Source organism: Lissotriton helveticus, chromosome 9 (assembly GCF_964261635.1).
Source record: "Lissotriton helveticus chromosome 9, aLisHel1.1, whole genome shotgun sequence".
NCBI lineage: Eukaryota > Metazoa > Chordata > Amphibia > Caudata > Salamandridae > Lissotriton > Lissotriton helveticus.
In genome coordinates, this window is record NC_136070.1 from 257,120,063 (window position 1) to 257,243,047 (window position 122,985).

The 122,985-nt window shown below is 47.1% G+C and overlaps 1 protein-coding gene across 2 annotated transcripts; it reads right to left on the reverse strand.

Annotated features, from left to right (window-relative positions):
• Positions 1-21,749: 21,749 nt before the first annotated feature.
• On the reverse strand, positions 21,750-114,629 carry RPS6KL1 (ribosomal protein S6 kinase like 1). 2 transcript variants are annotated; one of them, XR_013600908.1, is made up of 11 exons: positions 114,255-114,627; positions 106,805-107,169; positions 99,384-99,508; positions 95,936-96,028; positions 89,225-89,272; positions 79,888-80,020; positions 77,983-79,239; positions 63,708-63,768; positions 56,344-56,426; positions 36,085-36,180; positions 21,750-22,828 (listed from the first exon to the last, which is right to left on the reverse strand). XR_013600908.1 is itself a non-coding variant. In XM_078659903.1 (11 exons), the coding sequence occupies exons 2-11, from the start codon at positions 107,094-107,096 to the stop codon at positions 22,721-22,723; spliced, it is 2,325 nt and encodes a 774-aa protein (XP_078516029.1). In that variant the 5' UTR covers positions 107,097-107,169; positions 114,255-114,629; the 3' UTR covers positions 21,750-22,720. The 2 variants fall into 2 exon arrangements, 1 of the variants encoding a protein (XP_078516029.1); XM_078659903.1 differs by having other exon boundaries at positions 63,708-63,797; positions 114,255-114,629.
• Positions 114,630-122,985: the final 8,356 nt, after the last annotated feature.

The following is a 122,985-nucleotide window of genomic DNA, read 5'->3' on the forward strand; positions in this document are numbered from 1 at the left end:
ACAACTTCTATCCCCCCTTGGAATCTATTCGCTCCTACACTGTTTCCTAACTACTTGTAACCTGGGCCTGATGATGGCCTAACATTGCATACAGGCCGAAACACCATCGACGTTTGCAGCGAAATTACGGGACCTTTCTCATGATTGCCCATTTAAATTACCTTGTATTATTTGCATTCATTGTATGGGCAGTACTACGAATACACTTTGTATATCATTTGTTTTGTTTGCGTCCACTGTACATACTTTCCTCACGTTTCACTTACGCCGTTCACCATTTCATGAGCACTTGTGCACAGTATTACACAGGTTACATGCCATTCAATGTAATACAGTGCTTTGTTTGTCTTTAAATATATGACGAAATATATACAAAAGTCTCTCTATGTTTCCACAAATTATTGTCTCCCCGTTCTCCCTTTCATGCTCGCAGCAATTAATTGTGCTCCCTTAGAAATTGCCTCACGAATACGAATAATACCCTCTGAGACATTGTTGTAGATATCACACTGGGACATTTCCTAGGGAAAAGGTAAGTAAAGCAGTTTTTACTTGCAGTTTTTCAAGTTCTCATACAAAACCAACTCCACACAGAACAATTTTCAAGGAAAAACAGTCAATGTATTGCAATGGAGAAAATGTGGTTATCGGTTAACTGGTAAGTACTTGGTTGTGGAAGTTGGTATTCTGGGGTTAGTACCAGGGATCCCCCAGGGTCAAGGCTGCACTCTTGAAACACTCTTAGCTCACGAGCAGGACACAAGGTTGTGCGAGCAAAGCTACTGGTGTTATGCTCAGGGCAAAGGGGTATCCGAGTTAGCACCCACAGTACACCTGCAGCGGTGCTGGGGTGGCTGGGTGCAGGGTGCTGTTTTGGCGTTAGGTGCCTGTTGTTTTCAATGGGGATTCTCTGGTTGCAACAAAGATTGCAGACTCGGGGCGAAAATCTTCTGGAGGCGACTACCGGTTGGAAAGGTAAGTTGAGATGCGTGGGGATGCTGTGACACTGTTGGTTGGGCCACCCAAGGGCGTGGGGTGTCGGGTGCAGGGGTGTCTTTAGGAGTCAGGTTTTCTTATCAGCTCCGGTCGGGGGGTTCTCAGGAAAGGGAATGCAGGCGTCATGTGGAGGGTCGAGGCAGGTCAGAGATCACTAGATCTCAGGCCACGATCCCCGGGGAGACCTCCTCCTTGTGTTTGGCCACTCAAACTAGGGCCGTAGGCGTCGGTGCAGAATGGTGCAGACTCACGGTTTTGGCTGGGCCAAAGCCTGTTGGCGAGCAAATCCGGTGCTTACAGGAAACAAAGTCTTTGACTTGGAAGGCAGGGCAGGTCCTCGGGCTTCTTGATGTTGCTGGCTGCAGGACACACCGGAATTTCGCTGGAGTAGGTTTGAGGTGGGGACAGGCTGTTAGAGCTGGGGCCAAGTCAGTGGATGTCCTCCTCTTTTTAGTTTCAGCACAGGTTCTTAGGTCCTTCTTCTTGTCAATTCTCGTCTGAGGAAGCAAGGTTCAGGGTTACCCCTAAATACTAGAATTGGGGGCAGTACAGGTAGGTAAATGTTTGGACCAATGGGTTCCTTCCTTGGGGGGAGGAAAACACCCTTAATCCCACCCTCCAGTAGGAGGGGGGCATATGCCTCACTCTGGTTGGCGGGGTCCCCCCATCTGCAGATGGTTGGGACTGAGAGTTGTGCTTCACCTCGCCTCCCCCACCTGAGGGGTGAGTTTGGCAAAGGTGGGTACACCTCCCTTCCTCACTTGGTTTTCCAGCTGATTCTCCCGCCCAAAGTGGAGGTCAGAACCGGTGGGGGCCAGTCACTGATGATCCTGGTTACCGACTAAGGACGCTGCTCTTCGTTTGACCAAAAACACGAAGTCACGCCTCAATTACTAATTTGTTTGTTCATCATACAACGGAATTTTTTCCATTATACCAGAGCAATAGATCGGATTTATTTCTCCAGTGACCCTCTTCACCTGTGGTCAACCCAATTCAATACATACACTACTGAAATTTCAGGGAGTTCTTTCTGCAATGAAAAGTTTAGTCCTGATGATAGTCTATACGACGACTGCACATTAGACCGAAACGTCGACACCTCCATCATCTCCTAATAGTGCTGCATTGTCACCAACATTCGACCACAGTTTATTAATTATTTTTGGTTGTTTGTTACACTGACCAGGAGCTGATGTTTGAGCTGTGAACTGAAGGAATGTGATTAACTACATCTCTGTTCTCAGTTTTTTTGCTTTGATTTATTTCTATGTACTTGTCTCCCACGATGTAAATTTATTGCTTCATTATTTCAATACAGAATAATAAGATTTTCAGAAATATAAACTCTCTCCATGTGTTCCCTTTTATTATCCTTCCTTGGATTAATTCCAGTGCAAAACTAAGTGTGATACTCTGTCGATACACCTGAGTTTATTACGCATGTATGACTCATAACTAAGACTCTCTGTCCCTAAATAAGTCCCTTGTAGCACACTGTGACTTTAAATAAATAAGTTGCTGGAAGCAGCAAAGGCCTGGGGTCGCTCACAAAGGCAGCAAGCCTTTGAACCTCCCCCTTCGTGGACCTGCCCATCCTGGGGGAGGAGGTTTGGCACCTCGTCCCAGGATGTGCATTGTTTCAGACCCCTGAGAGCAGCAGGCTCTCAACCCAGGGGTCCAGAAACATATCTGGAAGTGGCAGCTGGTGAGCAGCCACTCAGCCAGGACACTAGTGCTAGGTTGTTTTTCAGGGGGTATCTCTAAGATGCCCTCTGAGTGCATTTTTCATTAAATCCCATCCCTGGCATCAGTGTGGCTTTAATATGCTGGGAAGTTTGATACCAAACTTCCCAGTTTTCAGCAAAGCCATCATGGTGCTGTGGAGTTCGTGATGACCAACTCCAAGCATCATATACTCTTAAAGGCAGTACTGTGCTTACAATGTTCAAGAATTGACTTAGACACTGTAGGGGTACAGGGCTCATGCACCTGTACCCTCACCACTGGTATAGTGCTCCCAGCAAGAGGGGTGGCTGACCTATGCCAGGTCAGTGGATTGTAGGCATGGCACAAAGGGATGTGTGCCATGTCGACTCTTCACTTTGTTCTACACCAAAACACACAGCCTGCAAAGGCAGTGTATGTGTGTGTAAAGGTACTGGGCCTCTAAGGGTGGCACAATATGCCCTTGGTACCTGTGATACCATTTACAAGGGACTGACCTGTGGCCAAAGAGTGCCAATTGGGTTTTGTCTTAATGAAGTTTTACTGACAGAACATAGGACCTGGGTACCTGTTTGGCAGGAACCCAGGGCACACTTAGGGAAAGCATATCAGTAGTTTAGCAAAAAGGGGGGCCAACCATGCAAAAAGAAGGCACTTTCTTACACAATGTCATTGTCCACACCCGGTATGTGCAGAGCTTTGAATGAGATATCATGGTGCAAGCATCCCAACACAAGACTCTCAACAGTTTCAGCACCTGTTTATCCCTGGTGATTCCCGATCTCTCTACCACTGCCACGTTGTCCACCCTAAACAGCACCTTCTTTTGTGCCATTTCTTCCCCCCAACGTGTCACTGCGACCACCAGGGGAAAACATTCCAAGAAAGCAATGCTCCTGCCACTGTCCCGCCAGTATGCTGGCCATTGTTCCGCACACCACTTCCCATGCCAGAAAAGCCCAAAGCTCATGCTACCTGCCACATCCATATGAAAGAATGTGCATGTCCCATTCTAAGTCCTTGTCCTTACTAGTGGAATCCCATTGAAAGACTGTAAGAACATCCTCCACATCCTCAAATCCTCCTTAACTCCAGCTGAGAGCTGAACGTGAGGTGAGCTAAATGTATTCCTGACAATCTCCTACAGAATGTCCTACTCACCCTCACTACCTTGCAAGCAAAACTGAGATGCCCCAAGAGAACCTGAATTTATTTGACTTTCACTTTCTCATGGAATAACATGTCCGCAACAACGTTAACATTTTGTCCTTCTTATCCTGTGGCAAACACACCTGCATTTTCCTTGAATCAATCTCAATTCACAAAAAGGAAAGCTCCATGCTAGGGCCCATCATCTTCTCTGGTGCCAACGGCACTCCAAACTCCCCCATCAGCTCTTGGAAACTTTCCAGTGCCTTCTGGCATTCCCCGGAGCCAGGGGAGCCTACAAAGAAAAAATCATCCAGGTAGTGTGTCACCAACTGGTGCCCTGTGGGCTATGAAAACAGCCACTGCAAAAATGTGCTGAAACACTCAAATAACGCACACGAAATGGAGCAGCCGATCAGTAGTGCTTTGTCCACGTACCACTTTCCATCAAAGTGGATGCCCAGAAGTTCCCAATCATCTGGGTGGACTGGAAGCAACCAAAACTGTGATTTTATATTACATTTTGCCATTGCTGCAGCTGCGCCTGCTGTCACTGACATGGCCACGTCAACCGATGAGTAAGATACTGTGGCCATCTCCTCATCGATGAAGTCATTGACCGAATTCCCTCCTAGCCATGACAAATGTTGAATCAGCCTGTATTGACCCATTTCCTTTTTTGGCATTACTCCGATGGGAGAAACAATCAATCTCTCCATGGGCCAATCCTTGAAATGATCTGCCATCCTCCCCTCCCGCACCTCTCTATCCAGTTTGTCTTGCACTGCCTGCTTGTGTTCTATGACTGATCGCAAGTTCTCTGCCCATCTCCTGGTTCCAGTTTTTTCAATCTAACCGGAGTATGGGCCCTGTGGGGGTGACCATAGGAAGCAGACCCTACTCTCCTACACAACCCCCCCACCAAACGCAGGGACATTAAACTAACCTTGACCAGTTGAGTCTTCATGCTCTAAGTGGAAATATCTGGAGAGTCCATCTGCATTGGCATGGTCAGTCCCAGGTCTATGTTCCACTGTAAAGTTCATCCACTGTAGTGAAATGGACCACCTAAGCAGCTTGTGATTTTCACCCTTCATCTGATTTAGCCACGAGGGGGGCTTGTGGTCTGTCTGAATCTTGAAGTGAGTACCAAACAAGTATGGCCTCAGCTTCTTCAGGGCCCAAACCACTGCAAAGGCCACCCTGCAACTGCTGTTGGTGACCCCCTGCATTACCTCCTGTCTGCTGCCAGTGATGCCCCCCGATGGTATCCTCCCCTGCCCAAAGCAATAGACCGGAACGTGCCGACCCCCACACTTTGAGCATTCATTGCAAAATTTGCAAAACAAGCGTGTGCACAGCCCCTTTTTGAATTCCCAGCAAGCCACCCCTTCACCTGGCTGACTCTTCCCTGTGCCCCCCACCCCTCCCCGGGTGGGTCGACCCTGAGAGGGCTGATAAACTATAGGTAGCTCGCTGGCAATGAATATAGTTGCTCCGCCTTGCGCCTCTCCCATTGTGTGTAGCCACAAATCAGTATCAAGCTCCCTCCATTTTGATTTGGGGTCCCATGCCAGGCGGGCTCTAAACTCATCATCATATTGGGCCCATGCATATCCCCCACCCATGACCTGGGCCTTCCTGATGACATTCATGTATTTAAACACCGCCACACAGCGCTCTGGATATTTCTTGCAATAATTGCTTGGATATATCAAGAACGCTGCTGTCCAATTCTCTATTGTAAGTGGCACCTTAAGGCTTTTGGCCAATTCATACTTTTTTTCTTTGGACCTCACCTCCCAATGCAGCAACTTAAGCATCTCTATGTATTCTCCTTTCCAGATGTGCTCATTTGTTGCTAGCATCAAGTGTGCCCCCAGGGGTTTCGTAACCCTCCCTTTACGGAAGTTTAATCTTCAGCTCCTTGCTCTCTGGTCCTTCCTTCTTGTTCCTTTTTTTCTCTCCTTTTCCCATTCCTTGCTCTGTGTTAGCGCTACACTCCACTTTAGTCCCCCCTGTCTCACTTGTACCCATCCCTATGTCCATGACGTACTTCTCTTTTCTTAACCTACCCTACCCTCACCTCCTTCCTGCAGCTCCCCAACTCCATTCCCAATGGAGACCATGATAGGCTTTGCGCCCTTAGCCTTATCTGGCTCCAAGGAGGGTGCCCGTAATGTTGCGGTTAGCCTCGCCAGTGGCCCCATGCTTTCTGCTGCTCTGTTTGGTGTCGCCGCAAGCCACAACGCCCTCACTGGTCTCTCTGCCGGTGCCTGAATCACACCAGGTAAAGCATTAACGTGGCCTCCCAGCCCTCTCATCCTACTCTCGTAACTCGTCCTCCTCCGGGCTCTCTTCATCAAAAATCCAACACTTCGTCCTGCACCCAACTTCTATGGCCATTCGTGGCTCTCACACTACTAGAAGGGCCCCAGTGATTCTCCCCCTTTGGTGGGGCCAACTGTAGTCTTCGGTACTCCTCCGGCACCCTCACATCCCAATTACCTTTCACCTTTGTCTAGGCTGTCAAACAAGACCCACCGGGTGTTGGGGCCAGCGATGTCATTCAGGGTATACATATGCTGGCCGCGATGGGCTCTCCCGCTGGTGTCGGGTATGCCGTTCTGGGCCCAGTACTCTCTTCGCCTCGGTGCCGAGCTGCTCCCAGCTCTGCTAAGCCTGCTGCGCTGTGCCACTCGTCGCTCTGCAAAACAAACATCTGGTCTGGTGTTGTGTGGTGGTTCCCTGCCACAAGCCCACCTGCTCTGCCCTCCTTTTCCTATTCTGCCGTATAACCTTGTGCTCCAGTCCACCCTCCCCCATCTCCATTGCCTGCTCCGACTTCGTCCCCCTCACTCCACTCCAGCATAGCTGCGACAAGCGCAGATGCCAGACCCTGAACTAAGCTCGTACCTTCTCTTGCCTGCATCCTGACACCTGATACACCTCTCTGCCCTGACCCTCCCCTGCACCCTCTCCTCTGTTCTGGGGCACCACCTTCTCTTTGTAGCGACTATCCCCAGGCTAGGTAGACATCAGGTTGGGTGACTCTGTCCAACCCTTGTACCTCCTCATTCCATGATTGGAATATATCTAAACCCTCCCATGCCTATCTGCCCCATGCTGGCTCCAACTCTTCTGGGATCTCATCTGTTTTCTCCTACCCTCCCCAGGCCAGCCAAGTGTCACATATCAGGCGTGACGCTAACGCATTTCAGTGTGGTGTTCCCGCATCACCGCACTGAAATGCATTGTCACGCATTTGCCACTGACCGCTGGCACTCTGGTGACAGCTCTGAAACTGGCGCCTGGTCATCTGGATGTGTACCGTGCACCCGACCCGGGCAGCAGGCAGCACAGACTAACTTGCCAGGCTCAGACTAGTAACAAGAAAAGATCTCAGTGCCTTGGTGCTCTGCTACAATGTTACAAATCTACCCAGACCCGGGCGGAACCTGCCCTCAGCAGAGACTCATTGCGTTTACAGACAGGCAGCTCTGTGGCGTCATGGGGGGGTCGGATGTGACCTCACGTCCCTCCTGGAACAGAAAGTGAGGTTGGAGAAGAAGCGACGGGGCTGGGGTTGGACTGGTTGTGCTGCCTGTGTCGTCGGTCACTGACTGGTCAGCATCATGGCCGCACAGCGCGGCATCATGAGAGGGTGCCGGAGGATGAGGTATGAATGATCATCGCTGGGCCTGCTGGCATCCAGTCCGCCGCGGCGCCGGAACGGGCCCCTGCGCACAGAGACTTACGTGTCACTTAAGTTATGAGTTTCATTTTAGTATATATTAAACCCGAATTTCATGATTTGGAGCCTATCTGTACTCACTGTACACAGGATCCAGGCATTCCCGCAGCTTTACTTTTGCTCATTTACATTGCAGTTTATGTATTGTATGTTTCCTGATACATGTACTGATTTTTGACATACTTTTACATGTTAATCTTCTCCAAATCCATACCTAATCAGTAAACACTTTATTCGCGTTCAAAGCAATCCAGTACGAACATTAATGGGAACCGTTTTTGTGGCCAATACCTAATCTAGACAAGTACGAGCACTTTTGTGAATCTCTGTTTTATATTCTATTCTATGTTGCATCGGTGCGAATTCTGACACACGTTGATGAAGGAGATCACAGATTCAATTGACCAGACGCATTGTGTATTTCTTTGTTTTGTAGCGCACTGGCTTGTGACAGAAGGCACTGCGCAGCACCGTTTTGGCCACATCCTGTTAAGGGGATACGGCTGTGAGTAATTGTAATAAAGGACCCTGTTTGCTCGATGGAAAACACTTTCTGAATCCTTATTCTCACTGAGTTTTGCCAAGTTGTTCTGTAATGTCAGCAGCACGCACTCGCGCACTGCAGTTCTGTGATCATGTGAACATTATTTTATCTGCAGGGCTGCTCGGTCTCGTCATCCTTTTGGTCAGGCAGCCAGCCTGCCACTGACTTTAGTAGTGTTGTTACCTTTGTCAGGTTACAGGAGGGAGCACTAGTGTTAGTGCCCTTCCATTTCTGGTGCTCTGCAGCAGTTTCAAGAACTTCTTGGAGTCTCTTGTTGCTCAAATTGCTGTGATTTCTCATATTTATAAGTTTCCCTCGTCTCCATTGCTCGCCAGAAAGTGTCACTCATAGTCGTTGAAATGTCACTCATAATTTCACTGAAATTATGAAAATGTCACACATGGCAATCTGAAACCTTGGCAGCTATGCCTCCCTCCTGCTCCATGTCTGCCTCGTGCCATCTCCCAACCGGACCTGGCACTCGCTCCTGCTAAGGCCCTACCTCCCATAACTCTGAACTGGCCCCCTGCCCTCTACCCTGGCCTGGTCATCCCACGAGGAACCCGTCACTCCCTGCCTCGCTTCACGTGCGGGAACAAAAATGTTCTCCTCATCGTTGTTGGTCCGTGCTCAGCGCTCGCCTCCAAGGCCCCGTGCTGAGTTCTGTCCCTCACACTCCACCCGTTGCTGCGCAGACCGTTGCTGGCGCATGCGTGCTCGGCTCCCTTCTGCCCTTGACACGTGGACCTCAGTCGGCGCTCCTCGCGCACGGGTGCCGCGTCACCCGCTGCATTGGCCCCACCGTCCGGTGCGACCTCCAGACACCCCGGCCTGGCCCCGCCACCCCGGCAGGAGCCTCATTCAGTACTCCTGCCCCTGTCTGCGCAGTACTTCGCGGGGCCGCTCTCCTGGCCCACTCTTACTCACCACACTCACCTTTGACTTCCGCAGCGGGGAACACTCCGCGGTTGCAGCGGCCACCCCCCCGACGCCTACCGGTCTGCTGCCCTCAAATCTCCCATTTCCCTGCACCATTACGTTCTCGGTCATCATCAGGGGTAGAAAGCCCTTTCGAAATGCAATTATAATTACACCAATCATGCTCCTCGTCAGGCAGTGCAGGCACTATCGCTCTACGCCGGGGGTCCGGCAATGATCCACCTCAGCCCTCTGATGATGCCGTGCCGGAAGCCCAGTCATGATGATGCTGACCAGACAGACCAGTCTGAGAGACTAGTGACTAGTGTAGTCACTGTCTCAGGTCGATGCTGTGCGGCCCGTCCGGTCCCGCCGCCGGTCGGAAAAACGCGGGTTAATATTAATTATATATTGGTGCCCTCCTGCGCAGGCAGCAGCGTTGCATCACGTGCCAGACTGAGATAGACACTGGGGCCGCACGGCGTCGGACCAACGACACAGCACAACTCCACTCCAGTCGTCGAGTCCGGCCCATGGCGCAGCTTCTCCAACTTCATTTCCTTTCAGGACGGACCAGGTCACGGCGCCACTATGTCGGAGAGCTATAACGCGGCAACAACTCTGCTGGGCATGCCGCTCCGCACCCGGGGTCTCCAGGCAGCACCCACAGCCAGATTTTGTTACATTTTTGGACTGCAGAGCAAGACACTGACTCAGAGTGTCAACTGAGCGGGCAGGCCGGGCGCCGGCCGGCCCCCCTGCAGACTGCACAAATCGCTATTCTCTAGTTTCCAGAGCAACAGGGTAGGGAACATCAACACAGTCGTCGGACTCTAGCAGGCAGAGCTGAGCTGGGAGATACATTGTAGCGCGGCCGGCGGCGGCGCCGCTCACGAGCTCAGCTGCAGTCAGGTTTCTGTTTAGGCACACTAGTCGGGCAAAGCAGCACTCTCAGAACTGTAGAGAGCCCGGGCACACAGGAGCTGCTGGCGCGCTGGCACAGGTGGCAAAAATGCGTGACAAATGCATTCAGTGCGGTGATGCGGATCACTGCACTGAAATGCGTGAGTGTCACACCAGTTGCGTGACGCTTGGCAGGACTAGGTCAATATGCAACTTGGTAAAATATTGTTTTTTCTCTTATCCTAGAAGTCAAACTTTTTTTTCTACGAAGCACTCATTAATACCCTGCCTGGTCCACCAGGTAATTTTATTAATTCACTTTCAGAACCTTTGACATTTTATACACAGTCATTCAAATTTCACCATACTAGGCAGTTTAAATGTTAATTTAGATACTCTCACATCCCTATCCGCGAGAGATTTTTAAAAGTTCCCCTGCTCCTGACCTGGTACAGTGCGTCACTGGTCCTACACACGAGGCAGACCATCTTTTGGGCCTTGTTTCGTCCAGGCTCAACTTCTGTGGCTCACGCCTCCGCCCTCTGTCACAACAATATGTAGCTCCCGTTTTGCTTCCCTTTTCGTTCCCTGACACCAGCTGCTCGCAACTGGCTAAACCTTCCAGCAACTGGTTCATATTCATGGTTGAAAAATACTTGTAGATAAATCGGACTTACCTTGAACTGAAAATACAGAGGAAGCAGTGACACTTAATTAATGGATCATTTCGACCCTGGAAGTGATTGCCCTATTCCAGACGTGCCCTCCACAAACTGGTTTACTAATGCTCTTATCAATACTAAACGCCAATGTAAAAAGTCCTAACAGTTTTTGCGGGAAATGCCAAAAGGGAAATAGGCCGTAATTTAGACAAGACATTTGGCCGGATCCGGGTAAGAAGCTTTCTAAAGTAAAGGTACTGCTGAGACTTGCATGTATCTTGAACTTGAGGCATTGGCAAGCACTTAGAAACTTTGTTAGCACAGGCGACAGGAACAAAAAATTCCAAGTGGTGGAACAGATATTGTGAAATGAGACTAAAACCTCCTGAAACCAGACCCACCCCAAAACAGACTAGACCCCTGGAGGAATATGCATTCTAGACTGCTACCAAGGGGTTGAGTCTCCAAGTCAATGTGACAGGAAATCTCAAGACCAAAATGGCAGCTCTCACCAGCGTCAGTTAGGTACTTCACACTAAGAATTGACCTGTGATTAAAGTGTATTAAAAACCAATGCGGCCTCCTAGAAACTGTTTATTCACTAAACATGACACTTGGTATTAAAATCAAATGAGGACAAGGGGATTTAGTATCACACCACCACTATTACTGTCGACATGTTTCTGCCTAGTGGCCCAACTGAGTCTGCAGCATTCTTCAGGATGGGCATACAGGATCCTTGTGAATACCTCCTGACTCCAGGTGAAGGCCCACTCTCCATCAAACCAGGTTTTTGGAGAGCGTGTGTTGTCCTATGATGATGTATGACACCTGGTGGTGTGTGAGGACAGCCCGTCAAATTTTTGTGTTTGTCCAATACTCGTACTGAGTAGTGTTGGGAGGAATGCATTATTAATATTTGAAGAAAAACTTGGTAGCTTATTGTATGTGTATATACTGTGTTTGGAGACCAGCTTACCCTTGAGATCCCATAGCCCCTAGTTCTCTAGCCTGGGTATAATCTGGGGGTGTGTGTTTATGTCTCACTGTAATGCCATTGGCTTTAGTAGTCTATCCTATGGAGTACTTCAATGCAACGTGTGGCGGGGACTATTTGCTAACCTATAAGCCATACTGAAAAGGTTTTCCCCATATAAAGCAACACAGGCTATATAATAAATACTTGATGCACGATTTGAATAAGTAAATGCAGTAAAACATTTGTCAGTTATTTAAAAACAAAAACAAAAAAAACATTGTGGGTGCAAAGCAAACTGTACCAAAATACCAAACAAATGATTCAATTTAAAGCAAGTATTCTAGTGTTGTTACATACTTAAGTATTTATTTTTCATTTCACTAGGTTTGCTTTTAATGGTGAGAACTGCCTTTTAAAGAATAGTTCCCATAAGAAAACCTCTTTAATACCCTGTAAATTGACCTGCCTTTTCTATACTAGGCCTCAAAACCAATTACATTCAAGCAAGATTCATTTGAAGAGACACAAGGTGAGCATTCTTCAGCTAGACTTTACTTTTGTCTCCAAATTAGACGGATCTGTGAGACTGCTGAGAGCGCAGTTTTTAGGTTTCGCCTGGCGATCCGCTGCGCAGGCGAAATCTTTTGAGAACAGTATGTGGCTTTGTCCGGCCTTTCTTTTCTATTGACTAGCTCCATAAATGGAGGCTAGCCATTGGAAGAGAGAGGCGTCCGTCATTGTCCAAGGCGATTCATGGGCGTTCCGGCGATTTTTTCCCTCTCCGCGCCTCTGTGAACGTCATTGCGGCGGTGGGCGGATGTTATTTTTTTTTTTTTGGCCGTCATGTTTTGGTCATTTTCAAAGTGTCTTTGGAAGGGGTGGGCTGCGCGATTTTAGTGGTCCTGCAAGGTCTCGCTGGGAGGGCCGGATACTCGACATGCACGGACGGCCTGGAAGCGAGTCGGAACTCGGATGAAGACCTCACGCTGACCGGAGTTGAAGCAGGTACGGGGGTCGTTTGACTGGTGACTTCGGCCTGCTAGTGAGAGTCTGTGTGGTGTCGTGTATTTTTTACACCAACCACAGACCTCCAGATTACAGCGCAGTCACAGCTAACACCAGAAACACAAATCTGACTAGTTTAACATTTTCTTCCATTCTTGGCCCAAGTGTAGATTCCGTTTCCCACGCTTTCTGAAAAGTATGCATTATTAGTACAAGTTTACCTGTTACTCCCACACAACCATGGCATTTAAGAATCCCCCTCCTCCGCAGTCATTCTTTCCCTGCTGTGAAGCTTTACAATTTTCCGGCTGTTGATGGGTTTTACCTCCGCTCCCCAGGCAGTGCCTACGTTCGGCGAGCGCTAGGGACTGCAAGGAAGGCTTTCTCCCAAACCGGAAGTCAAGGATCCACCTCAGAAAATGGCGGCCGGAGAACTAAATGCCAATGTCTTGCTTGTTTTGTTTCTGCACACGTACTTCGAGTGCTGCGTGAGATTGCAGGTAAGTGAGGAGTGCGATTTTGCTTTAACAGACTTGAGCTCCCGTGGGGTTATGGTATTGCTGGGCATGCCTGAGGACCTTGCTGTTTTTGCGTTGTGTGTTCCATATTGCGCTCCCCGGTTCCAGTAGAACAGCTTGAGTAGATTCTGGGGAAGCGCTGTGGAGGTGTCATTGAGGAAAGTCTTGCTGGGGCTCCCTTTTCTCTTCCTCTCCCCTGGTGGTCCTGCTGCAGCGGACCCTGGGGAGGGGTGCGTCAGCCTTCTTTGGAGGCTGGACGGTTGCCATAAGAATCGGACAGCAGCTTCCTCTCATCTGAGTGAGCGTGCATGGCTGTCAGCTAATTTGTCTCCATGTTGTGGGCGGCCATTGCAGCATTTTGTTTCTTTACTGATGTCTGCATGCATGCTTCATTTTACTTAATGGCTGTAGTCGCATGTTTTTATGGGGCGGTTGCTTGGCGACCGGGTCGCTGTTACGGCATCATGTGGTGGGGTCAGTGTTCTGAGACGGGAGTCTCGATTTATGATACAACCCTCCATGGTGGGGTGCTAGAGCTCCTGCGAAGATTCCTTCTTGGTATCTGCATTTGATTCCGGCTGCTGTAGCTGCTGCTTTTCGGGGCAGGGAGTCTGTTCCTCCTGCTCCTCTGGCCTTGACTGATTCTGATGGGTACGGTGATATGGCACTTGTTGAGCAATTTTGTGCAGCTGCATGCGTTTTAGTTCTTTGGCACATTGGCGTGTCCTTAAGGTTACCAGGCAGGGTAGTGCCTGGGGACAGCGCAATTTATTTTCTTCTCTTTCCCAGTATCAGTTCAGAGTCCTTGCCAATCCATTCTTCTGTACTTAAGTTGTTGGAGTCAGTCTGGCCAGACGTGGATGGGCATGGGTTTCTCTGTGTTTTGGCACTGCGTTGTCCTTTGCGCTTCTGTCGCTGCTCGGCGCATGATGTGGTTGTCATCATGGTAGGCTGATGCTGCCCAGTAGGGTTTCCTGGTGAAGCTCCCTTTTTCGTGGGTGTTGTTGTTTAGTCTTACTTTGGGGATATGGTGATGTTGTCTGCGACGGGTTGCATACTGCTGGCTCTTGTCAGTCTGTGCATCCTACTTTCTTTATTTCCAGGAGGCCTTTTGGTCCATGCTGACATGGGCACTCTTGCCAGCCCTTTCATGACCGGGGGCATGGTGGGGGTACTCCTTCTCCTGACACGTCCTGGTTTCCCACGACTGCTTCCTCTTCCTCAGCCATCTCTGTGCCCTGCCTGTGTGTCTGTGCTGCGAGTTCTGGTGGGTGGACGCATTTCTCTGTTTTTTGGACTGTGGCAAAAGTTGGTGTCCGCCCAGTGGGTGCTTCTGGTGGTGACAGAGGGGTTCAGGATTGGTTTATCAGGGAACCCCTATGTTTTTCGGGTCCCGCCTTGTCCCCGGGTAGGTGGACTGCAACTATACCTCTTGGTGGGGTTCGCTGTCTCTTGACCTGCGGACTCATGCTTGTGCCTCCTTTGCAGGACAACGGGCCCTTATTGGTTGTGTCAGCCCTGTGTTGGTTCTGGAGTGGCTGGTTCTGTTCCTTCACTGTGCTTAGTTTGGGATTGTCTCTCTTCCACTCTTTCTGCCTTTGCTCTTTCAGGGGTACTGTCTGACTTTCCCCACTCTAAGTGGTGCCTCTCTCCACTGTCCTCTGTCGCCATTCCCGATCCAAGGTGGTGCCTTTTTTGTCTTTGTTCATCCTAAGGTGTTGGCTCCTATGCTTGGTGTGTTGCTTGCTAGAGGGATTGTGTTCTCCCGTTTTTCACTATTCTCTTGCTTTCTGCCTCTTCTTTTTCAGTGGCGGGACATCCTGTCATGGAGGTATGCGAGGTGCTCTGGAACTGTGGATTTTGGTGACTCTGGTCAGCTCATGCCACCCCCGCCTCTGAGTCTGGCTTTCGTTGGGGATCGGTTCCGGCCTTTGTTGGGGCAGGTTTTCTTCCCTCTGTCCAGGGTATTGACTGTGGTGTCGGAGATTCCAGTATTGGTGTCTGTGGCATGTTCTCCGGTGGACCTTTGAAGTGGGTTCCGGGGCTTCTGTCTGCTTTCCTGATGGTTCTTCCCTGGGCTCAGTTACTTGTGTATCTAGTGCTACCTCTTGTGTTGTCCTGCTGGATTCCAAGTGGTCAGGTTTCCACCAGGGGTGCCTGTGTCTCCCATGTTTAGGGAGGTTCTGGGCTGTTGGTTGAGCGTTGTCTCTCTATCCCGGGGATGGAGTTTTCAGGTTGCTTTCTCATATTGTGCTAACCGCTGCCAGTCTGTTGGTCATGGGTGTTGCCCTGTTTTTTTTTGTCTGTACAGGACTTGTGGTCCTCGGTCTGGTGGCTTGTTGTTTCTGCTGCCGGGAGCTGTTGGCTGTTTTCTTGGGTGTCTTGGCTTTTGTGCCGCCTCTGGCCGATTGGCATGTGCGGGTCCAGCCACCACTAGTTTATCTTGGCTTGCCTGGTTCATCGCAGGCGTTGTTGGGTGTCTTCCTTCAGTTGTCTATTCAGGTCTTTTGCGCCTGGGCAGTGTTAGTATTCTGGTCCCTGTCATCGTTTTCTTGCTGGGACAGGAGTAGGGGGTGGCAGGCAGGCTCATCAGGGTTTTATTGTCCCCGTCATTGACTCCACTAGTGTTCCTGGGTTTACCGGTGAGGTTTGGTTCTCAGAGGGTGGGCTTGGTTGCCTCCCTGGTTATTTCGATGCTCTCTTGTTTTTAAATTTTTGTGCATGGAGGCAGGGAGGGTAGTTGTGATGCCCTTCCAGTGACCTAGGGATCTCATGTATGCATTTCCCCCTGTTCTCCTGCTCTATGCAAAGTTGCAGGTGTTCAAGTTGCATATGGTGTTAGTGATCTGGTCGTTCTGGGGTGGGGGACTCGCCCTTGCTTTCCCCTCTTGTTGGGGTTGGCGGTTCGGCCGTGCTGAGTGTTTCCTTAGCCGTTGGTGTGTCCACTTCTCCCTCTCTGGGTTTTCTAGTCCATGCTACTTCCGGCTTGGTTCTTGCCCGGTGGTGACTGTTCCAAGGATGGCTGGTCTGATTCTACAGTCTCTGCGCTCTTCTGCTTTGCATGCTTCTGCCAGGCATTGGTCTGTGTGTGGCTCTGGGGGTGTGTGTGTGGTAGTAATTGCTGTCTGCTGAGCTCGTCCGTAGGGTACAATAGGTCTCACATTTGCAAGAGATTAAGCTAATGTAAATGACAATGCCATTTATTTATCTGTTTACAAAACCAACACATAAATACAAATGTTGTCATTTACAATGCCAATAGATCTAACTTTTCCAAAGGCGAAACCATTGCATTGTAAATGCTTGTTTCAAGAATGGTTCTAGATGTGTATCTTTTATATGCAGAGACAGGCACCCTGCAGGGCCTTAGACCCAGGTGGACCACAGCTTTCACCTCTCTCCAGTGACTTGAAGCCTCTCTCCTGATGTGCAGTGGGCTCACAATCTGCAGTTCATGTGCACTTAGAACTGCCTGTAGTGGACTTGGTAGCATAAAGGGCTTGGGCATTTTGCTACCACCAGTGATAGCTCAGTAGAGGGATCTAGTGCAGTAAAGCCTCACACTCACTCCTTACTTAGGGGTGAGAGAACAGTACTCTAACTTCATTAAATTGGGAGATGCACAGATGGGACAGTTTACATTGGCCAAAAGTTATTAAGGAATACAGACTTTATCGCACCCAATAATTAACTGGTGCAATAAACTTTGGACAGCTAAGAATTCTGACCCCTTCGAAAACAGGGGTTTGCACAGATTTCATACTTGGGTGACATATTTCTAATCGCGCCCTAAGGCTCTCCAAAAGGACAACAACCATCAGAGATGGAGGGACCTCATGAATGAGAGGAAGAGCTTGTCAAGGTTATGACTTGGTGATAGCAAGGGAGGCCAATAGCCAGGAGTAAATGTTGAGGGGGACATGGCCCCAGTAAAACCAATATTAGAGACCCAAGGAATGAGGGGAGAGTGGGTTTTGGTCCTGAAATATCTTGTCATAATGCTACAATATATGTAATTTTAAAGTACAAAACAGTTTTGAGAAATTCTTAAATGTATTAGTGTTATTCTATCCCACTGAATAGTTTGAAAAATTCGTATGAAATATTGCGTTTCCCAGCACAGTGGAGTTAAGACCTTTGATTAAAATTGGAAAGAATATTACAGAGGTTGATGAGAAGTTTTGATATAGGACTCAATCAACTAAAGCATTGGCTGCGAGTGGCTTCGCCACAGTTTGGATCTAAACTGCCAGTGGGATTTCTCTATCTCCAACTCTCTTTCTCAGCATCACGCCCAATATGCATTTGCAGCCAATTCCGTTGTAAAAAAGGATGACCCACACCCCTCTCTCCTGGTCTTTACAGAATTGATCTCCAATCATGAACTTTTCACCAACAAATCACTGATTTTGAGGCATATCGATCAAAACCCAGAATGCTTTAGGTGATCAAAACAAACATCAGACCTGGTCTAGTGTCCTTAATAATCTAGAGGAAGGTAGTCATAAATTTAAATTTACAACTGAATTTACCTTTTTTTATTTAAAGGGATTCCTGGTAAGTGTAAATCCATTTACGTATGCAGATTTCTCCACATGGTTGAGGAGAAATCTGCATATATATATATCCAACTTAAGTGGTGGGAAGTGGTTGTTGTATTATGTAGCAGTTATGTAGCAGTGTTCTAATCGCGCCAATATGGCCAATATGTCATTGGCCTCGTGTAAATATTGGTGCTAATATGTCAGTGGCCTTCACTTTGAGTCGCCCCTTAATTCTAAGGTTCCCGTCACCGGTCAGGGCAGAGCCTGCCCTTCCACTTCATAGCATCCCAAAATCCTACCCTACAACTTATACTGGCCTAAAAAGCTCATAGTGGGTGGCAAATGGAAGCGAAAAAGAAACAAGTTCTTACCTGTAGCAATGGTTTTGCAGCCTGAAGCTCTTCTAGATTCACATACTGTGCATATTCCGCCATCTAGTGGTTGGAGCCAGAAAGTCCTACTTGTTTTCAGGTCTCGCCTAGGCAGCGTCTACGCTTTATCTTCGAGAAATGCTGTATTCAGGATATGCACATTAAGATCCGCCCATCTTTACAACTGGCTCCTCTTCCTGTCCTTTATAAATGATGAATTTTGATTTGTCAATAGTCTTAGTCCCTCCTTAGTACCACCCTTTCTCCTATTGCTACTTCCCATAAGGACAGCCCCTTACATGTGTCCTTACTCTGTAGCTTTCATTTGCAATTATGGAGACCCATTTACATAATGAATTGCGTGCAGAAGTAGGCAAGACATGTTGTGCGAGCGCATAACAATGGTGTCCACATCTTTTACATCCAGCCCGACACAGGACTGCCTCTTTAAAGCAGTTTAGCATTGCGTCCACCTTCCTCTCGCCCTTGTTTTTGTTTTCAGCGCTCCGTGCATGCTTTCAGTTTCATTTTTGTTTTCGGCATGCCATGTGCCTTTCAGTTTTACAATGGCGGCCATATACACCCCTCATGGGACGCTGCCCTTGAGGAATAATGGCAGTGGCTTCTTGTTTTTATTTTCAGCCAGCCACGCACGCTTTCATTTTAATTTTTGTTTCAGCGCACCATGAACGCTTTCAGTTTTACAATGGCAGGCGCACACACCACTCACGGGACACTGCCCTTGTTATTCATTCAGTTCTGAGCCTGTAAAACATACAATGAAGATAAAACTGTTATTGCTGCATAATTTGATTTCTCCACATCTGCGTTATACAGGAATGCTTGGCAATGCTGATTTGGTAAGTGTTCTGTATTTTTTGCCCTTCAGCCAGTTTACTGCAAAAAGTTTGAAATGACTTCCACCTTAAACCAGATGAAGCTAGCATGACATCATTCCCGGCGAGGAAAGTTACAGTTCCGATATGTATGCTTTTCAGAAATCATATGCTTCCAAAATATAACAGCTCATTTATATTAATTAAAGAGAGTGTTGAATTCATATTTTAAGCATCTACTGTAAAAGAAAAAAGATATATCCAGTGCGATTAACCTTTCTGTTTTGGCAGATGTCTAATATGTCGCAAGATACCAGCCTTTCTGCTTATTTATTTTTTATGCAAAAGCTATTTTTTTTCGCGTACTTAAAAAGATGCCATGAATAAATGGAGAGACGTTGCTATGGGCGAGCAGTGAACATTCGGGTCATTTGCCACTGTGTTTCAGAATAGTCTCGTTCAAGTTGTCGGTTTCACAATTGCTTCCAGGTGACAAGCTTTGCAACAGAATTTCACTTCTTGAGTTTGTCAGGGTGAAAATATTCGCTTGGACTTTGTCTCTAGTGGAAACAAAAGAACAAGGGCAAAGGGCAGGAATTGTTTTATTATTCAAGGTTGTGAAAGAGCTTTTGGTTGTACGGGCACTAGTCTCTACATGACCGAGTTCAGTTTATTTACCAAATATGAAGAGTTGTCAGATTAGGAACAAACACAATGCTTTGCTTAGGTTTTTAAATTATACACTAAGCCATAGTGAAAGAACAGAGAGCTTACCGGGTAAGTTTTAAAGTACTGGTGCATAGTTGGAAAGGCCTTTCCATTGTCGAGTTGACCACAGTGAAGATTTAGAAATCGTGACTAATTTATGCTGGCAGTTTTAGGGCATAGCAAAGATAGCCCATTCTCCTTATAAACAATTTTCTTTAAAAACATCTATAATCCATTTTGTATGCTATAGATTTAATTGTGTTCACTTCAACTTCAGAGCACCCACGCTTTGCAGTTGTCATTCTGCTCGTGCTGTGCAGCAACACTTGAGTTGTGCCCTTGAAATAATCGATGAACACAAACAGATCATGTATTTAGCCCCGCTATGTTCCTTGGCATCTGCACAGAGGACTAGCGTAAGTGTGATGTTGTTTGGAGGTCTTTATGTCATGCTATTATTGCCTTAAATAAAAAATGCTGAATGTCGAGACAGAAGACTCGGATCCATTCCACATTTTCCTGATAACCACAGACTATGGAACTGTTTCATTTCGATTCATTGTATTACATGCCTTTTCTGTGGATATCCCTAAGACCTGGCCTGGAGCTCTCCTGCTGGGGCTTCTTTGGACACCTCTTGTGCATATCCACACAAGGATTAGTCCCCTTCAGTGCCAGGGTCTGCTGATACAATGTGTGCTTTTACATAAAATCTAGGATATCTTTTGGCATTTAGCCAATGCTTATTTTGGTCTTTGTCTACTAACTTCACATGACTTCTTCTTAGAGTGTGCCACAAATGTTAATGTGTTTCTACTGTGACATCCACCAACTCTGCAGGGTATTAGAAAGAGGACGTCCTGGATCTCTCTGCCTCAGGTTGGAATGTGAATAAAATGTGCCAGGTAGAAAACTTGCAAAAAAGGCAGTTAAAATGGAGGCAGTGGCAATTATGTTATAAGGAATAATGCTAGTTTGAACAGTCATACAGCAGGGGTAGAAGACTGACTTAAAACAGAACAAACATTAATAAAGGCAACAGGTCTGGCGATGTGTTTGACAAAGTTTGTGTGTGTTGATCATGTTTTCTTTCTGTAAGACTACCACTGCCATGATAGAATTTTGCAATTCGATTGCGTGTGGAACCAAAAAATGAGTCATATTTACTGGTTTTCAAATATTAACACCAAAAATACACTCTCCTCCTCTTCTTTCTCTATCAAGTACATACACAACCGCAGCCTCTTTATACATCTATAACATTCTCTCCCCTTCTAACTCTTTCACACAGTATTTATACTACTTTATCTTCACTAGATACACAAACTACCTATCACTCTCATTCTTACTATCTGTTTCATACAACTCTCGTCCCATCTATTCACCATAACACATATTTACAATACACACCATACAATTCCATTAAAAAAATTAAATTCAAACCACATAATCCCATTACAAACAACATACACCCACTCCACTATAAACAACTAAACATACATAAAAAGCAATATTGTTTACAAAGCCAATAACTCAAACTCTTACAAATGGGGTACCGATTGAATTGCAAATGCTTTTTTTTCTTCTTCTTTTAGATGGGTGTGTCTGGTGAAACCAGATCCCTCGTGAGTAGGCTATTACCCCGACCCCCTTTGTGTGATCCTCATTTCCAAAGTGACCCAGTAGTACCGAAGCAGCATGTTATTCCCCTTTCCTGGCCTAACAACACCCAATGCTCGGAGCTTGTGGTGGGGTGCGATACCGATCAGAACCAGTGTTTGCAGAAGCCTCACCTCCAAACTCCAGGCATCTCGTTGATGAGGCTTGTTGTTGAGGTTGAGAGAGAGAGAGGGAGAAGGGAGAGGGGAGAGGGGAGAGGGGAGAGGGGAGAGGGGAGAGGGGAGAGGGGAGAGGGGAGAGGGGAGAGGGGAGAGGGGAGAGGGGAGAGGGAAAGAGAGGAGAGTGAGTGAGTGAGAGAGAGGGGGAGAGAGAGAGTGTGTTGTGGCATTTGGTAAACGGATGTTTACAGATTGATTAATGTCTTACCATATTCAGGTACACCCTGAACCTCTTATTGTTACTTCATCAGACAGGAGCAGTTTTAATGATAGTAAAGTTGAACTTAGACGAAAGGTTTGCCATTTGGACATGTTTATTTAGCAGTGCAATTCAGGACTCGCGTTTCATCTTCAATGGTGTACATATCCCCTGGTGAGCTGTGTTTGAAAATGAGCTAATAATTCACATGCCCAGTCTCTTGACCTGCCTTTGGCCAAAGTCACTTAAGGAAGGTCAAACATGAGTATGGACTGGCTGAGCACTGCAAGGCCCAGGCTGAGCTATGGCTGAAGCTGGTGAGTAAGTGCATCAGTGGTAGGGACTTCATGCATCCAAAGAAGGGCTTGTTGCAGTTAGGGCGCTGTGGCAGGGTCCCCTTAGCAATCAGAAGATATGCAATAACTGTTGAGGGACATCTTGCATGGGTGGAAGAGTCGTTGAGGAATCGAAGGAGGGACTGGGTCCATCATAGGGAGCCATGTGTTGACACTTGGTAGAGGAATCCCAATTATCAGTGGAAGGGCATGTGAGGGCTGTCTCAACCTAGACACTTCATGAATCAATAACAGCCTGTGAGGGCTATGACATGTGGAGGAAGCTCATGCATCATTGGATCATCCTTTTAGCCTGAGGGATTTCATGCACCAGTGAAGCAGCCTGTGATGGCTCGGTGGAAGGACTCACTGTATCAATGGAAAGGCATGCGGGGACTAGGACTATGGGGATGGAACTCATGCTTCAGTAGAAGAGACTCTGAGGTCTCTGACTCAGCAGAAGGACCTCAAGCTCAAGCATCAGCGGAATATATATGGAATGCTTTGCTCTTTAGTGGAAGCACCTGCGATGGTCTTAATTCACTGGAGAGAAATCATACAACAATGATTAGGGGTGCCAACATGATTGCCCAAGTTTCGTCTGAAGGAATCCTCACAAAGCATTGGAAGTTCTGTGGACCCCGTGCAAATTCAAAAAGTTGGGTAACAATTCCAGGCTCTTCTAGTTCAAGCTCTTCTAGTTCAAGATCCTCAGGGACTGTTTGCCAGAGGTCTAAAGCATCTGGTTCCAGTGAGTGGTTCTAAAGAAAGGATGAGATTTGATCTTGTTGATTCCATCTGCTCCAGACCCTAACCGGCTGTCAGGGTCACACTGCAGTAGCTGGAAAGAAGAAAACAGGTATAAGAACTTCAGGCTTGTGTATGAAAAATTATGCAAGTAATTATAAGAAATGCATGTGTGGTCTACATCAGTGGCGTAGGCGGGGAGGGGGGGTAGCGATGGGGGCAGTCCTTCCAGGCGGCACTATTTTGGGGATGGCGGCCTTTCTAGTTCATTTGGGGACCGGAACACTCACTCAAACTACTGTCAGTCAGTCTAGCTACGCCTCTAATTCCCTCTCTTTCTGTCTTGCTCCTCACTTACTGAAAACCGTGACTTGAAGAAACGGTTCACAACCTCTCTTTCCTTCTTTCATTTAGTTGCTTCCCTGTGAAATGGATCCAAAAAAGAAAATCACTCTTGCGGGAAAGGCCCTTTTTCTGTAATTTTTCTATTCCAAAGTGCAGCCTAGGGATGGAGAGAAATAAAAGGTTTAAAATATGAAAATGAATATGCTACTTACCAGTATGCATCTGTTCTTGGCATGTAGGGCTGCTGACATTCATATCTGTAGCATAGATCGCCGCCTAGTGTTGGGTCCGGATGATTGCACATTGTTGTCCTGGAAGAGTCTTCGAAGTATCACGAGATAGGTGGCTCCTCCCCTGGACTACAGTGCGCATGGGCATCGACTCCATCCCCAGATTGTTTTTAGCCATTGTGGCAAAGATGGAGTGTAACAGTGTGGGCGATGACCATGCTAAGAATAAGTGTAAATTCTGCAGCCGCTACAGGTGCCGGGGAGGAGGGCGGGCGATATGAATGTCAGCAGCCCTACATGCCAAGAACAGATGCATACTGGTAAGTAGCATCTTCAGTTTGAGGCATGTGGGCTGCTGAATTCATATCTGTAGCATAGAATAAATAGCAGTCCCTCCATTAACGGCGGCCGCCTGTGCCAGCTGCAGATGTCTGAAAAAGTGTCTTTAGAACAGCCTGCCCTACAGCTGCTTGCTGCTTGGAGTGCACATCTACACAGTAGTGTTTAGTAAATGTGTGTGGGGTAGACCATGTGGCTGCTCTACAAATGTCTTCCAAAGGGATATTACCAAGGAAAGCCATGGAGGCCCCCAACTTACGGGTGGAGTGGGCTCTAGGGGGGACCGTTAAAGTGCGCTTAGCCTTGTGATAGCAAATCTGAATACACTTAACGATCCACCTGGCTATCCCTGCCTTGGAAATGGGGTTGCCTTTGTGCTGGGCTGAAAAGGCAACAAAGAGTTGTTGTGTCTTCCTAAAATCTTTTGTCCTATCGATGTAGTATATCAAAGCTCGTTTGACATCAAGAGTGTGGAGCATTCTTTCTGCCACTGTCTCAGGGTTTTGAAAGAACGCGGGCAGCTCAATGGTCTGATTGACATGGAACTGCGAAACCACTTTAGAAAGAAATTTAGTTAGTGCGCAGCACCACCCTGTGGAGTGAATCTGTATGAATGGCTCTTGTACAGTGAGCGCCTGCAGCTCACTAACACGTCGCAGAGACGTAATGGCAATGAGAAACGCCACTTTCCATGTTAAGAACTGAATCTCACAGGAATGCAGAGGCTCAAAAGGTGGGCCCATCAACCGGGTGAGGACAACATTGAGGTTCCATACAGGAGCTGGAGGGGTCCTGGGAGGGATGACCCGTTTAAGTCCTTCTAGAAAGGCTTTGATGGCAGGCACTCTGAAAACGGAGAGGTGCTGCCTGTTTTGGAGATAAGCCGCTATGGCGGATAAGTGTATCCGAATGGAAGCATATGCCAGCTTGCACTTGTAAAGATGTAACAAATATCAGATGATGTTGGGAATGGATGCATCTAGCGGGTTGATGTCGTGTTCAGTACAGTAAATGACAAACCGCTTCCATTCCGCTGCATAGCAAGCTCTGGTGGTGGGCTTTCTTGCCTCCCGTATGATATCCATGCATTCAGGAGGCAAGTCAAGGTAGCCAAACTCTAAGACTTCAGGAGCCAGATCGCCAGGTTGAGCTGTTGCGGGTCTGGATGCTGAATGTCGCCATGGCTCTGCGTCAAAAGCCTGGGTGTGAGGTGCAGCCTTTGATGTGGTACCACGGAGAGTTCTAGAAACGTGGTGTACCATGGTTGGCGTGCCCACGTTGGAGCAACCAGGACGAGTGTCAGCGAGTGTTGCTTTAGCTTTCGTGCCACCAGCGGTATGAGAGGTGCTGGGGGAAAAGCGTACACAAATCTGCCTGACCAGTTCATCCATATCGCATTGCCCTGCGACTGTGGGTGAGGGAACCTGGCGGCAAAGCTTTGGCATTTTGCGTTTTCCCTTGTGGCAAACAGGTCTATCTCTGGATGACCCCACTGCTGGAAGTACGGGCGGAGTACTGATGGATGTATCTCCCACTCGTGCATCTGGTGGCTGTACCTGCTGAGCAGATCCGCCATCTGATTGTCCTTGCCCGGGAGGTGTTCCGCCATGAGGAAGATGTTCCTCTGAATGGCCCACTTCCACATGCTCTGAGCCAGATGAGACAACTGTGGAGAGTGAGTACCTCCCTGCTTCTGAATGTAGTACATGGCTATCATGTTGTCCGTCCAGATCAACACGACTTTGTTGCACAGATGTACTTTGAATGCCTTTAATGCCATGAAGATTGCCATCAGTTCTAGGTAGTTGATGTGCATCTTCTGCTGCTGCGTTGTCCATAGTCCCTGCACTGTGTAGTGGAGCACATGAGCTCCCCATCCCTGGAGAGATGCGTCTGTTGTCAGGATAATCTGTGGCACAGACTCTTGGAACGGTCGGCCCTTGCAAAGGTTGTGTGGATTCCACCAATGCAGAGAGCTGTATGCCCGACCGGTCACCAACACTAGGTCGTTAAACTGTCCGTGAGCCTGAGTCCACTGATGAGCCAAGCATTCTTGGAGCGGACGCATATGTAGTCTCGCGTGCGGGACTATGAAGATGCAGGAGGCCATCATGCCTATCAACTGCATGAACACTCTTGCCGGAAGCGAGTGTTGCGGTCTCAACTTTTGGATCAGTGACTGAATGCTGTCGACCCTCACAGAAGTTGACTGAGCCGTGGCTGCCAGAGTATTGATTGTCGCACCCAGATATTGCCGCACATGGGCCGGTTGAAGGTGCGACTTGGGATAATTTAGTGAGAATCCCAGATCGTGAAGGAGGTGAATGGTGTGGGACATGTTGGCGGCACACTGCTGGACCGACTTCGCTTGGACAAGCCAGTCGTCCAGATAAGGGTAAACGTGAACGTTCTGCCTCCTGAGGTGCGCAGCTACTGTCGCCAGACATTTTGTGAACACCCTGGGGGCTGTGGTCACCCCGAAAGGCAGGACCTTGAACTGATAATGCCGACCCTGAATAGTGAACCGGAGGTATTTCCTGTGTGATGGGTGCAGTGGAATGTGGAAATAGGCATCCTTGAGATCCAAGGTTGCGAGGAAGTCTCCCTGATTGAGCAACGGGAGAACTTGCTGCAGTGTGAGCATATGAAAGTGTTCTGATAGAATGTACTGATTCAGGGGTTTGAGGTCCAGTATGGGTCTGAGGGATCCGTCCTTCTTTGGTGATGGATCTCCAGACGGGCAGGAACCGCTGGAGTCTCCCCCCGACAGGTGTAGTATGGTCGGGGGGCAGCGACAGGGCGTCACTGTTTGGTGGTGGCGGAGGAGCGGGAGTTGTTGTTTCCACGACCTCTGCCCTTGGTGCTGTTGCCCCGATAGCCGCCTCTACTCTGCTTGGTGTAAGAGGATTGCGCCCCACCTTTATTGTATTGCGTTTGCTGGGACATCTGGCCTCTGGAAACACCTCTATTGCCTGAGCGATGAAAAGTGCTGCCCCGAAACTGCTGGGACTGGAGAGCCCCCATGGATTTAGCAGTTTCGGTATCCTTTTTTATCTTTTCCAAGGTTGTATCCACCTCAGGACCAAATAGCCTATCGGGGTTAACGGGCTGATTGAGGATGGTAGTTTGTATCTCCGGCTTGAAACCGGAGATCCTGAGCCAGGCCTGACGTCTCAACATGACACTGGTGTTAATGGCCCTGGCCGCTGTGTCCGCTACGTCCAGTGCACACTTAATGGAAGCGTTGGAGATAAGCTTCCCTTCCTGAATAAGCATCTCAGCTGCCTCTTTATACGGATCTGGAAGATGTTGCAACAGGGTCTCTAGTGTGTCATAGTGCGCCCCGTCATATCTGGCTAGTAGCGCCTGAGTGTTAGAGATACGCCAGATATTGGCCGCTTGAGCCGCCACCCTCTTCCCTGATGCCTCCAGCACTTTAGACTCCTTGTCGGGGGGAGGAGCATCACCAGTGGTTTGTGAGTTTGCCCTCTTCCGGGCATTAGAGACAACCAGAGAGTCTAATGGCAACTGTCCTCTGATGTAGGTGGGGTCGCCAGGCGCCGGCCTATATTTTTTTTCAATCCTTGACCACCCTGGTCCGTGTGGGTTCCTTAAAAATGTCTGCAGCATGTTTGAGAACCCCCTTGAGCATGGGAAGAGTCTTGACAGTTTTTTCTGCAGTGGAAAGGTATCAAAAAGGAAGTCCACTTCGATAGGGTCAGTGTGGAGGTCCACGTCGTGGTTTTTAGCCGCCCTCTCAATTAGAGCATTAAATGCAGCTGAATCCTCGGTAGGAGAGGTCTTGACAGCGTACACTTGAGGGTCCTGGGCAGTGTGCTGATCCCCTGTGTCACCTGCAACTGTCCATGAGTCGTTGTGATCCTCAGGATCAGTGGTGGGAGGAAAGCCATACTCCTCGTCATCACCATCCCCACCCTCCACATCCGAATAAGTGGATGAGGGTGTAGCCACTCGTGGAGTCGGTGTAGCAAGAGGCTCCACAAGAACAGGGGAGTCTGCAGCAGGCTTCTTGCGCTTCAAAGGAATCGTGTAGGACTCCAAAGGCTGGGTTGCCGTGATTTTCCTCTTGTAGAGGGTGAGTTTCCCGGTGTCGGCGTCGATATAGTGCTCCGACTGCTCCTCCACCGAGGGTTGTCGAGGTTTTAAGCTTCCAAGCGGCTGAGAAGGCTTCTGCACCGTGGACACTGGGACGGGCGCTTCGGTGACCGACCGTGGAGCGAAGGCCTTCGGTGCCACCTTTGGCGGCAACGTAAACAGGAGAGGCGCCGAAGACTTTGGCGTCGAGGCAGCTGGCTTCACGGCGGAAGCATCCTTCGGTGCGGACGCGGAAGCCTTGTTCCTGATGCGTTGAAGAGAATCCGACACCTGCTTCGTAAAGGAAGCGGACGGTTTCGTCGATCCGACAGACGTCTTCGGTCCACCAGCGAGGGAAGACTCTTGCGTCGATGCCTTATGTTTGTCCGGGACCGGATCAGCCTGTTTCTGCGCGCTGCGTCCCCCTGCCGGTCCGACAGCCTTCTGCGTCGACGGCTTTGTGACGGCGGCCTTAACTACGGGGTGCGGGGCCCCAGTCTTCGGTTCGATGCCCTTCGCCGATTTTGGGTCGACGGCCTTGACCGACTTCGACTCTGCGCCCTTGACCGACTTCGGTTCGGCGCCCTTGGCCGAATTTCCCGGGTCAACAGCCTTCTTTGGCTTCGGCTGCCCCGACGTGTCCGAAGACGAGGAGGCGGCCGGGGTGGCAGACGTCTTCAGTTTCGATGGCGTCTCAATTACTTTCGCTTTCGTCGACACCGAAGGTTTCGGTTTCGTTTTGACCAACGTCGGCTCAGGGTGGACGTCGATGTGCGGGTACTTAGATCCGCACACGGGACATTTTTTAAACGGACTCCGTTCCATGATGTCGTCGTAAGTGTTGCTGCGTCGACTGGGCCCAGAGTACCGAAGAGCCACGCGACTCCTCTGGACGTCCGACTCGGGAACTGAGCCGGAACAGAGTTGGGACCGAACGCAAACAATACCGACGGTTAAGAGAAGGCCTTCGGGCCGTAAGAAAAGTCTATATCGATTCCGAACTGGAGATGTCGAATATACATCCGAACCCAACGGCGGAAAAAAACAATCTGGGGATGGAGTCGATGCCCATGCGCACTGTAGTCCAGGGGAGGAGCCACCTATCTCATGATACTTCGAAGACTCTTCCAGGACAACAATGTGCAATCATCCGGACCCAACACTAGGCGGCGATCTATGCTACAGATATGAATTCAGCAGCCCACATGCCTTGAACATAAATACATAACTAAATAAAGCAAGACAGAGTGGTTGCAAAGTGGTCAGATTGGTTGTATTCACATCCAAAGACATGAGCCTCACTTTACAGACTTTGCAGTGAAGTGCTACTTTTGTTTTCTCATCTTTCTTTGAACAGCATTGTTGTCCCCAGGTGGAGAAGTGCACCATTCCTGGATGTATTGCAATGCCTGGTTGATGGGTGGATTGGAAAACAAAATGTGTACCACGGCTCTGTGTTTATGGATGTGGTCTTTTTAAACCATACTGCTTACGTTTTGTAAGGATATAAGCAAGGATAAGGATATAAGCAATGGACATTGAAACGGTTCCCTTCAGGGCCCTAGAGCCATGTCCTTAACTTTTCAGGTAAAACCACTCACTGGTTTCTGAATAGTGAGTGAGAGATCGTTAAGCTAACCATGTTGTTTCTGCTTACATTTCACATGCTTTACTTAATCTTGCATTCCCTATGAGTGTTTGCTTTGACTTTTTTTTAGGCAGCATATTACTCTTATCAAGTGCATAATTTGAATTGAGCCACATCCAAGTGTTTATAGCGGGCACAATTAGGTTGTAGCTGAAGGTAGTGCGAGTTTCTCTCAGTGGGTCAGTATGGTGTTCAGTGGGGAAGAGGATGGGGCACTATGGCCAGAGCAGTCGAATTTGGAACTGAGGAACTGGGTTCAGCCTTCATGATCAGTCCACCAGACCACTCTACTGGGGGAGCATATTCCCATGCTAGACCTTAGAAGGCCCCACTAGACCTTAGAAGGCCTGATGTCTTAGCACAAGCAGGTGTACCCTAGTGGTGTCAATTGTGGGTTAACCGTGAAGGCCTGTCCACCACAATCCATACTGAGCTTCTCCCTCAGCCCTGTCACAATTGGTACATGTCATCACGGACCTTTCCCTTAAGCACCCTCACTTTATAGTTCTGGGTGACTTTAACCTTCACGTTGATGACCCTACCTGTACCCAAGCCATCCGTCTTCTCGACTCTCTTCAGAGTCTGAGCCTGATGCAACTCATCCATGGTCCGACGCATGTAGCCGGCCACACGCTAGACCTTATTTTCTCCAACCTCCCAGGGACTAGTACGCACCCTCCTCTCCCCCTTACATGGTCCGATCACTTCTTGCTTGCGTTTGACATTCCCATCCCTCAGGCTCCCATCCCGGTGAAACCAGGGCCTGGCCAGAGAAGAAAATGGCATAAGGTCACCTGTACTGCCCTAGAGCCAATATTCAGTTGCCCTCTTGAGTTAAGCTCAGGAAATATTGACACCTGTGTTACTAAGTTTAACACCACTCTATTGGCGGCGATCGATGAAATTGCCCCTTGTATAGCGAGGTCATCTGCTAGATCTCGCCCTTCTGCTCCCTGGTTTTCAGATGCCTTACGTAAAGAAAAAAGCCATTGTAAAAAACTCGAACGTAAATGGAGACTTACGTATGACCTTGAGGCAAAAACTATCTATAGACTGGCCCTTAGGAATTTCACCAAATCAAGAAAATTAGCCATGAAAGAGTTTTTCACCTCACAAATTAAAGACGCAGACAATTCGGCAAAAACACTGTTTAAAATTGTCAAGGACTTTGTCAAACCCCCTGCTTTGACACCCATTAATCTTGCTAGTCTGTCTCTTTGTAACGGACTATCAGACTTCTTTCAAGAAAAAATCGATAAAATTGCTGCCTCTTTCCCTCCAGCTGGTACTTTGGACCTCTCCCTTATCCCGGTTTCAACTAACCAGGACATTGTTCCTACTTTAGCTGTTTTTAAGGACCTCACTCCTAATCTTGCACATAAACTATTATTACAGTGCAAATCAGGTTCCCCTTTGGACCCGGTCCCCCCTAAAATCATGAGTGAGTTGGCCACTTTACTGTTAGAGCCTCTTATTTCCATTTGGAACGCCTCTTTACAACTAGGCCAGTTCCCTTTAGCCTGGAAGGAAGCTCTGCTGATACCCATTTTGAAGAAAGCTGATGCCGACCCTACACAATTTAGTAATTATCGGCCTATCTCTCTGCTTCCCAAACCTGCTAAGGTTTTGGAAAAGGCAGTCCAACTTCAACTAGCGGAATACCTGGAGACTTACTCTCTTCTGCATGATTCTCAGTCCGGCTTCCGTGCTGGGTTCAGCACTGAGACCGCACTGCTCGAAGTGTCAGAGACGGTGCGAGAGTGTGTGGACAAGGGCGAGGAGGCCATGCTGGTCCTCCTCGACCTGTCCGCCGCTTTCGATACGGTGTCTCATAAAATCCTCCTTGACCGTATGAAGCAGATTGGGGTGAGTGGCGTTGCCTTATCATGGCTGGGTTCCTTCCTCCAAGGGCGATCGCAGAGGGTTCTTCTTAGACCTTTTGAATCAGAATGCAAACCTCTGGTCCGCGGAGTCCCACAGGGCTCAGCGTTAAGCCCACTGTTCTTCAATGTGTACCTTGCCCCGCTGGCCAAGGTAGTAGAGGCTTGCGGAGTCAGAGTGATCTCGTATGCTGATGATACTCAGCTTATATTCTCTTTCAGCGATCACTCTGACTCCAGCCTCTCCAGTTTTCGCCACTGTCTTGGCGAAATCTGCTCCTGGATGTCTTCTAACCATCTGCAGCTAAACACCGATAAAACGGAGGTTCTGTTCTTTAATCAAAAAATGACCATTCCACCTTCTTTATGGTGGCCTACGATTCTCAACCCTCCGCCAACCCCGGTTCATTCTGCCCGTAACCTGGGGTTCATATTCGATGATACACTATCCTGCAGCCCCCAAATCAATAAGGTCACGTCGATTTGCTATGGCAAATTAAAAATGATGAGGAAGATTTTCCCTTTTTTACCTATGGATGCACGTAGAACTGTCACCCAGGCCTTAATTACTTCCCACCTGGATTACGCGAACAGTCTATATGTAGGGGCTCCTCTGTACCAAATTGAACGTCTCCAGGTGGTGCAGAACGCGGCCGCAAGATTGATTGGTAACATTCCCTACAGACATTCGATCTCGGCGTTTCGCAAAGAGCTTCATTGGTTGCCTATAGCTAACCGAATTAAGTTCAAAACGCTCATTCTCGCCTTTCGAGCGTTGAATGGATCTGGCCCAGACTACTTAAGAAAAAGACTGAGGTTGTCCTACTCGGTCAGGGATCTCCGCTCTAACAATCTGCGCCTAATGTGTGTGCCTAGATTCCGCCGCACAAGAATGGGTGGCAGAGCTTTTGCCGTCCTTGCAGCTAAATACTGGAACAGTCTTCCTATTGATCTTAGATTTGCCCCATCTGAAGTGATTTTCCGCAGACGCCTGAAGACTTGGCTTTTTGCATCTGTGTAGTCTACTTCCTCTCTTTTCTGCCAATCAGTTTCTTAGCGCCGGGACACCCCCATTGGGGGTAGCCGTGCGCTCTACAAAATCCATAAATAAATAAATAAATAAATACTGAAGTTCATCTCCAGCCTTGCGGGCAGGCCTACGAAGCAGCACACCCTAGAGCAACAGTGATCACGTCACTGTGACTCTGTCACTGAGGTCACATGAACCTTGAGCAGGTTAGGGCGGGGCGAATGGTGTGACCGCACTGGGTACCTATTTCAGGTGGGTGCGTAGTGTTTGCAAGTATATTATGGTTTAAAAAAACTTGCTGCCTCCTTCCTGGCCTCCAGCAATTTTCAGCAACAATAAAAATGTCATGATAACTTCGGTGATTAATGGTCTTCCTAGAGAGAGATCGGAGTTTTGTCTACTGGAAGAGTTGACTCCTGGAAAAGTAGCACAGAGGGTTAATGTGCCTGCTGCAAAGAACGTGTACCATGCAGATCATAAAGTGCACATAATGTTAACTAGGTTAGTAGGTTACTGCTTTTGTCAGAGAGATCCTTTTGTTACTTGCAGTTTAAGTTAAAATCCTAACATAGAACAGTGAGCTATGAAACTATACTGCCTACTAGTATGGTTTTTATGTGACTTCTACACCTTGTAGTCCTTTGTCTTATGTAGCATTTCCTATACAGTGATTTACACACGTATAAATGATTGTCTCTGTGTAGTGTGTGTGTGTGATGTAAAGAGCTCTGACACCATACACTGGTATGAGTGGCTCTGTAAATCAAATTAAATGCACCTGAGAAAGAGTGTGGTTATGGAGACTTGAGCATGGTTACTGGGCGGGCCTCGAGAGAGCCTGTGGGACACGCGAGCTGAACGCAGTCAGGCAGGCAGGCTGATGGATATGTTTGGAGGTATTAGGGAGAATCACACTGGTATGGTTGGGCGAGTGGCCCCGGGTTGCTGTGCGCTGCCCTCTGCGGCTGCGAGTTCAGATGGTTGGCACTTGCTTGTACTGGTTGGTGGACCGGTGTGGACCTGGCATTCCGGTGATACATGTGAGAAATATTTGTGCCCGAGGTTTGACAGTGGGGTGGGATTCGAAATTCGAGTAGAGACTTGGCCTCGCACAGTCATTGGGCTGCGGATGCCATGTGTGGCAGTCTGTGGGATGGCCCCGGGCGCCACAGGCTCTAGCCACACCTCTGGTCTACATCATTTGCCAAAGTGTGCCTTCGCCACCTTTCACAGGACCTACAGCCATGATGCTACTTCCTCTGAAATCACAACCCCCCGTCCCCAGGTTCCACCTCTCATGAGTACTACTGCCCCGTTGCAAACTAAAAATCAAGTGTTCCAGCACAGGTTCTGCTAGGGAGACCGAAAGCCTTTACCACCTCCCTGGAGACCTTCAATGAGATCACCAGCCCCTGTGCAACCTCACACGAGCCCTTTTAAAGTCTGTGCTAACTCCCATGAACACTGCAGCTCTTGTGCCAATTATGTTCACACCTTCCAGCCCTGTGCCAACTCTCCTGATCCCTCCAGTTTGTGGCAGGTCTCACGATCCCTTCAAGTGCTGATGTCACATCCCTTGAGGATGCCTGTCTCTGTATCACCTCTAAAGAGACCGAAACATTTTTAGACTGCCTTACATGAGAACTCCAGTCCATAACTCACTATCCGTGAGAACTTTAGTCTTAGTACAACTTCCTGTGGGAACATTGAGCCTGTTCACAAATCTGTAAGACCTCTAGCCCCTGCCCTACCCTTATTGAGACCTGCAGCCCTGTGCTGCCTCCAATGAGACCTTGAGAATCTATGCACCCTAAATGAGTCTTTCTATACTCTATGCCAGCTCTTTCAAGACCTCTAACCCAGTGTATTCTCAAGAATTCCTTACAACCGTTGTGCCATCTGTGGTAAGCTCTACGCCACCTTCTGAAAGACCAGCTACTAACCTGTTGAACATACCCTGTGACTTACTAGCTCCAGAGAAACAAACCAAGAGACCTTCAAGCCTTAGGAGCTACCTCATGTGAGGCTTTTCAGATCATGTTCCAATGTTACAGTTTCTGTTGCCAAACCCAAAGTTTCCAAACCTACTGCAGGTGATCCCTGCTCATAGTTGATACAGCAGTGGATAATATAATATCCATGGTAGATGCAACAATAGGAGCTGATTACACTTTTCAGAGCAGGAAGAGAACATTGGGCAACTGTTTAAATAACCTTCATGTACCCCCCACCATAATTCTGCGGGACAGTCAGGTAAACCCTCCGCAAGAACCACCAAGGTAAGAGTCGACAAGGAGGTGACTGCCTGGTTTCATGATGGTAACCATGCTTTTCAGAAAAAATGGGAAGTTGAGTGGAGAGAAGTACCCATTCAAAGATGGTACCTACAAGCTTACCAAGTTAATCCAATCCAGTATAGCCACTGTCCTTGGGCACAGAAGTTCCTGACACATAAAGGCTTGTATTCAAGCTGCAGAGAATTGGCTCTTCAAATGTTAGACTAGCTTTACTGCAATAACTCTGGGGCCCGATTTAAATATTGGCGGTGTGTACACTCCGTCGCAGTTACACGGAGTATATACACCACCAACATAATGGTCCGTCCACATGTTTAATTGCGGACAGACCATAGGTTTGGCTACGGTGGGGACTACTCAGTCACAGCCATAGCCAAACCTCTCGAACAGCACGATGAAGTAAGGGCCATCAGAGAAATGGGTACATGTCTGCACACCCAATTTAGATGGGTGGCGTGTAGTCTTTTATTTTAACTGTCCGTCACCACCGGAGAGGCGGTAAACTGTAAATAATGCTCCCCCCGCCATAGAAGCTGATTCCTATGGCGAGGGGAGCATTATTATTTTTTATTTTGCAAAATAAAAAACAGTTTAGGGATTTTCTTTTGCAAAATGAAAAAATAAACCTGTTTGGTGCAGGGTTGCGTCATACTGACCCAACCCGGCACCAAACAGCAATACGCATTGACAGGAACCGCTGTGACAGTGGTTCCTGCCAATGCTTTACAAATGCGGGCGGTCCCTCCACCAGGGCGATGGAGTAATTTACTCAGTCTCCCTGGCGGAACAATGAGTCACTCACCTTTATATAAATTGGCCCCTCTTTACAAGTGCTGTAAATATTAGGAGTAAGACCTAGGTCACTACCAGTTTTGCTTTGTATTGGCCTAACTTCTAGAATTCACAGTACTTTAGTTGGGAACTGTAGGAGTGGGGGGTGGGATAAAGTAAGAGAGGGGACTATATTTCTCCATGTCATTTGAGTATCTGGGATACTGTTCTCTTTTGGTTCTTCTTGGTATAAATGCAGAGTTGCAGTATCTTCTAGAGTATTCTCTTAACTGGAGATCGATTTTCAAGGGATGACAGTTTTGCCCCTCCATGTCTTTTCTGAATGGAGAAATATTCTCATTCTAACATTTTTACATCCAGTTTTTCTTCTATTTTTATAATGGTCTTCTGCCTTTACGCTATCATCTGCTTCTGCCATTATCCCACCTTCCCTTCCTGCCATCTGCCTATCACCTCTCTATCACTACCCAATCTTCTCTTTCCCACTGGATTATTGTTATTTAGTGCCTACCCATAGTTTCGGCCACAATTCTCTAGTAAAAAATGTAAAAATAAATGACTCCTTTATTCAGTCCATGTTTTTTCAATTAAAAGATTTCAAGTCGTGTTTTCTAAGCACCCTCCTTCCTCTATTCAGAACCAACCCACAGAAGGCAGCTTCTACTTACGGTTTTAGACTTCACAGCACCCTTACCTCCGTGAGCAGAGATGCAGCGGCACAGCTGAGGGAGTCTGGAAGGTAGAGCCGCGTATGTGTGTGAATTCCAGATGGATGATTCTGACTTAGAGACTTCCAAGGACAAACACCAAGAAGGGTAAGAAAGAGAGGAAGAATGAGCTTTGGCACACAACATCCAAAGAACAATCAGTGGTGTACGGGGGGGGGCGGCAATACTATTGCCAAGACAATACTTCTATGACTGCCCTGTATTATCATTTTATATTCAATCTTTGTATGTAAAAATAAAAAATCACTTAACAATTAACCAGTAAAAACAGCTCTGGAAATTGGTGTTCTGCTTGTCTATTTAGTCAATAATATCAACAATATCAATAACTGACTGATCACTGAATAAACAGTCAAGGGGAACATACATTTCTAGCCTTTCTTTTAGGGTTTTACCGTGTGATATTGTGAACTGCAAATGAAACATATCTCCAATATGCACAATTTTAGGAGGCCTCATACCTGAAAAAATACAAACAAGAAAAGTATTCAATAAAGAGCTTGCGATGAGCCCCCTCAGCAACATTCGTTGCTCACAAGGCGCTCCTTTCATGAAGAATACCAATAATGTGTGAGTGAGGAGACCATGTCTTATTAGAAGGATCTCAATCAATCAATCAATCAATCAATCATAACACTTGTATAGCGCGCTACTCACCCGGAAGGGTCTCAAGGCGCTTGGGGAAAGGGGGTCGCTACTGCTCGAACAGCCAGGTCTTGAGTCGTCTCCTGAAGGCGAGGTGGTCCTGGGTCAGCCGAAGGTGGATGGGGAGGGAGTTCCAGGTCTTGGCCGCCAGGTAGGAGAAGGATCTGCCTCCGGTGGTGGCTCTTCGGATGCGTGGTACGGCGGCGAGGGCGAGGCCAGCGGACCGTAGCTGGCGTGTGGGCGTGTGGAAGGTAAGGCGGTCGTTGAGGTACTTGGGGCCCAGATTGTGGAGAGACTTGTGTGCGTGGGTGAGGAGCCTGAACGTGATCCTTTTGTTGACGGGGAGCCAGTGCAGGTTCCTCAGGTGGCCGGAGATGTGGCTGCGTCGAGGGATGTCCAGGATGAGTCGGGTGGAGGCGTTCTGGATGCGTTGCAGTCTTTTCTGTATCTTGGCTGTGGTTCCGGCGTAGAGGGTGTTTCCGTAGTCCAGCCGGCTGGTGACGAGGGCCTGGGTGACCGTCTTCCTGGTTTCGATCGGGATCCATCGGAAGATCTTGCGGAGCATGCGGAGGGTGTGAAAGCATGAAGAGGAGACGGCGTTGACTTGTCGGGTCATCGAGAGGGAGGAGTCCAGGATGAAGCCCAGGTTGCGTGCGTGGTCTGTCGGCTTGGGGGCGGTGCCCAGGGCTGGGGGCCACCAGGAGTCGTCCCAGGCGGAGGGTGATGGTCCAAGGATGAGGACTTCCGTCTTGTCTGAGTTCAGTTTCAGGCGGCTGTTCTTCTTCCACTCGGCGACGTCTTTCATCCCTTCGTGGAGGCTGGTTCTGGCGGTGTCGGGGTCTCTGGTGAGGGAGAGGATCAGCTGGGTGTCGTCAGCGTAGGAGATGATGTTGAGGTTGTGTTGGCGTGCGATGGCTGCAAGAGGTCTCATGTAGACGTTGAAGAGGGTGGGGCTGAGTGATGATCCTTGCGGGACGCCGCAGATGACTTCGGTGGCCTCGGAACGAAACGGGGGGAGGCAGATTCTCTGTGTTCTTCCAGCGAGGAACGAGATGATCCACTTCAATGCCTTCTCTTGGATACCGGTGTTGCTGAGGCGTTGGACTAGGGTGCGGTGGCAGACAGTGTCGAACGCGGCGGAGAGGTCCAGGAGGATGAGTGCCGCGGTTTCCCCGTTGTCGAGAAGGGCTCGGATGTCGTCGGTGGCTGCGATGAGGGCGGTCTCGGTGCTGTGGTTGGCTCTGAAGCCGGACTGCGAGGCGTCGAGGGATCCATTCGTCTCGAGGAAGGCGGCAAGCTGTCTGTTGACGATCTTCTCGATGACTTTGGCAGGAAAAGGGAGGAGCGAGATGGGGTGGAAGTTTTTGAGGTCGGTGGGGTCCGCTGTTGGTTTCTTCAGTAGGGCGCTGAGCTCGGCATGCTTCCAGCTCTCCGGGAAGGTGGCGGTGTCGAAGGAGGTGTTGATGACGTCTCGGAGTTGGGGTGCGATGGTGGAGTCGGCCTTGTTGAAGACGTGATGGGGGCAGGGGTCAGTCGGAGATCCGGAGTGGATGGTGTTCATCGTGCGGGCTTTGTCTTCGGTGGTCACTGCGGTCCAGGTGTGGAGGGTGGTGGTGGGGTGCGTTGGTTCGACGGTTGGGTGCGAGGATGGTGCGCCGAAGCTGTTGTGGATGTCGGCAATCTTGCGGTGGAAGAACGAGGCGAGGGAGTCGCAGAGATCTTGTGAGGGGGTGATGTTGTTGTTGCCGGTGCTGGGGTTAGAGAACTCCTTGACGATGCTGAAGAGTTCCTTGCTGTCGTGGGCGTTGTTGTCCAGTCGATCCTTCAGTGATTTCTTCTTGGTGGTGCGGATGAGCTGGTGGTGCTTGCGGGTCGTGTGTTTGAGGGCGGTCATGTTGTCAGTGGTCCGGTCGAGGAGCCAGGCTTTCTCGAGGGTGCGGCAGGTCTTCTTGGAGTCCTTGAGTTCGTCGGTGAACCAGGGGGCCTTCTTGCTTCTGGGTCTGCTGGGAGGGTTCTTCAGTGGTGCGAGGTTGTCGGCGCAGGCGGTCAGCCATTGCGTGAAGTTGCGGCCTGCTTCGTTGGGGTCCGGTGTGCTGGCAGGTGGGTTCTGGCTGAGGGAGGTGGTGAGCTGGTCGGCGGTGATCTTGCTCCAGCTTCTGTGAGGAACCTGTTGTGGGTGGTGGTGAGTAGTGGTTTTTCTGAAGCTGAAGTTGACGCAGCTGTGGTCGGTCCAGTGAAGTCCGGTGGAGTGGCTGAAGGCGATGTGCTTGCTGGATGAGAAGACGGGGTCAAGTGTGTGGCCGGCGTAGTGGGTGGGGGTGTTGACCAGTTGCTTGAGTCCGAGGTTGGCGAGGTTGTCCAGCAGGGTGACGGTGTTGCGGTCCTTGTTGTTCTCCAGGTGGAAGTTGAGGTCCCCTAGGAGGATGTAGTCGGCGGAGGGGAGGGCGTGTGGGCTGATGAAGTCCATGATGTCTTCGCTGAATTGTGTGTGTGGTCCCGGGGGTCTGTAGATGAGGGTGCCTCTGAGGGTCGTCTTAGGGTCGGTGTGAATCTGGAAGTGGAGGTGTTCGGCGGCGTTGAAGGTGTTGTCGGCGTCGGTCGTGATGCGGATGGCGTTCTTGTGGACGATGGCGATTCCTCCTCCGGTCTGGTTGACGCGGTCCCTCCTGATGATCTTGTATCCATCCGGGATGGCGATGGCGATGTCGGGGGCTGAGGAGGCGTTCATCCATGTTTCAGTGAGGAAAGCGACGTCTGGTGATGTTGTGTCGAGCAGGTTCCAGAGTTCGACGGCGTGTCTGTGGATGGAGCGGGTGTTGAGCAGGATGCACTTGAGGTCGTAGCTGGGGTTTGGCTTGACGGGCACGGTGCAGGTTCGGAGGCAGGTGAATTTGCAGGTTGTGCAGGTTAAGGGTCCGTGGAAGCGTTTCGGGGCGGCCCGGCAGCAGGCGGGGTTCCGGCCGGAATTGAGTGCATTGAGGGCGGCGTCGTCGTAGGTCTGTCGGGTCATCTTGCGTCGGTGGGGGCCAGGGGTCCTGGCGCTGGGCGCGGTCCAGGCGCGGACGGGCGCAGACGGGCTTACCTTTGGCGCGCCCACTGCGCGTCCGCGCGGTCGCCACTTATGGCCAAGTGGGAGGGAGGGAGGAACAGCTGGGAGGCAGGAGCGGGGAGGGCACAGAAGGAAAAGGGGGCGTGGCCGCTAGCACGGCGGCGGGGAGCGGGGCGGGCAGGCACAGGGGGCTAATAATAATACAAACACTGCACTGGGAGAGCACAATGCAGGTGCAAATAACTCAAATGGGGAAGAGACAATAAACAGCACAAATGGGAGACCAAAAATAGAGAAAACAGCACAAGTTGGAGACAACAAGAAATAAAACGGCACAAGTGGGGAAAAAGGGTTAGGAGCACACGCAGATACCGGCGGAGGGTCGGGCTCAGCGAGGCAGAGGGTCGGGATCAGCGAGGCTTGCTCAGCGAGGAGAGGAGCACACACAACAGCTGGCGGCCGTGCGGCGCGGGGGTGTCCATTGTGAGAAGCATTGTACATCAAGATGAACACCTCAATGTAAAATACAGTGAAAGAGTGGAGGCACTCTTGTTCTGATATATACAGTTTCGGAAGACTGCATCTCCTGCCTGCTCTCTTATCTCCCACATTTGCCTGGAATGTCACTATGACAACCACCAAAAACCCAAAAGGACTTACACAGGAGATATCAACTTAATTTCCCGATACTACTAGCTTGTAGCATGTGTGGCTGTAGATACACATGCTCTACAGTGACTATAAAGCAGTCTGTAACGGGGTGTATCGGAAGTCCCTAGCATACGACTCGTCCCCACCGCCTACAACTCCCAGAATCCCTCGGGACCCCACGAAGTGCATGGAAATGACTAACCCTGTGTTACCATCACCCCCTACTGTCTCTCTTTCCTCATCTCAGGACATGGACTGGAGCAGGTCGGAAACGGATGATGTAGAGTGGCCCCTTAATTCCTGGAAGCTGACCGAAGGGGAGGAGCCTGCGGACTACGCATTTCCGACAAAAGGTCAGGACCCGGAATCGGAGGTGTGCTTGTACACCTGGAGGTCGGAGGAGAGGAACGCGTGGAGGACTGAGTTGGAGAAGACGAAGAGAGAGACCGGAGAAGGAGGGTTCGGGAGCCGAGGGACGTCGGAAGTAACATCCCGGGAGACGGAGGACGACGGAGAGCGGCAAAGACCACCAGAGGCCGGGGGAGTACAGGAGGAGAAACACCCGATAGAAGCTGAGTCGGCGCCAGCTGCGGACGGCGAAAAGCCAGGAGGCCACCGTTACTGCGAGCCGCCCAGCCACTCACCCAGGGGAGGTGCGTGGCTCACTCAGGTGCGTGACCGCTTGCGGGGCTGGGCTAGTAGTAAAGGTACACTAGGTACCAAGCCAGGGGAGACCTAAGTCCCGGTACCCTATTCCTGTGCACTTCCCTTCCACCACATAGGGCACTGTAAATAGTTGAGCACCGGTGATTTCTCCCTCACTCCCTAGCCCTATGTTCTCGTGAGTATACCGTACTCTCACACAGTCCCTGTTTCTTTTCTGTTTTCCCGTCTGGGGAGGAGTACGAGCCAGCCGCGACGGACTCCGAGGACGAGCCCACCCCACGGACTCCGGAAGTAATCCGCAAGAAGGAGAAGGTCCGTAGGCGTGGAAGGAGTCGCAGCAGGTCACCCCGGAGGCCTCTCTCAAGTCGAAAGAGCTGTACTGATCATTTGTTTTCCCTAATAAACCCACAAGTAACCAGAACTCGGTTGTTGCCTATTACTGTCGCGCCCCCACTCGGTCCCTGTCTTACAGTGGTGGAGAATGCGGGCAACCTGAATCTCGATACAGGGATGGAGACCATCATACAACAGCTGGTGAAGGGGCAGGAAAAGCTAGAGTGGGTAGCCGAACAACAGCTGACCTCGGCCCAGGCGGACAGAGAAATCCTAAAGAAAGCCCTTGCTGCTAGAGAGGAACACTCGTCACCATGGGTAGACCCGACCTCCTCTGGAGGGGTACGAGAGGACCGCCCGATACCCCACGGCTCCTCCGTGGTATCCCTTCAGAAATACCATCAGGGGGACGATCCGGACTCCTTCATGCTCAACTTTGAGCGAGCAGCCAGGGCCTGTGGGTGGCCCATAAGCAAGTGGCCCTTCTTCTTAGCACCCCTCTTGTCAGGAGAAGCCCAGGCGGCTTACCAAGTCGCCAACCCCAACGGGGACACCCCTTATCATGAAGTGAAGAAAATAATCCTGGATCATTTCGGTTTAGACACGGAGGCCTATAGAATACGTTTCCGGAGGGAGAGAGGAGCACCGGGAGAGAACCCCAAGACTGTTCGTACGTCTCAAAATGGCAGCCGATAAGTGGTTGACCCCCTCTACAAGCACCAAGAACGAGATTATGGACAAGATCTATCTCGAGCAATACCTGGAGGCACTTCCGTACGCCACTCAAAGGTGGCTCAGACAGCACCATAATCTGACCATTACGGAAGCGGTGGACATGGCAACGACCTTTTCAAGGGCACAACCCCGCTCCGTAGGATGGGAGCCAGACCGTTCCCACAAACCTCCTGTGAAACCCGAGAGACGGCCAGCACGACCAGTAGAACCCCCCAAACCCAAACCATGGAAGCCGGAGAATCCCACCTCCTCGGGGCCACAATGTTTTGACTGTGGCAACTGGGGCCACATTGCCCGGTTCTGCCCAACGAAGAGATCCGGAGAAGAGCCGATGGAGGTGGGATACCTACCTCGCACCGTCCTGTATACGGCGGAAATGGGGAACGCCTACAGAGTAAGTGTACAGGTGAACGGGTCCCCCCTTCAGGCCCTTCTGGACTCGGGCTGCAGGCAGTCCGTTATACAGTCTTCCCATGTGCCTCTGTCCCAATTTCTCCCGAACATGGCTGTCAATATCCGATGTGTACACGGAGACGTAAGGTCATATCCGCTAGCACAGGTTCCCATACAACCCCTGAAAGGCCCCAAACAATACATCAGGGTGGGGGTACTCTCATCCCTTCCAGAAGATCTGATTATCGGGACAGACAATCCCCGGTTCCTGCAATGGTTCAGACAGAGTATAGGATACCACGTAACCAGAGTAGAGACCACCAAACCTGCTCTTCTTTCTCCAGACCCCTGGGTTATGGACAGGAGTTTTAAATTCGCCCAGATTAACGACCCCTCGTTATTTAACGCCTGGGAACAGGCTCACCAGGGCCTTACCGATTCTAGGGACATATATCCCCGCTTTCTCATCCGCAATGAGCTGCTATACAGACAGGGGGGAAAGGACGACCAAACACAGCTGTTGGTTCCGCTCTCGTTCAGAGAGCAAGTCCTGTTTTTTGCCCACAGCCATTTAGTGGCCGGACATACAGGTGCCGAAAAAACGATCCAGAACATTCTGCGGTTCTTTTATTGGCCCGGGATTTATCGAGACGCCAGCAAGTTCTGCCAGGAGTGTCGCTTGTGCCAAGTAAAGAATATGTCTCGTCCTCCAGCTGTGCCCCTGCCACCCTGCCCATCATCGGAAAACCTTTCGAAAGAGTCGGAATGGACATCATAGGACCCCTCCCCAAAACAAGAAAAGGATTCCAATACGTCCTCGTGGTGGTGGATTACGCCACTAGATTCCCTGAGGCCTTCCCTCTTTCTGCAACTACCACAAAACAAGTCGCGGATTAGATGATCGAACTCTTCAGCAGAGTGGGGTTCCCGAAAGAAATCCTAATGGATCAGGGAACCCCCTTTGTATCCCGATTGATGAAAGAGGTATGCAGATGTCTGGATATCCACCAAATACGTACCTCCGTGTACCATCCCCAGACGGACGGGTTAGTAGAGCGCTACAACCGCACCCTGAAAACCACCTTAAAGAAAATGATGGAGGTCAACGGGAACGAGTGGGACCAGATCCTTCCCTTGGCCCTATACGTGATACGGGGACAACGACAGAGCAGCCTGGGCATATCATCTTTTGAACTCCTGTATGGGCGACAGCCGCGGTCCTTGATGGAAATGACGAAGGAAGCCTGGGAAAACGAGACAACAGAAGAAACCTCCTCCACCCTTGACTATGCTCATAGTCTCAAGACCCGGCTTGGCAAGTTGAGAGACCTGGCATATACCCACTTGGAAGCCAGTCAAAGACGACAGAAAACCGCCTATGACAAAGGAAAAAAATGGAGACAGTTGAAGAGAGGGGAGTGGGCTTTGGTGCTACTACCATCCTCCACCCAAAAGTTCCGTGCCTCCTGGGTTGGTCCCTACGAAGTAGTCGGGACTATAGGCAGAACCACGTACACCCTACAAACCGGACCCCAGAAGACCCAGGCATACCATATCAACCTCTTGAAGAAATGGCTGGGACCTCCCCCGGTGAACATACAAGTTGCGACGCCCTCGAGGGACACCCAGACCACAAGACACCTATTGATCATCAACGACGACCTAACACAAATACAAACCAACGAACTACACCGGGTACTCGAACAGCATGAGGGATCATTCTCAGACCAACCCGGCAGGACTACGATGGCGGAACATTGCATAAACACCCCTCCAGGAAAAATCGTCCAGATTAGAGCCTATAGAGTACCCGAAGCACGAAGGACAGCCATCAAGAACGAAGTAAAAGACATGATGGACCTCGGTGTGATACGACCGTCCAAAAGCCAATGGTCTAGTCCCATCGTCATGGTACCCAAACCCGATGGCAGTCGGCGTTTCTGTATGGATTTTCGTGCGCTCAATGAGATATCGGAATTCGATGCATACCCGATACCTCGAGTTGACGAGATGATAGAACGCCTGGGTGAGGCACGGTACATCACAACTCTCGACCTTACCAAGGGATATTGGCAAGTGCCCTTGAGAGAAGAGGACTGTAAGAAAACCGCCTTCAGCACCAACGAGGGACACTATGAGTTCACGGTTCTCCCGTTCGGGTTGCACGGGGCACCTGCTACATTTCAACGGCTCATGAACACCGTATTGGCCCCGGTTTTCTCCATGGCGTCGGCCTATCTGGATGACATAGTCATCCACAGCAAAACATGGGAGGAGCATCTCCAGCACCTACATCAAGTCCTGCTGGTTCTACACAAGGCCGGACTGCGGGTTAATGCAAAAAAATCAAGGGTCGCCTTCCAAAAGGTAAAATATCTAGGATACCTGCTCGGACACGGCATGATAGAGCCACAGATAGAGAAAGTGAGGGCTATTGCAGACACTCCCTTCCCCACCACCCGAAAAGAAATGAGGGCGTTTTTAGGATTGGTGGGGTATTACAGGAGGTTCATCCCTGCATTTGCGGATATAGCAGCCCCCCTTACGGACTCCTTGCGAACACAAGGGAAATCCAATACCCCCGTCCAGCGTAGTGCACTCATGACGAACGCCTTCCAACACTTAAAGCGCATCATCACCTCAGCCCCTGTGCTGACGTCCCCTGATTTCTCGGTTCCCTTCATACTGCATACCGACGCCTCAGACTACGGAATAGGCGCGGTACTGTCCCAAAAGGGGGTTGATGGGCACGAACACCCGGTGGTGTACCTTAGCCGCAAGCTATTTCCCAGGTAGTTGAAATATGCTACCATTGAAAAGGAGTGTTTAGCGGTCCGCTGGGCCGTGGAAAAACTGGCCTATTATCTGGAGGGACACCCGTTCGACCTGTACACTGACCATGCCCCCCTCCTATGGATGGCCCGTAACAAATCCAATAACTCCAGGGTGATGCGGTGGTTCCTGGCCTTGCAGCCATACACGTTCACGGTGCATCATAGGAAGGGCTCTTAGAATGTGAGCGCGGACTTCCTCTCCCGTCATCCGCTCCCCGATCGGGAGCATCCAAGGGGGGAGGTGTGTAATGGGGTGTATCGGAAGTCCCTAGCATACGACTCGTCCCCACCGCCTACAACTCCCAGAATCCCTCGGGACCCCACGAAGTGCATGGAAATGACTAACCCTGTGTTACCATCACCCCCTACTGTCTCTCTTTCCTCATCTCAGGACATGGACTGGAGCAGGTCGGAAACGGACGATGTAGAGTGGCCCTTTAATTCCTGGAAGCTGACCGAAGGGGAGGAGCCTGCGGACTACGCATTTCCGACAAAAGGTCAGGACCCGGAATCGGAGGTGTGCTTGTACACCTGGAGGTCGGAGGAGAGGAACGCGTGGAGGACTGAGTTGGAGAAGACGAAGAGAGAGACCGGAGAAGGAGGGTTCGGGAGCCGAGGGACGTCGGAAGTAACATCCCAGGAGACGGAGGACGACGGAGAGCGGCAAAGACCACCAGAGGCCGGGGGAGTACAGGAGGAGAAACACCCGATAGAAGCTGAGTCGGCGCCAGCTGCGGACGGCGAAAAGCCAGGAGGCCACCGTTCCTGCGAGCCGCCCAGCCACTCACCCAGGGGAGGTGCGTGGCTCACTCAGGTGCGTGACCGCTTGCGGGGCTGGGCTAGTAGTAAAGGTACACTAGGTACCAAGCCAGGGGAGACCTAAGTCCCGGTACCCTATTCCTGTGCACTTCCCTTCCACCACATAGGGCACTGTAAATAGTTGAGCACCGGTGATTTCTCCCTCACTCCCTAGCCCTATGTTCTCGTGAGTATACCGTACTCTCACACAGTCCCTGTTTCTTTTCTGTTTTCCCGTCTGGGGAGGAGTACGAGCCAGCCGCGACGGACTCCGAGGACGAGCCCACCCCACGGACTCCGGAAGTAATCCGCAAGAAGGAGAAGGTCCGTAGGCGTGGAAGGAGTCGCAGCAGGTCACCCCGGAGGCCCCTCTCAAGTCGAAAGAGCTGTACTGATCATTTGTTTTCCCTAATAAACCCACAAGTAACCAGAACTCGGTTGTTGCCTATTACTGCCGCGCCCCCACTCGGTCCCTGTCTTACACAGTCCCTCTCCAAAAAGGTGGACAGCTAGCAGATGTTTCAAAAAGTGTTCTTAACGCTGCTTGGCCAACTAGAGCTTGTTGAAATGTTAGATTAGGGTGAAAATGCTTCTATGACAATGCTGTCGAATAAAGCTTTGAAACTTGAACTTGAAATGTTAATGTCTACACAGCATGTCTTGGTTAAATTGTGTGGCACTGACCAAGAAGCAATTGTGCATACAAATCCTGTGGTAACTAATTATTTAGCATTGTATAGGATAATTATTGCAAGTTCAACAATGCTTAATTAGTGTAATACTATTTGATAGTTTAGAATTATATATAGGCATGTTTCTGATAGGATCACATCTAATGGTTGACAGGGATAAGGTTTTCGTTAATACAGTAAATCATAGAATATCTCAATGTGTTTTACAATCGATCGTGGATGAATCTTCATAGGCCCAAGTCTTTTTTGTTACCAAAACTATAATATTCTTTTATTCTGTTCTTTTATCGAACAATTACCTGAAAAGTTAAAGACAGAATAATTCACGATAAACTGCCTCTCATCTAGATGATCATACCATAATCAAGGTATGATTAATGCAAGTTTAACAATGCTAAATTAGTGTAATACTATTTGATAGTTTAGATAAATCTCTTAGAATAATATAGGCATGTTTCTGATAGGATCACATCTAATGGTTGACAGGGATAAGGTTTTCGTTAATACAGTAAATCATAGAATATCTCCATGTGTTATACAATCTGAAAGACAAAGTGGCTTTGATCGTGGATGAATCTTCATAGGCCCAAGTCTCTTTTTTTTAACCAAAACTATAATATTCTTTTATTCTATCAAAACATGTTTAAAATCAATGATATACAGGGTCTATACAATTTACATGGCAAGTTCAAAAATGAAAAATTAGTGTGATACTGTATCACACTAATTTTGCATTTTTGAACTTGCATTAATCATACCTTGACTATGGTATGTTCATCTAGTGAGAGGCAGTTCTGCCATGAACTGTTCAGTTTTTAACTTATAATGTAATTGTACAGACACTGTATATCATTGATTTTAAAGATGTGGTGATAGAATAAACAAATATTTTTGTTATGTTAAACTGATTACTCTTCGTGCTGCATCTTGTAATGCACCCACCTCCTCTCCCTCCTGTACCCGAGAGTGTTTTTACAACAGAAGGTAAGGAAAGCATTTCAGGATGTTTTTCTGTGCTCCCGGGAGAGGCAGAGGTTGCAGACTTTGTGGTGGTCGGCCCAAAAATATTTAGCATTGGGCCTAGAACAGAAACGCAGTGTGTCGAAGTAGGTCTGACTTCAAAGGTCAATTCAGAAGTTGGCTGAAAAATTGTCCAATGCAATATCATTGTTTTCATTGCTGTGATTGAAGTAGGGGCTGCAGAAGACCAAACAAATCCAAAGAACAAATAACTCCAACTTAGAAGCAGTGTCCTGAACGTCCAAGCCCCACAGTGGAAAAAACAATCTGAGGTGGAGAATGTGTACTGATGGTTTCTGCACCAAGGGCGGAGTCACAGCAGGTCTTATAACTCAAACTTCTTAGAAGAAAAACAAGTTCCAAACGCCTGGGCCCAACACTAGATAACAGGTGTATGCACAGAGTGTGCATCCACAGCCATACATGCTACGAACCGACTGTTACACATTAAGGGGCCGATTACGATGCTGGATGGACCAGAGTCCGTCCGGCATCGTTCTGGAACTGGAACCAAACGACCTCCAGTCAATGGCTACAGCCCAGGAATTAGGATGCGACCGAACCCTGTTTGGTTGCAATCCTATACTTTGCTATGAGAGCAAGCATTTCGAACGGAATGCATGCTCTCATACCAAAGAGCAGGGGTGCAGTTCAACCTTGCACCCAGTGGCAGGCGGGTGCAGGGATCAACAGGGGGGCCCATAGGTGGCCACTAGGTCGCCATTCGGAGGCCTTGCACCCATGGAGGCCCTGCTGGTGGCCCTCAAAGCTGTTTCCCAATGCCTTTTTGTGCCTGAAAGGCCGGCACAAAAAGGCAGTGGGAAACAGCCATCGTAATCCCTCAGCCGGAAAGAGCCGGCTGGGGGATTCCTGTCCACATCATAATCGGGCCCCAAGTGTACTTTTTACAGCATAAGTATCTTTTTAGATCAACGTGTTGCTTGTAAGGGATTTTCTTGAGGTCCTGTGTCAGCCAGTGGATACTGGGCAGAATACAGACATGATACTATTGCTTCCAATTATTTTCTCTTTGTCCACTGAATTAGGAACGAGTTCAATATTAATGGGTAGAGTGAACGATTTGGGTGCTTTTGTGGCCATTAAGGTGGATTTGCAGAACGCTCCAAATTATCAAGAGTGACCTTTAAGTGCCTCTGGATGATGCATAGAAAATCTGGATTGTTGAACCAAACTACCCGAGTAGCATGGTGGCAAAATGCAAAGGCCTGAATTAAGGAGGCCTGCAAATCGCACACCCATTAAATATCGAGAGGCCAGGGCTTGGTATTTTCCAGGTGCATAATTTGCAACCGATCCGATTCACACACGCTGGAATAGGGGTTAACTTGTTAATACCACCTCACGATTGACTTAATGAAATTTGTCAGGGCAGAAACCCCTCATGTGCACAATTTGCGCGAACGTTGTTATAGCAAGTGAATCCAGCTAAGTGTTTGACCCGAATTCAGTGTTTGCACACCAAGATGGATTGAGTCTTTGCTATGCGGGGCAGCTGTGTTATGTGGACCCTACGCAGCAGTATGAGGGCTGATCCATATCTATTAGCAGTTCATGCTTGAGGACATTTACTATCAATATACAATGTACAGGAAATTTACTGAGTTTTAGCATAGATATTGAGATTCGCCTCTACCTTAGGGTTTCCCAACTCTTATCAAATATAGTGAAGCCCATTAACTGAGCTGAGTTACCACTGTGCAGAGTCTTCAAAATTATACTGCATGTCAAACCACCCAGAAGTGTCTGTTAGGTCTCATGAGGCATGTACAAATAAAGATGCTTCCTAATTGGTGAAGCAAAAGACACAGAATCAAGAGACCTGGGTTAAATCCATTATCCTTTTGCTTACCATGCCACCCCAGTTAAGTCCTGGCCGTATATAAATCAGTCTTGACCCTGTGCCTCATGGGAACAGTCCAGCCCGAACTGCCAAGCCAGGTCCTCCCTGGATCGGAAACAAACATCCTAGGACCGGTTTCGAGATTTCACCCCTCATAAGCCAGGATAGCTTGAATCCAGTGGCACAGTGAGCCTGGGAACCCACGTATGGGCATAACCGGCGCAATCGGCGCGAGGAAGCAAAAGACACACAATTGATGGACGGAATGCAGAACATATCAAAACATTCACCCCGTCATGAGATCTGGGTTAAATCCATCATTCTTTTGCTCACCAACCCTGAAACCGGTCCTAGGATGCTTGTTTCCAGTCCAGTGAGGACCTGGCCTGGCAGTTCGGGCTGGACAGTTCCCATTGGTGGCAGGGTCATGACTGGGTCCAAACTGGAATGGCATGGGGAGCAAAAAACAATGGATTTAGGTCCAGATCTCTGTACTGGGCTGAATGTATGATAATATTCTGCATTCTGTCCATCAATTGTTCTTTTTGCATGTGTCACCCCGAGTGGGAAGGGTATGCCCAGACATGGGTCCCGTGCTCTCCATGCCACTGGACTCAAACTATCCTGGCTGATGAGGGGTGAAACCTCGAAACCTCGTTTGTCCAGTGAGGACCTGGCCTGGCAGTTCGGGCTAGACTGTTCCCATTGGGTGCAGGTTCAAGACTGATTTGAATATGGCTGGGTTCAAACTGGAATGGCATGGGGAGCAAAAAAAACGATGGATTTAGGCCCAGATCTCTGTACTGGGGTGAATGTATGACACTGTTCTGCATTATGTTCATCAATTGTTCGATTTGCATGTGTCACTAGGAAAGACACAACATTTAGGGCAATTCGCATACATCAAAAACGTAAACAGGGAACAATGTTTATTCCTAATCACAAACGTCTGGGCTGAATGCCTGCGCCTTGTAAGATGTAAAGGGACAAATAATATAGTCTCTAGTCAGTTCTATTACAGAATATCGCTCTCTGTCCCTTAGGAATGACACGATAAGCTAAAGTAACCAACAAGGTATGTAGTTCCTAATGAGACAAGCAGGTGGAGGTCAGTGGAGAAATTAGTATACCCTAGTGTGTGGGTAAGCGCAAAGTCAGAAGAAGAAATAACTCCTTTTCGGAAAAAGACCCTCACACACCCAACAAGCCGGTGTCTTGCTTCATCATTGGGCCTGCTCCTACTCGGGTCAGCGCTGCAATACCCGATCAGGCGCCCTTGCTGGGGCCTACTTAGCGAAGATATTTTTTCCAAGCCGTTGGGTGCATTGCATGTGAGGGCCCTGATGTGAAATACGAGTGTAGGTGATAATATGGTGTATGCCTGAGTTAAAACAGGAAATAGTGGTCCACTCAGAATAATTTTAATGAAATGTGGCCACTACACTGGTTAAAAACTAAGAAACACACCCTCCCACTAAGGTGCGTGGGAATGTGTGCTTTTGTAAGAGGTCGACATGTTTCTTGCCTTTGTCTAGTGACGGCAATTCTTCAGGACCAATCTAATGTAATCTACCTACACTTTTTGGTGGTGGTCACATTGAGGTGCAAGTGTGACCACCCATACAGCACCCTAAAAAGTGGCACCTGTAGATTTAACCCCAACCTGCAAGAGATAAAAACATATCATGACAACTATTAATGATCATAAATACTGGGTAATTGTCTGTGATATGCACCAACCAAGGTACGTGGTGCTAAACACGTGAAGAACACAGGTGAGCTGTGGCTTGCGTCATCTGTGACCCCTGTGTGTTATCTTACCACATGAACAACGATAAAAACCAATTTAAAAAGGAGAAATAAAAGCGTCACTGGTCGTTCATGGGATCAGGGCAGATTTGCTACCCATGTGAACTCACCCTAGTTGAGTCATGGAGGTATGGCATCCAGTTCTGGTAGAGCAAGACACTAAACTGTAGTGTCCTAAGGGATGGGGATAAAGTGAACAACATCACACAACACGACAGAGGGCCTGAGACCTCCAGATGTCTACTCAGGTAGTGTCCGTGGATGACACCGCACCCACGTTAGCGTCCGGTGCTCCCCCTGCAAAGGAAAGCGGGCGAGTGGATGCAGGGACCCGCCTGTCATAGTTAAAACCTAGCGCTTACACACTAAGAAAAGCCGGGGTGCTTGGCGTCACAGCGTGGCGAGGTCTGGTTTCCAACTTTCTTAATTGTGTGTAAAAGGAAAGTGACCACCCAACACCGAGTGCCAAAAGCCTCGCCATAATTCAGTGCCCAAACGCAGTGCCTGAACACAACAATAAGCCAATGTCACGATCAACGGCCCCGCTCCATACAAACCCACCAGCACTACGGCAAAAACATGTAATCCGGCAGTTACTCAGTAGACATGTCAGGGTTGCGGTCGCTATATAACTCAACCACTGATGTCTATACCATTACTGGTGCTGGCCGAGCGATGGAGACGGTAATCGATCACGGAGAACTACAGCCCACTCGCAAAGCACTTACCCCGCTCCGGAGTCCCGGAGAGCCAAAGCGGTGGAGTTCGGGCCGCCGGGATCAGCATGGTTCAGAGTACTCACGGTTTACGACAATAATGACCTTCCGTATCCTACCCCGGCGCTGCTACCAGACTGGGACGCTCCACCCTGGTTGACGGAGGAGCAGTTATACCCGACGGGAGGATGCAGCGCGGGATGGAACTTCCGGGAAGAGCTGGAAGACAAATGCAACGAAGGCTAGTCTGCTAACCCACACGGCAGGCGCCATGTTGGAATTACTCGGGTCAAGAACGTACATAGCACCGGAGCAGGCAAGGTAAAGAATCACAGGGCCCCCGTCTTGCTATGGAGGCCGTCGAACATATAGGGGTGAGTGCCAGTCAAAATGGATTGTGGCTCACTCAGACGGAGTCATGATGGAGGGACTAGCGTCTCAGGTTGATATAGGTTAGTGCTCACTTAGGTGGTTGTAAGCATCGGTAGCCCCCTATGAGAGTAATCTCAGCATTGTGTCATACTACATATACCTGGTCCAGGTAGCTTCTGATCCAGGATAGTGGATTGCAGAAGCTCGCTGAGCTTGTGTTAGCAGACTCATGTAGTGTGGTATGTACTAAGACCTTGGAGATGGCAAAGGGGGTATGTTCCCTGCTGTCCTGACGGTACGGGTTAGTGTTATGAACCCTAGTCAGGGGGAGTCATGGTAACCGAGGAGTGCTCATAGGGTGGCCATTTAGTGACTCTCAATGGTGGACTATATTGGAGACATGGCCCCATGGCCAAGTGTTGTCACGTCTTAATACCCAAGTATGTAGTACAGAAGTGGTATTAGTTACTGATATCTAGCTTATCTAGCAGCTGAATAAGTAAGTAGGCTCCAGGGAATGTCTTCTTTAAGACCTTCTTTATCAGTGGAGAGGCGAAGAACCCATCGCTTTCCAGCCGGAACAGTGTCTTCTTGGATATGCCTGGGTGTGATTCAAGTACAGCCCATTTAAATGAATCATGGGCGTGGTGTTTTCCAAGATAGTGTGCAGTCATTTTGGTATTACTTCTGTGGCACCGAAAGTTGCTTTTATGTTCCATCATGCGTACCTTGACCTGTCTTGTTGTCATCCCTATGTAGTGGAGACCACAGGGACAGGTCAGGATGTAGATGCAGTTGGTTGAATTACAGTTGGTGTGTGTCGTGATTAACCAGGTGACCCCATTGGGGAAGGTCAGCTCTGGTGATTTTTGTTTGAGGGCACACAGTACATGAGCCCCACTTTTTATTTCTTTTTTCTTTTATTGCTTTCTTACAGATATATCAATGCAACATATTTTGGCAACATTACACTGTGCAGTAACATCCCAAATGTATACCTTTATCTAAAACAGTAAACAACTAATACAGGTATTGCTAAGTTTCAATCCGAAGGGTGACTTCACCTCTAACATCACATGCATTAGATATGACTGAAACAGGTACATAAATACAGTATCTGGGGGTACACACTTGGACCTGATGAGCCTGGTTGGGCATTACCTTAGTACCAATAAACAATATCGTTTTGGCACAGAGGTACATAAACACGTATGTATAGCTTCTGTAAGGGCTGCACGCATTCAGAAGTGTTTATCCGGACGGCAGACGGAGTTAAGTTGACGATTGTGAGTCCGAGGCTAACGTGGATACTACAGGCATTAACGCATCTCTTTCTTTGAGCCAGGTCACAAACGGCTCCCAAATATATTTCGGGCGGGATGCTGTGAACATGAGGTCCCAGAACGCAGCTAGTTGTTCCTGGCAATAAGCAATATCCTGCACCCAATTGGTTGTTTTGGAGACCATAGGAGCACCACAGTGTATGGCAAGTCTACGTTTAGCAAGTAGCTACATTCTCACCTTGTTAACCAATCTCACTTTGAAAGACGCAAAAGGTTCTCTGCATGAATGCAGACTGGGCTGTGTCCAGTTCTTACAGTACCCGAAATTAGCACTTCTATTCAAACTGCATCACACGTTTCCGTTGATATTAAAAGTAAGCAGCGCCATGAATGAGAACACTGTTACACAGTATCACAGAGAAGGGGTGGAACACACCATATATTAGGAGGATCAGACTACTGTAATAGATTCACTCACAGGTGCAACAGGTGACTTTTTCTGTTCAGTGCGGTATCCATAAAAGTGCTGCATAACTCAAACATTGCCAGAAATCAATGTAAGAAAGAGTAGCCAGGTTGGACATTCCAGGATGGGAGCACAACTACTCCTTTAAATTGGCAGACTCTTTAAACAAAATAAGGAAAATGCAGTGGGAACAAGAATGGCATGTGATAGAAACGTAGTTTTGTGGCTAACCTTGAAAAAGACTCTCTAAACCACAAGAAGCAACAGTAGATACAGCCTCTGGGCTTTTTATGTGCAGCTTTAACAAATGCTTGTTGGGAACACGCTTTTACCACAACTACGGAAGGGAATCTGGTGATTTTCTGTCAAGTTACTAATGAAATCACTCACAAAAGACCATAGACTAACAACCTATTGCACTTTAAGCAGCATTCCTACAATAAGCACAGTCTGCCAGACAACCTGAAATGGAATTTACACATCTTCTGTATATATCTGCAGCAAGCCTTACAAAATACAAAGAAATTAAACAATAAAGAAAGTACAAATGGTCTGATGTAATATCCAGAACTAGCACAGCTTAGCACCATTGCCAAAGATCTACAGCCAATTATCAACCTGTTCATTATTATGTTCAAAGGGTCACCAAATCTGGTATGTATGCTAGTTAGAAGCAAACTTAAATAGCAACCAGAAAGGACGCAGGCAATCCGATACATACCCTTGCATATGAAACTACTACATTTTCACACACACGTAGACGAATTTAGATCACTACACAAAGAGATGGAGTACCTTTGCCAAGTGGAAGTGACCTGCCTCAACGAGCACCACCAAAACCCAGTAACACTAGAAGGACTTCTGCAGAACAATGACTTCCCCCAGAAACATGAGGTTGCACCAGCCAGCTGCCCAGGCAAAGGAGGATGACAACACCTGAACCTAGAAGAGACTCTCTCTGCCTTCAAACATGGAGTAGTGCGCGTCTGCTCATTCTCAGACATTCCCTTTACCCGTAAGATGCACATACCTACCTCTTCAAGTGTCCAAGGATGTCACAAGAAATGCTACCTTTCATCCTTGGCAGTAGCTGGAAAAAGCTGTCCCGATTTCAGAAATATTAAAATTCTTTTTAGCTCCTAAGATTCTAGGGATATGCAGTTTTAACCCCTCGCTCTCAAACCCTTGTGGAGGACAGTAGTCCATCAGTCACAGGACATCCAGTGCCCACGGTGGGTGCCCGATGACAAAAAATCTCGAACATAACGGTAGGTTCTGAGATGCAGGGCAGCAGCTGCCTGACCACCTAGGGGCATCCAGGGTGAAACAGAATCCCAGTCAGCCGCTGTCCCACCACTGACCAATGACGATTAGACTCGGACTTTGGGTCACACCCATTTGACATCCTAAGAAGAAATGTTTTATCTACTAGGAAAGGGGGACATTTAATTTATTTTGGGTACTGGGTCTTTTGGGCGTCAAGCATCTTTGGGATTTTGCAGCAGGTGAATTCATGGGCACTTTTCAAACTCTGAAACTGAAATCCACTGCATACCAAAACTAGCAGGAACATTAGCTTTGGAATGAAATCTAAAAAAAACTTTCAAGAAGTTTAAGAATACTTTTAAATGGACCTAGCTGCCGCTAAATCTTCCCCTGTAGAATAACCTGGGTCACAGGGCTCACTGTTAAACTAAAATCACGTAGAGCAAACAAGTGCTAAACCTCTTTGGAGTCAGTTCCCTGGCCCAGAAAATGCTGGGCATTTTTGTTCTTACGAATTCAGAGAGAACATTCTGGTGGCTAACCTCTGGCTTCAAAAAGCAGAAAGGATATGTTGGCAGTCGGATTTTAGATCTCTGTGTCAACTGAATTCAAGTTAAAGAAGCAAGCTCCACTTACCATTCCAGTGAGTAACTCGTACAGCAGTGCCCCAAAGCTCCACCAATCACAGGCCTCCGTCACTTCTGTGATCCCACGCACCTCTGTGGACAAGAACACTAGGTTTAGGTGGCGACAACTGTTGGAAGCGATTCCCAGCAGAACTAATCACATACCGTGAGACACAGCAGAATGAGTAAAGTCATACTAGGGCTAGCTGCCCCGCCAGCACTGTAATGCTCTTCATGAGCATAGCATGCGTTTAAACCACACAGGTCGAACCTAATTCTTTAATACTCTTTCGTCTAGTTGCCCATTTTACAGAAAAGCAAGGCTACTCCATATACTAGAAAATGAAGAAGTTTGGTGATGAATTCAACCACAGACATGTTGCCTTCAATGAGCAGCATGCATTACAATTCATCTAGCAGTTATGACCTTTTATAGATTATTACTTAAGCTGAAGAACCTAATGTAGAACAATCAAAAAAGTTATTTGCCTTCGGTAAGGATATTTCCACCAGTAATAATGTTATTGAAGGGAAGTACTTATACCTCAACTGCTGGAGTTCCAAAGCAATCCTCTCTAGGATATAGGTTTGAGTGGAGCAGATTAACACAGAAAGTCAAGCAACACAACTATGACACAGTATGCATCTCTCCGTGTCTGTGACCTATCGCAACGGTGCTTTTCAAAAGTAAGCAAGGATGACCAAGTAGCCGTCTCGAATGCCTCGAGTGCGAGCAGTATAAGCATCTATCGCCCTTGTGTAGTGGGTCAAATGCCAAGCAAGGGTCCTTTCTTCTCCAAGGCACAACACATCTTTAGACTAAGGGTAACAACATGAGACAGAGCTAGTTCACAGCATTGCCCTTAGCGAGCGAGTCCCACAAAGAGCTGTTCAGCCATTCTGTTTTGTCTTCTGTGGTCCTTTTACTTGGTGAGTTGAGGAAGAAGAGTGGCAGACTGGCCTATGCGAAGGGTAGAAGTGACATTCAGCAATGAAGAAGGGCAAGTTGTCCTGGTAGAACTCAGTGAAAGGCGTGCAGACCAATAGTCTGATGAATCACTGACCCTATGGGTCTTTTGAACCAGCAGATTGGGCAACTGTGCAGTGGCTTGAATGGAAAAGATGTACGGAAGGTAGAGACCAAATTTGAATCCCACTGCAGAAGGTTGTAATTGAATTTGTGGAAGGAAAGAGATATACATAATAAAACAGTTGAAGTGTGGAAGGAAAGAGATATATATAGTAAACCTTACAATAAGTGAGCCTCAAGTGATGACAAAGAAAGATGGTTGATCAATCAGGCATATGAAGGCATATGAAGCCAGCCAGATACCTTTTACCGTGAGAACCGCCAAGCCTTGCTGGGCAAGAGAAAACAAATTGCAGATCGTCGAAAAGGTTTAAACGTTTTGACTAGCACCAGGCAATATAATTTGTGAAGCACCCTCCACATTGGTACATGCAGAGTGGTATTTAGACCAAGTCAGACGGAAAGCCAATGGGAGGGGAGGATCAGTTGATGGAACAGGAGTCCTGGAGATGAATGGACACCAACCAGTCCCCTGTATTCAGGGCTAGCACATCTGGCTCAAGAAAAGCATTTTGAACTTGCCCTGTAAATGAAGAGATCTAAGCGGCATTGGTCCAGGATGAGACTTTCATCGTTTTTGAGGACTAAGAAATAAAGGTAGCAAAATCTCCTTCATATCTCGTGCAGAGGAACCACTTGTAGAACCCCTCTGTTCAACAGGGTACAAACCTCCAGCTTCAAGATTGAGGCGTGTGATAGACAGCACTCGTGGGCAGGAGGAGCACAGTTGTGGAGAACAGGAAGGGAATGTTGACACCCTTGCACACCCAGCAATTAATCGTATCACACTTGGTGGTGAACTAGAAAACTCTCCACCCATCATAAGCTGGTGGCAGGGGCGATTAGTCTGAGAAGTTCTGAGTCAACAGATGGTGGAGATTACCGCTTCTGCTGCTGGAATCGGTTAGGCCCAACTTTGCCCATAAAGCAGCGTTATAGCTGTTAAAGAAGAGCTGGACTTGCTGGTAAAGTTGTCCTATAGAGAAGCTCTGGATTCGACTGCCCTATTGGTCGAATTGCTTTCCTGAGGAGGCTAGGCCCAGAAAGTGCACTGAGGTCAAACTGTCATTAAACCATTCCAGGGAGATGTCGGCCTTCCTCAAGAAGATTCACTTGTCCTCAAAGGGCATGTCCCTATAAAGGAAATCTTCACATCTTTCAAGAATGAATGGCCTGCATCAGCCGTGTCAGCACAAGGTCACTGCTGGGGCCATGGACGAGCCACCGGCAGCTAAATCCAGACCACACTACAAGATCTGTCTGGAGGAGGAGAACCATTCCGAATTGAGTGCATAAATGGCTTTTTCAAGTGTTCAGGAAGGCTGATCACGGTCCTTTTTGCCAATCTGCACAAGGCGTGGGCATTAGCCAAAAGGGCATGTGTTGTTGCCAGTGTGCAGGGCTAGGCTGCCTAAAGCAAAACCCGTTCTGCCTATAGAGTCAAACATTTTGATTTGTTTGGAAGATTAGACGTGAACCACCAGACTGTCTAGTGAAGGATTATATGCAGGAATGTTGATTAGAAGGCACAGGGATTCTGGCGCTGTGTCAGGCCCTTACAGGGTTTCTCCTAGGCAGCTACTACACATTTCTAGAGCGCCACATTGAAAGGTAGTTCAGCTTCTGAAACAACTGAAGACAAGTGGATAATTTTAGTAAGATATCAGACTATGTTACAACAGTGAGGCAAGGATAACTCCAGTGCTTCTGCTGCTTTACGTACCACTGAGGTAAATAGAATTTTTCTGTAGGAGGGCCTGTGAGTAAGGAATGTCTCCTTCTGAAGATATGTCCAGGCCAATGCATTTTGTAGATCTAAGTACAGGACAGCATCTGTATTGAAATGAGGGAGAAGGTGATCAGCCTGTATGTTTTCTACCTCTGTGCCAAGAGCCTTGACTGGACATTCCTAGGGCATCAGAATCGGATCTAAAATTTTCTGCACCCCGGCGAATCTCTGGGCCCTAGGGCAAAATTCTGCCAAGGAGATGTCATCAAAAGAAACATACACTTTTATGTGGCCACAAGGACTTCAGACATCTCAAAGTCCACGAATGGAGCCAGCTAAACCCCTAAACCCACAGGAACGAGCCCACCCTTGACAAGTGGCCCAGAGGGCAGCAGAGCCATCTTGAAAAATAAACAACACGGACTCCCGAAACGTCGGTCCTTGAGATGGATCAGCCCACGAGTGTGGACAAAACACCAGTTTCATTTTTATAAGAAAAAGAACAGGTTCCCATGACAAAGAATATCTTCGGGTGACAGGTTGGATCCAGAAATATGTTACCTATAATATGTCACATTATGCAAACCTTCTCAATGGTGCCTTGCATAGTGATGCCTTGGTCAGTTGCACCTTAGAATAGTACAGCCATGCCCAGGTTTCCTGTACTGTCATGCACTCCTGTCAAGTGACTAATTCAACTGTGCTAGAAGAGTTGGCGTTTCCCACCTCCCTTTACTCCCACCGTCTGCCTACCTGTACAACCTAGCGCTTGGACGCCCCAGGGCAGCAATCGCGCACTATAAATTGACATTTCATTTAATTTCATTTCACAACCGAGAGGAGTTTTGGCTGCTGGGGCGCTGAGGATAATGGGGAGAATGCTGTCACTCCCAGAGGAAGAAGAGTGAAAGGGGAGGAGGAAGAGCAATTTAGTTTAGTCTGGTTAACGAGCTGTATCTCTAAATCCTATTGGGTGTTTTATGTGTATGGGTGACCACACGTCCCCCTCTCTCAAAGACATAGCTCTGTTTTCTCATGATTTTGGCTAGAACTTTGAGGGCGATGAGGCTGATTAAATCATTTATCCAAGTTTGTTCTAAAAGACAGGTATTGTATTGTCTTAAAATATTTATTAACGTACATTCAGGTACAAATTAAAATTAATCTCAAGGTTACTTTTTCCCACTGATTACTCACCATTGAGAAGGTTCGCATAATGTGACACTTAGAAAGGTCTGCATCGCTGGCTGGGTGTAGGAAACTAGGTTTTTGTTGCAGGAGTCACGCCAACTGTTTGCTTGGTATTTGATGCAACTTTGACTTGAGTGCACTGGGTTCCTGCTAACCAGGTCTCCAGTACCAGTGGCCTTTCCCAAAAACAAGGTAACTGGTCATTTGGGCCCGACTGGCCAGGTCTTTAGTACCTCTGCAAGTCCCTAGTAAGTGGTGCCCCTGCTGCCTAGGGCATGGGTACTAAACAGGGTACCTTAGAGCTGCAGCATATCATGTGCCACTCAACGGGACACCGCACCAAATGCGGGCAGATTGTAAATGCAGGCTGCGTGACAAGGTTCTCTAAAAAGTGAAAACACAACATGGCACACACCCTGTGTGCCATGTCCCTGAACACTGCATGTAAGATTTGCACGTCACCAGTACAGCAGGCCTTACAGCCCTAAGGCAGAGTGCATTATATTACATATGAGGACATAGCTGCATGAGTAGATATGCCTCTGTGCTGGCCAGTTCAATTACTGACAGTACAAATGTCAGGTATGTACTGGGCACTGGTTAAAACGAGTTTCCCAGTTACATAATGGCTTCACTGAAACCTGTGGCATGTGGTATCAAACACCTTGTATTAATACATCCACACTGATTTCAGTGATGGATCTACAAGTACCTGTACCCAGAGGGTACCTTAAAGTTAACCCCTGAACACCTACTGACCTCTAGTGCATTGGCTGACTGGTCCTGTCCAGCCTGCACCACAAACACGTTTCTGAACACCTGTAGGTGAGAGTCCACGCTCTCTGGGGTCGAAAACAATGCTTGCTGTGGCAGATGTTAGCACCTCCTCCAAGCAGGATGAATAGTAATCAGCATATCAAGGCAAGAGGCTACAAAGGCCGCCATCGCCTTTGATAAGCAAACCTAGCTTTCCTCAGACAAGGGAACTGTCACCCCCTGCCCAGGGCCCATTTGGCACCAGGACAGGAGGGCAAATTAGCTAGCCAGGAACTGGGTTAACCCTCAGGCTAGTACTATCCCTTAAGAGGGCTACCTAAAGTGAACATAACTTGGACAATTTCACCATCTTGATTTTTGGTGGAATTAGGTCCTTTGGGTCAGGGTTATGTGTGTGTAGTCACCCTAAAGATGAGTAGTCCACTGGCTACTAACTGACACTCCTTGTAACGCCCCTAAATTCAGTATTTAGGTGAAACCCCTGGTGCCAGGACTACATAGTCGATGGACACAAAGAAGGAGTGGACAAAGAAGATTGCTGACACGGAAACAGAGGAGCAACTACCGACTTGGTGCCAACCCTTCCAACCTGCCTGCTGCTCCTGGCCCTTTTGGAGAAACTGACTTGTTCTGCGCTGTGCAGACCCCAAGAAACCCAGAGGGCTGCCAGTGCTTCGCAAATCACCAGAGAAATCCCTTAGAGTAGAGGAGCTACTCCCCTGCAACCACAGGCACCAAAGAAACAGAGTCCGGTTCACCTTCCTGCTGCCTACCGGGACTACCAACGCTGCCGCCGCCCTGGAAGAGGTTGCAGTGTTCCCACAGGTCACATCCGTCCTCCCTCCAAGTGCGGGGATGCCAGGACCAACCAGAACTGTTTAGTACCAATACCTGGGGAACCAGACCCCTTGCAACAACTGATGCTTGTTGTGTCCAGCCCAGACACAAACACCAAGGAAGAGCAACCTGTACAATGAGGGACTTCAGGTCGCAGTGAGACCCACTTCGAGAGTGGCCCCTCTGACAGAGGGAGCATCCGACCGCAGCCACCCAACACCTCAAAGTACCTCTGTACCTGCGCACCACAGCCTGAGTCAAAGGCTGAGCCCACCCTTGGGTTTGCCTAGACTGGACAACCAGTGACCACCTGTAGCCTCTCTGTGCAAGCCCCCTCAACCGCGAGTGTCTCCTGCAGCACAAACCTGACACCTAAAAGCACCACTGCACTTGAGACCCGCAGCCTGAGGAGAGGAGGACCAACTGTGCCCCTACGTGTCTGAGCATCTCGAGGACTAAGCCGCCTTTGGGCTCGCCCGAATTGGCCCCTCAGTCCCTACTTGCAGCCACTTTAAAACCAGACCGTTCTCTGTTGAAGAGAATGGGGCACCAGAAGCTGAAACAAACCTCTGCCCCCATACACCACAGTGCCACCCCAAGTGACCACTTAGTGTAGGCTTTGACCTTGCACCCTACTCACCTTAAGTCCAGGAGAAGGGTCCCGTTAGTCGATGACAAGTGCTGGAATGCATTATATGTTTTTCCCTCTTAGGATAACATTACCGCTCCAGAAATCTACCAAGAGTGAACTTTTGACACCTGTAAAAATTCATAACTCTAAAAGTACTTACCTGATTCCAATGATCTTAGTATCTAAACTCGTATATAAAAATCTGTGCTATTTTCATAAAATGGTGTTGGATTTCTTTATGGAGTATGCGTCTCATTTACTGCTTTGTGTTTGCAATAAATGCTTAGCACTATCCTCTGATGAGCCTAACTGCTCGCCCACACTACCACAAAATATAGCATTTTGGTTATAATTTGTGCCTCTGTCAACCAATTGGGGTTTGCCTGGACTCTGTACACAGTGTACCTTATTTTGTCCCACTATATAAAGAGCCAACTTCCTACAATGGGCGTTTGGGAAGTACTGTACAGTGTATGGGTCACTTGGAAAAGAGATGCTTTATGCAAGGGACTGGTGATCAAGTGTATTGGACACTTTGGCTTGGCCACACTGCATGAGGGACAAAAGGGCTGCTCTTTGTGAAGGCCAATTGAATAGGACATTATATGAGGGATATCATGGGAGCAGTTTGCCATATAAAACACTTACTATACCAAATCATTCAAGAATACCAGGTTAGAGCCACACACTTTCACTGGCTTGGCCAGACTGGTGAGTATTAAGAACAATTTGACTGGCTACACTGGGTAATGGACACTTGGGAAGGGCTTCTGTGCTTCAGCAACAAGAAGTGGTGGTGCTCTACCCGGGTTGTGTATAGACGATAGCACATATGGCATCATTTTGAGTTTGGAGCAAACACAAAATTCTACAGTGTCTGAAATACGCTTGACTGTCTGGATTTCCTCCACTTTAAGGAGAATATTGTGGTTGCTTTTCACAAGGTGAAAACGAAATAGGAGGATTTTGAGTTCCTTCCAAACTCTACATGAGGCCCATAATATTGAACAGTGCAGTGTACCGGGTTTAGGATCCTCTTATCTAGTGGCATGTAATGAGAAGAGAGCGAGACAGTTTTACTCAGTACAATGGACAGAAGGATGCTGGAGATGTTCTCACCTGGGGCTGCATACAGCTCCTCCAAAGCTCGGCTGCTGAACTGCGGTTCCACCTCCGGCCACTGACCAAAGTAAGTGAGACAAATGTGACCTAATATGAAGAAAGAAGGAAGGAGCGAGAAAGACATGAAGAGTCAAGGAAGAAAAGATGAAAATACCAATGGGGGAGAGTTTATGGATAGAAAGGGAGGGAGACAGAGTTGGATGGGAGATGATACGGATGTTAAAAAGGGAGAGAAGATAGACAGATGTAAGTTAAAGTCAACTTACAGAAAACAACGTTCAACAAGGGTAGAAAATTCAAGGTGGGAACAAATGCTGCATCCCAGAAAATGCAGTGTGCCAGGAACCCCAACCCTTAATACAACATAGTAATCCTCCACGTGCAGTTATAACACAAGTTAGATTATACAGAATGTGCCCATTGCATTATAAATACACAACTACATGGTACTTCCCAAAAGAGAACTTATCTGACACAAAGCATGAATAAGTACTTTTCAGAGGCCCCTTCAACATTATGCCACTGCTTGTACCTGGAAAGTCTTGGTTCACCTCAACTTTAGGAGGCTCTAGAAATATGGATATTGTGACAGGCAAGCTATGTTCTATGTTAGATCACTTGAGTGGCATTGTTATGAGTCGTGGATGTCCTTCTAATGAATCTCATACCATATTAGTATGTGATTGGGGATTTTTCAACACTTGGAGATCATTTACTTAGAGGTACAGCATGCTATACAAGTGCAGTTACTCATCCATTCAATCACTTATGTCCACTATTAGAAAACTAATAATGTAGTATGAGAAGACACAACATTTTGGCACAGTGAGAAGCCAAGGCATTATCCTCGACTCAAAAATAACTTGCCACATTTGTATTGCATCTGTGGACAGCGCATCTCACAACCACCTCCTCCAACTCTGGACATGTTCGCCCATTCAGAACCTTCACAGGCCATCAGTAGAGGTGGGAACTCCCAGTTACACCACACAGATCGTCCTGACAAAACTTAAAATCTCCCAGCTGTAGCAGAAATCCACAGCAGTTTGAGAGTAGGAAAGAGCCCCTGCAAATCCATCTTCCCGACACAGAGATCACTCTACAATTATGTGGCACATCCCCAGAGACAGCTCTATATAGGATTACTATGTTGCACACCTCCAGCGTGTACACTCATAAGTTACTCTTCATGGTAGATTTCAAATAAAACAAACAAAAAGAGCCCCAGCGGTGGCACTCCTTGACCCATCTCCAATGGCCTTCCAGCATGGTCAATATATTGTAGATGCAGAGTACACTCTGGCACTGACACTATTGGATACCCAATGGTCTATCACCAGCTGTGACACCACAACCATTATTACGAGAGACTGTTCCCCACACCAGAATTACTCATTCCGGGTTTACCGGTAACTCCGGATGCAAAGAAAGTCCAGCCTATTACGAGTTGCACCAAGGAGGGCCCATGAAGAAATAAGGAATTACTAGGGTAATCAACAATTCTGGGACAGATACCCACAGTGATTCCTCATTGTGGGACACATTTTCAACCAGTGTTTTCAGCTGCTCTGAGGAGCCAAAAACTCCAGCTGAATGTTAAAAATTCATAAATATGCTGGAGCTGAAAACTGTGGTCACCAGTCCCGTTAGAATTAAGAGGACACTCGCAATAAGAGCCTAAATATTAGATAGTTATATTAATCTCCCAACAATTACATGTGCAATATATCCCCCATGTCTTCATTGACAACACCGCTATGCAGAGGCAGTGGCACTATGTGGTACATATCGAGGATCTGCCTAGACCATGCATGATATGCCCCTGATTCTGTCCCAGATGAGATAGAACAGGGATCATCTCCAAAGCCTGCACAATAAGGGTTACTGGATGTACCTCTGCTTCTCCACTGCTCAACTCTGCTACTGCCCAATACATCCAGAGAATCTGCTCCCAACAAATAAATTACACTGTACATCCTCCAAGGCGGTCCTCAGAAGTGACAATATGGCCACACAAATGTTACTGATACCATACATGTCAAATCCAGAAATTTGGTCTCCCGCAGTCACACGAAGTACTGATCTGGGACTTGCACCCAACAGCGACACATTATGGCACTCCCACAGAGCCTGCCCTATGCGGAATGAGTGAATGTTATATCCCTAGAGTCTCCTCCAGGGAGCGACACCATACAGAAATTCTGCAAAGCCACTGGGGAATTAAACAGATTGGGACATCCCCAGATTCTGCCGACAGTACGGACATGGTACATACCCCCCAGTGTCTGCCCTGCGGCACTAACGTAAGTATGTGTTTTACTTTTATTATGCACAGTTTACTCACAATAGCTACTTATTGCTCAGGCAAGGAGCCAAAAAGATGTCCTCTGAAATGCGGAAAAATATGAGTTTGCATAGTCAGAGAGAGCTGGAATGCGAATTCCACAAGGAAGGAGTAGGAACCAAAAAGATACAATACCTAGGACATTGTTTATGAAACTGAAGAAACGTAAGCAACAAATTTTCCTAGATCGAGTAGATTAACTGAAATATATGGTTTCCCATTTCTATTCAGAATGGAGTTTAAGCCTCACATACGGCCCTGCCACAGCATTGAAATATGATGCAGCACCATTTGCCTGGGGACTCCCCCAGGTGCATGAGTTCACAAATCAAAATGTTGTAGAAACTTGATTGGTGTGCAGAAATATTTTCAGAGGGTCAGTGATATTGGCAGGTATACAGAACTGCCAAGCAATCATAAATAAAGGTACTAACCAGGATAGTATCATGGATTAGAGCATAATTATCTGAAAGCTCATAAGTTGCAGATGGAGCAACAAGGGGCCACAACAGCATTCAAGTATAGAACCAAAGAAAGAGTCCGGTCCAACGGGAAGCATATTGCTTATCTCAAACAACGGGAGTGGGAGGATCACCCACACATGCCTCAGGGCCTTCCTAAGGAGTTTCAGAGGTTCTCCGTCCATCCAAATGCCATATGTTCTGGCTAAAATGTGAAGATGTTTCAAACTCATCCAATCCCCTACTGCAGAATGGAGTCTCTAGGTCATAAACAATGAAACTCAGGCCTCAGTCCAACTAAAGCAGGTGCAGTATCATCAGCAATGACTGGATGGGCTGAGCCAGGCATAGAAGGCATTAGAAATGATAGATTGGGGAGAGGAGTTGGCCTAACGGCTAGGGCGGTCGACCTCGAATCTGGGGAACCGGGTTCGAGTCTCGGCAATGACGCTGAACATCCTGCGATTCTGGGCAAATCACTTAATCTCCCCGTGCCTAACAAAAATGAATGTGTCCTCATGTAATGCAACTGGTGCTATGTAAAGCGCTCTGATACCCTATACCGGGTCAAGTTTGCGCTTATAAAACTCCGTTAAAAAAAAAAGAAAAAAAAGATGAAGGAGGAGCATGCGTCTGCCCCTTAAGTAATGAGAAAACTTGAAATCTAAAAGGTGGAAGGAAAAGAAGTAGATGTATTCAACTAGAAATTAATAAATCCAAGATAGAAATGTGCCAAGAGTATGTGCTAAGATAACCTGTTCGATCAAGACGCTGAGACTGATGGTTCCAAGTGCCCCAGAAAGGTCTCACAATGCAAGGCTAACAACGCTGCCTCCATTGACTACTCAACAGAGATCATCTAGCACACTATTACAGACCATGAACCAAGTCGGCCTAAAGACTGCACGCAGACAATACAGACACTTTGCCTGTAATTGGGAAACTAAGACAATGGGTACTTAGGGAGGGCTTTTCCAACAGTGTTTTCACAATGTTTTTCACTGCTATAGACAGAGCAAGGTTCTGTAGGGGAGGCACATTTCATACCCTACTGCAACTTGCAAACCTGTGACCCTGATAGAAGAAGCAAGAGTGTAGGAGTGGGGGATATCAGTCCTCTGCACAGCTGGTAATAAAGAAGCCTCCGGGTGATGGCAGTAGGTTGTCATAATCTGTTTTCCAATCTTTGCTGTTACTTATCAGTCAAACACTTGTCTACATCAGGGCAGCTTCTGTACGGGTCGAACTTTACAGGACTTAGAGATAGGACAGGACAACTCCCATACGTATCTCTGAGAAGAGCTATTGTCTGTGTGAGGAGGGATGTCTATAAACGCAGGGCTGTCTGTATGAAGGTTGTCCCTGTAAAAGTTGTTCTCAGAAGAGGCTACAGGTTAGGCAGGAATTTCTATGTAATGTAGCCGCGTGAGAAGGAGATGTCAGTGTGATGGGTTGTTTGAGTGAGGAGTGTCTGTGCGGAATGTTATGTGACAGTTTTTCTGGAAGGGGACCTTTGTAAGGTGTGATGTAAGTAGATTGCACCTGTTAGAAGATTGTGGCTATGTTAAGAAGAGTGTGTGTTAGGAAGAGCACATGTGTCACTGTGAGGTGTTGGTGTAAGGGGATAGTCAATTCCTAGGATGTCTTCATTAGGAAGATTGGCAGTGGGAAACACCATGAGAGGACCTACATACAAAATAGGGTGTATTAAATAAGAGCTGCACAGGTGGGGGAGCACAGAGAAGCCGCTTATGGAATTGTAAGTATGCAATTTAATTCGCTATAACTTATGTTCAGGTTGTTTAAAAATGTCCAAAGCACCTATTTCCATTGCATCGTACCATGCAAAAGAGCTTAAAGTATTAACAGAAAGATAGGGGGAAGCATGATTTTCAGCATTTTACCCTGGGAGCCATTCTGTTTTAAACCAACAACCATAGGACGAATATGGTATATACATAGCGTCACCCTCCGATACTCAGGGTAATTTAGAAAGGCATGCAAGTGGTAACAACAGGTGCCAACGCAATTTGTTCTTGGCTTAATACATGGGTCTATTAGGAACGGAGCAGCTGCTCTGCTTTTAGTCAAGGCACGTTCCCCTAGGTTTAAGGTGGTGGTAGTAGCCCAGTCAAATGTAATAAAAGGAGGTAAAATCCTGTACTCAGACGATATTCAGCCTAATGGTATCCTCACCGAAAGACAGAGTCTCTTGCTCTAATCCTGAAAGGAATCCAGGCTTAAATGATATATCATCAACTTATACTGAACCCAATCAAAAACAGAATTCTTATGGATTTCACCAGCAAACTGCTCTACGCTAATACAATCTTGGCTAAATGCTCTAAACTTTCTCGACTGCCAACCATCCATCATTGACGGCAAAATCCTTGGGATTACACCTAGACAATACTTCCAGCCTTCAAACCCACATCAACTCCACTGCAAAAGGTTAAGGGACACATGCAGCAAGATAAGGAATTGCGATTCTTTAATAGCGATTTTTAAGGAACCGCAATTCCTTATGCATGTGGGAACTGCAAAATAAATAGAAATTCTACACATTCCCTTATAGCCAATCGCAAATTGCGATTCGCTTTTAGGGAATGCAAGAGGCCTTTATGAATGAATAGGAAAGCATTCTCAATTTGCGATTACCAAATAGGTACTCGCAAATTGCGAATGCAAGGGTGATAGGGGGTCTAAGACCCCTCCATGATGCACCCCAAAAAAAAAATTAAGTGTGCACATGTGGCACACACACATCCGCTAAGAGCATGTGTATGCGCCACATGGCACTTTGAAAAATGCAAATTTGTGCATTTTTCCAAGGATTTGCAAATTACCATCAACTTGAATTGTGATTCCCTAAATGCATTCGCAAAATAGGTAATCGCAGAAATTGCGATTACCTATTTTGCAAATGCATTGATTTTGATGCCTCGGAAATAGCTTCTTACCGGTCGCAAACGGCCGATTCTGTGAATTGGCCAGTTTGCGACCGGTAAAAAGCTTGATGCATGTGTCCCTATCTCCAGTAAGCTACACGTGCCAGCTGAAGATGTAAAAAATGTGTCCAATACCTAGTTCTATGCAGACTGGACAATTGCAACTCCTTGCTTGCAAGCATCCTGAAACTACTTCACACCACTGAATGCGGTTATCGACACAACTATAAGGTCTAAGGTACCAGGAAAGCTGACCACATCACACCTCTTCTGATATTCTGAAATTGCTCCCTATCAAAGCTAAAAGTGCGGTAAAAGTGCAATTCACTATCCTCTTTTGGCTCCAAGCTCTTGCTCAGAAAAAAAAATGTTGTTTCATGGGGGCAATGCAATTATGCATTACCAATTGTCTACAACTAGAACTCCCTGTCTGCAAAAAGAGGAGAATCTCAAATGATCGATTGTTCAATTGATCTGCTCCCAAGCTACAGAACTCTATTCCATACATAGCCAGGACAAACTCATCCCTCATTATCTTTAAAAGAAAGACTAAAAATACTTTTCCAGCGCTACCTCACAACTTAACTGACAACCTAACCTACCTCTCAGATGCTACTTCCAAAACAAGCGCGTGGGTAGCCTGTATCCTGCCCACTGCATCCCCTCCACTGTTTTTGTAAATAAGAACCTTATTATATGAAAAACATTTAATTTGAATGCCTAATTTTTCTCTAAATAGAGGTAAACATTATTTAATGCCCATCATACCTTCCAATCTCCCCACCTTATGTTGTAATTACTCTGAACTGTTGACCCTTTGCATCCAGTGCAATCTTAACCTGCCCCTTAATTATATATATGAGCATTGCAGCACTACATTTTCCAGCATGCAATTAACAAGCATTTGCAATGCAATCGGTCTCGCTTTTGGGACCTTATATGTATTTAGCTATGCAGCATATTAGCCTAGGTGCTGAAACATCTACTGTTCTTTAACATGGAGTTTGCTCCATTAACTGGTGATTTAAATAAAAAAACACAACCCATGATCATATAAGCTGGGTTCACTCCGGTAAGAACCAGGCAAAAACCAAGCATGGAGATGGGACTTTGCAACAATAGGGAATGGCATGTCAAAGACCGTCAACTGATGCCCACTGCTATGCAAGGTTCTGTGTCTGGCCCTGTGAGCGGCAGCTTCTGAGCCTATGTGCAGTCCTCCGGATACACGCTCTTCATTTCTGTGACTAGACTTATTCTATTAAATTGGTAGATGTTCAATAACATATTTTTAAAATAATGACATAATTTTCTGGTATTTAGGTGGTACCTGATAGACATCTCGGAAACAGAAGGTTGTGGGCTAAATTATCTTCGGGGAGGTTAAATTCCCCTTGAAACATTACTCAGATGAACTGTTATTCTTTCTCCGAGTAACACATCCGGTTGGGTCAAACTGGCTGAGGGAAAACTGCAGAAATCGCTGTGTTAATTATGACCTTGCTGACTTGGCTCATATACAATAAAGTTTTGCAGCTGACTTCCATGCACACGGATGAGGGTGTGACATGGTGGTGAGTAACTGGTGTGTAACCAGTCACATGCAGCATGGAGCGCTATACGCATGTGAATAGCTAAATGACGGGCTTTCCATTTTACCTGGCAAAAAAAAGCATTAAAGAAACATTCTAGTGGAAACAAGTAAAGCAAACGCATGAATCACAGAACTGACGCAACAAAAGCAGGCTTCTACGTACGTCAATATAACAATTTTAGAAAGCGTGATTTGGTGCATTTTTCTGTTCCATCAAAGATACATAGGATTCCTGGGTAGTGCCCACCCACAGCCCTGCTCTGTCATCGTCCCAGAACAACTCCCAGCAGAGGCGCAACTAGAGCCAACTTTTAAGAAAAGATTTCGGGAGGGGGTGCGGGGGGAGGGCGGGGGGGGGCTGACTCTTCCAGCAATATGCAGAGTGGGGATGCAGGGGCTCAAAGAAGGGGTGAAAACACAACAAAGTCTATAACAATTTATGAGCATCAGAAAAGTGACAAGTCAGCCTTTGCAAAGGGCCTTTCAGTGCGCGGCAACACGTCGCTGGGTTTGGTAACTTTTGAACCGTTTGAGCTCGAAAACATTTTTTTTTTTTGTTCAACTCAGCAGATTATGCAGCAGGTGAATTGTGGGGCAAATGTTTTTCATCAAGACTGTTGGCGAGAACTATAAAGCGTACTTCTCAAACAAAATAACGTCGGTTGAAATCCAAAGGACTTTAAATATTTGATAAGCGCTAATATCAACTCTCTCTTTCAGCTTCCTGAAATCATGTGCATTCCTACCGAGCAGTTCGGTTACGGAGAGGGCAGTCCAGCCAAGTCCTGTCCCACTGCAGCGAGGTGTGCCAACCTGTGGGGCCTATAGAGGCTGAAGCAGAGCAGGAGAACAGAAATAGATAAAGAAGGGGTAGAGCTACAGGTCAAACTCACCTCCTTTGTGGCCGTTTCACATAAGCAAGGTTGTAGAAGCAGAGTGGTGCCGGGCGGGTAAGTGTCACCAGCTGGGGGGCGGAGACACTGCAACTGCAATAATGTGACCGAAGACGTCTCCTAAAGATTTATGCGCATGTGACACAATAAAAGACCGGAAGAATTTCAACTTACAAAGAAGTTTCTGTGAGGCGGAGTTGTAGTTCTCTTTGGGAAGCCTATTCTCGAGTGCTAATCCCACTAATACTCTCGGCTGTGTCACAAACCGACTCGAAAAGGTGAACGGCTAACAGGGGTGCGGCTATGTGTGTGTGAAGCTGTCCGAGCCCGGGATGCCACTCACGACGGGGTGGGGGTGGGTGAAGAGGGGCTGAAGTCCTTTGAGCTTAATGTAGCGCGCCTGACCCCGTTCTCGTGCACAGTTGTGTCTGAAAGCACTGCGCTTTCAAAGTGAAAGTGGGCATGAGCACTCAATTCCCAATCACGAGCCAGCATTTGCCATAAACCTAACCCTCCCACTTCACGGCAAACCAAGATGGCGTCGGCCTGTCCAGATGGGCCGTCCTAAAAGTGGACAAGGAGCCAGATTTCCAATCAAGCGCCACCGTTTAACATAAACGATGACGCAACCCAAAGGGAAACAGGGGCGGGGCTTCAAGTCCCTTCTGAATCCGTATTGATTGCAAAAAGCCCTTGTAGAGCGAGCAGCGTATGCGCGCTGTAACGCCAGGCGAGACCTAAAAAACAAACTTACCTGAAAGGTCCACTGGAGGACAAAGTTTTATAAGCATGAGAAAAAAGTGCCGCAGCTGTTAGGTGTAAAGTCATCAGGCTGCCTGTGAACAAGGATCTGGAGGATCAGAAACTTTTAAGGCTGGAAAGAATTCTCTGTCTAAGCGCCAGACCTCCTGCCTAAAAAGAAATCCTTTTGTCTACATAGGAGTGAGTCTTCAGGTATAAGGGCAAATTTGGTGATATATATATATATATATATATATATATATATATACACACACACCACAAAGCAGGCACAATGAACATCTGAACACAATATTCCCCACTATTTAGCAAACTGGTACAATTTAGATGTAAAAACATGCTACTTGATGGAGATGTCATTTGTGCCAAGCATTTTTAAATGTATGGTAATTCCTAACTGGTTTACATAACCCTGTACATGGTCAGAATCTGCCCTCAGTATAGGACACTACAAGGAATATCCACAGAAACATTCTGTAAAACTTAAAGTTGAGGACTCATTTTCTCTGTTTTTTGTGATTTTTCTGCAAGCCAGAGGCTTTTATGTGCAGCTTCAGCAGTTTCCTTCAATCTCATAGCTCTTGTATTTCTAGAAAGTAAGCTATTGCAGCTTGACTCCTTGTATGTTTGGCCGATAGCAGCCCTCGTTGGTGTTTGTGATTTTAGAGTTACATTTCGTGTACAATAACCACTCTGATGTTGCCTGTGTTCTTTTTGGAGGGGGGCTGGTCTGGCAGAACAGGCTGGACTAGTGCCATAGGAGCAGGACTAATACTGATTAGCCAATAGCTATGTCATGTCTGAATGGTGGGCAAAAAGACCATGGACGGTGATATGGAGCAAATCATTACCCATTTATGGGATTAGCAAATAATTACCCATGAATGAGATTAGTGCAACCACTATGCCCCTCACTTTCTTGTATTCCGCAGTGTGATACCATACATATCACAGGTAAGTCCAGACACGGGTCCCTGCCAATGGAACCAAGCTGAACATTACTGAGGAGGCCCAAATAGGCCAAAACATTTCAGGGGCACTTGTGTACCGAATCAGAAGGAACTGGCCTGGCAGTTTAGGGTGAACTGTTACTATTGGAGCAGGACCAAGATGGATTTGCCTATGGCGGAGTCTAGTAGGAGGTGGAATAGTGGGCAAAAAACTATGGACTAGGATGCAGTGCCAGCAAATCCCAGTGGCTAGGATTAATTTAAGCATTTCACCAATCACTTTTCTGTATTCCTCAGAGCATTGTAACCCGTTGGGAGCATTTCGTGAAGTCTTATTTAAAAACCTGGGATGAAGGGATCAACCGATTGTGCCTGAGGTGGCCTCACTGTGTGGAGTTCCTTTTCAGAAATGGATCACTGCCAAATCTCCGAAAAAACTTTGTGCATCAGGTTACCACAGTCTACAGCTTGCCTGCAAAGTCTCCATGGTAGTCTGTTACACCCAACATCATTGTTGGCTGAATACATCCTATATATTGTGTGTCAGAAATGCTTTCTAATCCCTTTATGTATTGCCTCCCTCCAAACCTAAAGGTGGCTACCTCTGAATGAAAGACCCATCCCTCCTGATTGGTGCATTTTAAAGTATGACACTGTACCCTACCCACAAGCTGCACTGATCACACCAGATCTAGGAACTCATCCGGAGAGCTAACTCTAACCATAGCCTCAAGAGAAGTTCCTGAGAGGATTTCTGGAGGAGTGTCCAGTTTACTCAGATGTTGACTGCAGCAAATCTGTCCTTGGCTGCTTGGAAAGGCCGTATCCAGATAGTCTACCATGGCCCCTCCTGCCCCTGAGGCTTCTGCCTTCACAGGGAGCTACCTGCTAGTGAGAAACCTGTGAGGAGAGAAAGCTAATATGCTTGCCACCCTGTGAGGCTATCCTGCCACCTATATGGATCGGAGTATGAGTTTACTGTCCTGAGCCAAGTACCTCTACAACTTGAGGTTACCAAGTGGACTGGCCCAAGTGATCGCTGGAGAGGCACTAGGCATACCTAGTTCAGAACTAGTGATACCTAGAGCGCTATTGGAGATCCCTTAGTAAGCACCTTTATTGCTGCGTCCTGGGGAATATCATGCAGCATGGGCCCATTACCTTGCCCAGCAGGAGTGGGAGGCATGAAGATCAATAAAGAAAAGCAGTGGCTTTACCCATGTGAGCTTTGTGGTCAGAATCTTACGCCAGTGCCTTAGACTGAAATGTGCATTAAAGCCAGTGAAAGAATAGACTTTTGCACTAGTTTCTGTGGATTTTGTCCACCATATTATACAAATTTGATTCCAGAACTATATAGGGTTATTTCTTTTAAATGGTTATTGATGGTAAGTGCCCCTTTTTGGCACTGTCACTCCCACGTTTTGCCTAGGATTCAATGCAATTTTGACTGGAAGTGCACATGGTTCCTGCTAACCGGGTCCCCAGTGTCAAATCTCTTTCCGTAATATGTACAATTGTTTTCCAAATTGACAATACCTTTAGCACTCCCTGTAAGCCCCTAGAAATTGGTACCCCTGGTACCCAGAACAAGGAGGCTAAAGAGGGTACCAAAGGGCTGCAGCATAAATTATGCCACCCTAAGGAACCGCTCACCAAACTCATGCAAACTGCAATTGAAGGTTGCGGGTCTTGGTGCAGACAAAAGGGAAAACACGACATGGCACACAGCCGATGTGAAATGCCACTGGACACTGCAGGCTTTATAGGTTAGTCACCCCTACAGCAGGCCTTAGAGCCCTAAGGCAGGGTACAGTGTACTAAATAAGTGGACACATCTGCATGAGCAGATATGTCCCTGTGCTGGTCAGTTCAATTACTGCCAATACAGGGGATCAGGGACGCCATTTTAAGTACATGTGCTGGACACTGGTTAAAACAAATTCCACAGCTACATGATGGCTTCACTGAAACCAAGGATGTTAGGTATCAAACATCTTGTATTAACAAACCCACACTGATTCCAGTGGTGGATGTATTAAGACATGCACCCAGAGGGCATCCTAGAGGTGCTCCCTGAATACCTACCAACTAGTAGTGTGCTGGCTGGCTGGTCATGATCAGCCTGCCACCCCAGACAAGTTACTGACCCCCAGGGCTGGGGGCCTACGCTCTCAGGAGGTCAGGAACAAAGCCTGTCTCGCAGAGGGTGATCTATAAGTTAGCATTCCAATGCAGGGGACTTCAAAGAGCCCACCACCTTTGCTATGTGAATCTGGCTTCTGTCAGAGGGATGCCACCCCTCAGACCAGTGCCCATTTGGCAACTGGACAGGTGGGAAAATTAGTAGTCAGAGAGTTGTGTTCACCCTCCGGCCAGTTCCACACCTAAGGTGAGCTACCGGATTTGGATAAGAAATGTAAAAGACTGCCATCTTTGTGATGGCAGAATTAGGAACTCTGGGAAAAGGTTATGCCCACTTCCCACAGGTAGTGGTCATATAGGGGGCCTAGGGACGTGAGAGGTAAGGAGCCAATTGCCTAATACCCTACATTCCCCTAAATCTAGCATTTAGGGGAGCCCTGGCACCAGAAATCCGTTCCTGCCAACCTGAAAGAAGAAGACGGACCCTGAAGAGCTGCGATAGCAAGAACAGAGGAACAGCTACTGACTTGGCGCTAACCCAGCTGGCCTGCCTGCTGTCCTTGAGCACTGTGCCAAAGTCGACTCGTCCGTAAGCTGATGTACCTCCTAAAACCTGGGAGGACTGCCAGCCTTTCACTAAAGGCCAAGGACTTCCTGTGGGGTAGCGGAGCTGCTTCCCTGCATCCTGCAGGCACCCCAAGAGACCTCTAAAGACTTCAGACTGCCAAAACCCGACACTGGAAAGCACCACAGCACCCGAGCCACCTAGTTCGAATTCCAGTGGGCCAACGGTGCCAGCGTGGTCCTCAGACCCTCAAGAGACAAAGCCCACCTTGGGTTTGCCAACTGTGGACTTCCCAACACTGGATGCAGTCCCCCCTCCAACTGCAAGTCTCCAGTGACGATAACCAGACGCCTCAGAACACCTCTGCACCCGGTCGCCCCAGCCAGTGGAGAAGAGGAGCAAAGGTGTCCCTACATCACCGAGCACTGTGAGACCTGAGCCCTCTTGTTGTGACCGGACCTATCCCCATTGACTTACATGGGGCACCCAATGCTGGATTGCGGCCCTACACCCTGGCCGCCCCATTGTTGCCCGAGGGGGCCCGTTGGTGCTGCCTTGGGTCTGGCCCTGTACTCACCTTAAGTCCTGAAGATTGGTCCTGTAAGTCACTGTGAAGTAACTGTTTGCAGTATATGTCTTTCCTCTATAGGATAACATTACTGCTTCTGAAAATTGCACTCTGTCGCTTTTGAAACTTACAAACATTTCTATTTCAAAACGTACTCCCCTGATCTCGGTGCCAAATATTATATTAAGACAAGTGTTATTTTGATAAATGAAGGTGGATCGCCTATTGAGTCGTGTGTCCCATTTACTGACTGTGTGTGTATTGTAGATGTCTACACTCCCCTCTGATAAGCCTAAGGCGGCTCGACCACACTACACCCTTAAGAGAGCACCTTAAGATTGCTAGAGAAACCCCCTGTCCACGTATAAGGGATACCTGGACTCTTTACACAGTATAACTCTTTTTGGTATACTATAGAAGGAGCCAGCTTCCTACAGTTATAGTATCAGTTTGAACTCTTAGTATTGTTGATGATATCATTTTAAGGCAACTAAAGAATTATTTCTTTATTAGCTGGACCACACAATTGGATACTGCACTTCTGCTTAATTCTCTGTCAATACACACCTCCCCAACTCTGAGAAACCTTTGCCTTGTGTTTCCAGCCGGCAAACAAGCATAACCATGCTTGGAGTGCCTCTTCAGACATAGCAACTGGACCGCTAAGTTGCAAATGAGCAGTGGTACTACACTGAATTCTCTAGGCAGTCTGCTGGACTACATAGCTGTACCTTGTTAATAGAGCCCAGGGAAAGTCTGACATACGCTAAAGCCCCCGTAGTGACTCTATATGATACACTCTAAGTATTAGCCCCTATTAACATAGTTCTCCAACACACACTGAGGGGTTGTACCTGGAAGTGAATCTAAGAGGGTCATTCCAAGAGTATACCCTCAGCGCTATTATATGCAACATCCCTAATTTATTTCCCTGGAACTGACACGACACGATACATCCCCAGTTCTACCCGGTACGTATTGGTGTACATTTCCCCAATCTGCCTACAACTGATATATAAATTGCGAGGTCCCAGCTCCTCCACACCTGTATCATCCAGTAGTACATTCCTGGGGTTCAGATCCTGGCATATTACCCCCTGCTGGTGCAAACCTTCCAAGGCCAGAAGGATTTCAGATGCCCATAGCTGAATCTGCTGCTCGGAGAGGCCCCATGGCCCCTGTGCTCCTCTCCTCGACTCTGCTGCAGATGGTGGAGGGGCTGACACAAAACACCAGCCATCCACTTCAATGTCCGGACTGGCATCAGGTGAATCCAATTGCGTCCCAGTACGCCTCTCTTGCCCTAGGGAGGCAGGCACCTTCATGTCCGGTGCCTCTAAAGCACACGTAGTTCTATGCTCAATCTTTGCTGGAAGCATCCCAGCTGTTGACCCTGAGATAACCTTGTTGGCTTCTTTCCCATTCAAGTCCCTTGAGCGCCGGTCTGTCAACAACGTACAGTGAGTTTCAGTGCAATGCAATGGTTTCCCCCCCAAGGGTTTGACATTGGTAGTGTTTTCCTCATCTGGGTCTTTGGCTCCAAGGCACAGTGTATTCTGGTTTTCCATCATGTTAGGGTTTGATTGATGCATTTCTGTTATGTTTTTCACAGCAGGTAGCCTGGGTCCACAATCTGGCCTGGGAATTGTGTCCTGTGCTATTCTCCCATTGGGACAATGGTGATCCAAGAGAGGAACTTTGCCCTGTAGATTCCTAAAGCTATCCACAAGAGCCTGCGACTCTGGTGACCAGAGGTCCTGGCCACTGTGGGTAATGGAACCGTTCTCCTTAGTAAGTTCTCTTTGGCTTAAATGGGAATCATTGGCTGTAATGGAAGTGGGATGTACAGTAATCAACCTTGATCCTTGACGTTGGGCTACCGCTCTAATGTTATTTATCGGGCCAATGCAGACTGTGCCAGATGGAATACTGCTATATGACCCACGGCCAACAAGATATGCGTCCGCTGATCCTTCCTGAGAAGAGGATTGACTAGAACGCTCATCCCAGCAGAATGACTGGTTAGAATCAGGACTCTGGCTGGGTCCTGGGCTCAGATGAACACTTGTAGGAGATGACATATTGCCGTCTGCGGTAGCTTCACTGCATGCATCCCAAGTACCCTTCGACTCCCAGTGCCACCAACTTCCTCCCTCTTCCAGTCGGGAGCTCATGCTGGGTGTGGTGTAACTGTTCTTAAGTTTGATGGTCTTTCGGAAAGGACTGGAGCATTCTGGGTATTCCTTCCCCCGTTCCATGTCTGGATGAAGCTGTCGGCGGAGGTGTGACCATAGCTTGCCTCCTGGATAAGAGATGAAAAGAAGAGATGAGGGGGATTAGAACATGGTAAAGCCAAAATTCAAATTTGAGAAGGTGAAGGGGAAAATATAAAGAAAAGCATAGTGAGGACCGATTTAGGGAGTGTGGGAGTCAGAGAATGGCCTAGTGGTACAGTGTGAAAGAGCAGATGATGAGTGAAAGGTGGAATAAATGAGTTGACGCATCTGAGGATGAGTGAATGAACGAGCACATGAGCATTTGACAACTGAGACAATGAATAAGACTGAGAAACAGAATTTAGATGATGTAGCAGGTCACTGAATGAGTGGAGGACCGTGTGAGCCAGTGACCATTTGGGGTTCAGAAGTTTTCACAATATGTAGCTGGGAGTGGGCTAAGGACAAAAAAAAAATCACAATATAATCTTGTGACAGTAGGGGTCAGGTGCAACAATGATTGAAGATATTTTTTCACATGAAAGCCAACAAATGCGTCGACAGAGGTAGTGAAGACAGAACTGTGGAAAAGACTCAGGAAATAGAAATGGAGCAACAGTACTGAGTGAGAAGTTAGTAACATGATGTGATGTGCAAATAAGGAGTCTGAAGGCTATGAGCAGAGTAGATGGAAAGGAGGTGCTTATCTGACGTCAGTTATTAGTTACACACACCCTGCACATGCTGAAGCCTCAGGAAGATGGAGTCCTCGCTGACATAATACCGCAGGAGCTTCACCATGTATGGAACTCCCTGTGGAATGATTGTCTGCTGTTCCCGCCGTTCCACAAGTGATTTGGGGAGACTCTGCAAGACACAAGTAAATTCCATCACTGGACAAGGCAAGCACATAATGAGGAGGTACTGCTGCTAGCCTAACCTTTTCCCTATTACACTTCTGGCCTTCCCACACATGCAGCTCCAACACTGCAGCTTCATCCTTGTCTGCAACACCCTTCTCTGTCCAGGATTGGAGCCAACAAGCGCTACCATCTATGCACCTCGATCATTACCTGCAGCCTTCTTGCCATGTATTACACATTCTGTGTGCGATTGACTCATAGAACAATCTCAGCATCCCACAGGGTCTCAATACCTCATACAAATTAGCTACATTCAGGTGATAACCTTCATTTTTTCAGTCTCTTCTTGTCTGTGACTATCCACTACCCACAGACTAAAACGCATACTAATAATAGGCGATGGGTAAAATGGCCCTACCTCCAGGACTCCCCCACTAAACTTGCAGAAATCTATCAGATAGCATTACCGTTGCTAGTAGACATGGGGGATATAGCCATTGACAATTTGGATTTAGACTCACAGGGCAGAGCTGTGGAAATTCACAAACAGCTGGCTGCCAGGCTCGTGGATGTGTTCAGTCCCATGGGAAGGGAAAAAACCTACCAGGCCCGGACACATCCTTGGTATGATGTTGCCTGTAGGAAATCTAAAAAAGATTTGCTTTCTGCAATAAAAACCAAAGATAGAACTAATATTAAGAAATTTCGCCTCGAATATGAAAAGGCTATTACCAGGGGAAAGAAACAATGGGAGGAGAGCAGATGGGAGGAGCTTAGCTCTGCACTCTTTTGCAGGGACTCCAAAACGTTTTGGACTATTGTGAGTTCTGGTGTGGGCGGGGAGGACCGGCCTCAACTCCGAATATAGCACCCGCAGTGTGTGAAGCGCACTTCGGTGCGCTATACGCCAATTCGGTTGAAGAGACTATTCTCCCTCCCAATTCCGATCCTCCCCAGGAGTACTTACCGGTGGTGCCAAGAGAAACTGTGGCATGTCCCCTGTTCCCTGTCCCGGGACCCAGCCACGAGTATCGACTGGCTGGGTTCTTGGATGGAGACCGGGGCTTGCCCCCCGGCTTTTGGGGGACCTGTATAATCTAGAATGGTCAGAAGAAATCACCTTGAAGGAGGTCGAGTCTGCAATTATTATTATTATTATTAAAAGGTTCTTTTATAGCGCATGGCCACTCGAGAGCATCCCAGCGCTTAAAACTGACCAGACAGGGATGAATTAAAAAAGGAGATCTGAATTATCTAGTTTTTGGAAACAGAAGAGTTTTTAACTTTTTCCGAAAGACAAGAAGGTTAGGCTCCTGACGAAGAGGTGGAGGAAGAGCATTCCACAACCCAGCCGCATTGTGGGAGAACAGACGACCTCCTGTGCGGGCTCTGCTGATCCTGGGAGCTATCAGCAGGTTTTGTTGGTTCGAGCGGAGATTCCTGGTGGGTTTGTATGGTCTGATCATGTCATCTAGAATGGGGGGGCCACTCCCATAGAGTGTTTTATGGACCGTGCAGAGTGTCTTAAAATGGATTCGCTCCTTTATGGGGAGCCAGTGCAAGGTGCAGAGTGCGGGCTTGGCTGATGTACGATGGTTGGTGCCCGTAAGTAGCCGTGCTGCGGAATTCTGGACAACCTGAAGTTGCCGGATAACCGACACGGGGGCTCCAAGATAGATAGCATTTCCATAGTCCAGCCTAGACAGAATAAGGGACTGGACTATGGTTTTCTTTGCTGCTTCGGGTAGCTGAGGGAGGATTTTCCGAATTGTTTTCAGCAGTCCGAAGCAGGTGGCCACTGTCCTCCTTGCCTGGGTCTTGAATGACAACTCTGCATCCAACCAAAACCCGAGACTCTTTATCTCGGTCTTTGGGGTAGGTCCTGGACCCATACAAGGGGGCCAATGTATTGTGTTATTGAATATGGCTCGTTTTCCTAATAGCATCAGCTCTGTTTTTCCTCCATTCAATTTCAGGTGGGACAAGTCCATCCAGTTTGCTACTGCCTCCAGGCAACGGCAAAGCCTGGAGGGGGCGGATTCCACCTGATTGAGAGAGACAGCTGGGTGTCGTCAGCATAGCTTACCAGTTGGATCCCAAAGGGAGCTACTACTTCCGCCAGGGGCGCCATATATACATTAAACAGTGTGGGGCTAAGGGAGGAACCCTGTGGCACCCCACACTGTAATGGCATTAGTGGAGAGCAGCTATTTTCTGAGAAGACCTTAAAAGATCTGTCACCAAGAAAGGATTCCAGCCACATGAGTGCCCTGTCTTTGACGCCCAGCTTTCTGAGACGAGACAGGAGGACCCGGTGGTTCACCGTGTCGAAGGCGGCACTGAGGTCCAGAAGGATAATGGCCGCGCTGCCACCTGCGTCCAGAATCCTCCTGGAATCCTCTACCACCCTCAACAGTGCCGTCTCCGTTCCCTGCCCTCTCCGAAACCCAGTTTGGGTTGGATGGAGTAGGTTGTGGGTCTCCAAAAAGGATGCTAATTGTTTATTTACCCATTTCTCGGCAAGTTTACTAATGCCCGGGAGCAAGGAAATGGGACGATAGTTGGAGAAGTCCTGGGGGTCGAGATGAGGCTTTTTTTAACAGGGCTCTAACCATGGCCAGTTTCCAGTCTTGGGGTACCCTTCCTGATTCAAGTGAGGTGTTGACTAGATGGATGATGTGTGTACTGATATTAGGCAGGGCCAGCTTTAGAATATTCATAGGGGCTGGGTCTAACGGGGATCCGCTTTTTACAGAGTTGAAAAGTGAGGGTAAAGGCTCAGTGCTAAGGGGGGAGAAGAAAGAAAGACAAGGCAGAGTGAAATCAGTTTCATCAGGCAGAGGGAGGATTGGTTCTTCCAAAGATAGAGGGGGGAGGGACAGGAGGATCTTCTGAATTTTTTCAGCAAAAAAATTTGCCAGGTTGTTGCAGTGAGCATCAGCCTCCTCCGTGCTGAGTGGTGGTGATGGCGGGTCGGGGGCTTTTAACAGAGAGTTAGCTATCTTGAACATCTCTCTTGGGGCATTGGCCGAGATCTCTATTTTTTCTGCGAAAAAAGTGGATTTGGCCACGTTAAGGGCGGATTTATATTTTTTTAGAGAGAGTTTATATTTGGTTTTTCTCTCTTCCTCGAAATGTTTTCGCCACTGTCTCTCCAACCGTTTACATTCTTGTTTTAGTGACCTTAGCTCAGAAGTAAACCAAGGTTGTTTAGTGGAGCCTTTCTTTTTGAGATGTTTATTTTTGGAAGCACCTTATCCAATGATAATTCAATCCATTGGTTAAATTCCACATTAGCCCTGCCAATGTCCTGGTTGGCCTGGGGTTCGCTCGTGTTCAGTGCCTCTATCCAGTCATTCATGTGCAATAGCAAGACTAATACCAAATAGGGCCCCCGGCCGAGATAAAATCCCCGGGGATTTATTCCGATCTCAACCCAAAATATGGGCACTGTATCTGGTTGTTTTATTTAATGCAATCCTTAGGGGAATCGACCCACCAGATACTTGGCTCGGTGCCGAGATCGTTCCCATTTTCAAGAAAGGCTGCCCATTAACACCATCAAACTATAGGCCGATAAGCCTCATAGATACCACACAGAAACTAATGGACAGGGTCATTCTAGATAGGATCCAGGGGTGGATGGAAGAAAATGAAATACTAACTACACTCCAGGCCGGGTTCAGGACGGATATTTCCACTCTGGATCAAATATTTCGGCTACAGGTCCTATTCTGGAAGACGGTGAGAATGGAGGGTGGCAGCCTCTATCTCATCTTCGTTGATCTACGGGCCGCCTTTGATTTAGTTCCAAGGAAAAAACTGTGGAAAGCCTTAGCAGAACTAGGCCTATCTACAGAACATCCTAATTAGGCTTCACACTAGCAATTATGCCCAAGTTAGGTGTAGGAGGCACGGGGATCTTTCGGAATGTTTTCCAGTTTTGAAGGGTGTACGCCAAGGGTGCGTCCTGGCGCCAACGCTATTCTGTCTTTACATCAATGGCCTTGTCGACCATCTAATTGGTGTAAATGACAATGATGCCCCTAGGTTGCCCGCTCTGATGTTTGCGGATGACACTTTGTTGTTATCCAAAACATCATCGGGCATCCAGCGCACCCTGGATGGCTTCTCAGCATTCTGTGCTTTACGGGGTTTGGAGATTAACTTGGACAAGACCAAGTTCATGATTTTCAATCCCCCAAAGCAGTCGCGCCCGAACCCCATACTAAACGGTTCTGCCCTAGAGAGAGTCAAGACCTTTGTCTACCTGGGCATTACCCTGACTGAAAATTTTGACTGGGGTTCCCAAATTTCCAAATCAGCCCTTAGGTTATCCCAAGTAATGAGAGGCATTAACAAAGTCCAGAGAATCTCGGATTTCAAGCCGGCAGCCCCGGTTATCGAAATATACCGACTACAAGCAAGAATGGCCTCAATGTACGGAGCAGAACTTTGGAGCCACAAAAATATTTCTAATCTCCTGAGGGTTGAGCAGGGCTTTATGAGGAGCGTTTTGGTGTTGCCAACTAGTACACCACTTATTCCCCTACGACTTGACTTGGGGTTGGAATCTATAGAAGAATTATTATCAGCACGGCCCTTGCTTTATTGGAGAGACTTTGGTCAGTGCCCGAACTAGCCCCAATAGGGAGGAATTTCTAGAGGTTTGGGCTCTTTTAAAAGGCAAGAACATTCTGTGGCTGTGCCATATGAAGTCCCTTAGTATTCGGATTGGTTTGCCTCAGCTCTGGGAGACCCCGGAGGTGTTTTGCCCGGGGATATCTAAATTAGAACTCAAAAGCCAGTTGAGGCAGCAGTATTTATTAGCCCTAGAGAGTTCAGGTTCCATAGGAAGACTTTCAGCAGTGTTCCTCCTGGTGAAATCTGAATTGCGAGCGGAGGATTTTTTTAATGTAATTTATCCACCGCTTGCAAAGAAGCTCTATATTCAGCTAAGGCATGGCACTCTACCACTTAGAGCATTTACTTGCAAATGGGCTAAACCAAAAAATATTACTTGCCCGCCATGCAACTATAAATGTGAAGATGTTAGCCATATAATGTTTTTCTGCCCTGCATATGAGGCTATAAGAAAATGCTGGCTGATTCCGCTATGCAGGAATCTAGGGTTTAGATATTGTAGACATGCTTGTAGGGTTTTAATGTATGACACTCACCCTCCCATCGTTTTTGCTGTCTCTCGCTCTTTATTTGGCATGTGGCGTAGAAGGAAAAGTTATGGATAAATTCTTCTGTTCAATTATGTTTTACTATGAATTTTAACTTTTTATGCCTTGATAACTGCCTAGTTTAATCCATTTTTATCCAGATCTGCTATTTATTTCTTGTTTTATATATTGTGCATTTCTGTATGTATTTTATCTGCACTTTTATGGTCTATGACCGAAATAAAGTTATCAACGAACGAGCATACATGCAGCCAAACTTAAGCCTACCCCTGAATACCTGGTCGACATTACCAGAGGTTCACAGAGCGTTTGTTTTATTACTCTTCCTCTGGCACTAGGTTGGTGAATTATATTTTGCAACCAATCCTCATCTGGTGCATCCAGCCGGTGTGCCAGCCAACCAGTGTATCTTGCGAAGAGAGGTCAATAATATGAACCAATCCATTCTTGTAGCAGCCTGTGCTAATGCACTTCAGAAATTGATACACAGCTGTTTATAACTGAGAAAAGGCACGGGCTGGGAAGGCGAAGCGGGACTCAATGGGGGCCAGCATGGAACCCCTAAAGGCAACGGAAGCACCTGAAACAAACAAAGAAGCACACAAAAAGGACGCACCTGGATTGGGTGTGTCCTTTGAAACCGCCAATGACAGAAGAGGGTGGAGTGGACTAGGGGGTCAAAAGGTGGACAAGGGCCCCCCTTTTGTCCACAAAGAATCCCGCCTTGGCCTTGGTATACTGACCTTCGTTGATCGTGGACGATGCCGGCGGGGGAATTGACCTATGCCCCAGGAAGCTTGTGGACGATGCCGAGGGTGACCTATTCTCGCTGCGGGGAGGATCGTGGGGAGTGGTGCAGTCAGCAGATCACCAGAGGACACCCAGGCGATTCGGAGAAGCAGAGAAGGGCATTGCACACACAGCCCACTGAAACCGAGAACGGCGCTACAGGGGAGGGTCCACAGCAGGGCAACATAGGCTCCCTGAGTGGGGCAGGGAACTTGGCAGGCCGTGGGCTCGTACACGGACCACCCGGATCAGGAGTGTGCCCTCCAACCCCCTGGCAACCGAAGCAAGGAAGCAGCAGCGGAAAGCAGGACACAAGCGGGAAAGCGCCGCATCCCCGAGCAGGGCAGAGAGCGCTCAGCTGCGACGCTTGACAAGACGTGGCATAAACAGAAAAGCGGGACTGCAGCGGTGTAGAGCGACGGCCCCACCCGAACGAGGGGAGATCAACGCAAACCGGAGAAGGCTCGTTGGGGCAGCAGAACATGGCGGGAAGACCAAGGGAGGCCGGCAGGCAAAGAAAAAGGCTGCCGCGTTCCGCGAGGAAGTTTATCAAGAGGAGGAGGCGAAACCACAGCAGAGGAAACAGGTCAAGCCTCGGGTGGAAGCTGGTCCAGAGCTGGGTGACGATCTGCAAGCCCTCCTTGAGAAAACAAGGGCTTTGGTGGCCATGAAAGGAAAAGTGTGGATGGATAGGCAAATCAATGGAGACCTGGAGGCGAGGCCAACAACCTGAGCCAAGCAAGGACGAAGGAAGAAAGCAGGGCTGGATGCAGACCTCCCCCTCTCCCCCAAGGCCTAGTGGTAAGGAGCATGGAGCCAAAACGGGGGACCCGTCCAAACTGGGCGAAGGGGGGGGGGGGGTCAGGGGCTGCATCCTCCTGCATGGCAGACGAAGGTTAAAGCAGGCCCTCTCACAGGAGGACGGGACGGGCGTGAAGGGACAGGTGTGGCAGAAGCACAGCACCTGCACCGATGGTCGAGGAGGAGAGCAGCAAACCAGAAGGGTAATGCAGCGAAAGCTCCAGCAAGGGGCCTGTGGCTACAACGGCGGCCCCCAGGAGGAAAGGGAGCTTGACAAATTATCGCGAAGGGCTGATCAATTGTGAGCAACAGGCACAAAGTGAAGGGGCAACCGGGCAGTGAAGGGGCACCAGGGAACATTGCCAACTACAGGACACAATTGGGAGTTACAAAGTACAAGGCGCAGGGGTCCTGGCACCGGCAATACCCCATGCCAGCTAATCTGAGGGAGGGAAACTTCCAGGGTGAGGCTTGGGGGCATGTTCCCTCCCAGCGGCACCCACCCTCATGTATGCCATAGTGGCCATGGGCAGGACCAGTCTCGCAGTTCTCCCCAGGGCACCACCCAGGTATGATGGGCCCTTGGGAAGGCGGGAGCCAGGGAGAAAAGGGTCAAACAATGCAGTACCCAAAAGACAGGGGCTAACGAGAAGCACTAAGAGCCCCAGAAAATCAAGGTTCGGGCACAACACAGATGAGGGGGTGGTTGACCAAGGCAACCCAGGCAGGCTTATTGGAGGTGTGCCAAGCAGGGTTGGATCTGATGGCGCATAACAAAAAGGAGGAGGACAGGAGAGATAGGCACAAACCCAGGATAGAGCAGTCAATTGAAAATTGGCTGCAGGCCTTTGGGACCTTGGTTTGAGTCTTTCATAGAAAAGTTTCTGCAAAACGCAATTGCCTATGTCTTACACAAACAGAAAGTGCATGAGGCACAACAGAAATACCAGGGGGAAGCTTGGTTGCATTAGGATGAGGGCTTCAGGGAAAAGATGCAGACATAGTCGGTCATAGAATGGGGTCACCAAGAGATAGAAGGTTTTATGCGTCACATGGTGGTGGCCACGGACAGGGTAGGGGTGCAAACACATTTTTTGTCCCTCTGGCCTAAAGGGAAAATTTGATGGCAAGGGGCAGGGCAACAAATCGAGGGCCCCTCACCCCCCAGAGGGAAAGACTGGGAACGGGTGCATGGCTACATGCTGGTAATATGACAAAGACGAGTGTAAGTGGGGACACGCCTGCAGGTTTAAACACAGTTGTAGCAACTGCGCTGCTAACACCCAGCAGCCCACTGCAAACAGGTGAAAGGAGCAGGGGACAACAGAGAGCATGGCAATAGAAAATAGCATGGGCCAATACCACCTCCCGTCTGACATGAGTCCAGCCTGATGTGCTAAGAAATCTAAGCCAGCCTGGGATCATTTTAGCAAAAAATAAATCAGCGGATGGGCCTTGAGCTCTTTTACTAAACATGTATAGGTGGGAAAAACCCTGGTTTATTACTGAAACAAAATATATCAATTGGCCTAACTCAAAGGGACTTTTCTCCCTCTGCGAGGGAGCTCTGTGATTTTTAATGCCCAAGGCCATCATGAGTTGCCAGCGTTGGAATGCCCACCTCTAAAATACCACATCTGATGCCCTGGCTGCAGTGAACCTCTGGCAGACGTGTGGCCAAGAGGAGGTTTCTGACAGCTGAGCCTCTGTCATCGGAAACTTGGGAGCACTCAGCCATCTCAATGGAGTGGGGGCACAGTGACCTTGGTGGGCTTGGTGCACCGTCAATTTACTCTGGTTTTCTCATCCTGCCTCTTACTTAGCCTTTGATCCTTTTGAGGCCAAAACAATGAGTAGCAGTTAGGGGCTTTACAGGAGCAGCTTTTGTCAGTGCTATCAGTGCTTTAGGAGTTTGATAATATGTTGTTTTGCACCACAATACGTTGTTTGTAACAGCAACACAGCGATTTCGAAAAAAACAATTCATACACTTGCCAAATGGTAAAATATTATTAGTGATAATAGACAGAGAAAACCCCAAAAATAACAAGTCTGAAACTATCCACCTCCATTCTCACAAGGATTGCTTTACACCATGCAGAGATTAAGCTACCCAACTATAATGGCCATTTCAACAATGCCACAGAAATATTCCCAGGACTTTTCAGAGATTGCCCCAAACAGGTTTTAAAGCAGTTACCCACTGGCTTCTGGCTGCTGATGGGGGACAAGGATGAATGAATGCAAGCTTGGGTGGCTAGTGGATAAATAGTTGGGAACACGGATGGCATTAACAAGGGTGGGTGAGAGGAGGATGTTTAAGGGTATTTAGATGGTACGAGGATTAAGTGATGCGTGGTAGGTGAATGGCAAGTTGACAATTAGGTGGGTGAGGTTAGAGGTGACTAGAGAGAAGTCTCTGGTACCTTTAGGACAAAGGTCTCTCCTGTGCAGGGGTCCTGGACCAACTGTACCTAGAGAATGAGAAATAAAATGCATGAGAAAGAGAAATAATTCTATATTATATTGCGCATCATTAAAATAATAGTGATACTTTAAGTACAGCCCGGGCCGTATGCGGCTCTCCTTACCTTTAGATGCGGCCCCTTGGTCGGTTTACTTGAATCAGCCCCATCATTAAAAAGATGTTAAATAAACGGGCAAGCTTTTGTTTTCAGATTAGTTGAAGTTATAGAAAGGAAGTAACTAAGGTTTTCTGCACCAATTAACTTTAGGAACACATTCATTTTTAAAGGCATCTGGTCTTTTAAACCTATGAAAATATGATAAAGCTTCACAATTCAAAAAGTGTATTTCTTTAACATGAAGCTCACCTTACAACATCAGATTATATCAGTGCATTGAGAAGTGTTTGTTTTTTTAAAGCAATATTTTTCAAACATGAATTTAAGAAACATTCATTACTTCCTTCCACCCATACTGACAACAATCGCAATAGTGTACTAAGAGGCAAGTTACTTGTTATGTGCACCCTTTGGATGACCTGGGTTGCTATTATACATGGACAGCAATATAGTTTATTAAGTCATACACAGGAGAAGGTTTCGTACAGGGCACATCTTGAAGTCACTAAGTCATGTATTTCAAGGTTCTCTTAGATGTGATAATGAATAAAAAAAAGGAGGGAAAGTGAAATAAAACAATTGCCTAGAATCACACAAAGTGGGGAAGCCAAGATTGATCCCAGGTATCCTGGTTAAAACATTATGCAGTTCAGCCACCAGATGTCCATGCTTCGGTTCCCCTACACCCACCTTACAGTAGACAACACCGCCACCTCCCCCTAACACCTCCCCCCAAAACTGCCACCCTGCTGGCATCAATGTGGCCCTTGGCCACACCACAGACAACATTTTTTGCCCCTGAGGAACATTTTTATTATGAGTACCCATGCATTAATACAACCATGGCCCTGCCTTCCACCTCATGTGCTTGTCCATCTAATCCTCTATGCCTACATATCTCCCATTTGCTATGACATATAATGCTGCTTGCCACTGCTACACCTTGCTCCTGTGTCACTCTTCCAATACTCCCAGCCACCTCTGTACCATACTTCTATGCAGAGCCCATCTACCCCTCCTTGTCAAACCCTCAAGACTCAGGCTTCCCTCGTAACACCCCTGATCATAGTTTGAAAGCTAAGTCCGCCTATGGTATTCTATATATTGCCAACTATATATGGCAAGTAAACACATAACTTATTTTATTTATGTCAAGACTGCCGCCCTTCAGATACAGAGTCATTGTGACTGTGATGCACTTGTGCCCCTCAGATGCCGCAAGAGACGGCAATTTAAAAAGGCTTGGGAGGCAGAAGGAAGGGTAAAGAGAAGGAATGGGTGACACTGATGACAGAGGAAGAAAAAGAGACAGGGACTTAGAGACGGGCAAACACAGAAGGAGAGGTAGGCATAGATAAGTTTAGAGACAAACAGGTAGGCAGCGAGATAGACAGATGGACAGAGGCAGCTAGAGAAACTGGTAAATTGATAGGCAAAGATATACAGACAGACAACTGGATAGACAACAGACAGACCGAGCAACACAGTCTTACACAAAGATATATATATACATATATAGCACAGAGACAAATATAGTGACAGCCACAAACTAAGAGGGGGAGAGACATAATAGTGAGGGGGCAGAAATATAAATATGTAGACAGAGCAGACAAACAGGTGTATTTCGGTAGATAAGAGATCGCTAACTAGATATATTAATACATAGATAAGTAAGCGACAGACAGATAAATGGCCACAGGTAGAAAGAAGTGGGTTGATCTACAGTTTGGTGAATGGTACCCCATCAGTCAGGGTGGCAGAGGACATTGCATCCGCCGCCCTGAAGGACTAGCGACTGGCACATTCAGAGATCCCCACTGGCCCATCAGCAATCTCTGTACGTTGACAGGAACCACCATCAGGCGATCCCTGTCAATGTACAAAATGGTTGGGGGACGGCTGCCATCAGTTTTGACAGCCGCCATCGAACTTTAACAAAGTTTTTGTTTGTTAAATACAACCTAGGAGTTTCTTTTTGAAAAACTGAAATTGTTATGAGACTGACAGGAAAAAAAAACACATCACACCGTCCACTCTAACTAGGGTAGGCTATGTAATGCCCTTTTTGGGTCTCGCTGGTAATGCATCCGCAAGGATGCATGTGTCCAGCTGGAGACGTATAGTGATCAGTCTGGGGGAAGGAGGACAAGAGGGTGTACGAGCTTTTTCTCCTGGATTCGTGTGCGCGAACGCGCACGTTCCGTCCTGCGCCGCGCGCCGTGCACTTCTCTCCCATACTCCCTGCCTAACGCGCATGCATGCACACACGCGCGCACACGCACTTACACAGACACGCAGGCACCCAGACAGGCAACCCCCCCCCACAGTCACACACACACACGCATACACACAGACTCCAAGACACATACACACACGCACGCACGCACGCTCACACACAGACATAGCCCGCCGCCGCACGCGCACACACACATGTCCCCCGCCCTCGCAGCCCAGCAAGAAAGCGAAGCCCCACTCACCGGCAGCAGGACTCTTCCTCCCTTCTTCGGCACCGGGGCGCAGGGTAGGCTCCTGCCTGCTCCGGTGCTCCAAACAATCGCGGCTCTTCCGTGGGAGGCGGGGTAGGCTCCCGCCCTCCTACTTCCTGTTTCCGGTTGTCCCGCCCGGCCTGCCTGACTTCCTGGTCGCAGGCCGGCGGCGTTGCGCGGACTTGGTGGAGTCGAGCAATGTAATCTGTAACTCCATGTGGGGCCTTCACTTGGGGAATTCTCACCAATCTTCACTTTTTCTATTCCACTACATCCACTGATGCTACTTATAAAGCTTACTCTCTGTGCTTTACCAAGAAGCTTGTTCCTTTATTTTTCAAATGTTTCCTTTTTTTAGATGCTTCCGTTGCGCTTCTGGTTTTATTTTCCCGGACTTCCTCTGGGCTGGATCTGAGTGCACGGCACTTGTGAGGCTGCTAGCCCCGACCCCACAGTTCTATTTCACTCCCCCTTTATGCCGGTGAGGAGAACCCGTTGTCTTCTGCGGCCTGGGGTCAAAGGGCACCTGTTGCTTGCAGGGGGGACCAGATCGGGATACTGTGAACGTACGAACTGCCCTGTCGGTGGGCGTGGCTGAGGCATAGTGGCGGCGAAGACGAAATTCTACCCCGGGTGTTAAATATTTCTGCAGATGGAGCGGCAGCAGCAGGGCGGGTTGGAGCCCCCGTGTTAACATGCTGCGGCCGAAATTATGATCTTTTTGTGTCTGTTCGGATCCCCAAGTGGCAGCAGGTGAGTGGAACTTTCTTAAAAGTGAAAATAATGTTAATAATTCATTGAATTAGATCGTATACAGGGTTCTGTCGCCACAACTATGGACCAAGTATGGTCCCCTATTTTTTAAATTTATTTTAAATAGTGTTTTTCACCTGCACTGTTACGCAGCTTTATCCATTACCGCCTCGCTTTGGTGCGCGCTGCTGCCGCTGCTCCACGCACTAGACATGCTTTGCTACTGGTGAACTGGAACTTTAATGCTTAAAACTGCAAGTCCCACAGTGCAACTGGCGTGAGCTATTCACACTTGATGTGGGGTGTCTCGGTATTTCTGGCAATGTAACTCCGGCTGTAAAGAGCAACAGAGAAGTATCCAGGAGCCTGTGAAGGAAACAACTTTCAACGTAGCCTTAGTAAAACTCTTAACTACATATATATATTTTTTTGCATTTTATTTTTATCCACATAGCCTCACAATTCTGGGTACGGAGAAGCTGTAATTTATTACACCACTAGGGCTAGCTGCCCTGCCAGGATCCGAGATTCACGTCCTTAAAGTTCTCGATTTATTTCCAGAGTTTCATTATCATTGCTGTGAAATGGTTTTCCAGCATAATTCCCATTCCCCCATCGCCTTAACACAAATTCTGACCCATGTTGGATTCCATGCATGTTTGTTTGTGGTGGGCGTGCCTCAGTACATACTAGCACAATGCGGTGAGTTATTAATCTATGCACACTGCAAAAGTCTTCGAGCACGTGCTCGGGTGTAGAGGGCACGCGTGTGCGTGGTGGCGGGTCACGGTGGCAGAGTAAATGAGGGTGTTTGCAGTCTTTCTGTGAGGTGCCAGGTGAGACAGGGACCCCTGGAGCAATGTATTCTGTAACTCCATGTGGGGCCTTCACTTGGGGAATTCTCACCAATCTTCACTTTTTCTATTCCACTACATCCATTGATGCTACTTATAAAGCTTACTCTCTGTGCTTTACCAAGAAGCTTGTTCCTTTATTTTTCAAATGTTTCCTTTTTTAGATGCTTCCATTGCGCTTCTGGGATGCCATCTAAGTCATGTAAATACAAAACATATTGCATTACAAATGCTATAGGTATCACATTTGCGAAAGTTATAACTATTGGCATTGTAAATGACAAAGCTATTAATTTAGCTATTTAAAAAAAAAAACATAAATAAAAACTTTGCCCTTTACAATACCAATAGCTCAAACTTTCCCTAATGCGAGACCCATTGCATTGCAAATGCTTGTTTTGTTAAACGCCTAGCGTTTCAGGCCGTCAGAGGAGGCTTTCCATCGATGGAGTCAAAAGGGGCACTGTCAACAGAAAGCTGGTGGCTCTCCCTATGCTAAATAGGCCAGTTAAATCATTCCCTTGGCAAACAGGGTACTCTGACATATTTGCAAGCAAGTACCTTGTCCGTCAAATCATAAATCAGCCCCATAGATATGACAGATAGACAGGTATAGAGATAAAGGGATATAAAGATGTTGTCAAAGCAGAATTCAAAGGCAGATGGACCTATCTTCAACTCCCCATCTCTACCTGTCCTTTCTTTTTCCTTCTTTCTCGGTTTCCATCTCTTTCTTGTTGCTTCTTGGTTTCTTCCCCTCTCCCTGTATTTCTGTCCTTTAGTCTCTCTCTCTCCTCACCCACTGTCTCTCCCTACCTCTCTCTCTACATCTCTCTCCTGCCTCTCCCTTTCTGTTTCTCGGTCTTTCCCTAAACTCTCTCCCCATGTTTTCCCCTGAATTTAGTCTACCTTTTCCTGTCTTTTCCTTTATTCTCTTGCTGTTGCTCAGCCCTCATGTCTCCCTCTGTTACTCGATCTCTCTACCCATTCCTCCATTTTCTGTGCTCTGGGCCGTTCCTAACATCTTAGACAACTACAAAGGCTCAGGTGCTCAGCTGCCTACCAATTGACAGGCTTCTGACCCGACAAGCTGTCAATTGGCTGGGTCGTTCCTACAGATGTCTGCTGTATCAAGCGTTCGTCCGGATCTGATGGGAGTGTTCTTTTAGGATACCCTCTTTACAGTGGACACTTCGGTTTTAGGAAGCTGTATGCACGACCTATTGCTGCCAATGTTTTACAATACAAAAAGTGGGCTTTCGCTCGACTCAAAACAGTAACTCTCTCACTTAATGCTATAGGCTGCTTGGTGTACGATTTCAACTTCTGGGAAGTGCTTCCGGCGGAATGCATGAGGGAATATTTTACATCTGAAAAATAAATTTGGGAATGTCTGTGTTCACAGGCATTGGCACATCAAACTTACTGGCTTAGCCAATGCTTGCCTCTTATTCTTCTATATAGCATGAATCTTTCTGTAGGTTAACAGAGCACTGAAGAATTAAAATAATCACAGTTAAATAAAAAGAGCAACCATAATAAACGAGAAATAAGTTTAACATTAGACAATATTCCAAACAATATTAAATTATATTCAAGAGAACATGACCAAACACAAAGGTGACTTATTTAATTAGTCAACAACACCTTGTGCTTGGATCTATAAAAACCAGATGTTGGAATAAGTAACATAACTTTCATATCTGGGTTTGTGAGTCTGAGACATGTACACCGTTTTAGTATACTCTCTCAAAAGGTTTCCAGTGTCACCAATACATCTAGTGGATAAATGAAATATATGAAAGCTCTAATAGTTGACGTTTAACCAAGAGATAAAAAGTCACAATTATGCCTCCACCAATGTATGTGTGTAGTGTCTGGGCAAGTTATCCCAGGGAAAGTACAATACAATACAATATGAGGTATGGTTAAGCCATGGCAATCTCTACTCTCTTTCCCTATTGCAAAGCACGTTGAGGCCTTACAGATGCAATTTGGAAACATATGTAGGACCTACGTTCCTCCTGGCCTATTATCCTTCAGATCAGATGTACACACGATCATGCAAAGTTTCAATATTCTGTCTCCGACAGTCTATAGCTGATGAGGGTTGATTGATTTGATCTAAGAGAGCGCCCAACTTTTCCTGTAAACCACCTTTGCCTCGGATACGTCACTGATAAGCCCCCAGTTTCCCTTATGCCCTTCAGGCTTGCCCTGTAATCTCATATGTCCTTTTTAAGCCCCTTGCTTCATGTAAATCTCAAATTGCATTTTTGTAGCACCACACATACATTCTCTGGGACGCAAAATCTTTATAGAACAAGTCATGCTTGTCATAAACCCTAGAAGTCTTCAGTGACTCCCATTCCTTTACTTGTAACACTGATACCCCTTGCAACACTGAAGAGTTCCTCTTTGTGACCCGTAGCACGAGACTACATCCCACCGTGCAGTACCTTATCTAGGATTCCCACGACCTTGCACATCCTCAGGTGCTCGATGGGCGAGCTCAGGTTCCTGATGGGTCGAAACCGCAGGCTGCTGTAACCCTGTGAGGAAGTAAAAGTTAGAGTCAATAGTTGTGAGAAAGAAGTGATGCCTTCTCGCCCTGGGGATGAAGGTACCAATGATTTGGGAAGGGGGGGGATGTATGTCAGCAATCAAGCAGGACACAGTGCATACCTCGACCCCCCCACCACATGGAGCCAAAGGATCATGTCACACACTTCCTTAGTCTAAGCCTAAGACAGCCAGCCAAACCGACATGTGCACTTACAGTATGCACTACTGCTCCTGTGCTGTCATCATGGCTCCACCCTGTCCAGACTTGGCTGGCTCTAGCAGGGAAATAAAAATAAAATGATAATAAATTGTTTTTATTACCATTTTATTTTTCCTGTTTTCCTCAGCTGGCTCTCAGCAGGGGGAAACACTCCTTTGCCATAGCAGAGAAGCCATTGCAGCAAGCACTGTAATCTCCTACACCACTCCATGCTCCCTGGGACAGGTGCAGCAAAAAGACATGTTGGCTTGTGTGCTGTAAGACAGGGAGAAGACCATGCCCAGGAGGTCTTTCCAGCTCATGACACACAGAGTCTTGTCTTTCTCGCCCTGTCACCCCTCCCTGATCTACTCGGTTCCACAGGATCCCACAAGGCTGTCAACAGCGACCTAGTTGAATCCAGCAGCACAGCTATCAATAGTGCAGCAAGTGCACTGGGGCGCCCTGCACCCCAGTTGTGCCTATTGATACCCTTCCAGCAAAAGAGGGATGGAGGATATTTTACTTGCATTACTGCCCTTGCTTTGCCAGGGGGTTAATCTTTACAATGTCGCTCAGAGCATCCCGTTTTGTCTACCTGCAGACAACAACTAGCTATTGCTTGCCCTTAATTGACATCGATGACGTCTAGGGTTAGGAGTGCATGTCACGGATCCATCATCAATAATCTATTGCTGACCAAAAGACAGCAAGACCAAGGAACAAGAAAAGCCAACAACTTTTACTTTTGTGGGTTAACTGCTCAAAGGAGTCCACGTCAGTCATAAGAAAAACAGAACCCCCGCACAGGCAGACAGGTCTAAAGAAGGGTGCAGGCCAAGGATTGGTTAAGCCATTTCTTCAAGTCTTTAATGCTTTGGAGCTAAAGGAGCTGGGTATATACTCTAGTTCTGAAGACTGTGATTGGTAGTTGGCAGAGAAGCGAACAGTCATACTTGAATTTTGATGTTAAGCTGTTGAACTTTTAAACGTATGTAACATTTCATACTCGGCAAAAGCCCTGCTGCTAGACATGGAGTAGCTCACGGATCTGAGACAACCTGCAAGTAAGCACAGAAAACAAACATTGGCAAAGTCAATAGGGCTCGGAATGGCCCGAGCTATTGGCCTTTTAATGTGAATGTCTGTTAGCCATGTCTAGCAGCACATCTGCAGCTCAGCATGTCTTGAAGTCACTGAAAGCCCAGAATCACAGGCTGTTGAGCCGATGCAGTGTATTTTAGCCCCCCATGTTGAGTTTATTGTCCTGTCTCACCCAACACAAAAAAGCGCTATGACGTGGCCTGTGCTGGCCGCATCATAGCTCTTTTTTCAGTGACATTTGCTCGCTCCATCGTCTGGCTCATATTCTTTGTCACTATTTTTACCAACTTTGGTCACACCAATTTTGTCACACCATTCAGGAGTTAGCACAGCTGAGGGGTAAGGGTGTAACCCTGTACTCGCCCGTAGGGCGACCAAGTGCTTCCATAGTAAAAACTACAGTTTCACGTTTTTACTGTTAGAACATATAAAATACATGTTCTGCCTGCGAAATATGTTGCACCCTGCCTTAGGGATTGGTAGGCCTGCCATGGGGTGACTTACACATTTTTCAGAAAGAGGGAGGATTGGCTTTGTCATAGCTTTCAAAGGCAGTCGGACTAGCAGTTTAAAACTGCTCTTCAAGCCTGCAATGGCAGGCTGAAAGACTCTTTTTACATGTTTCACACCCAAGGTGGAACAACCGGTGCTGCAAATCCCCGGGGTGGCTCTCCAACTTAACATGCCCTGAATATCCAGGGCACCATACATCAGGGCCTTACAGTTAAGTTAACCTACGCCAGTTGCGTACAGCCAATGTTTTATAAATAGATAAATACACATTTGGGGTTAGGGCACTGGCACTGAGGTCTGGTTAGCAGGCCTCAATCCACTCTGAGTCAAAAAGCCAGCAGCATCAGTCCAAAAACATGGAGGCAGCCATTCAAAAAGAGGCATTTCCTTACACTAATCACTAGGATTACAATGGAGTACAATTCCAAGATTACAGACTGTGCCATGCATTCTAACTGTGGTATCAAGGCAGAGATAGGGAAATCTCCCTGAGGCTTCAAATAGAAACACTATGCAAGAAAGGAACACTAAAGAATTGTCCGCCCACAAGAATATGGATGTCTGTCCACATTGAAGGTGATTTTCCTTTGGAACCTTCTCAACTCTGGGCAACAAATGTACTAGCACTCCACAAAGAATGTAGCTACTCCTGTGTCAATTACAATTTCTATTTTATATTCAAAAGAGCACTAAAACCGCCAACGTAAGTTTGTGGAGTAGTGACACAACAGAGTGGGCATTAGCATGGGAAAATCACGTTAAAAGACCCAGGAAGCATGAAAAGGTGGTGGAAGACTTGATATGGGCAGATGTGATGCCAGAATTATCTGCAACGATACCACAAAAGACACTATCAAAGGTACACACATTCTATGCTAAACGTGTGTACTGCTGAGATTACTCACGGTGAATGGAAGGGCCTATTTGAGAACAGTATTTTGCAAATCAGGCCATGTGAGCTGGTCCAGAGAGCGGGACAATGGTTTGTAAAACACAATATTTGTATTCATGTTTGTTTTATGAAAAAATGCAAAATAAAGATATTTAAAAAACGCCATAAAAAACTCCATTCCGAAGGAACTAAGCGTTAGAAAGCTCCACCTGACTGCATTGATGGAAGTCCCTCATACGCAACGTGCAGGTGTATGGAAGTCAAAATCTAAAAGAAAACGGAGACAAGCTGAAAACTTACTCGTTTCAGAGAGTACTTTAGTATACTTTATTTCAGCTGATTTTTATTTGCAGTCAGTTTTGTTCCCCAAGGCCTCGAGACTGTCCTTGTTCCCACTGATGTATTTCCAGGCAGATTTTGCAGCCCTGCTACTTTATTTCCCAGAATCCTTTGCAGTGTACTCTACCTCTCGATCAAGAGATGTTTGAAAGATCCCTTCTCAAGTTACCTTTCCTCCTAGAGTCCTTGACAACTCCATTGTTTTCACTGATATACCCCCACCCTTCCATCACCCCATTCTCCCAAGAGGCCTCTTCAGCCCTCTGACAGTGCCGATTTACCCAGGTGGCCTTACCTCTGTAATCGAGAGTCCATTCCCCAAAGCCCGTTGCAGGTGAGAATTGAAGATTTCTTCAGCTCTTTTTAAGTACTGCGCTACTTTCCTTTTGACCGCCTCACGACGCTCCTTGTTCGATTCAACTGTCAAATGAAGAGTCACAGAATGGTGTATGGACAGTCAAACAGTCTGCATCCCCATACCCCCTTAGACAGTGCTTAGTAACACAAAATAAATAAATAAACCACAGATCTGGGTGCTACCACCCATCAATAAAGATTGACCCTTTTAAGAGAGTCAGACTGAAAACAGTGCAGCATGAAGATATGAGGGCCACCAACCTCTACGTGCCTCCAACTCTATCACTACAAGGATGCAGGACAGGCAGGAGAGATGGGCGGGTCCCGCCACACTCTCAATAGCAACCAAAAACCCAGAATGAAAGCAGATTAGCAGGAAGAGAAGAGGACTTTACCATTCGACACCTCCACACCACCCTATGTAAAACTTCATGAATAAATAGTGGACAGACACACAAGTGTACGGTGCCATACTTCATAAAACAGGGGCAAATCGGTGCTGCAATGCTGCAAACTTACGGCCAAGAAAAAAGAGGGGTTTCTACTGACACTATGGGCAGAAAGGATCACGTCTAACAGCCCCCAAAATCTTTTTTTAGAAAGAGTTACACCACCCTTCTCCACCATCCAGGATGTACAGAAAGCAGTGATGTATAAGGGTATATGGAGATGTAACATCTGTTTATGTTTTGGGGATCTGTATAGTGCATGGCTGCCCGAGGGCTTCCCAGCATCTTGCAGCACATTCCCCTTTCCCAGAGCGCAAAGCAAACAGGCGCACCAGAGGAACATTCCATCAAATCCCCTTCACACATATCCCCACAAGCCCAGAATACAGTGGAACCAGAGAGAGAAGTCTACGTGTTCCGGGCCTGCAGGAGTACCACTCTACGTCCAGGTGACCCTCTCGCCAGTATCCAAGAATAAATAGGCGCCAGGTGAAAGATGAGGCATGGAGTTATATGCGCTGGCCGACACACAACTCTTCCCAGAACCCTATAATAAACTGAAGCCCTGCAAATCATGGGAAGGGTTTTTGCATTCCATCATCCCAGTAACACCCTCACCAGAACCCCAGAATAAACAAGGGCACCAGAGAGCAATGGATGGGGCGGGACCATCCCTTTTATCCTTCATACAATCCTTTCCAGAATTTCAGAATTTAGGTGCCCCAGTAGATATATGTGTGTGTGTGTGTGTGGGGGGGGGGGGGGGGAACCATTTGTAATCTCTCCACCACCATTGACAAAACACAATTATAAATAAGGGCGTTGCATAAAGATGGGGGACAGTCTGTACCATCCTTTACACTCCCCTGAATCCCAGAATTCAGGGGCAGCAGCAAGAGAAGAGAATATGCGTCAGGCATTCATAATTCTATACCACTATTTACAAATGCCTCAAATAAACAAGGGCACAATAAAGATGAGAGCGCGGGATGTACGATCCTTTGACCCTTCATACAATCCTTGCTAGAATCGCAGAACATAGGTGCCCGAGGAGATATTTGTGTGTGTGTGGGGGCACCATTTGTAATCCATCAACCCACCATTTACAAAACACAATGATTAATAAGGGCGTTGCTTAAAGATGGGCGACAGTCTGTACCCTCCTTTACCCGTCCCTGACATCCCAGAATTCAGGGGCAGCAGCAAGAGAAAGATATATCCGTCAGGCATTTATAATTCTATACCACCACTTACAAATGCCTAAAATAAACAAGGGCACAACATAAAGACGGGAGCGCGGGCTGTACGATTCTTGGACCCTCCATACCATCCTTGCCAAAATCCCAGAATACAGGTGCCCCATAGAGATGTGTGTATGAGTGGGGCATGTTTTATAATCCCTGTACCGCCCTTTATGAACCCCAGAATAAACAAATGCACCACATTAATATGGGGCAAGGTGTGCCATCCACTGACCCTCCATACCACCCTCATGTGAATCCCAGAATACAGGTGCCCATCGACATATGCATGTGGGGACGTCACCACTATTTACAAACCCCTAGAATAAATAAAGACACCGTGCTCCGACCCCTCCATCCCATCTTTGCCAGAATCCCAGAATGCAGGTGCCCCTGAGAAATGTATGTTTGTGTGTGGGGTATCATTCATAATGCATACCCCACCATTTATAAAACCCCAGGATAATCAAATCACCGACTAAAGATGGGGGCAGGCTGTACCATCCTTTAACCCTCAAATACCATCCTTTCCTGAATCCCAGAGTGAATGTGTCAGAATACAGGTGTCCCATTGAGATGTGTGTGTGGGGGGACCATTCATAATCCCTATACCACCATTTATAACCTCGGAATAAAAAAAGGCACCAAATAAAGTTGGTGGCAGGGGTGTCCATTCTTTGACCCTCCATATTACCCTCCCCTAAAACTCAAAATACGGGAATACCAGTGAAATAGGTAAATGAGTGAGCGTGTGCGGGGACCATTTTCATACAACCATTCCCTGACTTAGTAAAAAAACATTAATGTGAGGGGTGGAGGGAGTATCACCATGTGTCTCTCCAAACCACCTTAGCTACAATCCCAACATACTTCGGGATCCCACACAGGGATGTGTGTCCAATTCAAGCCAAGAACCCCAAACAGCACAGGTTTTCAGATTAAACAGGGATAAAGTGGGAGGGGTTTGTGTTTTCACCAGGCTCTTCCCTTAACTTCCACGCTTCATTTTAATCTTCTTTACTCCTCACATTGCGCCTGTAGTAGAATGTGACTTTAAACTCCCAGGGTACTTCCATTCGCCTTTGTTTCTAGTGGTTATTTAGAAGTCGTTGTCTAACATTTTGTAACGTGTTCTGATTTTTCCTACTGGCCAAACGCCATTTTCCATTTCACTGCATTTTGGGAAAAACAGAAGTGTGTGCAGATAATTTTATAGTTGAAAGGTCTTATGTAATCTGTGCACAGCCCTGACCATCCATGCATCTGTTAGTCTTTTCCTTCGGTTGCCTCTTTCTGTGTCAGACTCATCTTTGTCTCGGAGAGGGTAAGATAGGCCTCTCCCATTCCAAGTAATAGCTCACACTAGGATGCCATTCCAAGATACATATTGGAGCTTTTAATGCGAAACGTTGCAGGGTTCTAAAAAGACATCTTGTTTTTTTTGTCATATTTTATCATCTATTAGATATGTTGTAACTGGGTGCAGTCTTCAGGCGACATTCAAGATGGCTGCACTTCTGTGAGCTCCTGGAGTGCTCGTGCGCTTCACAGAATCTTACGATCTATTTTCTCTTCCTGGAGATTTTATTTTTATAGTCTCTAGGTCACCGAGGTGTGCAGTGCATGAGGGTTCACGTTTTAGGTTTCTTACTTTAGCCTAAAGAAGTGTTTTATGACCGTCACACTTTCATACAAATGTCAGTCAGCCACCATTTTGCTTTTTCTGTAATGCTGAGCATAGGCAATAATTTTATCCATAACAGCTCTTAAAATTAGGTACAATATATATATTCTAAAATTATCTTTCTATTTGAAAGCTTTTTACTGCTTACATCCCTGAAACAACGTCGAGGTCAGTTTTTCTTTCTCCTACTGGTCCGCCATTTTGTGAGCTTCTCATTTTTATAATATGATGAATATTTAATATTAACTTGAATGAAGTATTTACCTATAATGTATTCTTCTATTGGATTATATGTTTGCTGGAGAAATTTCATGTTCTACAAATTTTGGGGGTTAATATCTTTTGCACAACACATCTATGGAGTGCTATTGTAATATGCTTGTACTGCTAGCACTTTGCCATACTTATTAAAGGTTGCTTATGGAAAGTTCCAAACTATTATTGAAAGTTTCAAAACTGATACTGGGAAAATATCGGATTTACAGATTATTAGTAAACCCTAATCTTTAACATATCATGCAAAGCAGAAAAGACAATAAAAAGAATCCTGCTTCTATTGCTGCATCTAATAATCTTGTTCTCTATAAGATCCATGACATAATACTAGCAATACAACCTTTCATGAAAGCTACCAACGCTAAACTGCAACCAATTGAGGATCGATGGGTTCATATGGAGCATAGAATAACGGAAATAGAGCAGCAAGTTAATGATGTTCAAAACCTTTCACCTAAAGTTTCTAAATTGAACAAAAAATCTTGCAACTTCAAAATTATGTTAAAGCTTTGGGGAATAAAAATTGGAGAAATATTCTACACTAAGGGGCAGATTACGAGTTAGAAGGTCCGACCACAGCACCACCGTTGCGGTAGTCAGGAAAACGCCACCCAGCCCAATTACTTCTTGAATGCCGTATTCTAAGAAAAATGCTGGGCTGCCGGTGTTGTCTCAGCAGTGCCATGGCAGTGGCATGCTTTGGCTCACAGAAAGAGCCTGAAGCCTATGCCATGGCCACGCCGCTTGCACGTTGGTGCACTGTGCACCATGTCGTACATGGCCCACAGTGCACGCATGATAGTGCATGCAAAGGGGGCACAACATGTTGTGCCCTCATGAATGTCCTTGCATGGGGACATTTGCCCTGTCTGGGGACCCTTACCCGCTTTTCCACTGACCTTTTCATGATGGGGTCTTCGCAATGAAAAGGTCGGTAGAAAGGCAGGTCAGCAGAGGCACGGCAATGCCGGCATCGGCACTGTCTCCATTCCCTGTCTCTTTCTGCCCCGCCGGGTTCCGGGATCCTGGCAGTGGCGGAAGTCTAGCACCAGGCTTGTGGCAGTCTAACTGCCTACCACGTAATCAGGCAGTCGGATCGACGAGGAGGCAGCGGTCGGACCGCTAGCGCTGGTATGCCGATCTTGGGACAGCCGTAATCTGCCCCTTAGTGCGCTGAAGGATGTTGAAGGCGAGCACATCATAACCTTCCTCCAAAAATTTCTTTTAAATCTGCTTAGTATTTTTCACAGTCACCACCATTTAACTTGCAGTGAACACATTGACTTGTCAAACAATCATCTGCTCAATCAAAGCTTTGTGTAATTATCCTTCTTTTTGTTGAATACACTGATTTCCTTCCTGTTATCAAGTCTGTCAAGGAAAAGAAAAAGTTGTCTTGGCCTTGCCACAATATTTATATTTCTCAAGATTTGTCTACTGCAACCAATTGCAAAAAGAAATCATTTTTGGCTCTCTGTCCTATGTTCAGACATTATAAGATATGATATTATACATCCTTGTTTGTGCAACATCAGGCGCAAAGGCGTTACTAGATCTTATGAGGATCCACTTACATTGAAGTAGTATTTAACTGCTATGTCTCCAACCTCGATGGATATTCTCCATTTCAAATTCATAAATATCTAGTCTTTCAATATTTTGTAGCTCTGGGGGTTATGTTGAGATGTTGCTATTGAATGCATTTCTGTGTGTTCTATTGTCAGCTCAGGGATCTAGCCCTTAATCTGATCGTCTGCTCCAATATTTCTGGCAATAAATGCAATTCTAAGGAAATAAAATTATCTGCTTATGCCAATGATCTTTTATTAGGTATGTCCAACCCCTCTTCCTCACTGTTCCACTTTTTAGAGTGGGTTAATATATACTCAAAGGTTTCAGGTTACAAATCTAACAAATAAAACCAAAGTAGAACCATTAAATGTTTTTGTACTAGTAACATGTTTTTAAGCTTCTAACTATGTATGGGCTCTCTGTCAAATTAAAAATGTTGGGACATGGTTTGCTACAAATCTCAAGAAGACTAAAGAGTTAAATGTTTCATCCTTGAAAGATAGAGTCCTCGCTCTGTCAGCTATTTGGTCCACTTTACATCTGTCATGGTGGGGTAGTCTGGATACTATAAAATTATGGTTGTTACTTAAGAATAAAATGTATTAACGTTATCTAAACTTAAACAACTAAAATTAGAAGGTGGAGTTAGAATCCCTGATTTCAAATTGCATCATACCTCATTCATTATTGGAGAACGATATATATTATTTTTAGACTTCCAAGTGTTTACTCTATTATGAGTTTGTATAGAAAAGCTCTTTCTCAACAGTTTTTCTTTTCACAATACTCTCCATATGTCCATTGTTAACTATTTGAATAATTGTTTAGTTCTGAATTTCATACATAAAACTGTTTCTAACTCACTCTTTTCTGACTACACTAAACCTCAATGTATCCTTTAGTCATTACTATGGCACAACAAATGTTAAAAAAAAAATCAATACTACATCTTTCTCCTGGGAATATTGCAATAATAAAAGGAATATTCTGGATTAATCAGCTTTGAGGTGGCGTTTGTTTTACCTTATATGACACTCTAGTTGAAATATAATCTACCCGATGATTTTGTTTCCAGTATCCAATACCACAGTCAACTGCCTATCTAGTCCACCAAATAACTTCTATTAGCTTATCTGTTATCATACTATACTATTTAGTTAAAATAGAACTAAATCTGCTTTGGAACTCACTTAGGAAAGTGATCTGCAGCAACGTTTTTAAATATCTGAATTAATAATAATCTGGAAGAAACTGTTTCACCCTTCCATGCCTCTAGTCTTTGCACAATCTTTCATTTCTACTTATAATAAATTATTGATTACTCCTATGCGAATTGTAGAGTTTCACCGTAATGATTCCAATTTATGTTGGTCCTGTACTAAAGAAACTGGTACATTACTGTGCATGTTATTCCAGTGCACTAATGTTTAACAAAATTGGGAACAGCTTTGAGTTAAATATTCAACAATATTTAAGTTGTCGTCACGGTTAACATTTAACCCGTTCCGTGCTACCGAAGGATAATCTTCTCTATTATCACCTCTTTCATTTCATAGTAAGATTTCATGTCATTACCATATAATTTGATTCATCAATGTTTTTTGTTATATAAAACGTTCTCTATTGCTTCATGATGATAATTCTTTATGTACATTTTATATACTTTATGCTTGTATTTCCTTCTCTTTTTACTTCAATAAAATCTTATTAAACAAACTAAAAAAACATGTTATATCTAGGCTTAATGGACATTGCATACAAATGGATACTGTAAACGAATTAAGATTACAACTATGCAGACTTTATAATGCATTATTGATGATTTTGAATGAGGTCTTTCACTCCAAAACCTTGGTAAATAAATCCGCTGTTAATATGGTTTATGGAAAGCAGTGGAGGATATGCATGTGTACTGTTTTTGTGATCTCAGGAAGCCTTTTCTTACTTGGAGGTACTAGTGCGTTCTAGAATGTCTTCCCAAGAATTCAATCTTCCTAAGGCCCTCCACCTTTGACTAAATACATCCAGCAGGGTCCTATCTCCCCAAACATTAGTTTTAGTACCATGGATTCCATCTTGGTATCTCTCCCCCTACAGTGGAAGACCAGGGTCACCCCATACCCACCATGCCTCATACCTTGAATGCCCCCCAAGAGCAGGTCCACTCCGTACTTATAGTGGTTAAAGGCGGCCTCGTAGTCCTCGCCGACATCCCTTTCCAGTGCCAAGCGGATCTGCTTGGCAGCGTCCACCAGATAGTCCCGCTTGGCACCCAGAGCTGAGCCTTTCGGCATGCTCTGCATGTCAGAGGAGCCACCGGTTGACACGCGGCTACGGATCTGCTCAATGTACACACGGGCCTGGGACAGTGCTTTGGAGCAGGTCTCAGCCTCTGGGCCAGGATGGCCCTCCATACAGCTCCGGTTCATCTCCGCTTCTGGCTTTTCCGGACTGCCTCCTGCCCGTCCATCATGATGCAGCCCACCCAACGGGTCTTTTCACCTATTAAGATAAGAGAAACTCTTGGATATAAATGTGCATTTATATAATTTTGTCACTCCATACCTACAGGCTTTTACTACAGCAATTTACACTCTGGAGTGTTTATTTACACATTTACCACTCTCTGGAAAACACAGCACATCCACCCATTCGGGAAACACACACATGCCTAGTATGCCTCACTCTCCAGCCACAGATGTTCACACTCATACCAGGTAAGAAGACACCGTCACCTTCCCTAGTTACATCCCCCCAATAAAGGTTCTACTCTTGAGTTAGCAGCTTAGGAAACCATAAGTGGGTAACTACATTATGCTAACAGGTGTGGGGACAATCCCAGCACCCTGCAAGTTGCGTTCAAGTCTATGTACCCTAGTAGGCTGTGGCTGATGTTTCCAACTGATACATTTATGTCTAAGAAGAGCTTCAGTGTGATAAAGTCTTTGAGTGCACTAACTCTTCACTTTTATCTTGACACTTTTCTGTGGGGTTGGTAACCCTTAGTGTCACACTGTCTATTTTCAATTAACTGTTTAAAGGAGTCAGCGGTCCGGGGCCAGAAGCTCCTCTCAATCCTCTGTGCCTCACGTGGGCCACCTAACACAGAGACAAAGGGAATCTGCCCACCTGCTCCTCAAAAAGGCCTAGACTAGAGCCTGCCCATTTTGTTTAGAGGTGTAGGAAGGTATTTAAAAAGAATATCTCTCAAACGGGTATGAAGATCCTCTGAATCAGTTGATGTTTGGACATTTAATTTATTTTCTTTACAGTTTTTCCCATTTTCTACTTGCATGAACGTGCACTGGCCTAAAATAATTGTATATGGAGTGAAATGTAAGGAAATTATAGAACATGTTCAAAGATATACATGCATTGTCTACAAAAATGTAGGTGTGTTTTACATGTAAACAACTGCGTTCAAGGTTAATTAAAACATTTCAAAATAGGTTACACTGTAAATAAGACAGAAAGTGGAGGCTCCTTCATTAATACATAGTGAGAACTGTCTTGGACTAAAAAAAATTCAGACTCAGAACAATTTAAATATGTAATACAAACAAATGGAAAAGAATATTCTTGGGACTGGTTGATTCCAAGAACTTGCAGCCGAAGAGACAAGAAACATTTAGTGTACATCTTCAGCCTTCCAGAACTTCTGCTGGCATGCTGCATCATCGAGAAACCTCTCCCCTCCCCAAAATACTGTAAAGATGGGCACAATGGTGCATTTTGGGGCGAAGCTTTCACACACAATGGCTAATGATCGGTTGCTTTCGACATGGCAGTCATGTAATAATACAAAACTTTCATGGTGTGCCAAGTTAACTTAACCATCCTCCCATAGATGTGGAGGTTCATTCGTTTAGAGAAAAATTTAAAACAACATTGCATTTTTAGCAAAAGATTCCAAAAAATGGGCAAAAAGACTGTTCAAAAAGATAATAAAACACTGGAGGCTACTAAACACAGGAAAACTCTCCCTAGAGAAACCTATGTTTTCATACAAGAGGGGGGAAGGAGTCGCAAGACATGTTAATACACACTAGACCAAAGAAAGAACCTACTAACATGTATTTAACAAGCATGTGGGGCTTATCAAAGATAGTAGGGCACTACCCCTTTGGAAGATGTAGATTGTGCCATCTGGCAGAACGAACGAAGACACTGGAACTGTATTTACAAAAACTGTGGGTCTTACAAAATGCACGAATTGTAACTCAACACTAGTAGAATAAATGATTACATTATCATACCTACTTAAGTATGTATGGATGACATGCAGGAAGGTCAAAACACACACATGCAAACATTATAGTAACTTATGACGCAAGCACAATACCACAAAAATGACCAACCACTATCTAAGCATGGATCACATGGTCAATTACCTGAATTGGGTCATTATTGAACAACTGAGGGTTCTGTGTAGGGTTTCACGTATACAGGAAGAATGGCGCCTAGCCTGGTAGCGGTGGGTTCTAGTAATAAGCAACAACGATACAGTGCTACAAGGTCAGAGGAGACCCCAATAACCTATGAAGGGAGTGGCAAGGGCCCACTCAGTGAATACAACAAAAGTCCTGTGCACACGTTATGGTAGGTACATATAAATGTCTGACATCATAAGCGAAAAGAATTTCTAGCGAATGAAACAAGGTAGACACAATTGAGTGGTTTCTTTCAAAATGAAATGTATTAGACCTTCCTTTCGGGAAGGATGACATCAAACAACCAGCCGACACATGTTTCGTCAAGCGGGCAGTGAACCCGCGACTCTTCAGGGCTGGGGGTAGAACAAAAAAACATGGTACAGTATGGAAAATATACATATGAAGCATTGGCTACATAGAGGTGAATAGCGCAGAAAACACCTCCTGTGAGTGGAAGTCCTAAAAAAGTGAAAACGACATAAGAAAAATGGTAATGGTGACATCACACAATTAATAGAATAAAACCATAGTGTGGAGATTCAAGACTAAAAAGTCAAAATGGTACTGCAAGCAAAGAAAGAGAGAACAACTCAGGACATGGTTGAACAGAGACACCTGAGATAGATATAACTCAGCTAATGTAGTGCTATAAAACAAAAAGAGCAAAAATTGTGGCGTGGCGCGTGAAACATTTGGAATACGACATGAGTGAAAAATAACAGATCGTAAATAATACAGGCATATTAGCTGGACATTCAAACTTTCTAACGTATAAACAAATGATGCTAGCAAATAGAAACTCTCTCTCATATATATATATATATATATATATATATATATCAGAAAATGGTAGGAGCTGACAAAAACCCAACCCAAAATTGTCATGGACGAGCGATTAATCGGACTAAAAGTCAAGAACCAGAAATTTAGGAGACGGTAACCAATATTCAACAAATTCTACATGCGGAGTCATTTTAGAGAATGAACAAATCAATGTGTTGGAGTCAAGACATTAAAACCGACAGTTTCAATATTAACTGATGAGATCCTCCTATCCTTTTAAGGGTCGAAAAGTCGTCAATAACCTAACAGAGACAGACAATGTTCTTTAAACTGTGATACAATAATTAATTCTCTGTATCCTCATTGTACTGAATAAAAATTGCTGTCTCTTTAATGAATCAACCAATACACTTTAAATGTTTATTTTCTACTTGACCTTTTTCTTTGAGATTTCGGTTTGATTACACACCTGGGGTCTACCTATTTTCTATTTACTCTTTCCTTGCGTCCTTTAAAAAAAAACACTCAATATTGTTTATCTAAATAATTTTTGTTCAATAAAAATTTGGTTCAGCTGAACTGTAGTTTCTGACAAAAATACTGGCTTTGCTACCATTGTTCTTACAGAGTGTAGCTGAATGACACTGTTCGATTTACATGATTTGGTGCCATTTAAGATTGATTCCACAAAGAAAGTTGTGTGATAGAACTTATTCTGAAGAAATGTATTATATGTGAACGCCTGTTCCAAGGATTACTTGATACCCCTGTTCACATGGACATAAGGGTTGCGCTTGTTTTTGTTTAAACATGTCTACTGTCTTAGGCAGGCTCGAAAAGACACAAGAAAGAAACTCTGTCAGACACAGATGCTGGCTGCACACACTGGCAACAAAACTCACTAAAATGTTGAAGTTGTGAGCTGTGCCTGCCTGCACAAGGTGATTGACTCCTATCAAGCTCATCAGGTCCGACTGAATGCAACAGACGACCTGGAAGGCATGCTTCATGCTGTTTGACAGGAAGAGGAAAAGCCTTGAGTGGCCACTTGAGAATACTGCACAAGAACTTTCAGACTGACTGTAATTTGTGAGATATGTCATATTTGTGGTTGCACAAGAGGGCTTGTAATTTCATTAGCAAATGCAAATATCAAGCCAGGGTGTGGCCTGCATAGTGTGAAGGTTGACTGACAATTTCCTTGAGACCTAAGGTACAGAGGTTTCTGGTGAGCTCTGAAGCTGGTGGAGCCTGTTCGGTCAACCCAAGTGATGAAATTACCTACTGGAAGGATTCCCTAATTGTGGACTGAATATGTAAGGCAAGGATATCTCCCAAGAAGGGCATCATAATCTGGGTGATGATATATCACAGCTGTGATAAGAAGCTGTGATGATTACTCGTACACCGTGTAGTCAGGTCCACAAGTAAGATAAGTCAGGCATTACTTTGCAGATAGGTTTTGTAGAATAGATTAATGCTGCCCCTCCTCCTATCTTTGTAACTCTGCTTGTGTGAAGAAGTTTAAAGTCAGGAAGAAGTAGATAGACAAGATGGTAACTGTCGATGAGCCACGTCTTTGTGAGGCCGAAAAAGTGACAGCCTTTCTCTGCTATGAGTTCTCGTGTATCAAGATTACATTACAGGAATAAAAAAAATTATGTCTTTTGTTTTTCTCTGTGCCAGGACAAATATAATATGAACAAATAAACAGAGATACAGACTGAAACAGATAAGTTTGGTTCAAACATACAGATGTGTATTTAGAGATATCCTGAACTGGAGTCAGTAAGCTGAATGGAGAGGAGGAGCAAGTTCCAAAATGTAGCTGCCTGAAAGGAGAAAAGGCTGATGCCTTTCCGATAGCGACAGACTTTGGGAAACTGTGAGAAGTCCAACAGAAGACTAGAAAGATCCACCACGTGGGCAGTAAGGAACCTTTTTCCTTGAAGGAAGATGGGGCCCGACGTGTGGAGCTCAGGGCAATATATAGCATAGATTTGAACAGTACTTGAAGGGATGGGTATCTAGGGTAAATTGGACAGATGTTGCGAGATGTTCGTGCATGTAGGGGGCTTAAAATGAGTCTGGCAGATGCGTGTTCAATGCGAGGAGAGGACGTGTGGAATATTCATGGATACAAAGATACAGGGAGTTGCAGACAGATGAGGATTAGGTCAACAGAGCAACCTTGATCTGTGAGCAACATGAGATCGTCAAGGATGTAAACGAGGATGGACTCAGTGCTGTTTATGAGAGGAAAGCCAGCCTGGCAAGGATCCAGAAGACTGCGAGTCAAGAAAACAAGAGACCTGAGGATTGACTTTCTTTAACAAAATGTTGACGGCAAGGGTCAGACACACAATTAATGTTGATATTTAGCAAGAGTTGGGTGTCAAGCCACTGGTCATTTTGCGCTAAAAAGTCATTTTAGTGTCACACTAAAACTGCACTACAGTCACTAGAGGAAATTACGCTCATCCAGCAAGAGTCGGCATCTGAGATCCGGTAGCTCTTATTGCGTGGGAACCGGGAGGCAGGCTGGACCAACTGAAATATGCTGAGTTTAGCAACATCCATGTAGTGAAGGGGCTTTCTTATTTTGACTTCCAGCGGGCCCAAAACATAGGTCGAATTCAAGGGGACATCAGCTCTCCTTTTGTTTGAGTATGATCCTGCCCGAGAGCTATCTCGAGACTATCACCGACATGTCAATGCAAAGGGTATAACCAAAGACACGCAGCTGGTTACCTCTTCCCACCTACTTCAGGGCCAGACTGGCCTAAAAGGGCACCGGGCGTTTCCCCGGTGGCCCGCCAGGGTAGGGCCAGTTTTAGACCCCTGGTGGGACGTTTTTTTGTTACCGGGGGTCGGCTTTACAGTGTAGCTGCAATATCGTTCCCCTGCAACAAAAGCAGCACGAAGCTTTCGGGGACAACACCCCTTCCCCCGGGGGAACACCAAATTCTTTGCCAGGGTATTTCAGATCCCAGTCTGGCCCTGTTAAGAGAAACATTGGAGGCAAGTCTTTGACTTTGTTCAATCCCTGTATATATGCGATATGCATGTAAGACTGTCAGATGTATAGGTCTGTGTGAGTAGTTACACAAATAATTTAAATAGCACTCATTTTTTAAAATGTTATTCTTCAAAAGTGCTACTCATCTCAATGTTTGGTATGAGAGCGCTTTACACGACACACACACTTTATATATTGACAGTAATGCAAACGTGTGAAAATCTATATGCAGAATGTATTGCATAAAACAATGGGGATTATAAAGTCTAGGAGTCACATATCTTTACTGGTAGGTATTATATGTTAAGAGTGCATGGTCGGGGGAAACACAAACTCAGGATTTAAAACGTAAAGCTGTGCTTGGGGTTGTCTGTGGTAAAGAAAGGATATCCGAGTCAAAATCAGTAACCCACTTACCTATCTATATAAAATAAAAATCTATAATCTGCATGTACAGAATGTGCTTTGCAGGAGACTTATTTAGCCACTATGCTATCTTAGGAGTCAAAACTGACACTAAACACATTTATTTCCAGCTTCTGCATTGACCACCAGTTATATTACCATCATTGTTATCTCCTGAGATTTGCTGGCCACACAAAACGTGCCTTCTTAACATGTAGCGTTTGTGACCCATTAAGCCAGAGCAGATTTACTGTCACGTTTGTCCTTGTTGTCAATGTATTTTCGGCAGAGTTTAATTTTTTTTTACATGTTCTGTCAGTCTACATTGCATGACTCCGCCCCTCGTGATTCCACCCCCTTTCTGCCACATCTTGACCCCCAATTTATGAGTTCGGGAAATACATTTTTTAGTTACACCACCGACTACTGAGTAAAAGAAACCAAACATTGGCGCAATCACCACATCAATACAAAGGTATACATTGTTTCACAAGCAAACAGCGGTCACATTCAGACACACTTTAACCAGCTGCTGTACACAGCACGGTAATCAATATAAGAACTGATACACTAAAATGCGCGTATGTGGCTGCATTTAGACCACGCTGAAGCGCACACTCCTGCAAAACCGTGTGTTGTGTGTGGCTATAAAACAGAACCCGAGCCTTCTTCCTGGGTGCGTCCTCGGGCTTTTCTCACTGGGCACCTCACGCCTGAATCGTTGTGTGCTCTGAGGGTATACAAGAAGTTGCGGTTTATTTTTTTTTAATTATTTTATTTTATATAGCGCGGATTTTATCCGAATGTGTCAGAGCGCTTCACATTAGGCACAATAGGTTTGTGTACTCTGCCTGCGACATATGCGTTACGACCGAGGCGTACTCTGGGTCACATCAGTGATTCATACTTGACCTGCCAAGAATCAAGCAATGTTAGATCACCCATACCTGCAGAAGGCGAGAGCAGCATCTCTTCCGGGCAGCCACTACTTCCGTTTCAGGGGTCACCACCTCCGCGCGAGACGAGCTGAGCCACTGCCCTGACTTCCCTCGAGGCGCACTCGCTGTCAGTGTCCCACCCGCCTCTCTACGACGCCTCTCTTCCCTTTAGTCCCCTCCCACGTGCAGCTCAGTGCCCTTAACCTGACTCACTCTCCTGCTACCCTTAACCCCTACAGTCCTGAATACTCCCACCTCCGGTACAGTCCTTATTTTCACCTGTTTTCCGGCCCCTCCTTGTCCTCTCCCATCTGTAGTATTCCCCCCACCTTCTGCCTAAAGTGCGGTCTTCCTACCCGCGAGGCTTCCTTCCTACCGTAACACTGCCGTCACACAGCTCTAGGCTGCAGCACACGCTCGGGAAAGACCTGATTGGCTGCTGATGAGCTCATCTCTTTGTGCTCACAATAAAGCACCAATGTGCAAGCAGCACTGGCTCCATCAATGGAGCTGATCTTTACCAATGAAGGGGCGTGGGCGGGGAGGGGGCTGAGTATAGCATCATCATCAATGAGACTTATCCTCGTGGGAGGATGAAGGTCAGTGGTAGCTGAACCTTCTATAGGAGGTGGCATCCAAGATTCATCACTGGGGGTTCTGCACCATCATGGAAGTTGAAGGTCAATGAAGGCTGAGCATACCATTATTAATATGAATTGAGCATACATAAGAATCGTGGCATAATCAATAGGTCTTGAGCTTAATTGTGGACGAACTTCACACATAGGTCTGGATCCAATTCAATAGTGTCGGCGAAATCTGCATTTTTTTGTGGTTGCACTTTTGCTTTACACAATTTCATATAGTTTGTGTCCATGGGAGACTGGTTTCTAGACAATGTCTCACCGACAGATATTATCTGATCGAACAAGTCTTCTGCAGTCATCTCTTTAGACTTTATACTACGAGTAGGGAGGATATGGAATTTAATGAAAATGCACAAAAAATACCACAACTTTGCACATCCCTGCTGCAAATCATCCACAGAAATTACAGTCATCATTGGCGGCTGAAAGTCATCAATGAAGACTAAAGCGATACAAAAGGGGATGATGGACGGAGCGTTTGAACAAATCAAACACTCACCCCCAGTCAACTAATCTGGGATTAATCCATCACCATTCTTTAGTTCACTCAGCCACCCCAGTTCAGACATGGCTATATGCAAATCAGTCTGACCCTGTGCCTTGTGGGAACAGTCCAGCCCGAACTGCCAAGCCATGTCTTCCCTGGACCGGAAACAAGCATCCTGGGACCGGTTTCGGATTCATAATCCTCATCAGCCAGGCTATCTTGAATCCAGTGGCCAAGTGAACAAGGGACTCACGTCTGAGCATACCCTGCCACACTTAGGGCGAACAAAGCAATACTAAAGGGGATGATGGACGGAGCGTTTGAACAAATCAAACACTCACCCCCAGTCAACTGATCTGGGTTTAATCCATCACCATTCTTTAGTTCACTCAGCCACCCCAGTTCAGACATGGCTATATGCAAATCAGTCTGACCCTGTGCCTTGTGGGAACAGTCCAGCCCGAACTGCCAAGCCATGTCTTCCCTGGACCGGAAACAAGCATCCTGGGACCGGTTTCGGATTCATAATCCTCATCAGCCAGGCTATCTTGAATCCAGTGGCCAAGTGAACAAGGGACTCACGTCTGAGCATACCCTGCCACACTTAGGGCGAACAAAGCGATACAAAAGGGGATGATGGACGGAGCGTTTGAACAAATCAAACACTCACCCCCAGTCAACTGATCTGGGTTTAATCCATCACCATTCTTTAGTTCACTCAGCCACCCCAGTTCAGACATGGCTATATGCAAATCAGTCTGACCCTGTGCCTTGTGGGAACAGTCCAGCCCGAACTGCCAAGCCATGTCTTCCCTGGACCGGAAACAAGCATCCTGGGACCGGTTTCGGATTCATAATCCTCATCAGCCAGGCTATCTTGAATTTAGTGGCCAAGTGAACAAGGGACTCACGTCTGAGCATACCCTGCCACACTTAGGGCGAACAAAGCGATACAAAAGGGGATGATGGACGGAGCGTTTGAACAAATCAAACACTCACCCCCAGTCAACTGATCTGGGTTTAATCCATCACCATTCTTCTAGGCACTCCACACCACTGGAATCAAGCTAGCCGGGCTGATGAGAGGTGTTACCTCGAAACCGGGCCGGTCCTCGGATGCTTGTTTCCGTTCTGGGAAGGACATGGCTTTTGTAGTTCGGACTGGACTGTTCCCATGGGGCACAGGGTCAGCGCTGATTTGCATATCGCCATTGTCTAACCCAGGGTGGTGTGGAGTGGAAAAACAATGGATTTGGGCCCAGATCTTTGGACTGGGGTGAATGTGTGACATTGATCCACATTCTGTCCATCATTGTTGTATTTGCAATTACCGCTCTAAGTGTACTGGGGATGCTCAGACGTGAGTCCCAGGCACTCCACACCACTGGAATCAAGCTAGCCGGGCTGATGAGAGGTGTTACCTCGAAACCGGTCCGGTCCTCGGATGCTTGTTTCCGTTCTGGGAAGGACATGGCTTTTGTAGTTCGGACTGGACTGTTCCCATGGGGCACAGGGTCAGCGCTGATTTGCATATCGCCATTGTCTAACCCAGGGTGGTGTGGAGTGGAAAAACGATGGATTTGGGCCCAGATCTTTGGACTGGGGTGAATGTGTGACATTGATCCACATTCTGTCCATCATTGTTGTGTTTGCAATTACCGCTCTAAGTGTACTGGGGATGCTCAGACGTGAGTCCCAGGCACTCCACACCACTGGAATCAAGCTAGCCGGGCTGATGAGAGGTGTTACCTCGAAACCGGGCCGGTCCTCGGATGCTTGTTTCCGTTCTGGGAAGGACATGGCTTTTGTAGTTCGTACTGGACTGTTCCCATGGGGCACAGGGTCAGCGCTGATTTGCATATCGCCATTGTCTAACCCAGGGTGGTGTGGAGTGGAAAAACGATGGATTTGGGCCCAGATCTTTGGACTGGGGTGAATGTGTGACATTGATCCACATTCTGTCCATCATTGTTGTGTTTGCAATTACCGCTCTAAGTGTACTGGGGATGCTCAGACGTGAGTCCCAGGCACTCCACACCACTGGAATCAAGCTAGCCGGGCTGATGAGAGGTGTTACCTCGAAACCGGGCCGGTCCTCGGATGCTTGTTTCCGTTCTGGGAAGGACATGGCTTTTGTAGTTTGGACTGGACTGTTCCCATGGGGCACAGGGTCAGCGCTGATTTGCATATCGCCATTGTCTAACCCAGGGTGGTGTGGAGTGGAAAAACGATGGATTTGGGCCCAGATCTTTGGACTGGGGTGAATGTGTGACATTGATCCACATTCTGTCCATCATTGTTGTGTTTGCAATTACCGCTCTAAGTGTACTGGGGATGCTCAGACGTGAGTCCCAGGCACTCCACACCACTGGAATCAAGCTAGCCGGGCTGATGAGAGGTGTTACTTCGAAACCGGGCCGGTCCTCGGATGCTTGTTTCCGTTCTGGGAAGGACATGGCTTTTGTAGTTCGGACTGGACTGTTCCCATGGGGCACAGGGTCAGCGCTGATTTGCATATCGCCATTGTCTAACCCTGGGTGGTGTGGAGTGGAAAAACTATGGATTTGGGCCCAGATCTTTGGACTGGGGTGAATGTGTGACATTGATCCACATTCTGTCCATCATTGTTGTGTTTGCAATTACCGCTCTAAGTGTACTGGGGATGCTCAGACGTGAGTCCCAGGCACTCCACACCACTGGAATCAAGCTAGCCGGGCTGATGAGAGGTGTTACCTCGAAACCGGGCCGGTCCTCGGATGCTTGTTTCCGTTCTGGGAAGGACATGGCTTTTGTAGTTCGGACTGGACTGTTCCCATGGGGCACAGGGTCAGCGCTGATTTGCATATCGCCATTGTCTAACCCAGGGTGGTGTGGAGTGGAAAAACGATGGATTTGGGCCCAGATCTTTGGACTGGGGTGAATGTGTGACATTGATCCACATTCTGTCCATCATTGTTGTGTTTGCAATTACCGCTCTAAGTGTACTGGGGATGCTCAGACGTGAGTCCCAGGCACTCCACACCACTGGAATCAAGCTAGCCGGGCTGATGAGAGGTGTTACCTCGAAACCGGGCCAGTCCTCGGATGCTTGTTTCCGTTCTGGGAAGGACATGGCTTTTGTAGTTCGGACTGGACTGTTCCCATGGGGCACAGGGTCAGCGCTGATTTGCATATCGCCATTGTCTAACCCAGGGTGGTGTGGAGTGGAAAAACGATGGATTTGGGCCCAGATCTTTGGACTGGGGTGAATGTGTGACATTGATCCACATTCTGTCCATCATTGTTGTGTTTGCAATTACCGCTCTAAGTGTACTGGGGATGCTCAGACGTGAGTCCCAGGCACTCCACACCACTGCAATCAAGCTAGCCGGGCTGATGAGAGGTGTTACCTCGAAACCGGTCCGGTCCTCGGATGCTTGTTTCCGTTCTGGGAAGGACATGGCTTTTGTAGTTCGGACTGGACTGTTCCCATGGGGCACAGGGTCAGCGCTGATTTGCATATCGCCATTGTCTAACCCAGGGTGGTGTGGAGTGGAAAAACGATGGATTTGGGCCCAGATCTTTGGACTGGGGTGAATGTGTGACATTGATCCACATTCTGTCCATCATTGTTGTGTTTGCAATTACCGATCAATGAAGACTAAGCATTATTGTTTAGCTGCGTTTTACAGCCTCATAGAGCAGAGGACAGTGGCCAGTTTGGGGAGGTCGATGATAAGTCTGGTGGCTGTGGACAGGGTGAATGCTGTCTACACAGGGCAACATACACAGGATGACACTAGAAGAGACAAAATGACATGCAGCGGAGAGGCCTTTTCTTGCGTGCTAAGTGAAGAGAACTTACCAAGGGACTGCTGGTGGGTCTACCAGACCCCTCACCTTCCATTCCTTGGAAGAAAATATATTGTTGATGTGTGATACTGAAGGCATTGTTGATATCAAAGAAGGAGTGGATAGTCCTAGGTACATTGCCCAATAAGCTCATAAGTGCTAGACACAAAAATTGTTTCATTTGTATACTGGGCGTTCAGTCCCCATTATTCTGTCCTTTTCCACTGCACAGTTCCCATTGCAGCCACATTTCACCGTACATCCCACAATACTGCATCACAGAGCATCAGCAGACCCAAAAAATTAACATTGCATGTAGCTATCATTTACAAAATATAATTCGACAATTACATAGGTGGCATATGTACCATGACTGGAGTGACATTGTTTATTGCAACATTCACTTTTCACTCGGGAACGTGCATTGCAAATGTCATCATGCCACACACAACATCTTTAAACCACAATTCTGTGACAGATGGCACGCCCTCACCTGTGATGTACCAGGCATAGGTCTTTGTACACATCAAAATACATAGAATGTGGAGAGCAAAACACCAAATATAATACACTATTGCCAAGTGCCAAATATGACTGAATGGGTACAGACAGGGCATGTTTAAGATCACAGGGTTACCACATTGACTACCTAAAACCGCCATCACCACCAGCTACAGAAACATTTCGAATGACCAGCGTGTAAACACAGTAGCATTAAATGAAGTGATTGTAAACTACAACTGCCACTGTGCATTAGACTACTGTACAAACACCGCCTCACCTGTCGACATCGGCACTGCAATCCCCGACTGCAGCAAGATCCAGAGGAAAGACCGCCCCCACCGCCCAGGAGGAGGACTCCCCATCGCACACTAGAGCTCCCTCCAACTCTCCAGCACGAGCTACACCCTCTCCAACACCGAACACCTCCACTTCCAGATACGGACCTGCCCCAGAACCACCCTCCGAGGCACCCTTGCCTACAGACTCCCCCGGACCCTGCGCTCTTTTCACCACCACCATTGCCAACCTCATCGCACCCCACTCCATCGCCTCCATGGACTACATACTCATCAGAGACCTCAACTTCCACCTCGACAACTGCAGCGACCCCGGCTCCACCGCCCTCCTGAACAACCTCTCCAACCTCGGACTGAAGCAGCTCGTCACCACCCCCACCCACAAGGCCAGACACATCCTCGACCCCATCTTCGCAGGAGGGACCAACATCCACTTCAGCCACAACTCATAGCCCCTCTGGACAGACCACCACTGCGTACACTTCTCCATCAGCACAACCGCCGCGCGCAAGCCCGCCCCAAGCCCACCACAAAGAAACTGGAGCAAAGTCACAGAAGAGGACTTCAACTGTACCCTCGTCCTCAACATACCCTGCACCACGACCGACGCCAACTCCGCAGCCACGGAACTACACCACTGGATCTTAAGCTGCGCAGACAAGCTCGCTCTGCTCCACCGCCCGACAGACAATGCCCTCTGAAGGCCACCTGGTTCTCCACTGACGTCCAAGAAGGTAGAAGCTCATGCCTACGGCTTGAGAAACTATGGAGAAACAGCAAAACCACTGAGGACCAGTCCACCTACAAGCATGCCATGACAGAATACCACCAACTTATAAGAACCACCAAGAGGACCCTCACGGGAACAAAATCCTCACCAACAGCAGCAACTAAAAGGAATTCTTCAACATCATCCAGCAGTTTACCAAACCTCCCAGTAAAGCCACGGACATCACATTGTCCCATGACCTCTGCAACAAACTCGGCTCCTACTTCCACCTAAAGATCAAGGCCCTCTACGACAACTTCAGTGAACAGACTCCAGAAACCACCCTCCCCTCCAGCAATGACAGCCAGCCCACCATCACCACCTGCACACCGGTCACCACCGAAGAGACCACAACGACCATGAAAAACACCCCCTCAGGAGCCCCCATGGACCCCTGCCCGCCTCACATTTTTCACAGAGGCGCCATCGCGCCCGAACTCCGCCCCATCATCAACGCCACCTTCGAAGTCAGCATCTTCCTCGACGACTTGAAGCAGGCTGAGGTCAAGCCTCTCCTCAAGAAACCCTTGGCCGACCCGACAGACCTGAAAAACTACCAGTCCATCTCTCTCCTTCCCTTCACAGCGAAAGTCTCAGAATATTTGTCGGCACACAACTAACCACCATCATCGAAGATAACGCCATACTCGACTTCCCAATCTAGATTCTGCAGCAACCACAGCACCAAGACCGTCCTACTCGCCGCCACCGACGAAATCCGCATGCTACTCGACCAGTGACATACCACGCCCTCATCCTGCTAGACCTCTCCGTGGCCTTCGACACCGTATCTCACTGCACTCGTGCAACGAGACTCCACCACACAAGCATACAAGAACTCGCTCTTGACTGGATCCGCTCTTTCCTCACCGGCAGAACCCAATGGATCAGACTCCCACCCTTGCTCTCCGAGCCCACAGAGATCAGCTGCGGTGTACCCCAGGGATCTTCGCTCAGCCCCACGCTCTTCAACATCTATGTGGCCCACCTCGCCGCCATCGTCAGACAGCATGGGCTCGGCATTGTATCCTACGCCGATGACACCCAGCCCATCTTTTCCATCACTAAGAACCCCGAAGACACCAGACTCAGCTTCCAAGAAGGAATGAAGGACGTCGCAGCCTGGATGAGCGACAGCTGCCTAAAACTGAACTCGGAGAAGAAAGAGGTCCTCGTCCTTTGACCCTCCCCCTCGGTCCCCCACGCCCTCATCACCAGCAGACTGGACTACGGAAATGCCCTCTATGCAGGAATCAACAAATCCCTGCTACAGAAACTCCAGACCAACCAAAACACCACTGCCAGACTCGTCCTCTGCACCCCTCGCACTCCCAGGGCGGCGTTTCACGGTGTTTGCAGCCATTGAATCTACGCGCCTACCGTGTTTCACTTTAGGTAAGCTTTACCGGCATGACTCGTATATATTTTTAAATGATATACCCGGCGCTGTTTCACTGCGTCTACAGCCACGCGCTCACCGCGTTACACTTTGTGTCAACTTTACCGGCATGCTACGTTTTTATAACACAGAACACCGGGTTATTAATGTGCACTGTTCAGCGATTTTACTCGCAAAACTCCGTCTATTATGGACATACCACACCATCGATTTTCTTTTGAGCATCGCATGGTATAATTACCTCATATGCGGGGCTCTTCATCTGCACCTACTAATTTCGGGAATTCCCAGGTACACTGATAACTATTTACAGCTCCTTTGCACCAGCCTCAGATCGTAATCTTCAACCTCACGTCCCCTTCTTCGTCCTTGTTCACTTTTTTCATCCGCAATCACTGGCTGTTAATTCCATTGTTTTTCCCACCTTCTTGATTACTCTTTATTCACTCGGGTCCTGATTAGTAATTTCGCATTGACCTCCTGAAGAAGAGCTCTTCAGCTCGAAATGCATTGGGGATACTGATTTATGTTGTTTACAACCATAATATATTGAACTTTTGCGACCATGGAAGTATTACGCCATGTTTAAATTGAGACATCCTTATCCAAAGGATTACTTTTGATTTGGAAGGATGAATTATACACATCAAACTACAAAGTGAATACAACTTTGAATTTTTCGAATATCTTCGTGTAACTTGCATTTATCTAGGATATAGGAGTGCTCAGGTTTCTCACCTTACGCCTGTAAGGTCCTTCTTGCAACATTGATTTTCTGCCCCACCCGGACAGATGGGGTTCACCCTG

Coding starts and splice junctions, on each gene's coding strand:
- RPS6KL1 (XM_078659903.1), bottom strand. CDS start 107,096: ATGAACCGGAGCTGTATGGAGGGCCATCCTGGCCCAGAGGCTGAGACC. Junction 96,029..99,383: donor ATGGACTCTCGATTACAGAG/GTAAGGCCACCT, acceptor ACTTCCTCACAG/GGTTACAGCAGCCTGCGGTT. Junction 79,240..79,887: donor GAGGCTTCAGCATGTGCAGG/GTGTGTGTAACT, acceptor TCTCTTATCCAG/GAGGCAAGCTATGGTCACAC.